The sequence below is a fragment of the Nyctereutes procyonoides genome, unplaced genomic scaffold (genome assembly GCF_905146905.1).
Source record: "Nyctereutes procyonoides isolate TBG_1078 unplaced genomic scaffold, NYPRO_anot_genome, whole genome shotgun sequence".
NCBI lineage: Eukaryota > Metazoa > Chordata > Mammalia > Carnivora > Canidae > Nyctereutes > Nyctereutes procyonoides.
This window is the reverse complement of record NW_026575135.1, coordinates 15,181,214-15,325,392: the sequence shown is the minus strand read 5'-3', so window position 1 is coordinate 15,325,392 and position 144,179 is coordinate 15,181,214. Positions and strand designations below refer to the sequence as shown.

Sequence of the window (144,179 nt, the reverse complement as noted above, 5' to 3'; positions counted from 1 at the left end):
TCTCACACACACACACACACACACACACACACACACACACATACTCACTTATTATATATCCATTTAGTTATTTTACAGGTCAGTTATTTTTCTATATGTGGTAGAGCTCTCAAATTTATCCAACATTTGTTCGTTGAGCATATGTATTCTAGATGTTTACTTTTTGACAGGCATTATAGTAGATCCTGGGGAATAAAACGTAATGTATGTATTTCCCTTGGAGTTTCTAATCTGGTGAGGGTGAGAGAAAAACTGAAAAATAATATGTGAGGTGGCTATGTGATCATGAATACAGAGTGAAGTAACAGGATAGAGAATTGTGGCACAGAGTTTGTGTAGACTTCTCAGGGAAAACCTCTCAGTTATAAAGTCAGGTATGAAATTATGGAAAGTTGGGCTGGGGTTGGTTTTTACTAATTTTCACAGAGACATCTATTGATTGATTGATTGATTGACTGATTGTGAAAGAGAGGAAGATGGAGAGGGAGAATGATAAGCAGGCTCCATACCCAGTGTAGAGCCTGTTGTGGGGCTCAATCTCATGACCCTATGATCATGACCTGAGCTGAAATCTACAGAACCCAACTGATAAATTATTGAACATTACATCTGAAACTAACACAAAAAAATAGTTGTATGCCCAAATGAATGAGCCACCCAGGTGCCATGCACCAAGGCACATTTAAAATAAAAGGTCTAACCATATGATTTTACTCATATGTGGAATTTAAGAAACAAAATAAACAATAAATGAATAAAGGAAAAAGAGACAAAAAACCAGACTCTTGCATATGGAGAACAAACCAGTGGTTGTCAGAGGGGAGTCGTGTGGGCAACGGGTGAGATAGGTGATGGGGCTTAAGAGTACTCTTATTGTGATGAGCATGGCTTGATATAGAGAAGTGCTGAATCACTATATTGTATACCTGAAACTAATATAGCACTGTATATTAATTTTACTTCAATAATAAATAGACTTCAAGAATGAGAAAAAGATAAAACACTCAGAATAATGCAAGAGATAAGGAACAAGTCATCACTGGCAATAATGTGATAATAAACTCAGTTCTTCACATGCAGATTCCTGCCTCAGTCCCTCATGGGGTCTAGCTGCACTCCCTGACTATGCATCATTCCATTATCCCTCTGTGATTAAGCTTGCTGTTGATTATTTGCAACCAAATGTTACATGAATATACAATCACATTCACATAGTGAAATTGAGTTTTCAATTTGACTTGCACTTCATGGAAAACTGTTTTCAGGCAAGGAGACATAGTGGGAAAGGATATGATTAAAAGATATTTATTATTCAGATATTATCTCTTTCAGTCCTTCAGCAAACTTGGGCTGTACTTAAATCTTGTGTTCCTCCTTCCCTTAGGATAGTCTTTTCTCCACCAAGACCTTACCTCCCAACCCCCCCACCCCAGCCAACACACACATATACACCGACACACAGAGAGGAGGGTGTTTCCTGGGAGTTCATGTAAATGGACCCCTCATGGGATTGAAGCGTGTCTTTCAGACATTTCCAGAAATTTCTGAATTACAAAATGATTATGAATTTTTATTAATCAAAGATGTCTTTAATAAAAGGTTAAACTTTAGAAAATATAAAGTTCCTTCTTTTACTAAATCCTGAAAGAATGTGGATGCAATTACTAAAGTTAGGAAAGAGCCTCAGTGCAATAAATTGAAGTAGGTTACCTGTAGCCTGAAGATCAAAAAGGAGGAACAGAAAGAACAAAAAGAATTGCTTTGTCATCGTTTTCTAGACGTGGTTACCTCAGTTTTGGTCTCTCAATTGAATCTCAGTAGGAAAATAAACTTGGAAAACTAAACACTATCATTTAATATATGACTATAATAGGATACAGACATTCAACTTGAAATCTTACTTTTACCAGCAAAACAGATAATTATTGTGAGACCAGGTGTGTCTGTCTTACTCTTCTTGAAATAAAAATTCTCTTGTGCCTGGCACACAGCAAGACTTCTATCATTGTTATCATTCTTCTTATCATCACTATCTTCCTCCTCTTCCTCTTCCTCTTTGGCATGTGTTAGCTGAGAATAAGATTTCAAGAAGTAGTAGTAATAAATAACTACAGAGAAAAACTTTTCAGGAAGCATAAGAATTAAATAGATGGAATTCCAATTGATTGCAATTTTCCCATAAAGCTCTGAAAGTGAAACATTAGAATTTATTGTGCTTATTAACATCATGGATTGCTGAATTTAATAAGACCTTGACCCCATAAAAATAATAAAACTACTTCACACCTTATAGAATGTAATAATTTTACTTAACACTTCCACATATCTATTTTTCATTAAATGTATGAACAATGCTAAGAGGATTATTGTTAATATTAGAAGTTCAACCTTACTGAGAATATTGTCTATAGATAGCAATATTAATATTACCATAATGACATCTTTCTCTTTTTGAGCTCACATGTGTCAAGCACAGTTTTAGTTTATCCATATTAAGTTATTTACCCCTTACAAAATTCTATGAAGCCAGTCGGGTTCTTTTTTTCTCCATTTTAGAGATGAGAAAGCTGAGGCAAAGATCTACTGAGTAACTTGCCCAATGTCACAACAAAGTGAAGAACCTTAGATTTTCACAGTCAGGCAATCTGGCCCATTGTAACTGCAGCATCGATGTAATGTGAATACCAAAGACCTGGAGTGGTATAGGCTGAAGAAGCTACAGTAATGTAATTAAACGTTATGTAACTCCAGTTTAACTAAAACACTAATTCTCTTTGGTACATACACTGTGTTCTAATCCTACATAGATAATGTGCTTTTGGGGAGGATGAGATAGTCAATGACAACCTTTTCTGAATAAGTAAATATTTTGCTTTAAGAGAGATAATAGTTTTGATAGATTCAAGTACCAGTTCAGAAACATATTAGCTTTTTCTCTTGTATTCTATTAAACCTCTTTGAGCCTCAACCATAATAGTGATATGATGATGATAATATCTACATTTGGGGCTGCTGGGAATCTTAGATAAGGTTTGTGGAGTCCAGGGTGCCTAGTACTTAGTGATTGTTCAACAGAAATAAGATTCTTGCCCTTAGTCAGATTTCATTTATGAAAACTAGGTTCCTAGAAAAATGTAAGAATAAACTTAAGGAGATAAAATTCTTATAAATGATAAGTAAAATTAAAGTCCTATAAACTATAAAGCAGTATTATTATTCTTAACATATTAAGACTTGTTAAGTTCAATATATCATGCTGCTAAAATATGCACAGTATGTTCTAGTGCTTTATTTTCAGAAATTATTCACTAGTAAGTCACAACCATTTAGAATGCCTTCCTTTTAATTAACCCATATGTTACCTGAAAACATTTGCGTCTTTTTTAGGGAATGTTGTTAATTCCTAATTCCTGAAACCGTTGTCTAAGGCAACAACCTTTTTTTTTTTTCCAAATTCTCTGAACAATACCTCTTCTCTCTTCCTCTTTTTCTAGGTATCCTTTTATGCCTTTGTCTATAGTTTAGACTATGACAGGGTTATTCCTGAAATATTGCTATTTATAAGCTCTTCTAAGTTTACACGAAGTTCAAAACTCTTTGGACAAATGTACTGAGAAATACATTAGTTATAAACACAGAATATTGGATCTAGAATAGATTTAGATATACATTAAGTCTACTTTCCTTGTTTATTGTTAATTAAAATGATGAGGAAACTTTGGAATAATGATGTATCTGCGTATCAAATCCCAGGCCTACCATCTTTGGTTGTATGATCCTCAGATAGTGACCTAACTACTCTTCAGCTTCATTTTCCTGCATCAAAAAAGAATAAATAGTATATTCATCATAAGGTTGTTCTAAGGATTAAATGAGCTCATATGTAAAGGTACCCAACACATATCAAGTAATTGGTAAAATTTATCTAATATTGCTACTTTTATTATATTATTTTCAATAATAAATTTATATATTATTTATCCGGAATTATAAAACACCTTCACATATATCTCACATATGAAAATCTAGTTATCTGATAGAGAAGATAGCATAAGTCTCATTTTAGAGGTAAATTGTGTGTTAGTAAGTAATGAAGCTGGGACTGGAACTAGAATTTCATGCCTTCTAATCCTTCTGAACAGTAAATATTCAGTCACTCATTTTTTGACTTAGTTCCCTCTCAAAGTAGTATAGTCTGCAGATATTTAAATAATTCATTTAGGACAAATTTCTCCCCTATCTTTTAAGCCAAATGCTCATGACTATTTCTTTCATTTGGACTCTCAATGTCCTTGCAGGAATTTCTTTTAAGTCAAAGGTTGGTACAAAGGCAGCAGTTAAGGTTGGACTAAATAAGCTCTTTCATATATTTCTATTAATTTATTCAAATTCTTGGAGAAGTTTGCAAAATATTTGCAAATATTTTCAGAAAATCATTTGAAACAAATGATTAATAAGAAAAAAATTATGATGGAATTACCAGGCAGTGAACACTTAATAAGGACCTATATGAATATTTTTGCTAAGCAATACATTCCCTTGGGACCCAAGTTTAATTTGTTGAAAGCATCATGAAGTCAACAAAGCAATTTCTCTACCCAAATCCTTATGACTGATGTAACTTTAGACTCTTTTACCATAAATGCTCTTCTAAAATATTTCCATCAGTATTTTCAATTACACATAAGAATAGGACTCAAAGAATCCATGGTTAGTACAATTCTGGCCAGGCTGTGTTTTCAGGTAATTCTGAAGCAGGAAAGCACAAGACATTTTTCAGTAGCGTTCATTTTCATGAGACTATATAACATCTTTGCTGACAAAACAGGTTGTAGTGATTTGTGCCTAAAAGGTTTTTTTAGAAGTCTTCCCATACTGAATTCCTATGTAGCTGAGAAAATGCTTTTCTGTATGAAAAGTGGTCTAATTCCTATTCTCAGTTATACATATAATCTATTAAAACACTGAATATCTAGTACCTAAGTACATCCTACATTTCATGTTTCAGTTCACAAGAAATAAAATATTGATAATTTCCATGGCAACTTAGAAAATTTTTATACAGCACACCAACTGTAGTTCCATTAGATAGCCACCCATTTGTGAACATCCAAGAGCTCACATTTCAAAACAGCATATATTTGTTGCTATATAAAGAAAGTTAAGATGTGACACACGGTGGATAAAGTAAAAGGCAATGGTAAAAATCACAGTGCTAAACAGAAACTTGATTAATTGTAAATAGAAAGACATTACTTTTTCTAATATTCCTTAATGTAATTGATATGCCAACATTATTTTAAAAAGTACTTATGAATATAATAAAATTTCTATCATCACTAGTAACATGCAAAAAATGGCCTCTTGTAGTGTGTCAAAAACAATATGTCACTGAGATTGACATTGGTAGAGCTGTAAGAGAGTTGAAGGTAATGAACTATATGTGTGTATGTATATGTGTATATAGCTTAACATAAGTTATTTAATATATAAGTATATATTTATTGCTTATTATAAATGGATGTATTATATTCACCATTGACATGTTTATTGGATTTTGTACAATTATATGTAATCTAAATAAAGTGAAGATGCAACATGAATAACAAGTGTTGCGTGAGTGATACATGAATAATATACTCATTAAAAGTACAAACCACCCATGTATCCTTCTAGTGGTGAGGGAAAAGGGTACTGATACATAGGGTTCTCTAAAATATATTCTAACCAAATGGAGAATAATTGTTTTTTTTTTTTAAACCACAAAGTTGTATAACAAAATAATGGATAGTAAATATTGAACGTGATTAAAACAGAATTGTCTAATCTAATTTGGAAGGGAAACTATATAACTGAAAAATAAGGGACGCCTGGGTGGCTCAGTGGTTGAGCATCTGCCTTTGGCAAGGGCTTAATCCCAGAGTACCGGGATCGAGTCCCACATCGTGCTCCCTGCGAGGAGCCTGCTTCTTCCTCTATGTCTCTGCCTCTCTATGTGTCTCTCATGAATAAATAAATAAAATCTTAAAAAAAAATACTGGAAAATAAATAAATGATAGATGAGAGATAGATAGACAGGACACCTACAAGAATACTAACCATACTCTCGTAAAGAGAAAGATATTTGGGAAAAACTAAAGTGGAATAAAGGCCGGATGTGAATTAAATAATACTAACAGAATTTTGCTAAGGAATAGTAACCTAAAGTGTTATATCCTGTAGTTTGAATTGACTAGTGAACACGTAAGAAAGAGAAAGTTCTCATTTAATATAAAAGCTTCAAGCTCATAAAGAACATGTAAAATTTTCTAAAATTATTTTATGGGGGATCCCTGAGTGGCTCAGTGGTTTAGCGCCTGCCTTTGGCCCAGGCGTGATCCTGGAGTCCCGGGATCGAGTCCCACGTTGGGCCCCTTGCATGGAGCCTGCTTCTCCCTCTGCCTGTGTCTCTGCCTCTCTCTCTCTCTCTCTCTGTGTGTCTCTCATGAATAAATAAATAAAATCTTTAAAAAAAAATTTATGAAGTCACAATTAACCTGGCTTAAACATTTTAAAGTTGGTATTGAAAAACAAATAATACCTTATAATCTTATTTTTTATTTTTTAAAATATTTTATTTATTAATTTCAGAGAGAGAGAGAGAGAGAGAGCATAGGCAGGGGGAACAGCAGGCAGAAGGAGAGGCAGAAGCAGGCTCCCTGCTGAGCAAAGAGCCCAAGTCTGGGATTGACCTGAACCAAGGGCAGAGGCTTCACTGACTGAGCTACCCAAATGCCCCTGAATTCATCTTTTTAAAGGCCAACATATAATTATTAGTAAAATATTCCCACTATATAGCACTATCAGTATGGCAAATTATGATTTGAACAGTGAAAAATAAACAGTAGGATACAGGTATCACAGAAATGATAGTCAATAGTCTAAGAGGACATAATCATTTTTAAAAATGACTATTGCAAAATAATTTCTGAAAACAAAAGAAAATTCTGATTTTGAATTTGAAATTTTTCAGAGTATTATGCACGACAGCATTTGTTGGCAATGTTTTGAGTAACTTAATTAAAAAAGAAATCTGTATTTTTTGCTTGAGTTCTTGTAGTATGAAGAGAAAGAGCAGCCACAGAAGGTAAGAATACTGCTTATGAGTTAGGGGGTAGGCGGAGAAGTATACGAAAGTATGGACAAATCTCGAGTGGAAATAAAACAAGAAATTTTTTAGCCAAGTATTTGTGATAAAGGTAAGCTTTCAAACAGTTTGGGAAGCTATATTGTCTATTATGAGGAGAGGGACCATAGAAGAAAGGATATCAAATGATGACTCAGCAGTATGAAAAATTCTATAAATATAACTTTCCATGTTGATAAGATAAATTTCAAAATGTACTATCTGAAAATTCTTAATTTGTCTAAAAATATTTAAAATCAAAACTTCTCAGTGAGATACAGCATTCCATTTAAATATGCTCACTATTATCACTGTAATTCATAACTACAAGATTTAGACAACATAATAAGCCATGAAGAGGTAATAACACCTATAATTTTTAAATTTTTATTTATTTATTTGAGAGAGAGAGGGAGAGAGAGTAAGACTGCAGAAGGGGAGCTGCAGGGGAAGAGAGAGAAGCAGGCTCCCCACTGAGCAGGGAGCTGGACCTGGGGGTCATGACCTGAGCCAAAGGCAGACACTTACCTACTGAGCCACCTAGGTGCCCCAAGACCTACAACTGAAATTAAAAAATGGCAAAATGCTTATAACTTACAGATGATACAATAATCTATTTGAAATCTGTGGGGGATCCACTTAAAACAATTATGCCACCTAACATGAAAATGAAATAGGACTACAAAAGAAAAGTATGAAAACTATAGTTCTATATGTTGAAATTATCCTATAGCAAAATGCAATAAAAAACAATAGTCAATTCATAATGACAATAATTCTAATGAATTAAAATTAATAAGTACTTGAATCACCAATATAAAGGATATTATACAAACTTTTTTTCAAGAAATACAAAATTGAAACTGATCAATTTCCTAATGAGAAACCCAATATTAGTAAGGAATCTATTTGTGCAAACTAATGTAATCTATAAATAACTATAATTCTAACACAATATTATGTATTTTATGAAACCTAAAAATAGTTTTACATTAATTTGAAGAATGACCTTTGGATACAATCATTTTTGGCAAAAAAAAAAAAAAAAAAAAAAGCCAAAGACCTTGCATTTCTTTTGATGCAAAAAGAAAAGAAACTCACTCTGCAAGGTACTAAAATAATTACCAAGATATAATATTCATAATTATATGGTTCTGGCACAGAGATCAGAGGGCTAAATAATGGAATAGAATTGTGAGTTCAGGGTGTTGTAGATATCTATATGATTTTTTTTAAAATATATTTGAACTTCAAGTCAGCAGGTAAAGGATTTTTAAATAAATCGTATTGTGATAACATAATCATTTGGAATAGTAAGATGAATATAGTACCTTTTCTGTTCTTTAATAGCTTCAAATTGTATTCATATCACTGAAGTATGAGCTTTCAAGCAACATTCGTAATCTATTTAGGCTGATTAGGATCATATGATCCTTAGAGAAGCCAAAATCCTGAAACCACTGAGGTTTCGCATGTCCACAAACTACTATTAGTTGTCACATGACCAGTACAGTAGTCTCTACTAGATTACTTAGGTTTTAATTTATAATGGAAAATATTAAGGGGGAAGAAATCTTTTTTTTTTCCTTAACTTCTAGGGAGAAATTAAGAAGTTCCACTGAATATATCTTTTTATTAGTTTAGAGAGGCTTGAATTCGTTCACTCATTCATTTAGTATTTGTTGAATTCCTAATATGTATTAGCCAGTGTTTCCAGTTCTGTGGTTTTATTTTGACTTACTTAATTCACTTGGAACTTAAATTTTACTTGAGAAGTTAGAAAATATATCAGCAAACAAGGATCTCTAGTATCTGAGGAAATATTAGTGCTAGGAAGCAAACCCCGGACTGTCAAACTTCAGAGACCACTCTGTAATATGCCCTCATCAACAAGCACCACAATCAAGACATACCAGCCACTGCAAAATTCTGATTTCTTAAAGAAACAATAGACATTTCTGATGGCAGTTGAAGAGATGTTTGTGAGGGCAGGGGAGACACTGCTTTTCCAGGTACCTATATCAATGAGAATTCCAAAAGTAGATGATAGAAGGCTAGTTTATAATAGAATCTGAAGCACAAAAGAGAGAATGGGGGGGCAGAGATATGGACATTTAAAAGTAGTGAGAGGTCAGTAGTGAACAGTGAGTAGAAGGTAATGGTAGTTACAAGAATAGCTACTTCCTTGCTTTTTTATTTCAACTCCTGCCATATATTAATTTTTATCAGTGGATGAGCAGTTTCAAAAATTTCCTTTCTTTATTTAATGTACTGACACTATTTCACAAAAATTTGAGATATTAATGTTAATTCCTAGGAATTATTATTGTTTTCTTCAATTCATAATACAAGTACCAAATACATCAAGTCCTTATATTTTGAACCTGATTTATTTCATTTCTGCACAAACATTTCAAAGTAATACAACCAAGGATGCTAACTTATTAATTTTCTTCTTTTTTCTAAACTTTATAACAATACATATTTAGTATTAGGAGAATCCTTGCAAGGAATATTTGCACAACTAAAACATTTGCAAAAAAGTGTTTATCAATGTACTTTATCTACCCATAATTAGACAGCAATTTTAAAGCACAACAAAACATTTTTTGTATGACTACCATTAGCTGAAGACCACATTGCCTAAGCCATCTTACATTCTTTAGACCATGTATCTGTGTATGCTATGGAAACCTTTCAAGACACTCAATCTTTCATTCCTTATCCTACTTATGCTCTCCTATTTCTATGTTTTCCCTTGTGGTTTAGATACTGCAATTATCTAACCCCATCTTATAAGAGTAATTTAACCCCATCTTATAAGCTTAACTATCTAGCTTTTAAGTTTGAGAGAAGTAACAGCCACTTTGGCTCAGCAACCCTGGGAATACTTCCAATATACCTTCAAAACAATTCCAGGGACCCAGTATGATGAACTCTCCTTTTTTATTGCATTTCAGGATACTTCACTACTTAAGCTCTAAACACTTGGGCCCTACTCACCATCTGTGCTTTATTTGATTGAAGGCTGTAGAGAGGACAGGGCATTCCCAAGAACTGCAAGCCCTTGGATCCTTTGGTACCACCCTCTAGATTTCCATTTTCCTGCACTTTTTCTGTACACTCAGCAATAAAGATGAATTTAGAATTCTTTTGTAGCAAACCTTCAGAAGTCCATCCAAACCTAAATGTTGTTTTTTGATATTTAAATGAAGCATTAACTGAGAAATTCAGATGAGCTCTACTAACAGCAGGTATTACATTACTTAGAACACTTTTTCACATAAATAAGAGCCCCTCTTCCTACACACACTCTTAATATCTCTGCACATACTGACTATGCAATAAAATCTAAGGATTCTTTAATCTTCCCCTCCCCTTTCAAAAAAAAAAAAAAAAAGATCAACAAAGCACTCTCCTGTGAGAAAAATTCATGAGATATACTGAAAATCTTCATGCCTTGAGGAATATTCCTGCCTCATATGCTTTAAATTTTACAATATTGTCACTTGTATTTTAGGTTCAGTGAGAGTCACCTCTACTGAATCCCTCTAGTTAACAGTACAGAAAAATTATATGGACAAGTGTTGGATTCTGAGAAGATATGTTTTTTAAAACCTTGTGATTATATAGCATTATCTTAGAGTCTCCTGCTATGCACCCTGGGAAATATATTGCTGTATAATTAGCAGGAGAATAGTCTTAGTGGGTTGACCAAGCTACAATTGCTTCTTTAACAGTTCCCTTTCCTCACATGGCTTAATTTAAAATCCCCAATAAAAATTACCTATGGCTACTTGGTAAAGACTCGGGGAGTTACTTCAGGCTCTATTATCCTCAAATCCTGAGCCCCTTTGCTCTGGTTGGTTTCTCTAAATTCAGTGTATTCTCTAAAGCTGTCCCATTTGAATGAACTCCAGGCAATTTATTTTGTGATTATCTTCAGCTCTCTACTTTGCACCTTGGAAATTATCTGTGTCCTAATTCCTGTCTTTAACCTAGGCCATTGGGATTTTTTCTATAGACTTTCATGTTTGTAAAAATAGATCTCTAATTTTTAGAGTTATATACTAATTTGAAGTCAAATAGAAGGTAATCTCCACAAGAACAGGAATATTTAAACTAATGTATCCAAACATCTGGAATAATGCATAGGTGCTTAGTATGGTTTTGTTGAATGAGTAAATCAGTGAGAAATCTGTGTTACAGAGAATCTTCTGGAAGTTGCAGCATTAATTAATGGCAGAACTAGAAGCAGAATCCAGGCTATCACCATGTACTTTCTAATACACTTCATTATTTATAGTCATCTTTCACCTTCTGATGAAAAAATCAAATATATCCACTAAAAATATTTAATAAACCAGCAAACAATAATTATAGGGCATTTAGTGTATTTAAAAGTTTAAAATGAGAAATAGTAGCCAGCTTTCAAAATAGGTCCATGATCTCACCTCCTGGTATGCATGATCCTGACTGTGGGCTGCACCTATTGACTCACTTCCAATGCAGTGAGTAGGTAAAAGCCACCTCTTCAGGGACTCTGAGGCAGACTCACCTGGCTTCACCCAGGTATGACATTATCAGATTTCTGACCCCTCAGAATTTGTGTGAGATAATATGTTTTGAAGCTTTAACTTGGGGGGTAATTTGTTAAGCAATAATAAATTACTAATGAAATACATTTCTATAATTTTACTACCATTACAACTAAATGATAAAAGTAAGATTGCTGTGTGTGTATGTGATATACTATATTCAGTTCAGATTCTCTATGTAAATTACGAGTGCTATATTATATATACATATATAGAGAGTGAGAGATAGAATTTCTGTACCTATTTCTACGTATAAAATACATTTTCTAGACTTTCAAGACATTTCAAGGCAGATAAGGCTAGATAACATCAGGTGTATTGCTACCCAATGTCTTGCTCTACCTTTGAACATATTGGTTTATCTACGTGTGCACTGCTACAATGACATGTGTAAAAGTAATCTTTGGCCCTTACATGTGTGTGGAAGCCACAATATGAATGTAAGTAGGATTTTACATTTCTTTTTGTTTTAGAAGTGGATTTGAGACACCTAAGAAGACATGTAGCATGAAATATTATATTCTGATAAAATGAACAAAGAAAAAAATTAATAAAATTGATTTTTAAATTTTGAATCTGTCTTTAATTAGTTATATGACCAAGAGCAATATAACCTATCATTTTTTATGGCCTAATAAAATGGATTTTAGTTAAAAAGTCATAACAAAGTTAATGCTTTTATGAATAAACTAATATTATTTATGAAGAATGGTTTTATTTTGTTTTATTTTAAAATATACTACAAGTCAAACAGGAATCTACTTTTTATTCTTTGAAAAACCTAGATTTAAAAAGATGAATGGCAAAACATATCAGTTGTCAATAATAAGGCAAGGAAGAAATTCATACTCTGTTCCACAGGGGGAGCTTGCAACGGACACAAACAAAAGCTTCTGATATGGTTTATACTGTGGAGTTCTCAGAAAAGCCCAGGCTTTTCTTGTCTCTGTGTTAGGTAATAGTACCCCTTGAAACCTTTGGTAAAGTCTTTTTCTGACTCTTCTCTTCCTTTTAATTTTGGTCACAATATTATGCAATTAAATTGGAAGTATTCAAATTTAAAGCCCCCATTAAAAAAAAGATTGTATTTATTTATACATGAGAGACACACACACACACACAGAGGCAGAGACACAGGCAGAGGGAGAAGCAGGCTCCATGCAGGGATCCCGACGTGGGACTCGATACGAAGTCTCCAGGATCAGGCCCTGGGCTGAAGGCAGCTCTAAACCGCTGAGCCACCCGGGTTGCCCTAAAGTCCCCATTTAATCTTTCATCCTAACATTCTATTCTGAGTCCTAAATCCCACCATGACCCACCAACACACTGCAAGGATATATGACTTCTCCTAACAACATCCCAGGATGGAGAAATTGGCTAGGCTAGAGCAAAGTAATAGGGTTTGATATTTCAAATTTGTTGTGGAAAAGGTACCCTCAAGATGATTCCAACTTGATTTGGGATTATAAGTATCATGCAAATCCAATCTTTTTTTGTAACTTATTGAAAAATCAACAATAAAAGACCAATGAGGTAGCCAACTCACAAATTTCAATGACAACTGGCTCTAAGATTCAATTGCTGCATAGGGCAGAAGACAGGACATTGTGGAATAGAAAGTGCTTAGAGTACAATGTGTACCCTCTCAGACTGGCTTCTTTCCCATACAATGTGCATTTAAGGATCCTCCATGTATTTTCAGTTTGATATTTTATTTCTTTTATTATTTAATAATATCACATTATATGGATGTACCAGAATTTGTTTAGATCATTCACCCATCAAAGACATCTTGGTTGCCTCCAGTTTTTGACAAACTGCTATAAACCTTCACGTGTAGGATTTGATGCAGACACAATTCTTTCAACTCATTTGGGTAAACAGCTCAATTGATGGATCTTCTGTTAAGGGTATGTTTAGTTTTCTAAGAAATTGCCCTCTAAAGTGACTGCACCACTTTTCATTCACACCAGCAGCGAATGTGAGTTCCTGTTCCCTCATTCCTCCGCATTTGTTGTGGTCTGTGTTTTGGATTTTAAACATTCTAATAGGTGTGTGGTTATCTTGTTGCCTTTTTAAATTTGCAGTTCCCTAATAACATATGATATTGAGCATATTTTAATATGCTTATTTGCTATCTGTATATATTCTTTGATGATGTGTCTGTTCAGATCTTTTGTCTACTCTTTAACGGGATTAAAAAAATCACGCCCCTGCTGGACATGCACGTAGCCCAGAGATGTGTGGTATTCTAAATTCTTCTGAATATATTGGGGCTTTACAAAACTTGCTATAGCCATTTTATTCCAGTTTTCCTCTGAAGTATTTTAGTCAATCTCTTGTTAGTCCCAACTGTTATTGCCTCCTAAGGGGGATTCAGTGTTAATCAATAGCCATTGATTGTTTTCTACAAACGCTCTGAAGATTGTTCTATAAACACTCTGCAGATAGGATTGTTTGCATAGAACTAACTCTGAGTCAGACAATCCCTGAGAATGGAGAAATTCCAGAAAGCTACCCCTGAGTCAGATAGTAACAATAATGTGGGAGGGGGGTAGTGGTTTCTGTAGTGTTCTGAACACATATTGCCCTTCTTGTGGCTAGGTGCTATTTTTCACAACTACCATGGCTGTGAAGTTGTTTTCAAAGCTACTGTATTAAGAAGGGGAGGTGAGAATAGGACTATTAAAACTCCACAGAACTTACTGTTTTTACCAGGATTCAGCCACTTTTTGAATAAGTGCTCCCTGGATTGTCACAAATCTTTGATTTTAAAAGTTCTAAGAAACTAAGATTTTTGTTTTGCTAGTGTCCTTATTGTTTTTATGGGGAGGAGATTTTAAAAGGTCCTTACCCTACCATTCTAGAAGGGCTCTTTGATCTCTTCTTATAGCATCCAGGTTTCTTATGAAATTTTCCATATTTTAAACTACATATTCCATTATTCTATATTCTGAACATACCCTTCATGGTTATTTAAAAATCTTGTCTAATAATTCCAATACATAGATCATCTGTAAGTCTGTATGTCTTTAATTTTTTTCTCTTGATTTTCATTCATATGGTGTTATTTCTTTGTAGTATTTTTATTTGAATGAAGACCATTGTATGTACACAATTATAGAGTATCCAAATAATATTATCTTCCCCTAGGGGATCCCTGGGTGGCGCAGCGGTTTGGCGCCTGCCTTTGGCCCAGGGCGCGATCCTGGAGACCCGGGATCGAATCCCACGTCGGGCTCCCGGTGCATGGAGCCTGCTTCTCCCTCTGCCTGTGTCTCTGCCTCTCTCTCTATCTCTCTGTGACTATCATAAATAAATAAAAAAAAATTAAAAAAAAATATTATCTTCCCCTAGAGATTATTCATTCTTGCCTCTTCTAGACAAAAAGGGGGACTGAATCACCTTAATCCAATGAGAGCCAGTTAGCTTAGGTCTCAGTTAATTGGAAAGGTTCTACTTCTGGGTCACCTCTGCTCCAGAGACATAGCACTCCACATCTCCTAAAGACTGTTCACTATCAACTTTTCTTCCCCACTGTCTTGAACTCTAAATATTTGTTAGGCAAAACTCAAGTTTTCATTTCAAACATCACCCTTTTTATCCCTATATGAAACTGAAAAATGTTCCCATGAGCAAAGTGGCTATACAGATTCAGCTCTTTTTTTCCTCATTACTCATTTTTTAAATTTTATTAGTAAATCATGTACTCACATGGCTCAAAAATAATAGCATAAAAAGTGACACAATGAAAAGTTTCCTTCCTAGCTCTGCTCCTATCTACTCCATTCTTCTGTTTCTCTTCTTCAAACCTTCTTGTACATGTATGGAAGGAACAGTTTTCCTTCCCCTCTAGATTCTTTGGCCGGTCTAATAGTAAATTGATATAAGATAGATTAAGAGAAGGAAAAACAAAGAAAAGTTTAATAACAAGTATACCTCCTGTTTGCAAGGGAAGGACCCATGAAAACTGAGTACCTCTCCAAAATGGCCCAAATCATCACCTTAAAATCTCCAATTTTTGGATCTTACTTCTCCAAAATTTTTGCCTCTATATTTCTCATTTCAGCATGTTTCTAACGTTTAAACATAGTTTTGTTTTGTCTCATATTTCATAAATTAAAAATTCTTATTGTTTTTAGCAGCTGTGTTTTCACCACATTATGTGTAATGTTAGTGTGGATGCCACAATTTTAATTTACTTCTTATTATTCATATTGATAAGAGTTTGATTTTCTCAAAACAATTCTGATTGTGAGGATCAGATACAGCAAAGTAGGGGTTGAGGACTCTCCTCAAATCTCAGAGAATAGCTTTTCACCTCCCCCAGTGATCTTGATGGCTAAGCTGCTCCCATCTCCGATATATATGCTTACAAACATTCTCATTCAACATGTGCCCCGTGAGGGTGTTCTCAAAGTTTCAGTTATATTTGGTATCCTCAAAGACTTACATCCTTTTCCTTTCCACCTAACCAAGATGTTTTTTTTGTGCAGATTCTGCTAGTTTGAGTTTAATTTTCTGAAATATTTTTTAAAAGTATAGATTTCATGTCATTTAACCCATACATACTTCAGAATATATTTGAATATATAAATACTATTTTGGACACAAACAAAAAGCCATTATTACACACAAAAAACTAATATTTACTCCTTACTATTGTCTAACTCCTAGTCCATATTACATTTTCAGATGTATGTGTGTGTGTTTCCCATAACTTATACTTATTTAGTTTTTATGAGATTTATGTCTTCAAATTATGTTGATGGTATATTTTAGATTTTTCATGTATTCTCTTATTTTACAATATTTTTAGATACAAATAAAAATTAAGTGAATGTTGTGCTCCTATATATAGCTATATACAATGCTTAATAAGATTCTGAAGCACACATTTTATTATTTACACATTTGTTTTATTTATTTTTGGAATTGCAACAAACTGACTTTTTAAAAGTTTTTATTTTAGCTCCAGGTAGTTAGCACACAGTGTAATATTTGTTTCTGGTGTACAATATAGTGATTCAACACTTTCATACATCACCCAGTGCTCCTCACAACAAGGCATCTCCTTAATCCCCATCACCTATTTAACCCATCCCTCCCACCATCTCCCCTTTGATAACGATCAGTTTGTTCTTTACAGTTAAGAGTCTGTTCCTTGTTTTTTTTTCTCACTCTTTCATCCCCTCTCTCTCTCTTTGTCCTTTGCTTATTTGTTTTTTTTTTCTTAAATTGCACAAATGAGTGAAATCACACAGTATTTGTCTTTCTCTGACTGAGTTATTTCACTTAGTACTATACCTCTATCCATGTTATTGCAAATGGCGAATCACTTCTTTTTTATCCATTTTTCAACTGATGGACACTTGGGCTGTTTCCATAACTTAAAGCCCAGGATTATGATGTCTCCGGCTTTGCTTTTCTTTTTCAAGATTGCTTTGGCTATTCAGGGTCTTTTGGGTCTATACAAATCTTAGGATTGTTTGTTCTAGCTCTGTGAAAAATGCTGTTGGCATTTTGTTAGGGATTACATTAAATCTATAGATTGCTTCGGGTAACATAAACATTTTAATAATATTTGTTCTTCTAATCCATGAGCATGGAATGTCTTTCCATTTCTTTGTGTCATCTTCAATTTCTTTCATAAGAGTATTATAATTTTCAGAGTACAGGTTTTCACCTCTTTGGTTAGGTTTATTCCTAGGTATCTTATTATTTTGAGTGCAATTGTAAATGAGCTTGATTTCTTAATTTCTCTTTCTGTTGCTTCATTATTGGTGTATAGAAATGCAACGATTTCTGTGCATTAATTTTGTATCCCGTGACTTTACTGAATTCATTTACTAGTTGTAGTAGTTTTTTGGTGGAGTTGTTCAGGTTTTCTATATATTGCATCATGTCATCTACAAATAGTGAAAGTTTTACTTCTTCCTCACTGATTCAGATGCTTTTATTTCTTTGAATTGTCTGATTGCCATAACTAGCACTTCTAGTACGATGTTGGATAAAAGTGGTGAGAGTGAACGGTCTTGTCTTGTTCTTGACCTTACGGGTAAAGCTCTCAGTTTTTCCCCATTGAGGATGACGTTTAATGTGGGTTTTTTCATAAATGGCCTTTATCCTGAAGTATGTTCCCTCTAAACCTACTTTTTTGAGGGTTTTAATCATTAACGAATTTTGTACTATGTCAAACAAAAGCTTTTTCTACATCTATTGAAATGATCATGTGGTTCTTATATTTTCTCTTATTGATGTGATGAATTACAATTGATTTGTGAATACTGGATCACCATTGCAACATAAGAATAAATCTCACTTGATTGTGGTGAATTTTTTAAAAAGTATTATTGGATTTGGTTTGCTAGTATTTTGTTGAGGAGTTTTGCATTTATGACCATGAGATATCACCTGTAGTTTCTCTCTCTCTCTCTCTCTTTTTTTTTTTTTTTTTTTTTGTGGTGCCTTTTTCTGGTTTTTGTATCAGGGAAATGCTGGCCTCATGGAATGAATTGAAAGCTTTCCTTCTTTTTCTATTTTTTGGGAATAGTTTGAGTTGAATGCATATTAACTTTTCTTTAATGATTTGGTAGAATTTACCTATGAAGCCATCTGTACTGTTCACTGGCAGTTTTTTGATTACTGATTCAATTTCTTTGCTGGTTATTGGTATATTCAAGTTTTCTATTTCCTCCAGTTTCAGTTTTGATAGTTTATTTTTTCTAGGAATTTATCCATTTCTTCCAGGTTTTCCAATTTACTGGGATATGTGCTTTTTACAATATTCTCTTGTAATTGTTTGTATTTTTGTGGTGTTGATTGTTATTTCTCCTCTCATGATTTTATTTGAGTCCTTTCTCTTTTTTTCTTAGTCAGTCTGGCTTGAAGCTTATCAATTTCATTGATTTTTTCAAAGAACTAGCTCCTATTTTCGTCGATCTGTTTTATTGTTCTTTTTTAGTTTCAGTATCATTTATTTCTACTTAATCTTTATTATTTCCTTCATTCTGCTGGCATTAGGCTTTGTTTGTTCTTCTTTTTCTAGCTCTTTTCAGTGTAAGGTTAGATTGCTTATTTGAGATTTTTCCTGCTTCTTGAAATAGGCCTGTATTGTTATACACTTCCTTCTTAGAACCGCTTTTGCTGCATCTCGAAGGTTTGGGGCTGTTCTGTGTTCATTTTCATTTGTTCCCATGTACTATTAAATTTCTTCTTTGATTTCCTGGTTGACCCATTTATTGTTTAGTAGTATGTCATTTAGCCTCCACATATTTGTGGTCTCTCCAAATTTTTTCTTGTGGTTGACTTCTAATTTCACAGCATTGTGGTCAGAAATAATACATAGCATGACTTTGATCTTTTTAAATTTGTTAAGGTTTGTTTTGTGTTCAATATGTGATCTATTCTGGAGAAAATTCCATGTGAATTTAAAAATAATGTGTATTCTGTTGCTTTAGGATGAAATGTCCTGATTGTATCTGTTGAATCTATTTGTTCCAGAGTGTCATTCAAAGCCTTTGTTTCCTTGTTGATTTTCTCTTTGGATGATCTGTCCATTGATGTAAATGGGATGTTAAAAGTCCTACCATTATTGTATTATTAATGATTAGTTTTTTAAACTGTGTTTGTTATTAACTGTTTTATGTATTTGGATGCTTGCATGTTCAAAGTCTACTTTGTCTAATATAAGTATTGCTACTCTAACTTTCTTTTGACATCCATTTATATGATAGATATTTCTCCATCCCCTCACTTTCAATCTGCAAGTGACTTTAGGTCTAAAATGAGTCTCTTGTAGGCAGCATTTAGATAGGTCTTGTTTTTTATCCATTCTGTCACCTTATATCTTTGGTTGGAGAAGTATGTATTTTTAAAATCTATTATAAAGATGGAAACATTGAGGATATTACAGGTTACATAACTGCTTAGTTCACATAGCTTGGAGACTGCAGATATAAGACATTACTTCAAATTTTAGAAGGCAAAGCCAGTACTCATTTCATTAAATAAAAGCTAACACATTATAAAGTGTTATTTTTTTTCTAAAAATAGAATAGTTTGTTGTTTGTATGCTGCCTGCAAGCATGTGTGCATGCACATACACTCATACACATACACATACACACACACGAAACTTCTACTTCCCACATTTTTCATAGAAAGTAGATATCCATTCATGCCTACATAGGCAACTTTATTCCTTTATTTCCTGAGTTAAAACCTATTTCATTTACATTCTAGATTGATTGTTAGGTATATACTGAATATTGTGCTTTTACAAATAACCCATTGAAAACTAAAGAATGTTCAGGTTTCAGGGATATCAAACTTGTAAATTACTACTTGATTGACACTAGACGTAATATAGATCTAATTTTCCTTGGTGTCTTTCTCTTTTGGCCCCAAACTCATATCTATGTTTATCAGTTTGCTCTGATTCAAAGAATGTTTATCAAAGGCTAATGGAATGCTACTGAACTACAAATTATACTGGTTAAGTTCATTCCATTCTCATCTTTTCTTTTTCTTTGTTACTTATTCTTATGTAAGCCATTGATTGGGGCAAAGTGTGAAATAGTGCTGGTAGTATCCTCAGTAAGTGATTACAAATGAGTTCCAGTGAATTAATATCATTGTTTAAAATATTTCAAAGTCTAAGTTATCATTTGTTATTTCTATTTGAAATCACATAAACAGAAATCAAGTAGAATATACAGAAACTTAGAAAGTGATTAAATTATGCTTTTTAGTGAATTACATGACTATTGTTTACAGATACTCCAATGTCAGAATAATTTTTTTTTAAATTACTGATTTTGCAATCAGAAGATATATATTGTGAGGTACAGCTATGTTAATTTCTAGCAGTATGATGTTCTTTTTGGTAAGTTACTTAAATATCTAATCCTTCCTTCGGTAATTGTAAAATAACTAAAAATATAGAACGCTTCCTCTTTCTATACATGAGCTTATAAAGATTATTTTATTTCATTCACACAGAACTCTAGGAAGAAGGCATTAATGTCTTCATCTTACAGATAAGCAATAAAGTATCAAGAGTAACTCATTATGTATGGGTACATGTGTATACCATATTTTTATATAATGCTAGACTTGAAGAAAAATTGTCAAAATAATACACACACTCATATGCCCTGTACTCAATTCATTAAAAAATTTCCCGTTTTATCATTATTATTCTTTCTTTCCTCTTCTTTTATCTCTATGTTTCTTCTCTTTTTCTCTTCCTCTTTCCCAATATACTATGCTTATGACTCTATAAAATATATATATATATTTTTTTTCTGCCTTGTACATAGTTTTGAGTATAAGTTGGAGACATAGTGCTGTTTATCCTTAGTATATTTCCTAAGAATGGGGACTTTCTATTATATAACCACAATATAATTATTAAAATAAAGATACTTAACTTTGATAAAATGCTAATATCAGGGGATCCCTGGGTGGCGCAGCGGTTTGGCGCCTGCCTTTGGCCCAGGGCGCGATCCTGGAGACCCGGGATCGAATCCCACGTCAGGCTCCAGGTGCATGGAGCCTGCTTCTCCCTCTGCCTATGTCTTTGCCTCTCTCTCTCTCTCTCTCTCTCTCTCTCTCTGTATGACTATCATAAATAAATTAAAAAAAATTAAAAAAAATAAAAAATAAAATGCTAATATCTGTTTACCTAGCAAAGTCTATATACATATTCCTTCATTTGTCCCAATATTGTTCTTTAAATCTATTTTGTTTTTCTAGCCTAGGAGCTAATACAAACTTCATGTACTAATTGCATGTACCTGTTGTTTTTCTTAGTCATCTATTACATGTGACACTTTCTCAGATTTTCTTTGTCTTTCATTTTGAAACAACATAATTAAAAAAATAACAAATGATGATCTCTGACCTTGGAAAGTTATAAAACTTTAACTGAGCTCAGTTTCCTATTGGGAAATAGTTTATTGATACTTAAATAAGGTACAACATATATTAAACATTCAGCAAAACAGTAGATCAAAATTACTATTTAAAATTATACTAAGAGCAATATATACTCAAAACAGCATTAACTAGAGGCATTGACTTTATTTAGAAAGATGCATATTTAAATGGTTGAAGTGGGGTTTTATTTTGAAGAATGATTTCTACCCTTTACATTATACTTCCTATTCAAATATATTTATTTAGATTGAAATTTACATACATCAATCATCTTACTAACAAATGGACACATTTTCAACCTATTTCTTTGCCTTTTGATTGTTTCCTTGAAATTATTAGATTATCTTGATATTAGTAATGTATCAGACTATTATAAATATGATTTTAAAAAATGTGTTCTTTTGTATTATTTCACAATTAATTCTGAAAAGAATTTTTCTTTGAATAGTATAACAGAGTGGTGAAAAGTACAGATTATGATATCTGACCACCTTATTTAAAATCTCAATTATACCATTTCTTAGCTGTGTCAGGTTGGTCACAATGCTATTTCTTTGTTTTAGTTTTCTGTACTTTAAATTGAGTTCCTTTCTCATGAGGTAATGGATAGTATGTATTCAATAAGTGTTCAAAATAATTTTCAAAAGCACTATTGCCTGGAAGCTAAGATCAGACACTTTGGACTCAAGAATACATGAATCAAAATCCTGAATAATGTAGATATTAGCTATATGCCTAATAGTAATTTTATTTAGTGTCTTGATATCAATTCCCTCAGTTTAAAGTAGAAACAATAATAGTATATTTATTATAAAGTTATAGAAATATTTAACTAAAGTAATGCATGTACAGTGCTTAGCACAGTGCCTAAATCCTAAAACATTCAGCCAAATATTCCCATAGGCTATATATTTATGTCTTCCTCCATAAAGATAAGTAGTTTGCAAGAATTTTTTTAACAATTCAAATTGTGTAATAGGGAAATACTTGCCTGTGAATGCCGACACTGAAAATACTTGATAAAAAACCTGTAATATACTATAAAGTCCATTTCTATAATCAGGCTTGGCTATCTATGAAGTTTTTCTTCAATCTTAGAATTTTATGATGCTCTGACTTTATGTCCAATATCTGAAAACTAGATAGATATAATAGAGATAATTTTATTATCCTAAATTGGCCTATCAAAATTTTAATACACATTAACATTACATTTTATAAGATCTTAAAATATTACTCAGAGATCCTCTTTGTGTTTTCAATTATTTTGCTTTACTCTTCTAGAATGTGTACAGCATACATTGTGACAGGACACAAAAACGGTGTCCTCGATTAATTTCTATTAGTATTCTGGTCAACTTAATATTAATTTTCTGTTATATGGAGAAATATCTAATTGTAGTAAATAGTAATAATGATGATAGCTAGCAAAATTTATTGAACACGTGCTACCTATCAAGCACTATTTTGAGCTTTTCACACATATTATTTCACTTATCTTTAAAGTAGTTTTATAATATGGGGAGTTTTATTATCATAAATTTATAAAACAGGGGCATCTGGGTGGCTCAGTTGTTTAAGCATTTGCCTTTGGCTCTGGTCCCTGATCCCAGGGTTCTGGGATCAAGCCCTGGATTGGACTGGCTCCCTGCTCATCGGGAGCCTACTTCTCCCTCTACTCCCTGCTCATCCCCTCTCTCTCAGATAAACAAAAAAATTATAAAACAGGAACATGGATTACATACAGATTATATTACTTGTCAATGAAAATTGATAATGAATTAGAAAGGATCTGAACCCAGAACAGCTTACTCTATAAACCATTCTTTTTCCTTTATACTAAATATTTTCCAAAATTTGTTCTATAAATGGATATTCTGAACAAAATTATCTTATTGCCAAAAATTCTTTGAAATCATTACCCTTTTACATCATAATGCTAGAATCTGGCCAGTCAACACAAATCAAATAGAAATAAATACAGGGAAATTTATTATTACACATAACTGGAGGTTGAAAAAGAAGGACAAACTTTAGAGTTGAATTGATTTTTTTTAAAGATTTTATTTACTTATTCATGATAGACACACACAGAGAGAGGCAGAGACATAGACAGAGGGAGAGGCAGGCTCTCCACAGAGAGCCCCACGTGGGACTCGAGCTGATCCGGGACTCTGGGATCTCGCCCTGAGCCTAAGGCAAATGCTCAACCACTGACCCACCCAGGCATCCGGTTGAATTGATCCTAAAGAATTTATTATGGTTCACTTCTCTCCTCTCAACCTCCTCTAATTCCCAGCTTCATCCTAGAGCTTCCTCAGAGAAATGTCTCACACCTCTGGAAAACAGTGTTTAAAAATAAATATACTAAGAATGTATAGTGTCTCTTCCTAGAGGCCTATCAGAATAAAAAGCAATCACAAGGACCTTAGAACAGTTACTGTTACATTTCATTGAACCACATGCCCATTGGTAAATACATTCCTATCTGAAGGAAATGCTATGCATTCCATAACTTAGGTGGATGATCCTGAAACAGGAAATAAGATCACCATCTTGGGCAGTCACAGCACAGAGCACCCTATAAGATAAAGGGAAAGAGATGGAAAGGATTTTGTGGAGACAAGACCTATATTCACTAAAACTTTGATATTTACAATGCACATTAATATAATAAATGTTCTGAGAACTCCTAAATTAGAGAAACCTATTTAATTTCAAATATCCCAATATTTTCCTAGATTATATAACTATGGTTCCTGGTTTCATAATGTAACTATTAGCGTATCAAAACAATAACGTTCACTGTAAAAATTTGCATATATTTTGCTCTATCTTAATAGTTTTCAAAATAAATGATAAAAAACAGTTAAGTATCCTACAAGAACTCCCCTCTCCTAGATAGGAACAGAACTCTGTAAAATCTGTGGTTAAATGATCTAGAAAAAGTTATTTACCATTTGATTATGGTTCCTCATCAAATTTGTATAGTGACTGAAATATATCCGAAAATTGGTCTGACTAAAATTAGATGAAATTGCAAAGATTTAATAATGTCAATTAGAAACTTGGGGACAAATGTGTAAAACTAACTTTAAAATTCTCTGTCACTAAATCTCTTCAACTGCACCACCTCAAATAATATTCTTTGATATATTTTCTTTCATATATGTGTTGCCATTGTATTGAAAGACTCTTACTCAGGAATTAAAGAACAAAATTCCAACTAGTATGCTTTCTATTCATCATCTAAAATGTGTCAAAAAATAAATCTAGGAATGAAAAAAAAATCTGAAATTGTGATGACTTGAATGCAAAAAAATGTCAGATTCACACAGTACTTCAGAGTACATTATCTGGTTTGGGCACTAACGCTAACTCTATAAAGTAGATATTATAGTCATCATTTTCAAAATGCCCCACACATTATTTTATAAAAATAAGCTAATAAAGATCTATAAAAATCAGGTGATGTATTACATAATGAGTTCTAGATCTGAGACTAATATGATTCTCTGAAGATAAAGCTGGTATTTTTTTTATAATTTTTATTTATTAATGATAGTCACACACAGAGAGAGAGAGAGAGAGAGAGAGAGGCAGAGACATAGGCAGAGGGAGAAGCAGGCTCCATGCACCGGGAGCCCGACGTGGGATTCGATCCCGGGTCTCCAGGATCGCGCCCTGGGCCAAAGGCAGGCGCTAAACCGCTGCGCTACCCAGGGATCCCCAAAGCTGGTATCTTTAATACCCGACCACAGTTGAGCAATAACATATCCAATTAAGATGAAGCCTCTTCTGAAACTTAGGTTATTAGCATACCTGATATGCTGGGATGCAGAACAAAACATTTATATGTAACAGTAATAATGATTAAAATAAAACATACTGTCACAGCTACTATCTATTGATCACATACTATATGCATATTATATATTCTTCTCGCAGTACCCCCGCAGGGCTGGTATCATTATACATCCAATATAACTGAGGTTCAGAAACTTTAGTAACTTCTCTAAATCCTTAGAGTTAAAGTGAAGATGTAGAAAAATTTACACTCATGGGATAAGTCCTTGCTACACCATAATAGTGTATCTATCTACAAGTTAACAAATAATCTGACTTTCAAACTAAATTTTGATGTATCTATCAATTAATGCTAATTTTAGAAGAGTTAAAGAAAAAATTTTCTATGTATCTTAAACATAGATATGTTTCTAGATATAGATAAGAAACTAGGGTTTCTTAATCTCAACACTATTGACACTTTAGGCCAGATAACTTTTTGGAAGGGGGATGCTATCCTGTGCATTTTAAGATGTTTAACAGCATTCCTGGCTTCCACTCGTTAGTTGCTGGTAGCAAATCTCCTCCCCAAGTGTGACAACCAATAATATTTCAAAATACTGCCAAATATCTCCTGGGAGCTGGAATAATCTTTTTCATTGCCACTGGGAAATACTTACTGCAGAGAGAAGAGCATTACTCAGTGTTTGGTAACAAAAAATATGAAAGGGAAGGAGGAAGGAGAGAAAAATGATAAAAGAAAAACATTCATTTGAGAGAAAATTTATACATATATAAGGAGAAATAAGATCCAAATGAAAACTAGTAAGATAATCTTTATGAATGTAAGTAAAGTCAACTGATCCTTTGTATCAAAAGAAGTAAAAAGTTTGGATGAGGGACTCAGGTTTTGGTGGGCATTCGTACCATTAGAGTACTTGCCATAAAGTCAAATTCCAAAAGGCTGATGCCCAAATTTCTAATTCAGTCTGCCTCTCTTACAACACCAGTAGAGCCTCAGGTGGTTCAATGGATGGAGATAGGAATGTTAGGAAAGAAATCCACTTGTGTGCTTGAGTTTTAGACATCAGCATTATTTCCAGTCAATGGTATCTTGTAAATAGAAACAATTGCTGAAAGATCCAGTTTCAAACATTTCCTCTCGTTATGGGAGGAAAAACAACTCAGAAATTACTTGGAAAATAATCTGATTTTACAGATGAAAGAAATAAAAAGAAGTTGAGGGTGGGTACTGTAAATTCTCCTCACTGATCAGAAACTACCTGAGGGAAGACTGAAAAATTCTTCATAACTATCCCATTGCACATAGCCTAGCTCACAGCCTACCTAAATTTAACAAAAATTGGAGCGTCAGTCATCCTTCTCTCGAAATGCTATTGCTTTTTATGAGTGAGCAATATATAAAAATAAAGACATAAAGTCTATTTGCAATTAATTTCAGGTTCAGAATCTCATTGTATGAGAAATTATGAGAGGCCATGTGATTGGAGAAAGGGACTAGGGAAAATCCGGGGACTTTTTTTATGGAGAGGATATTGCTATTATTCCCTCTGTTTATTTAATTAGAATGGTTTGAGAGAAGTGAAGGAGATTGTGATATGAATGAGATATGAAATTGATATCTTTATAAAACTTAAGTTTTTCAATCAATAAAACTAAACCAACCTAAGAAATCTATAACTAAATTGTGAAAATTCATGAGTATTTTATCAATGATATTAAATATAAACTCATAGATGAAATCAACTATAGTTTTGCATATTAGAAAAATTATGTATTTTATAGGAGTTATTATGATTTGAGGTGTTTTATTTTGATTTTTCATATTACCAAGCATCTCAAAGCTTTCTTAATTACTTAGTTTGCATTATAAGTATTTATTTTTATTGAACTATGTATTTCTAAAAGTTACATATAATGAAAATCAACTAAATTATGGAGAAACAAAGATAAATAAGAATAAAGAGCATTTCCCCATTTCTGCTGTAAAATCATAAGGCTGTGCATTTAAAAATTTTTAATGATTCCATATTTTCTAAATGTTTTTCTTTAGTAAATAATTAAATAAATAAATAAAACTTAAATAGGGAATATTATTCCATGGATTTCTCTCTCTCTCTCTCTCTCTCTCTCTCTCTCTCTCTCTCTCTCCACACATATATATATGACATAGTCAACTGTAGTTTATTCTTTGACAGCCAAGAAAAATATGATTTTTTTTTGCAAAATTGATATCTTTTTGCAAGTCATACATACATACATGCATTTACAATAGAATATAGAGGGACACATACACAACAGTATATTTATATACCTTAATAAATGAACATCATATTGATATACAGCAAAGAAATAAATATTATTACCTATGTATTTATACACAGATATATACTTCAAATACTGCCACATTCTGGGTACTAGGACTTCAGCATATGAACTTATGAGGAATACAATTTAGCCCTTAACAACAGATATGCTTTGTTTGTGAAATTAATTTATCCGTATACTCACCATTTGGGGAAATAAACACACACTCAAGTAAAAAAAAATTCAAATATGAGTTCTTTGATCTGCTTTCTACTGACCCTGTACCTTTTGCTTTATCTGAACTTTTTCTTTATCCTGTCCCAGTCATGCTCATTTTGAATGCTAATCCTAGCAGTTTCATCCTTTGGCATCATCTCTATATTTTGGAAGAAAGATCTTCTTTTAAAACTTACTGTGTTTCTATTCTGAAAGAAATTAAGGAAGACACAAAAACATGGAAAAATATTCCATGCTCATGGATTGGAAGAATTAATATTGTGAAAATTGTTAATGCTACCCAGGGCACTTTATACTTTCAATGCAATCCCTATCAAAATACCATGGACTTTCTTCAGAGAGTTGGAACAAATCATTTTAAGATTTGTGTGGAAACAGAAAAGACCCTGAATAGCCAGGGGAATATTGAAAAAGAAAACCAGAGCCAGGGGCATCACAATGCCAGATTTCAAGTTGTACTGCAAAGCTGTGATCATCAAAACAGGGAGGTACTGGCACAAAAACAGACACATAGATCAATGGAACAGAATAGAGAACCCAGAAATGGGCCCTCAATTCTATGATCAACTAATATTAGACAAAGCAAGAAAGACTATTCACTGGAAAAAAGACAGTCTCTTCAATAAATGGTGCTGGGAAAATTGGACAACCACGTGCAGAAGAATGAAACGAGACCATTCTCTTACACCATACGTAAAGATAAACTCAAAATGGATGAAAGATCTAAATGGGAGACAAGATTCCATCAAATTCCTAGAGGAGAACACAGGCAACACCCTCTTTGAACTTGGCCACAGCAACTTCTTGCGAGATACATTCATGAAGGCAAGGGAAACAAAAGCAAAAATGAATTATTGGGACTTCATCAAGATAAGAAGCTTCTGCACAGCAAAGGATACAGTCAACAAAACTAAAAGACAACCTACAGAACGGGAGAAGATTTTTGCAAATGACATATCAGATAAAAGGCTAGTTTTCAAGATCTATAAATAATTTATTAAACTCAACACCATAGAAACAAACAATCCAATCATGAAATGGGCAAAAGACATGAACAGAAATCTCACAGAGGAAGACATAGACATGGCCAACAAGCACATGAGAAAATGCTCCGCATCACTTGCCAACAGGGAAATGCAAATCAAAACCACAATGAGATACCACCTCACACCAGTGAAAATGGGGAACATTAACAAGGCAGGAAACCACAAATGTTGGAGAGGATGTGGAGAAAGGGGAACCCTCTTGTACTGTTGGTGAGAATGTGAACTGGGACAGCCACTCTGGAAAACTGTGTGGAGGTTCCTCAAAGAGTTAAAAATTGAGCTACCCTATGACCCAGCAACTACACTACTGAGGATTTACCCCAAAGATACAGATGCAGTGAAAGACTGAGGCACCTGCACCCCAATGTTTCTAGCAGCCATGTCCACAATAGCCAAACTGTGGAAGGAGCCTCGGTGTCCATCGAAAGATGAATGGATAAAGAAGATGTGGTTTATGTATACGATGGAATATTACTCAGCCATTAGAAAAGACAAATACCCACCATTTACTTCAACGTGGATAGAACTGGAGGGTATTATGCTGAGTGAAGTAAGTCAATCAGAGAAAGACAAACATTATATAGTTTCATTCATTTAGGGAATTTAAAAAAAATAGTGAAAGGGATTAAAGGGGAAAGGAGAGAAAATGAGTGGGAAATCTCAGAGACAGTGACAAAGCATGAGAGACTCCTAACTCTGGGAAACAAATAAGGGGTAGTGGAAGGAGAGGTAGGCGAGGGACTGGGGTGACTGGGTGATGGGCACTGAGGGGGCACTTGATACCATGCCTTCAAATGGTATGCAAATAAAAATGGGATAAGCACTGGGTGTTATACCAAATGTTGGCAAATCTAACTCCAATATAAAATATACAAAAAATAAAATAAAAATAAAAAAACAGACTACATAAAAACAACAAACAAAAACAAACAAACAAAAACTTACTGTGTTTCTGACATCCAGAAGGCTTAGGCTGTGCTGCCTAATTTAGTGGGTTCCACTGGTCATTTTTATCTTATGAATAAATTGGAGCCTTTGTAGCCCTCTATTAGTGTCACAGGCTGTGCTTGCTTCGGCAGCACATATACTAAAGTGTCACAGGCTTCCTTCAGGTTTCCTAGTGTTGGCTTCTACTCTCCTTCAGGCAAATAGGTATTTCTAGTTCTGTCTTCTTTGGCGCTTAGTATCAAGAGAACTCCCTGTTCACCTCCCTTCATGATTTCAGTCCAGCTGACAGTTGGTCACAGGCATTGCAGATTCTGTATTTCACAAAAATACATAGTGAATATTCTGAAGTACATCTTGGTAACCTTTCCCCTACCAGAAGCTACTGTTTGTGTTTATTCTGTTATTTTTACTGTACCAACTGCCATTCCTATTTTGAGAGAAGACTGGTAATAAATAGGAATATTCTATGCACTCTTTTGAATATTACCTTTCCTCTATAATGACATCTTCGGTACTCTTCTATATTAGCACATAGCTCATTTTTCTTTGATAAGCATAATATCCAATTGAATACATATCCCCATAATTTATTTATGCCAGCCCTATTGAGGGGTTTATACATTGTTCTATTAATTTGCTATTTCAAACAATGCTGCAATAAATATCAACTAGCACAATTTTTAGGGTTGAAGAAAAATTCTCATGCATTCAAATGTCTACAAAGTCTTATATTCACAAAAAATCATAAATTCAATGAAACAAGCATCAAAAGCTAAGAAAATAGGCTGGTATAAACTAGAAAGAAAAGATTATGAGAAAACAGAGAAAAAATCCATTTCAGAATTCAAGACTAGAAGTGTATGTGCTAAATCTTCCTGGCAGGACTAACCCTATAGAGCCATTGTATCAGATTGGCAATCAATTTCCACATTAACTGGTTAAGATATTTAAGTTGTATATTAAAAACTAAAGGACAAGCCTTAACTAAACAACTTACATGGTTTTTACTATAAAAAGCTTCAAAGATATAATTAAAATCAATGCAATATTTCAAATATATTAATGGATAAAAGTGTAATTGAAGAAAAATCAATACACATGGGAAATAAGCCATTTGGTATGGTATCTAAAACATACTGAACATCAATTGAACATAAATCTTCAAACAGTAAGAGTAGAAAATATATGAACTAAATGTTTAGCAAATACAAGGGGCAACCGACAAGAAAAAATGGTGTCATTCTTTAATAATTTGACCTCAATCATAACAAATGAAATAAATTAAAAAATACCTAGAACTGATGTGATAAATCTCCATGCATTCTGGGGCTAAACGGATAAAACTGGTGTGTGGAATAATCTTGTGTAAAGAAGTAGAAACTACAAAGACTGTGGTGAAAGGCAGAATGATGCCTTCAAATGGTATGCAAATAAAAATAAATAAATAAAACAGGTACGCCTGGGTGGTTCAGCGGTTGAGCTTCTGCCTTAGTCTCAGGGCGTGATCCCGGGGTCCCAAATCGGGCTGCCTGCGGGGAGCCCACTTCTCCCTCTGCCTATGTCTCTGCCTCTATCTCTGTGTCTCTCATGAAAAAAAAACAAATAAAATAAAATCTTTAAAAAATTGTACTTTTGAAACAGAATGCTTCTATAGGCTGGTTGTTATTTAAGTCGTATAAACTTATAAAAGTTCTATACTATCTGAAATAAAATCCACTAAGTCCATAAGTTAAAGATAACTGGTCACTTTCCATGACCATAATATGAAAAAGCTTGCAATTCCAATTGTAAGTGCACCTATGTTGGACATCAGTAAAAAGAGTTAAATAAAACCATTGGTTATAGTAAAAGATAATTTCAACATCTATTCCTTATTTTATTGTGTATTGATAATAACTGCATAAAAATTCTTACACATATTAAAGCTAAGTCTACATAGCCCTGGAGAAATTTACATTAGATTTAGGGAAATTTTACTACTCTACATGCTATATCTCAACATTGATCATCATTCAATAAGTACTTTTTGAACTAATAAATGTCAGATACAATTGTAGTCACTGATAGTTCTAGCATATATATTCCAGAAATTAGAAGTCTGAATTTATGGAGCACCTGATTGGCTTAGTGATTGAGTGTCTGCCTTTGACTCAGGTTGTGATCTTGGGGTCTTGGGATAGAGTCCTGCATAGGGCTCACTGCAGGAGCCTGTTTCTCCCTCTGCCTATGACTCTGCATCTCTCTTTGTGTCTCTCATGAATAAATAAATAAAATCTTAAAAAAAGAAGTCTGGATTTATGATTAAAAATGAGATATTACAATTTTTGCATATAACATTATTACCTAGGAAATATAAGAAAACTAGTGGGGAAAAAGTCATTTTAGGACATGAGACTTAAGACAGTCAGTTAAATAAATATAAAAAAGCTTAGAAACTTCTTACATGTTTGCAGCACCAACTAAAAAACTGGAATAGAAAAGAACTTATTTATTATGACAAGAAAAATATAAAATACATTTGTATACTTCGTAATATAGATATTGTTACTATACTATAAGGAAGAGAGCAAAAAAACTTGAATAAACAAAAAGCCCTATCATGTTCTTGGATAAGATGAGTAAATATAGCAAAATGCCAATAAAAATCATACATAAGTATATAAAAATATAACTCCAAAAGAAATTTTTTAAAAACTCTGGAACTCGATTTTAAGAATATATCAAGAATATATACAAAGAATATTAAAATATACACAAAGTATATATATATAAAGGATGTTATAATAATTTTTAAAAGGTAATGAGGGATAAAGTTCATACTGCTAAATACTTAAATAAAATATAAATCTCTAATAGCTTAAAATGTGAAACCTGAACTATGCTGGTCAGATAAAGAAATGAAACTGACAGTAACAGAAAAATAAGCATATGCATGTTTGAGTATGTGTTTTTCTGTTCGTTTTTATGTATATGTGTAGGTTCTCCAGAACATTGTTGTTATATATTAAATATGCAGTTCCAAAAACAGGAGAAAACAATTCATTTAAATAACTATGTTTGAGTGATTTGTCAACTCTTCGGAAAAATGCTGCTAGACTGTGTCTGCCTATGATAAAATTAGAAAGAAAATATAACAAAGAAACACAATGTTTAGTATAACATCATGAAAAGACAATGAATGTGTAAGCACATAAAGTCAGATTAGATTTATTAAGGAAAAACAAGAATTTTTTGTCCTAGGTATTCCTGTATGAGGTCTGGAATATGCACAACTCCATTATTTTCAAAATTGTAAAGAGATGCGCCTTTTTGTCTCCTGAGTGGGTGCCAAGCAAGGCACAGTGCTTTTTCATTCCACCCCCACGTTGCTAGATGGGATTACATAAACGCTATTCCAGGTTGCAGTTGTACCGCCCATTTTCGTTCAGCTTTGCAATTTCTGCACCCTGTCCATCATTTGTGTAGAGAGGAGTGAGTCATTTTCTCTGACATCCCGTGGAAATAGGCGGGCGGGCAGTCTGGATAGAACGGCAGTGACTGACATTATCCATAATTCAACTTGCTGACAAGGATTGGTTGATCAATAAAAACAGTCTTTTGACGCAGATGACAATTTATTCCTCATTGATTGTCAGGTGATGAGTGATTTCCCACATCTATCATTCTTACTTCTCATGTATTATCATGTGGCTCCATTTCTTGTCATGAATGTTTCTTGACTCTGATTATAGGTTCCTTGCCTCATTCAAAGCGAGGAGGACAGCATTTTTAATTTCACTTTGGCCACATATTAGCACTTGGAATTTGATTCATACCACCAGATTCACTTTGCTTTTCAAAGTTTTCCAGAATTTGCTGCTTGTAGTGATGTCTACTGATTACAAAATAGATTCATCTACCTGGCTCTTGGCCTCCAGCACTAGGGCAATAGCTCCAAGAACTAAAAAAAAAAAAAAAAAAAAATTAAAAAAAAAAAACAACAACAACAACAACAAAAAAAAAATAGCTCCAAGAACTGCAATTGGCCATGTAACTGTTCTTTGGAGTTCTCAAGAGCTATATAGAGTGTGTTCACTACACATGTTTTCTTTTCTGCTTTGCCTTCCCTTTGAATTATCTTCTAAATGTCCCAACGTGTCTCTGGGAGGTTCTTTGCCACTCTCTCTGTTGACCTATGCAGTTATCTCCAGATATGTATGGGGTAAATCTACATATGAAAATATGACTACCCTTGGGGACTGAACTATCTTTTCCAAAATCACATCTGAGTTATCTGCGTGATAGATTAACTGTCTTCTCTGGTGACTGCTACCTCTGGCAGTCAATGAAACACACAACACAGGAGTAGAAGCAATAGTGTGATACTATCTCCTTCATTCTCTGCTCACAGATCTCCCCCTCTCCCTCCAGGGTGTATGAGATCCTCAGGGGTCAAATCTTATTAAATACATGACTTTGTCAGAATCACCTTTCTCTACAGAGGACTGAAGCTTTGCTATGAAACCATGTTTATCTGTGTCAAGTCTACTTCTTTCAGTTCTTTCCAAGGATGATCTAATGAGCCCACATGGGAAGGAGGATTTCTATATTAGCTAGTTAGCTAAACTGAGGACCTGACAGTATTTACATTGAAACTGGGACCCTGGTCATACTTATCTTTTTAAAAATAGTGTTTTCTACTTATTAGACAATTAATAATTGTCCTCCTCCTCTGCTGGAGGCCAGGCAGACAGTTGCTGTAAAAAGGTGAAATACTTACAACATAAGAAAATAAGAGACATGCAAGTTTATGTCTCAGAAATAATTACTAACTTCTAACATTTTGTGAAAAAATAGAAAATATCGAGTTCTATGTAACAAGCTGGATATTGTTTATATAGTGTTGTAGGGCAATGGCTAAATGGAATCATATGTTCCATTTGTATAACTGAACATTGGGAAACCACTCATAATTGTTATGAATATATTTGTGTGGATGGACATAAAATAGTGATGTGTGCAAAAAATAGGGTCAAAAAACTGAGTGTGATATTATTTGTGCATTGAAAAGTGTGTATATATGCATTGCAAGAACTCTAGAAAACGTATTTACCAGAAATAAAACACCAATGTCTATTGCTGGGTGGTGGCACTCTCACATAGTTCTGCTTTTTCTTAAATATACACTTTTGTAACTCACTTTTTAAAAAAGAAAATAAAATGTTAGTAAAGACAGAGGAAAATGTATTTAATTTTATTAACTTTTATGTTTGACGATCTCTTCTAATGTTCCTGTGCTTTAAATCTTAGAATATATCTATTTTAAATGATTTGGAAATTTTACATGGAGTTTTGAAACGTATATTTAAGTTTACTCTCTAAAAATGGAAAAACAGGGACGCCTAGGTGGCTCAGCGGTTTAGTGCCTGCCTTTGGACCAGGGCGTGATCCCGGGGTCCTGGGTTTGAGTCCCATATTGGGCTCCCTGCATGGAACCTGTTCCTCCCTCTGCCTATGTCTCTGCCTCTCTCTCTCTCTCTGTCTCTCATGAATAAATAAAAAAAATCTTTAAAAAAAATTTAAAAAATGGATAGTTAATCCTGATACTTTTCTAGATATTTATTCTATCTTTTAGTGATGCCTCCCTGAATATATATTATATGTTTTATGTTCTTTCTGGATTGTATATTGTATTCCACTTAATTACCATCTATTATATTGTCTCAGCTCTACACCGTTTTGATTGAGTCTTTGAATGACAATTTCAAGAGGTTTCTAGCTGATAAAATGTCATGTTCCCATATTCATTATTAAGTTTTGATTTCTAATTCTGATAATCTTACCCCACACTTTAATTATAGGAAATAATTCCTTGCACCTGCCTGGTAACTTGACATTTACAAAGCAGATTCTTATACACTATTCCACAAACCCTTATAAAAATACCGTCAATGAGATGCTATTATTTTTTTTTTTTAGCAAATGAGCACACAAAAGGTCAGAGAGGTTATTACCACCTGAAGAAATCATTACATCGTAAACATAGATTCGTATGTAATGTCTGTATCTTATTGAATTTAAGATGCCATTAATTATAATATTTACCAACATTTTATGCATCAGAAATAAAAGCAAAACTGCTTAAAAGTATTAAATTGAACAAAAATCAAAATGGCTGCACTGATACTTCAGCAAAGCTCCATTTTACAGTAACTCTTTTACTCTCTTCCACAAACTTCCCCTCCTCCCTGTTTAGCCATTTGTTTCAGGAACCCAGTACCACACTCAAAAGGCTACTGAGGCCTGTAGCAGATACACAATTCCTGTCCAAACCGGCTAGTTCCTGTATTTCCCTATCAACCTACACAGTCCCCAACCCCCAGCAGCCAGCAGGCTTGCAGTGTTTGAAGGCAGCTCACTGCAGCCTCCTTTGCCTGACAAAGCAATAAAGCTATTGTTCTTCTTTGTCCTAAATTGTGTCTTCCTGTTATATTCTGGCTCCGAAGCACAGAGGTTAGTTTTCCACAAGAAAAGCACCATTAAACTATGGAAAAGGTATTCCTATCACTTCAACTTTATATGTGTATTCTTTTAAATATTTCTTTTTTTTTTAAAAAATTAATTTTTATGTAGTATTTATGAGTCACAGAGAGAGAGAGAGAGAGAGAGGCAGAGATACAGGCAGAGGGATAAGCAGGCTCCATGCACCAGGAGCCCGACGTGGGATTCGATCCGGGGTTTCCAGGATTGCGCCCTGGGCCAAAGGCAGGCGCCAAACCGCTGCACCACCCAGGGATCCCTATATGTGTATTCTTATTGTAAAAACACTCTGTGGATTCTTTTACACATTACTTTTTAATCATATATTGTGCTGCTCTAGTTTTAATTCTTTCTATATGCAAAATACTTTGTTTAAATGCTGAATATTTTATGATGTTTTTGTTTTGAAGATATTTTAAACAGTGAATCTCTCCACATACACCCACACATAAATAATATATGCGTATATATTATATATGCATAAATAATTTAAATTATGGCAACAACTTTGACCACATGCATAGTGAATGAAATGAACATCAAATGGTTGATTAACAAACTACGAGGGTACGTTAGTACTAATTATAAAGGAAATCCCCAGTTGGGATAATAAAATGTGAAAAAGTGCTTATCATTGAATAAATGAGATAAAAGGTTTTTATGCTTTCATCTCCAGGTCAAAGACATTTACCATCTATCTAGATTCATCAACTCTCACATAAAAGAATTTGAAAAAAAGGAATAAAGAGGCATAGCAACATTAGACCCTGTTAGCACCTTTAGCTCACATCCTCCCATAGCATTAACCAATATTTAAGTACCTAACATTTGCCAAGAGTCTACAATGGATTTCTAGTTCCCAGAACATATATGTCTTTACATATAAATATATGGAACTGAAAGTTTTAGTTTAATCTCAAGCTATTTTGTGTCCAATTTCTATATTGTGGATAACTGAGTTCATTCCCCTGAGCACGTTTTCTTGTTGTGAAGATGGGTGTGATTACCTCCAATCTCTCCACATGTGGGGGGTAAAAACCAAAAGTCTCAAATAGTTTTTTTTTTTTAAGATTTTATTTATTTATTCAGGAGAGACAGAGAGAGAGAGAGAGGCAGAGACACAGGTAGAGGGAGAAGCAGGCTTCATGCAGGGAGCCCGACGTGGGACTCGATCCTGAGACTCCAGGATCACGCCCTGGACCAAAGGCAGGGCTAAACTGTTGAGCCACCGGGGCTGCCCTCAAATAGTTTTTAATGGCATAGTAAAATATTTTTGAGCCATTTTTAATAAAAAATAAATCAAGATACAAAATTGCCCACCCACGATGGCTGCATTTATTCAAATAAAAGCCACACAAAGGGATCCCTGGGTGGCACAGTGGTTTGGCGCCTGTCTTTGGCCCGGGGCGCGATCCTGGAAACCCAGGATCGAATCCCACGTCGGGCTCCTGGTGCATGGAGCCTGCTTCTCCCTCTGCCTGTGTCTCTGCCTCTCTCTCTCTCTCTGTGACTGTCATAAATAAATAAGAAATTAAAAAAAATAAAAAAATAAAAGCCACACAAATAGGAAAAACAACTTGAAACCAAATATAGTGCTAATAATGGTAATATCTAGACTTAATTTTTCACTTTTCTTTCATGTGCATTAGGTTTTTAAAAATAAGTATGTATTCAATAAACTCAGAAAATGCATATTAAAATATTTTAGTAAAATGGTTTGGGGCAAAAGTAGAGAAAAAGAATAAAATATGCCATAGCAAAGTGGGATACAACTTTCATTATACTGCATATTGAAAATATATTTTCATTTTTACAGAATCTTGAAAGTGAGAACATAGCTGATAACAAGGTTTCAGAGTGTACCATCGAGAAACGTCTCGCGCTGACACTGATTTGTCATGCCATTCCAGTACTACTTATGTTTCCACTATCTGCTTACTTCATTGAATTTTTGTGATTTATTGGTGTCAGAGGATTTCACTGTCTGAGGACCTTAGACCACAGTGTTAAAAAAGGGGCAATAAAAAGGTGATTATGCTACTTATCTTGTCGTAAACTTCAGATGAATCCTCTTCCTACAGAATAATATTGAATTGAAGATTTGCTTCCTTATTTCAGACTTCTTATTTCTCAGTTACGTAATGCCTCCATCCTCCCCAAAATGAAATACTATGCAAGGGTACATATACACCAGGACTTTCATCTTTGTGTCCTCATAAACATTGAAATTTCTGACAAGAAACCCTTCTTATCTCATTAACATGGAAAATAATTTATATTTAATTACATTTTATACATCTAAAAATAGATCATGCATTCACACTTCAATACCCAAGTTAGAGGCATATTTCCCTGCTCTGTACAACTACCACAAAATATTGGATATAGTTCTAGATGGTCTCTTTTTATATCACACTGTTATGACTGATAATTTATTTGTGACTTGTTCCCTTACCTTCTTTCAGATCTTTACTCAAAGCAATTTTTCAGAGAAACTTTGCTTCAGCCCATTTTAAATTTGATCCTGTCACCCAACACTCTTTATCCTTATTCTCTGTTTTTCAAAAACTCGTATCATTTATCCTCTATTTCTGTTAAATATACTTTAATCACTTTATTGTTTATCTCATTTCCCTCATATAAACAGAATATACAGTGTATAGCCCTTGAGTCTGACCTCTTTCACTTATATAATGTTAAAAATGTATCTATGCTGTGTGATACAGCAGTGCATTTATTTTTATTGATCAGTAGTATTCCATTGTATGGCTATGTCCTACCTTTTTATCTATTCACCAGTGTGACCTTTTTTTTTTTTTTAATTTGGGAGATTATGTATAAAGCTACCACAAACATTTGTAAATACGCTCTTAAATGAAGATAAATTTTCATTTATTGGAAAAACAGAAGGGTGTGGTTGCTGGAACATACGGAGAGTATATGTTAAAATTTTAAAACTGAGAAGTGGCTGGCCAAACTGCCTGTGTCATTTTATGTTCTACAGGAATTTATGAGATTTCCAGTTGCTCTGCATCCTTTCCAAAACTGCTATCATCAATTTTATAATAATAATGAGGATATCTTGATTTTAGCCATTCTAATAGATGTGCATGTAATTTCATTGTGATTTTAGCATGCCTTTCCCTAATGACTAATGATATTGAACACCATTACAAGTACTCATTTTCCATTGTAAAGGTGAATTGTCTGTTCTAATAGTGTGCACTTTTTTTAAAGATTTTATTTATTTATTCATGAGAGACACACACACACACAGAGAGAGAGAGAGAGAGAGAGAGAGAGAGGCAGAGACACAGGCAGATGGAGAAGCAGGATTAATGCAGGAAGCCCCAATGTGAGACTTGATCCCGGGACTCCAGGATCAGGCCCTGCGTTGAAGGCAGGTGCTAAACTGCTGAGCCACCCAAGGATCCCCTAGTGTGTCCTTTTTTATTTAATTACGTAGCTGTGTTTTTATTATTGAGTTATTTATTACACATTTGAAGCACACAAACACTTTGTCTAAATGTGAGACTTGCATTTAATTTTGCATTTAATTCTCAATATTTTTGAAGAGCAGATCTTAATCATGACGAAGTCCAATTTATCATTTTTCATTTATAATTCATGCTACTAGTCATATATAGGAAATTTTGAACTAAAAGTCACAAAGATTAAATATTTTCTCTTAGGTTTCCTCTAGATGTTCTATAATTCCAAGTTTTACATTTTGACATTTCCATTTTGAGTTATCTTTTATATATTATATGAAGTTTTATTGGTCGATGCTTTGCTTTCTTCTTTTTATTTTTAGCATTTGGATTTTTTAAATTATACAACATAATTTGTTGAAAAAGATCCTTTCTTCATTGAAATATTTTTTATATATTTGCCAAAATCAATTAGCCATATACTTTTGTGTCTATTTATGGACTTTCAAATAACATTGTTATTTGTGTCTATATTTTCACTAATAAAATACTGTCTTGATCACTATAGGTTTATGGTAAGTCCTGATACCAGGTAGTGTAGATACTACAACTTTTACTTTTTTTACCAATTTTTTTATTATGCTAGTTTCTTTGATTTTCACAAAGATTTCAGAATCACATCATCGATTACTACAAAAAAATCTGTGATCTTAATTGCAGAATCAAAATTGTGATGCGAATCAGTATTACATTACAATATAATTACATTATAAGAGAGGCATTAGACATTCTAATTGAAAAACGCAGGTTTTTCAGAATAGACAAATGTAAAAGTCAACTTTATGTTATCTATATGAAACATTTTAAGTGTTAAAATTAAAGATAGTTTGAAAGTAAATAGACTTAAAAAGATTCACATTGCAAATAACAAACTTTAGCAGGGAGGAATAGCTATTAATATCTGATAAAAATTAGATTTTAATACAATGAGTATACCAGAAATGGTGACATTTTATTATAATAATCAATTCATTAGGAAGACAATATAATAATTGCTTATATGCCCAATATCAAAGCTCCAAATTTGGGTAACAAAAATTGATAGAACAAAAGTGAAAAATAGACCATTCCACAGTCACAATTGGACATTTTGTACCCCTTACTTAGTAACTAATAGAACAGGCAAAACAAAAATCATCGTACTTGAGTATCTGAACATCATTATCAACCAACTGTCTTAATAATATTCAGAGAAAAACAACATCAAATAACTTCAACATTAACATTCTTTTTGGACAATATGTTATGTCCATTAGGATATACCACATATTGTGCTGTAAGATAAGTCTCAATTGTTATAAGACAGTTCTCTATTAGCTCTTTTAAGCAGAAACATTAACAATCTTTTGTTCCTGACAATCTTTTCAAGTATGTTGATATAGTGAATAGAAGATAGAGATAGTGACTCTCTCAACAAAAAGACAGGGATCTTTGTTGCCCATAATGAAAGATTTGGGTTCCCTAGGTCAAGGCACCTCCCCTGTAGCTGCTTGGATAGGCATCTATCTGTATTCATCCACATCCCATGCATGAGATATGAAGCAGGGAGAACTGATGTGATATGCTGCTGTATTCACAGTCTGTTGTGCTGGAAGTAATAAAGTCTTATTCTCTTACCCAGAGGTTGCATGTCTTCTACCAGTAGGTGTGAAACTAACTTGTTAACATACAAGTAGGATAAAACCCATTCGCAGTTCTTGATAGTTCTGGCAATGAAGATGAAATGTTGACAAAGAAATGGCTCTGTGGAAGTGGAAGGTTGAGGGTCTGGTGGAATGGTTGACAAGAGCTGAGGTAAGCCCAAAGGAGTAAGAAACAGCTTTGTTGATCAAATTGTATAGTCAACAGGGTAATAAATGGCCCTCCACCTTATTGAATATCAATGAAGAGGTACAGATTGGTGGTTACAGGCCAAATACCAGAACACAGCTTTGTTAAATGGTGCTGTCTTCTTGCCAATTCACCACTGAGTAGGGACAAGGAGTCTTTCTCACCCGTATGCCACTCATCTTTAGATATGACCCTTAACGATTCATTCTGAATGTTCAGAAGGTTTGCCACTGTTTCAAAAGATAGTTACAGAGATGTGTGCTTTACTGAACATAAAATAAGGGGAAGTTTGTGACTACTATATACAGAAACAAGGTGAATAATTAGAACTGTGGATCAATTGAAAAATAAGGGATGGGGAGCCCAGTGCTTGTCAAAGTTGGAAGTCTAGAGCTGGGCTGTCTTATGGCTTAGTCTCATTCTGCATCTGTTATGTCCACTTTAGATCCATTCAGAGACAACAGAAAACATCTCAAGCGTGTGTGTGTGTATGCGTGGTTTTGTTTGCTTCTTTGCAATGGGCCCTGGTTTCTATAAGAGAGATCTGGCCTCAGATAGGTTGTTCCAAAATAGACAAACTCCCATGCTAAGCCATATATGAAGCATTGCTCAATATTCATATTGGGTATGTAATGCTGCTGATTGTTACCCAGTGGGGAGTGAGACACTGACTCATAACAAATACTCAATCTCTTCAGCAAAAGAATATTGCTGTATATTTGTCCCTACCACCAAAAGGGACACTCAGCATCTTATTGGGCTCTGTTATTGAGAGACAGGAGGTGCCTTATTGGAGCTTTCAGTTTGCTCATTTATACTGGTTAACCCACTAATCTGAATTCTCTGAGTGGGATCCAAACAAGCTATTTTGGAAGCTGGCAGGCAAGTTATGGCACACTTTCTATATTTAGAGCCTACAGATCTAACAACCCCTTTAAGTTACAATCTTTGTAACTGATGATTTTGTGGATTGGGTCCCTTGGCAAGGAGACAACCATCAACAAGAGGTGTCCTTTGTCTAAAGCTAATTTAAGTACTAATTCTTTATCGGTAGAAGAAATACCAGGACAGTGTGCATTAAAGGGAGAGAAGAGGGCAGCCCGGGTGGCTCAGCAGTTTAGTGCTGCCTTCAGCCCAGGGCGTGATCCTGGAGACCCGGAATTGAGTCCCACTCGGGCTCCCTGCATGGAGCCTGCTTTTCCCTCTGCCTGTGTCTCTGCCTCTCTCTCTCTCTCCTCTCATGAATAAATAAATAAAATCTTTAAAAAAATAAAGGGAGAGAAGATGGTTATTGCTTCATCACACATATGATCAGTCATTTATCCATGTGAAATATCACTGTCCATTATACTAGGCCATGAGAGAAGAAGGATAGAAGGCTGATTTATCTGTATTTCCCTCCCATCATTCTCTCTTTTACTAGTTAAACTCCACTCTTCTGCAGTTCTAGGTTACATGATCTGGTTCTCTCCCTGCGGAGGCCAGACACCATGACCAATCCCCTGTTTCATGTATCTCTGAAAGTGAGAGGAAGAGCCAGTCACCACTCTTGATGGTGATATGACCATGAACACTGATAAGAGGCAGTCTACAGAGGTGACAGGGGCAGGCAACCAAGTGAGGCTGAAGTAGCACAGTAGGGGTATCCAATGCACATTCCATTACTGCTTTTTTTTTAAAAAAAACTATTTATATGAATTGTGAAAAATAAAGGACAAAGAATGCTCTCAAGAGCTATTAAGTCAAGATTCATTTGAAATCTCCTTTATCACTTAAATTACAGATCTATATGAATTGTTACTTTTTCCATCTATTAAAGTCACCAAAAAGCCTCCTGAAATGAACCCAAACCCTATGATACTAGCATAAAAATAGACAGATAGATCAATGAAATAGAATAGAGAGCCTGGAATAAATCTCTGCTTATTTATATGCCCAATTAATCTATGACAAAGGAGGCAAGAATATACAACAGGGGAAAGACAATGTCTTCAATAAATGGTGTTGGAAAACTGGACATATACATGCAAAAGAATAAAACTGGTGCACTTACACAAAAATAAAGTCAAAATGGATCAAAGACCTAAATGTGAGACCTGAAACCCTAAAACTCCTAGAAGAAAAAGGCAGCAATCTGGACATTATCCTTAGCAGCGTATTTATGGATATATTTCTTCAGGCAAGAGAAACAAAAGCAAAAACAAACTATTGGAAACTATAGCAAAATAAAAAGGTTTCTGCACAGCAAAGAAGACTAGCAACCAAACAAAAAGCCAACCTACTGAATGGGAGAAGACATTTGCGAATGACATATCTGATAAGGGTTTAATATCCAAAATGTATAAAAACATATACTCAATATCCTCAAAACAATCTAATTAAAAAATGGGGAGAGAATCCAAATAGACATTTTTTTCCCAAGAAAACATGCAGATGATCAAGAGGCATATGAAAAGATGCTCCACATTTCTAATCATCAGGGAAATGGAAATCAAAACAACAATGAGGTATCACTTCACACCACACAGAATGACCAGCATAAAATAGGCAAGAAATAACAAGTTTTGGTGAGGATGTGGGGAAAAGGAAACTCTTGTGCACTTTTGTTAGGAATGTAAGTTGGTGTAACCAATGTGGAAAACAGTATGGAAGTTCTTCAAAAAAATTAAAAATAGTAATACCATATGATTCAGTAATTCTACTACTGGGTATTTATCCAAATAAAAATGAAAATACTAATTTGAAAAGATAAACGCATGCTTGTGTTTACTGCAACATTGTTTACAATTGGCAAGATATGGAAGCAACTCAAGTGCCCACCAATAGATGAATGGATAAAGAAGTGTTATAGATATACACAATGGAATAGTAGTCATAGAAAAGGATGAAATCTTGCCATTTGTAACAACATGGATACTCCTAGAGGGTATTAAGTGAAATAAGTCAGAGAGAGACAAATACCTTATGACTTCACTTACATGTAGAATCTAAAACAAAAACAAAAACAAAAACAAAAACAAAACAGATATAAACTCATAAATGCAGAGAACAAGCTGATGGTTGCCAGAGTGGGGAGATGGGAAAGATGGAAGATGTGGGAGATGGGAGAGATAGGTAAAGAAGATTAAAAGGTATAAACTTCCAGTTACAAAATAAATAAGTCACGGGGATGAAAAGCACAGCATAGGGAATATAGTCAATAATATTGTAATAACATTGCATGGTGATAGACAATAACTATCCTTATTATGATGAGCACTGTGTAATGTATAGAACTGTCAAATTACTATATTGTACACCTGAAACTAACATAACATTGTATGTCAGCTATACTTCAAAAATAAGAATTTAAAAATAAAAACTTTCTTAGTCACCACACAGGGCCAATAGATTTCTTCAGTAACAATATAGAGTCTCAAGGGGTGCCTGGCTGGATTAGTTGGTAGAGCGAGTGACTCTTGATCTCAAGATTATAAGTTTGAGTCCCATATTGGGTGTAGAGATTACTTAAAAAAACAAGATCTTAAAAAAAAAAGTCAAAATAGTAGTCAAATTCATAGAAGCAGAGAGTAGAATGGTAGTAACCAGGAGTAGAGGTGGGGGAAATAAGGAGATGTTGCTCAAAGAGTACAAAGTTTCAGTTATGCGAGATGAATAAATTCTAGAGATCTAATGTACAGCAATATGACTACAGTTAACAATAGTGTGTTATATACTTGAAATTTGCTAAGAGGGTAAATATTAACTGTTTCTCATCAACCCCCCCCCCCAAAAAACAACAACAACAACAACAACAACAACAACAAAACAAGCAACAGGGCAGCCCTGGTGGCTCAGTGGTTTAGCGCCGCCTTCAGCCCAGGGTGTGATCCTGGAAACGCAGGATCGAGTCCCACATTTGGCTCTCTGCAGGGAGCCTGCTTCTCCCTCTACCTGTGTCTCTGCCTCTCTCTCTCTCTCTCTCTGTGTCTCTCATGAATACATTAAAAATAAATCTTAAAAAAAAACACAACAAAACAAAAAGAAAAAAGAAAAGAAATATAGAAAAACAATGATAACTATGCAAAGTGAGTTTATTTCACCATGTGTTTATATATTAAAACATCAAGTTATCCATATATATTATATATATGTATATATAATTTTATTTGTCAGTTATACCTCAGTAAAGATGGGGAGAAGGAATCTAACAGCAAGAAAATGACAAAAATAAAAACAAAACCCAATAGCAGAAATTATTTTCACTTTATTTCTATTTGAGAACAATTGGCTTTTGAGGGCAACATCCTTCAATATTTCAACAATGCAATTTATCTAATGTAAAGCAACCATTCCTCCCTCCTTTCTGCCTCTCCTCTCTTCCACCAAAGCCCCCAGATAATTTCTCTTTTGTTCTCATGTCAACCAGGATCTGGTACAAGTAATTACTTAAATTCTACCATGATCTAACACTTGGTAGGGCACCCATAGGGTTTCATTTCTGATGAAATAGAGAGAAGATCCTGAATATCCTGCCCTCTTCATGGTAGATGTGCCAACTTGGACAACACTTGTTGAGAATGAGGAGCAACAAAACACTCTTAAGTCTCTCCTGTTCTTTTTCCAGTGATGTATACACTAACAACCTCCATAATTACTTCCAATTTTTTATACCTACTCTATCTATTCATAAAGTCAGAGGTTTCTTTTAATAAACACAGAAATTTGTGTCCATACTTTATGGACAGATATATATTTAAGTGAGAAGACATTTATAGTTTTCAATATTTCTATGATTCATTGATTCTTTTTAGGTTCAGTTATCCCTCTTATGTTGTTTTCAGTTCTCATACTCGTCTTGCCAGAAACAAATTTTTATTACTTTCTTTTTACCAAATGGAAATGACATCTGCATGGCTAACAAGCAGATAATTATCTGTGTATTCAGCCTGAGTGGCTGCTAGCCACATGTGGCTATTTTTTTTTTCACATGTGGCTATTGAAGACAAAATGTCTCAATGGAGAGCACTGAGGTGTTTGTTTTTTTTTTTAATTTTAACTAATGTAGATGTAAATGAAAACAGCTACATATTTTTACTATATGGGCAGCATAGTTTTAGTGAGTAAGCTGTATTTTCAAAAATACTGTTACACAAATATAACCCATACATCAAGTAAGGCACAGTTCAGTCTACAATTTAAATTAATTATTTATAATATTCGAACTCCATTTCTTGCAATGTAGACATTTTGAATGAGTTATTGTTTTCAAAGTGTCCATAAATTAGCATATTTTGCCATAAAAAGAGGGGACCACGTTTTATTTATCTCCTTACTCTTCTAAGTGAGAGTTCCTTTAAATAAAAGCCTTCATATCTAAGAGAAAAGAAAAGAACAGGGAAGCATCTGAAAATATGTATTCTCATTCTGTATAGTTTAACACTTCACAGCCTTCCTTTCTGTAGGAGGCAAAGTAAGGAGTACATAAGGTAATAGGACTACAGAGTGACACTGTAAATTAAAGACTCAGGCATATTGGCTTCTATTTAGTGCTCTTTCAGCTAAATGCATTTAAAGCCAAACAGTCAGTGTAAGGAGGGCTTTTTTTCAAAGAGAAAGAAATAGAACAAAATAGGTTTGATAGTTTAGAATGGATTTTGAAAATATTTCCAAAAGCAGATGGTTTTTCATGAATGTTTTCATCTAAGAACTTGGTATGTAGGGTACCCAAATGGTCTTTTTAGCATTGAGCTTTGGTCTTACTTGCACATGTATCACCATGTTGGAAAATTCTAGAAGTCATCATGAACTCAGAGTGGATTTATAGACTCAGCTTGTTTATAATTTCACAGGGAAGCATTTGGATTTTTTATATATGTAAGTTTATACTGTAGTAATACATCTTTTTTATCACCTTAAATGTTTTAGAATGCAGAAAAAAGAAAGAGAATAATAAAAAAACCTGTGTTCACATAACCAATAATTAACAAGCATAAGATTTTGGCATTTTTTAAAAATCTTAGTAAGAGAATATATTACAGAAAAACTTGAAGCTCCTTTTGTTCCCTACACTATATTTTAGTCCTTTTCACAGTTTTACAATTTACGGAATTCACCAACTCCTCAGTTGCAGACACACTTAGCAGCAATAATTTTGGTGATTAGTTGAGGTTCAACTGGAAAACATAGAATCTACCCTGGCTTAGATAAACCAAAGTGGTTTATCACAGAGTTTAAAATTACTTAAAGATCCACTAGATAGAATGAAGAATTAAATGCTTGGTTAAGTGTCCAGAACACAAGACTTTCTGAGTAGTCCATTCATTTCCCCCTGAAATCATTTCAAGGATTGCTCAAGCTTTCCTTGCAGTCCAAGATTTACTTTACAAGAAGAAATAAATCAATTTGAGAGATCCTGCCTGTTTCTCTTTTTAAAAAGATTTTATTTATTTATTTATTATTTATTTGTTTGTTTATTTATTTATTTATTTATTTATTTATTTTAGACACAGAGAAAGAGAGGCAGAGACATAGGCAGAGGGAGAAGCAGGTTCCCCGTGGGGAACGCAATGTGGGACTAGATCCCTTAACCCGGGCTCTCCGCACCCGCTCAAGGCAGATGCTCAACCGCTGAGCCACCCAGGAGTCTCCTGCCTGTTTCTTTTCTTACTTTCCAGGATATTATTCTGCTTTCTCAAGGACTATGTCAACTCTTAGTTTTCATTTGGCCTGATATTTCTGTACTATTTGGCTTAAGTGCTTAAATTGGCTTGATAGATGGATATTATATTAATCAGCCATAGGTTTGGTGAACCAAAGAGAATGGCATCTCTATTATTAGACATTACTTTACTATTGGCTGGTAAACTTAACTGGTGGTGAACATACTATCTTTACAACAGTTGTGGCTATCACATTTTTAAAAATCTCACCTTGGAACTGGACACATCCTCTCTGAAGTTCAGCCCTTACTTTCCAAAAATTTGGTCAAAATTAAATGAGACTAAAAAGGTTAGAGTATAACAAAATACTAGCAACATACCAAGCTATTAATAATTATTAGCTGGCATATATAATAAACAATTTTTGGTGACTCTGAACTGTGTATGTGCAATACTCACATATTTTAAATAGATACTTTAATGGTAGTAACTCTATGGAGGATTACAAAGATAAACAGATTTTAAAAAATGGATTCACATATTTTTAAATTATTGCAAATTTATAGGTCAATAATAGTAACCATAAAATATATTGAGAACGCCATACTCAAAGATTTTAGCAAATGTACAGAAAGAAAAAAATGACTAGTTGTTTTTTTTTTTTAAAGGCTATCATGAACTGGAAAGATGCTTTAATATCTTTCCTTTTTTTTTTTTACCTTTCCTCTAATTCTCATTGCTCTATATCTTTATATTTTCTTCAGTCCCTTTTTAAAAAATTACTTGTGCATATTTTTCTCGATTTCCCTTTCTTTTCCTATTTCCTTTTTTTTAAAGTCTTTTTTTTAAGATTTTATTTATTTATTCATGAGAATACACAGAGAGGAGAGAGAGAGAGGCAGAGACACAGGCAGAGGGAGAAGCAGGCTCCATGCAGGGAGCTGATGTGGGACTCGATCCCAGGTCTCCAGGATCAGGCCCTGGGCTGAAGGCCACGCTAAACCGCTGAGCCACCCGGGCTGCCCCTCTTTTCCTATTTCCTACATTTGTTTCCTCTCTTCACTATCCTGTAATATTGCACTTAACCATAAATCTACCTATGGTCCAATTTACTACCTAATAAAATACAGAATTCCAATCAAAAGCCTGTTTTGTTGCAGGAGTTCTCCCACATTCTTTCAGAGTCCATGGAAATTTACAGACAATTTAAACATGGAAGTTTTTCTCACAGTATAAAACATTCTTGGAAGTAACAGAAATTTCATTGAACATAGCTCAGTGAATAAGAAGCTATGATCAAAAGTTAAGGACTCCATCTAAAATCAAGTCTAGGAAAAGGACTTCTCTGAATGATCCAAGCAAATTTAGAAGCAGGATATGTTATTGGTCCCACATATTTTGCCACCTACTTTGAATTACAAACAATAATTTAGTTAACATATATTCAGTTTATCATTTTCTAGATTATAAGACATGTTATATATTATGTTATATAATGCCCATAAGATGCCTTATTTCAAATGTCTGTGATTTTTCTATTATAGCTTTTTTTTATTTAAATTTTACTTAGTTAAGTGCAATATTTTTTTTTTGGAGTAGAATTCAGTGATTCATCACTTACATACATACAACACCCTTGCTCCTCATAAAAAAAAGCCCTCCTTAATATCTTTCACCCTCTATCCCAACCCCCCACTCACTTCCCTCCACCAACCCTTGGTTTATTCTCTTTTGTTAAGAGTCTCTTATCATTTATTTCCCTTTGTCCCTCTCTTCCCCCTATATGTTCAACTATTTTCTTTCTTAAATTCCACATACAAGTGAAATCATATGATACTTGTCTTTCTCTGACTGATTTATTTCACTTAACATAATACACTCTGGCTCAATCCAGAGTCTATCTACATATCATATATTTATATATATATATCTTCTTTATCCATTCATCAGTTGATGGGCATGTGGGCTCTCTGCATAGTTTGGCTATTGTTGATAAAGCTGCTATAAACATTGGGGCACACGTGTACCCCTTCAAATCTGTATTTGTGTATCCTTTGGGTAAATGCCTAGCAGTCCAATTTGCTGGGTTGTAGGGTAGTTCTATTTTTAACTTTTTGAGGAACCTCCATACTGTTCTCCAGAGGGGCTGCACCAGTTTAAACAGATCCATAATCAGCAAAGAGACTGAATCAGTAATCAAAAATTTCCCAGCAAACAAGAGTCCAGGGTTAGATGGCTTCCCAGAGGAATTCTACTAAATGTTTCAAGAAGAATTAATACCTTTTCTTCTGAAATTGTTCCAAAAAATAGAAATGGAAGAAAATCTTCCAAACTCATTCTATGTTAGCAGCATTACCATGATCCTAAAACCAGACAAAAACCTCACTAAAAAGAATTATGGAGCAATATCCCTGATGAACATGGTTGCAAAAATTCTCAAAATACTGGTTAATTAGATCCAACAGTATATTAAGAAGATCATTTACCATGACCAAGTGGAATTTATTCCTGGGTTGCAGTGGTGGGTCAACATCCAGAAATCAATCAACATTAATAGAAGAAAGAAGAAACATATTATCCTCTCAATAGATGCAGAGAAAGCATTTGACAAAATACAGCACCTTTTTTTGATAAAAACCCTCAACAAAGTAGGGACAGATAGAATATACTTCTATTATAATTTTACAGAGGAACACAAAACTCATTCACCTTTTTTTTTGATTCAACAACTCAATTAGAAAAATAATTTGTTATCACTAATTTGTATGGAAATAGATCCAAATGGCTAAATTACTCTTGCATGTTTATCAAGCTATCAGGATTCGTCATGTAAATCATAACTTATGTTACTTAAATAGTCATCACTAATTTCCTCAAAAGTATGTTGCCTTATATGCTGAACTCTATAATTCTCACAAATAGTAAAAATGGCTAATTTTATTTAATGGTTACTAATTGCTAAGGTACTATTCTCTAAGTATATGTCTCTTTTAGCTGCTTTTCCTTGCATGCTTCCTCATTTAAAATTATTAAATATGTTAATTAGATAATTTTACTTAATTTTATATTAAGCAAGAAGTAGGCATGATTATTCAGTTGATAGGCAAAGACTTTGAGGCTTAAAGAGGTTACATAAGTTTCAAAGGCCAAAGAGCAGGGATCCCTGGGTGGCTCAGGGGTTTAGCGCCTGCCTTGGGCTCAGGGCCTGATCCTGGAGTCCTGGGATCAAGTCCCACATTAGGATCCCTACATGGAGCCTGCTTCTCCCTCTGCCTGTGTCTCTGCCTCCTTCTCTCCCTCTGTGTCTCTCATGAATAAGTAAATAAAATATTTTTTAAAAATTAAAAAGGAAGTTATTATATTACAAATATTTTATTTCATTCAAAAGAGACTGGAACTTTAAGTGTTGTTATTTACATTTTTACATACAGGTGTCTGGAAGAAAAAAATTAAAGAAAATATAATTTAATTAACTAGAAAAAATGTTAACAGCTTGGTAAAGTATAATTGACATGTAGCAAACTGCAAACATCTAAAGTCTAAAATTTGACAAATTTTGACCTACATATGTATCTCTGAAATATTCACATTCAAGATAATGAAAATATATATTTTCCCAAAAAGTTTTCTTGTACTCCTTTATAATTCCATTATTCTTCCCAATTAACGAATAAACTTCTTTCTGTCAGTAAATATTAGTTGAATTTTGCAGACTTGTACATAAATAGAATCAGATAGTATGTATATATTCTTTGTCTGGCTTCTTTTTCTTTTTATTGCTGAATTCCATTGTATGAATATACCAGTTCATATATCCATTCACCTGTTGCACATTTGGGTTTCTTCCAGTCTCATTCATTTTGAATGATCCATCTCACGCAAGACCTTGGCAAATAAGATATGCTGTTCCTTTAGCACAGAGCTTTGAGTCTCACTGCAAGCTTAACTGCCTAGTTGGAATTGTCAAGAGTTATTAATTAGCAGGAGCTCAAAATGGATTTATACACTATTTTTCTATTTTTAATTTCACAAAGAACTGTTTCCCATTATATAAGCTCATGCTTTAGTATGTAGATATTTTTAATCACTTTAAATTATGTACAGTGCACACAAAAGAAAATAGTAAAAAAGCACCTGTGTTTCTGCAGTCAATAATTAAAAAATCTAGCTGGCATCGTCTCAGCCCCACTGCCCAAGAAGCTCCTGATGATGGCCAGTATTGATGACTGCTACACCTTGGCCAGGGGCTGCACCTCTGCTTTGGGCAAATTCACCAAGGCCACTCTTGATGCCTTTTCCAAGATTTAAGCTGCCTCTTCCCTGATCCCTGGAAAGAGACTGTGTTCACCAAGTCCCTGTATCAAGAATTCACTGACCATCTTGTAAAGACCCACACCAGAGTCTCCATGCAGAGGACCCAGGCTCTGCTGTGGCCATCACAGTGTTATATAAGAAAAATAGAGTGAAATAAAAATAAAAATAAAAAAAGAAAGAAAAAGAAAAATAGAGTGAATTAAAGCCTGCTAAAAAATAAATAAAAAGCCTAACATTTTGTTGGATTTTGTTTATTTGTCTGCTTTAGATATTTTAGCAACAAAACAAAGGTAAAATAGGCTTAACTGATTCCATATAAAAGATTTTAACAAATACCAGAATCATATCAAAAAGCAAAACATAGGTTGGAAGATATATTTGTAGGATATGTGACAGAAAATGGTTGGTACATATAATTGAACGATTACTTAAAAAATAGAAAGTTAATGTTTCAAGTTCTTCAGGTTTTTTTTTTATTGTGTCACATTAAGTCTATATTATTTTTCTATATTAAATGATTTAAAATTTTCCTTTTCCTATTTTACTTCCACTTCCTCTTCTTACATCCCTTCTCCTTTCCTTTATTTTCCTTCCTTTTCTCTCCTTAAATTCTCTCCCTGAACAATTCAATTCTAAATCCATTAAATGGGAACAGAGCACTCCTGCCTCCTTCTGTTAGCAGCAGCTCAGACATGTGAGTCTAAGCTTAGGTGAGGAGGGAGTCAAGGAGCAAGCCATGCAAGAGGTTTTGGATCCCAAAAGGTGAGAAGGATGTCTGTGTAGGAATGTTGGCATCTGTCCCTGTGTCATGAGTCAGAGATGAGTAGGAGGAGGAGGAAATATACCCTGGATTATTTTGGAGACTGAGAGACTGAGTGTGTTGAGAAGGGCATTCCCACTAAAGGGCACCTGGAGTGTGATTACAGAGTCAAAGTAGGGCAAGGACAGCATCTACACAGAAGGAGTAGCAGCAGAAATGGGAGCTTAATTATAAATTAGAAAAACCATCAAATAGGTAATTGTATTAAATACAATGGAGAACAGTTTTCTCCATGTTCAACAATTAAATTATAAATTTAAAAGACTATGACGTTGAATAGGAGTTTAGAATCTTGTTTGAGTTCGTAGTTTTCAATTTAAACAAATATATGATGATTGATAGATAAAACTGAGAGTAAAATATACATATATAGAGGTGAATGTGTGTGTGTGTGTGTGTGTGTGTGTGTGTGTGTTTGTGCATGTTAGACTGGGCATAGCAAGATTCCAATATCAGTGAGTACCTAGCAACCAGATTTTGGCTTCTAAATTTGCTCCTAAAACAGATTAGAACTCCTTGGGAAAATGGTTAATTCTAGAGTTGTGGTTGGAAAAGTACAAGTCAGTGTGGAACTTCTTACTGTGCCCCAATGCAAGAAAATGCTAAAAGAATAATGGAAATATAACAAATGAACCCAAAGCCAGATTGAATGGGTTCCTACCTGGCTAAAGTGAGACTATTTTGAATATCCAAATAGATGATGATTATAACCCATTAAATATAAAGAAATTGAAAAAAATAAGCATGTATATGTGTATGATTTTATGAAGAGTAGGGTTTTTAATAGTTTCAAATTATATCTTCCCCAAAATCTTAATAATTATAAGCAAAAGAGAATCTTTCTGATAGAGAAACCTAAAACATACCAACTTTATCAAGTGACCAAAGTGAACATCAGTAATGAGGCAAACTGAAACTGTATACCACCTGATAAGATACAGTATCTTAAAAGACTGTATCACCATTTTTTTACATTTTTTTTGTATCACCATTTTGATAATATTCTTGAAGAAGATACATGACATGAATATAATCATGAGGAAAAAAAACCCAGATAAGCATAAATTAAGGAACAATCCACAAAACAACTGGTGTATGATTTTCAAAGTTGGGATGTCTGTGTAGCTAAGCAGTTGGCCATCTTTGGCTGGGCTCCCCCCAAGGAGCCTGCTTCTCCATTTGCCTATGTCTCTGCTTCTCTGTCTCTCTCATGAATAAATAAATAAAATCTAAAAATTTTTTTTTCAAAGCCAAAGAAGTTACAGTCTAGACTGGAAACTAAAAAGACATCGTATCTAAATGGAATGAATTATCATTCACAATAATCATTGTGAATCATTCCAAGATCTGGAAACAACATAAGTGTCCACAAGTGGATGAATAAAGATGTGACATGCACAAACACAGACACAGGTACAGTGTATTCAGCCATGAGAAAGAAGGAAATCCTTCCATTGAAGACCATATGAATGGATCCTGAAGGCATTATGCTAAGCTTAATACGCCAGAAAGAGAAAGGCATGGGATGTGAAAAAAAAAGGCGGGGTTGGGGTCAAAATCTTAGAAACAGTAGAGAAGTTGTAGTTAGTGGTTTGGATGTGGGGGAAATGAGAGGTTAATAAAAGAGTGAAAACTTTTTGCTATAAGGTAAATAGGTTTGATGATCTAATGCAAAATATCGTGGCTACAGTTTGTTACACTGTATTTTAGAACTGAAATTTTCTAACAGGGTAGAGCCTATTTTCACCAACAAACAAAGAAAAAAAAGAGACTATGTGATGTGATAAATGTGTTAATAAACTAGAAGATGGTGAGAATCTTTTCACAATGTAAAAGTATGTCAAATCACCATGATTAGCACTTTAAATGTCTTACAGTTGTATTTGTCAATTATACTTCAATAAAGCTGAAATGAATAAATGCAATGAATGATTCTGAACTGGATTGTCTTGTTATAAAGGATATTATTGAGAGATGGTAAAATTTGAATTGAGTGTAAGAGTTAGATGTTAGCAATGCATCAACGTTAATTTTTGGTTCTTGAATTCGGGGACTTTCTTCTTTCTCTCTTGTCTAGAGCTCATGTTTCTAGAAAACACACATTACAGTATTTAGCGTTGATGAGGTATCAGGTCAGCAATTTGCTCCTAAATGTTTCAAGAAAAAAATTTATGTTGTATTCCTAACTCTTCTATAGGTTTGAGACTATTGTACATTTGCAAAAAATTAACAAAGTAATATTTAAATAAAGGCGAATGGGAACAGTATTCAGCATTATGATAGAATAAGAAAACAAACAATGGGATTAAATATATGATTTTGAATAACTTTTTAAAGAAATGTAAACTTTTGACAACATCATTACCATTTATAGTTTTCTAAATGAGTTGGTATGGTAATTTAATGATTTATAATTATATGCCTAAATAGCTCACATAACAATCTGTTTATATATATCTAAATTAATTGCATAGTCAATGAGTCCCTCTCATATATGCTGAATAATCCTTATTAATCTCTTCTCAGTGAATACGTGATGCTTCATTTGGTTAAACAAATACCTTAACCATCATAAATTAATGCAGGCCATGCACTTAATATTCACAGTGAATTCCATCTTAGAGAAAACCACATTGATAGATTAAAGGTGCTCCAGGCAAGAAAAACAATTTCAAAATCTCTTATTATTACTATATTGAATTTAATTACTTCCTTCATTCCATAGCATTGTGTCTACTCTTTAGGGAACTTATAAAAATCCATTATAAAGAACCAACATGTCAGGAAAATGTTGAGGATGTAGCATTTTTCAGTGATCTGTACGCTAATTAAAAGGGAGAACAGATCTGGATTAAAGCTGTAGGTACCTGGACAACCCAGTTCTGTCTTTTTAATTCTTAACCTCTTTTCAAGAGCACAGATGAATCTTGTGCGCATCCCTCCTTCTCACAGCAGAGTGTCTTCTGATGTCTTTTTCTGTGGAGTTAAGGGAAGGTTTCCTTTGAAGATCTGGGACACAAATAATTTCAGTTGCCCTGAGATGAGTACACTATTTGTACAGGAATAGGAGGACCAAGGGGGGAAAAAAATCTCTGAAACAAAGTTGTAGGAAAATTCATCATCTGTGGGACTCATGGAGTGAAGACTGAATCCTTTGACAGGGACAGGCCTGTTTGGGGAGAATGGTTCCCTGGAACTCCTCTCTGACTAGGGAGGATCACACCTGCCAGTGCTCCCTGAGGATGAGTTAGGGCCTGTTAGCTGCAAGAGTAGGCTCAGATAGTAGGAGTGGACTTCCCTTCTGTTTCCTCTTGAAATTTTATTAACATACTACTTCAAGTGATAATCTGCTCTCAAGAATTACTCTAGAGAAATAAGGGTAAAAACTGAGGTTGAAATGAAATTGCTATGAGTAGCAGTAGCAGCCTCGGAAAGGCATTTGCCTAGAAACTGTGAGAAGTTACCATCATCATTGATGTTAAGATATTTAAAGCTAATACCAGGAATCTTCAACAAACATTTAGGCACTATGATACTGAATAGCTGGCATGGACTTGTGGAGCAAATAATAATTCGCTAGGGATTCTCAGATATACTTACATATGGAAGCCTGATGAAATATTAGACTTTTTGCTGAAAGCAAATGGATCCCTAGCTAAACTTCTTTTGTGGTATTCATGAATGAGATTTAATGAGCTGGTGAAGATTGGGAAACACCAGGAATAATTTTAATAGGAGGGGTGCCTGGGTGGCTCAGCAGTTCGGTGCCTGTCTTTGGCCCAGAGCATGATCCTGAAGTCCCAGGATTGAGTCCCGCATCAAGCTTCCTGCATGGAGCCTGCTTCTCCCTCTGCCTATATCTCTGCCTCTCTCTGTGTCTCTCATGAATAAAAAAATAAAATCTTTACAAAGCAATTTTAATAGGAGGAAACAATTCTAAAGGTACACTGAAATCACTCCAATGTACTGCAAATGAAGTTCTGAAAATAAAATATGTGTCATTCTCGAAATATGCCAAATGACTATACAACAGGTAGAACAAGGGGAACGTTAGTTTTTGCATTGAAATTCATCTGTATCCAAGACTTCAATGCATTGACTTCATATATATATATATATATATATATATATATATATATTTAATATTTATTCAAGTATAATTAACATAGTTTTGTATTAGTTTCAGGGACACAATACAGTGATTCATAATTATAGACATTTCCCACTGCTCATCAAGATAAGTGTGCTCTTAATCCCTTTTATCTATTTCACCTAACCCCCAACCACCTCCCCTCTGGCAACCACCAGTTTGTTCTCTGTAAGAGTCTGGTTTGGTTTTTTGTTTGTTATTAAATTTTGTGGAGTTTTTGTTTTGTTTTTTTGTGTCCTTTTTTCTTTGTTCATTTGTTTTGTTTCTTAAATTCCGCATATGAGAAAATCATATGGTATTTGTTCTTCTCTGACTTACTGCATTTAGACCTATACCCTCTAGATCCATCCATCTTGTTGCAAAAGGCAAGATTTCAATCTTTTTTTTAGCTGAGTAATAGTCCAATAATATATATATATATATATATATATATATATATATATTAATCTTCTTTATCCATTCATCTACTCAGGGACACTTGAGCTGCTTCCATACTTTGGCTGTTGTAAATAGTGCTGCATAGGGGTGCATATATCTTTTCAAATTACTATTTTCATTTTCTTCGGATGTATACCCAATATTAGAATTACTGGATCATTCGGTAATCCTATTTGTAATTTTTTGAGGAACTTCCATACTCTTTTCCACAGTGGCTGCCCCAATTTGAATCCTATCAACAGTTTAATGTACTCACTTTAAATATTCCTCTAGTTGATTAAAATGACACTTCTTTTCCAGGGTCATTCTGTATGATGAAAGATACTTGAAGAAGTTTCTTAGGACTCTGAAATTATCTTCAGTTGTAGTACGACTTTCCCAAATGTAGAATCATTGAATAAAGTTAAGCTATCTGTATTAGAAAAGCCAACCATTCTCTTTAAATTATGAAACTTAAAATATACACATGTTTAGTGTAATACTGAGGATGCTCTATATAAGTTAGGTGAGATATGTCTCTTGAAGACAATTCTTTTTGAAGGAAATGACTTTTACCTAGAATTACATACTAAAAGACTAGAAAAAAATCTTATTTGTTGCAAATAACCAGGCTCCTTAATATGTGTCATGGCAAAACAATTTTTGGAACTTTTTTTAAAACATTCTCTTTGCTTTGGCATAATACAGATTCAATTCCAAGTTTTCTAATCTGTCAGTGACTATAATAAAACAGATCCAAATCACAGTGTAGCTTAGTTATAGGTGAGTCAAAATTATTAGTCATTATATTGATCCTCAGAGTTCCTTTTAGAAAATAAGAATGCTCTACCAGTAAATGAAGATGACAATGAAAAATCAGCACTCAGAGTTCAGCTTACTGATTATATCCTATTTTGACAAGGTCAATAAATATAGCAAGAGCATATTGATTTTGTTCCCTAATTTTCTCTTGTACCTTCCAATGAGGAATATCATACCTAATCACTATGATATGGATAACATCTGATACTGCAACACCCATGAGTTCTGATTTGACAAGCTATTTGACAGCTAATTCCAAAGGAGTTTGATCAGGGGGCTATGGTCACAGTAGTTTTGCAGGATAATACAAACACCACTGTGATCAGTTTTTTAAACTCAGTTGTTGAAAGTGGTAAAAATATACCTCTCTATTATACTCATATTTACCATAGGTACAAAAAAATGTTTGGAATGATTACTCACATAGTTGCACAAAATGGTGAGTGCTGCTTTGGAGTAATAGTTCAAGTTCCTATCAATTTCAGTGGTTTTCATATCTAATCAGAAATGGGGCATTAATCTTACCAAATTACAAATATTCCCTACATTTACTCAACATACAATTTATGTCACATGTTGAAAAGATATCATCACTAGGGTTTTTTTCTAAAATTAAAAATAGAACAATTACTACAAGGAATAGCTTATCATTTGTAGAATTTTGGGAATTACTTTAAGTCACAGATGAAACTTGTATCTGAGATATTTGAAGCCGTCGGAAGACAAAACAACCACAATAACAATTAATTTCAAATGTTGAAAATTATTTGTATTGCCAGAGGTAAATATTTGAAATTTTCTTTGGGACTTAGGACAACATGATTGTGTGTGCACGTTGTGTGTGTGTGTGTGTGTGTGTGTGTGTGTGTGTGTAGGAAGAAAAGAGGGTATGGGATTGCTGAAATGCAAACTTTCTGAATATGCAAAACAAAGTAAAATTCCATTCTAGACTAGTAAGTTTATAGACATTGAGCAGCAAAGCTGCTCTCAATGATATAAAAGTTCCACCCCTGGATGCATAAGTCATTATGAAGGCAATGGATTAGGGCTTCCTTTAAGAGGCCAGTACAAGGCATTATGGCCCTTGGAATTTATGTGAAATTACAAACAAAACAGGGCTCCTGTTTGGGAAGGAATATTTGCCATAGGTATTAAAAGCAACTAAAAGCTTAATAAAGAAGTCAGCCATAGGAAATTCCTCAAGAATTAGCAATGTCAAATTAGTTTTAAATACAGTAATATTAGGTTCATAGTTTTTATATGTGGCTATCTCCAAATTTTAATAGAATTTATTTAATAAACTTGTATTCTTGACATGCTGGGTAAAAGGGATAGATGCTGTCCTCCATATTTAGGCAGTGAAGCATGCTGGAGAGAAATATAGCAAGAAGGAGAGTACATATAAAATGCACAGTAAAGAATGGAAGAGAAGCACTGAACAAAATTTTGAATGACATGCAAAGAAGGAACAACTAACAAAAAATGACTTCTTTTTCTTTCATGATTCTTTAGAAATATTAGAGAGGTGCTGGGCTGTCTGCTGTCACACAAAATGTGTATTCAGAATGTTTTTTAGATATTTATTAAAAATATGTCCTCATATGGCTTATACAGATTATACTGATCTTCAGTCCAAGCAGAGACTCTTAATGATATTCCATTCCTCTATGAATTCATCCATATATTGTTCAATCTATGGAAAATTCCTATAGATTCCCCCCTTAAAATATATGCCAGTTGTGGTTGCTTATCACCACCTTCACCAGTACCACTCCAGGGCAAGACACTATTTACACCTGAACCACTACAATATTTTCTAACAGTTCTTACCCTCTGCTTTATCTCCCTTGCATCCTTCAGTAGACACAGATCATATTTTAAAATGGTATATCAGATTATCTCATTTACCTATCCCAGTTTTATTCCCCTTACTCTTAGAAAATAATCGAAATATCATAACATTATTTCCAAGGCTCTGACTCCTGCCTAATGTCTAATCACTTTCCCTGGTACTCTCTCCATCTAGCAGCACAAAATTTTGTTATTTCTCAAGGGCATTACCTAGTGTTTTTATACTTGTCTTTCTCCCTGAATTTTTTTTTTTCACATCATCCAATGGCTTGTTCCTTCATATAGCTCAGGACTCTACTTAAATAGTATCTTACTGAAATGGAGTTCCCATTGTTCTCTATTTTTTTGGTATACATTACTGTTATTTTTTTAAATTTTGCAGTAACTTTTTATTTTAATTCCTTTTCATTTCAGGGATGCCTGGGTGGCTCAGTAGTTGGGCATCTGCCTTCAGCTCAGCGCATGGTCCTGGGGTCTGGGGATCGAGTCCTGCCCACATCGGGCTCCTTGCAGGAAGCCTGCTCTCCCTCTACCTATGTCTCTGCCTCTCTCTGTGTTTCTTTCATGGATAAATAAATAAAATCTTTTAAAAAATTCCTTTTAATTTCAAATAAATGAAAAAAAAGTTTTAAGAGAAGTTCAAGATATCCCTATATGTTAATGTCAGATATAGTAGTTCTTTGCATTTTGTTCATTGCTTTTAGTTTACCACTCTCCCTATATATCTAAATCTATCTCTAATAATCAGTGTTTTTATTATAATTCTTAGTAAAATTATAAAAATAACAAATAAGGAAGATTAGCATCGATATGTTATTATATAATCAATCATCTGTATTTAAACTTTGGAAGGTATCTTAATAACATCCATTATAGGGATGCCTGGGTGGCTCAGCGGTTGAGCTCTTTGGCTCAGGGCATGATCCTGGAGACCCGGGATCAAGCCCCGCATCAGGCTCCCTGCATGGAGCCTGCTTCTCCCTCTGCCAGTGTCTCTGCCTCTCTCTGTGTATCTCTTGTGAATTAATAAACAAAGTCTTTAAAAAAATGTCTATTATATTTTTAAAAACCTTTTCAGGGTCTAATTATGGATTTTCTTCTTAGTTTTTTGTCTCTTAAGTTTTTTGGAAGCTACTTAGTCTATATGAATAGATCCTTTGTGGTCATTACTGTTTACTGCTAATTTCAGGGCTTAGAATAGGAGAGACTATTATAGAGCACTGATATTAGGAGCATAGGCTCTAACACTCTGGCTTGGTTATCCCATTGACCATCTGTCAACTGATATTAATTCTCTGTGCCTCAATTTCTTCACATGTAAAATGAGATGATAGATAGCATTCATTTTCTAGGGCTGTTTTATGATTAAAGGAATGGAATGTGTGTTCTAGTCTCTGCCCTATAGTATTGTAGAATTCATTGTAAGATAAATTAAAAAGTGTCAGACAGATACTAGGCATGCAGGAAATATCTGTTGAATGAATGAATAGGTTAGGTAATACATGATATAGTAGTATAAATTACAGAAAAATCCCAGATGCTTACATTTAAAGTTGGTGATCCTGATCACTGGTGTGGAGGGAGGGAAGAGTCTGTGTTATTCAATGATCAAGGCTGATAGAAGCTCTGCCACTGTCAACACATAGCTTCTAAGGTCACCTTGGATATCAATATACAACCAGAAAAAGGGGGAAAAGGGAAAAGAAATGATGAAGAAGCTCTTGGAGGTTATTTACGGACCAGGGCTGTAATAGGAATGAACAAATTTCATATACTATAACTTAGCCATACACCATACCTAACCATAAAAAGGATGCCAATTGTGGTCTAGCTATAAGCACAGAAGTAGTAGAAAATCATTTTAGCAAACAGCTATGCAGACTCAACACCAAAAAATTTTGATAAAAAAATAGGTAAAGATTACAACTTGTATTTACTAATCATATCCAAGATGATAGAAACTTTGCACATGTATAGAATTTCAAAATTATAATTATAATTAATTATAAATTGTAAGGTTATAATTATATTATTAACGTAGCAGACTCCTGTAAGTAATGATAAATGATAAATTATTTCCCTGTAATGATAAATAGCAATGACTCAGGAGTGAATAATCAAGGGGAATGCAAAAACTGAGGAATTAAGAAATGAATGGTAATATCTTTGGGAAGTGGTAAGTATAATCCAATGTGACTTGAAGTCACAGGATGAATGGGAAGCATGCGTTTGAGAAAGGCAAATATATATATTTACAAATATATAGTCTATAATTATAATATTATGTTACATGTAATATAGTCTATAATTTATGTGTCTATATATTTCTTACAGTCTTTATAAAGCAGCATCTGAGGATTCTCTCCTTCACTCCTGTTGGGTATTTACCTCTCTTTTTATTTATCCATCAAAATGTTTTTTTCAAGGTTACTGTTAACATAGCTAAATTAAATTGACAATTTATAGACCTACTTATATAAACATACATCCAAATCATTATTACAGGTTTCACTACAATAATAAATAATAATGAAGTCATTAAATCACATCTTGTGGCTATTGTTAACTCTAAATTTGTATGCCCTGCAGATATCAGGAAAAAAAATTTCTTTCTGTCTGGTTTAGTGACACAAAAGAGACAGAATAACTACTACAGTGTATAAATATCATCCTTGATTTTCCAACACATATAGAAAATAACATGCCCTTTAAGGTAAAACCAGGTGGGAGTGATATAATAGGCTCCTAATATTTGGGTATCATTGAGATAAAGTTGAAAAATGGAAAAGGAAATACCCAGTAACTTATTACTTTTCACTTTTAAAAATTTCATAACTTTGAAATATTTCAAAATATGAAATTGATTGTTACATGCCATTGATATGGTTTGGTCATATTCTGTTAAAAATTATGAATGACTATTCAGTTAATATGTAATATTATTAAAAAGTAAAGTGAAAAGCCAATGCCTATATCAATTTATTATGTAGACCATAGGAAATATATAGGCAAAATAGTCATACTTGAAAATGTCTAATATGTAGACACCTGGGTGGCTCAGTTAAGGATCTGACTATTTCACCTCAGGTCATGATCTCACGGTTTGAGGCTGAACCCCACATCTGGCTCTGCACTCAGCACAGAGTTGGCTTGCCCTTCTTCTGTTCCTCTCTCCATTTTGGTTCTCGGTCTCTGTCTCAGTCTCTTTCAGAAATAAAGACATAGCCTTTCAAAAAAACTTCCTAATATAGCAAAACAAAACAAAACAAAACAAATTAATGGAAACAATTTAAATATCCACCAACAGGTGGACTACTAGTCAGCAAGACAGGAGTGAACTATTGATATGTGGTACAAGATGAACAAAATTCAAAATAATTATGTTAAGTAAAAGAAGACAGACAGAAAGTACATACTATATGATTCTATTAATATAAAATTCTAGACAATACAAACTGATCTTCAGTAACAACAAGTTGATCAGTGGCTCCTGTCAAAGAGAGATGAGCGAGAGAAATTACTAATGTTCATAACAAAACTTTGGGAGAATGTTGATGTTTATTATCTTGATTGTGGTGATAGTTTTATAGGTAAATATATATGCCAGGACTAATCAAAGTGTATACTTTACTACATGCAGTTTACTGTATACTGACTGTACCTCCATAAAACTTAAAAAAAAAAAGAAACACAAGAGACATTGAAAAAAATTCCTAACATGATTTTTCTAGTAAAGACGAGCCTTTTATTTTTCAGATTACAATACACTGAGGTGGTTACTGAAAAAGTTATTTGATACTCTTTTCTGAACAGAAGTCCATTTTTTTTATAATTAAAAATGATCCATCAGTGTCTGTCTCTGTGACTAAAACTTGACTCTCCTGTCTACACTGGCAAGCCACATATTCATTCTCTTAAATGATTTGAGCTCAGATTTATGTCCCGAATCACCCCCATTAGCCAGGTTGAAGTTTTCACCCCATGAGGATAATGGTATCTGTGACATCACAATTAAAGGACTTCTTAATAGAAGAAATTGCCAGAGAAACTGTTTATAGAAAGACAATGATTAGATAAAATGTGAGATAAAATTCTTTATGTGTTGAATGCCCCCTACAGCTTAATTAATGGGGTCATGCACCTATTTATCTATGCTAATTATGTTTCCCATTTCATTTTCTGTTCTCTTATACAGGGTAATTGGTAAAGATGAGTCTCTTTTGTGTCCTTTATTCTTAATGTTTACAAAGAAATGGACTTTCCTTCTAACTGAAGTTGAAGAGATGTAATATAAGTAATGTCATAATAAAAGTATACATAATCAATTTGTACTTATTTATAGTAGATAGTAGATAGGTCGGATCTACTTTAAATTTTTTTTGTAAAGTCAAATCTTAACTAACCTCCCTTTTAATGAAAATATTTTTTTAGTATCTTTTCTTTTTTTAATACATTTATTTTTTATTGGTGTTCAATTTGTCAACATAGAGAATAACACCCAGTGCTCATCCCGTCAAGTGCCCACCTCAGTGCCCGCCACCCAGTCACCCCCACCCCCTGCCCTCTTCCCCTTCCACCACCCCTAGTTCATTTCCCAGAGTTAGGAGTCTTTCATGTTCTGTCTCCCTTTCTGATATTTCCCACTCATTTTCTCTCCTTTCCCCTTTATTTCCTTTCGCTATTTTTCATATTCCCCAAATGAATGAGACCATATAATGTTGGTCCTTCTCCGATTGACTTACTTCACTCAGCATAATACCCTCCAGTTCCATCCACGTTGAAGCAAATGGTGGGTATTTGTCGTTTCTAATGGCTGAGTAATATTCCATTGTATACATAAACCACATCTTCTTTATCCATTCATCTTTCGATGGACACCGAGGCTCCTTCCACAGTTTGGCTATTGTGGACATTGCTGCTAGAAACATCGGGGTGCAGGTGTCCCGGCGTTTCATTGCATCTGTATCTTTGGGGTAAATCCCCAACAGTGCAATTGCCGGGTCGTAGGGCAGGTCTATTTTAACTCTTTGAGGAACCTCCACACAGTTTTCCAGAGTGGCTGCACCAGTTCACAATCCCACCAACAGTGTAAGAGGGTTCCCTTTTCTCCGCATCCTCTCCAACATTTGTGGGTTCCTGCCTTATTAATTTTCCCCATTCTCACTCCTGTGATTTTAGAAGAAATACTATATAATTTGACATCAAAATAAGTCATAAAGGGGGATGCCTAGGTGGCTCAGTGGTTGAGTGTCTTCCTTCGGCCCAGGGCATGATCCTGGAGTCCCAGAATCAAGTCCCACATCAGGCTCCCTGTATGGAGCCTGCTTCTCCCTCTGCCTCTCTCTCTTTGTGTCTCTCACGAATAAATAAATAAAATATTTTTAAAATCATAAAAATGTTAAATAATTCATTCTACTTGAATTTTGGATTTTAAAATTTATTTCTTTATGCAAAGACTCGTTTTTCTACAGCCTCCCTTCCTTAACCAGTATTTAATGGTTGATAAATTTCTATTGAGAAAAATAAACATCTACTATGTCTGTGTTTTCGAATCACTTGAAGTATAAGCTGATTCTATACATGGGAAAATGTGCAGGTGTTTAGCACATAGTAACTTATTAATGAATATTTTTCTCACAAGTGTAGAAACCAATGATAAACTAATGACTAAATATTTAAATAAACACTTACAGAAGAGTCCCTTTTCAGAAGTGCGCATTTCCATTTGTAACTTCATTCTGAATCCATAAGCTTTCAAAATATTTTTTTTTAAAAAAATGAAGAACATTTTGCCACAGTGAACAGTTTGGCTTTGTAATTTTACTTCACAGCTTCTTTACTGGAAAAAATTTTGTTAATTACTTGTATGTCAACTCTTATTGTACCTTCCAGTTTATTTATTTTTTAATTTTTTTATTTATCTACGATAGTCACACACAGAGAAAGAGAGGCAGAGACACAGGCAGAGGGAGAAGCAGGCTCCATGCACCGGGAGCCCGACGTGGGATTCGATCCCGGGTCTCCAGGATCGCACCCTGGGCCAAAGGCAGGCGCCAAACCGCTGCGCCACCCAGGAATCCTTATACCTTCCAGTTTAGAGAACAAACAGTTTCAGCTTCAGACTTCCCATATTCTAACACAGATTGGATTTATAAGGTCATTTCAGTCCTATTTCCCTTATCAGTTAAATAGGAATATAATCTCTCTTGTAAGAATTAAATAAAATAGTTTCTTTTAAACAACTGTGTACACAATAACTACATAAGCTGAATATTTATTAAAAATATTAACTGATATCTATCAAAGTTGAAGTCAGTCCCCCAAAAAATTTTGGAACGATCATAAATACATGGAGGTTAAACAGCATGCTACTATGCAATGAATGGATCAACCAGAAACTAAAATGGAAATTAAAACATACATGGAAACACATGAAAGTGAAAACAGAATGGTCCAAAACCTTGAGATAGAGCAAAGTGGCCCTAAGAAGGAAGTATACAATAATAGCAATACAGGCTACCTTAAGAAGCAAGAAATATCTCAACTAAACAACCTAATATAAAGCAGCTAGAAAAAGAACAAACAAGCCCAGAGCCAGCAGATAGAAGGATATAATAAATATTAGAGCAGAAATAAATGATTTAGAAACAAAAAAACAAAACAAAACAAAACAAAACAAAAAAGCCTAGTAGAATAGATCAATGAAACTAAGAACAAGTTCTTTGAAAAAGTAAATCAAACTGATAAACTTTTAGTCAGACTTATCAAAAAGAAAAGAAAAAGGACCCAAGTAAATACAATCATAAATGAGAGGGGAAAAATAACTAACACCGTAGAAATGCAAATAATTATAAGAGGATATTATGAAAAAGTATATGCCAACAAAATTGGGTAATCTAGAAGAAATGGATAAATTCTGAGAAAAAGATAAGCTACCAAAACTGAAACAGGAAGAAATAGAAAATTTGAACAGGCTAATAACCAGCAAAGAGATTGAACCAGTAATCAAAAAACTCCTAACAAACAAAAGTCCAGGGTCAGATGGCTTCAGAAGTGAATATCTATTTCTCTCAAACTATTACAAAAAATTTAAAAAGAAGAAAGAAAAACTTCCATGTTCATTCTGTGAAGCCAGCATTACCCTGATGTCAAAGCCAGATAAAGACTCCACTATAAAAGAGAATCACAGGCCAATATCCCTGATACATGAATGCAAAAATTCTCAATAAAATACTAAAAAATCAAATCAACAGTAAATAAGAAGAATCATTCACTATGATCAAGTGGGATTTATTCCTGAGCTGCAAGGTTGGTTCAATATTTGCAAGTCAATCAACAGGACACAGCAACATTAATAAAAGAAAGGTTAAGAACTGTATGCTCATTTTAATAGATGCAGAAACAGCATTTGACACAATACCACATCCATTCATGATAAAAACCCTCAACAGAGTAGGGCTAGAGGGCATACCTCAACATTACAAGGTCCATATATGAAAAATTCACAGCTAATATTATCTTCAGTGAGGAAAAACTGAGAGCTTTTCCTCTATGGTCAGGAACAAGACCGGAATGTCCACTCTCACCACTGTTATTTAACATAGGACTGGAAGTCCCAGCCACAGCAATCAGACAACAAAAGGAAATAAAAAGCATCTAAAGCAGTAAGAAGTAAAATTTTCACTCTTTGCAGATGATATGATACTCTGTAGAGAAAGCCTGAAAGACTACCAAAAAATTGCTAGAACTGATACATGAATTCAGTAAAGTGGCAGGATACAAAATCAATGTACAGAAATCTGGTGCATTTCTATGCACCAATAATGAAGCAGCAAGCAGCAGAAAGACAAATTAAAGAATCAATCCTATTTACAAATATACCCCCCAAAAAGGTACCTAGGAATAAACCTAACCAAAGAGGTGAAGGACTTTTACTCTGAAAACTATAAAACACCGAAAAAGGAACTAGAAGATGAAACAAAGAAATCAAAAGACATTCCATGCTCATGGGTTGGAAGAACAAATATTGTTAAAATATCTGTAGTACCCAAAACAATCTACACATATAATGCAATCCCTATCAAATATCAACAGCATTTTTCACAGAACTAGAACAAACAATCCTAAAATTTTCATGGGACCACAGAAAAACCCAAATAGCAAAACAATCTTGAAATAGTAAAGCAAAGCTGAAGGCATCATAATTCTGGACTTAAAGTTATATCACAAAGCTGTAGTCATCAAATCAGTGTACTACTAGCATAAAAACAGACACATAGATAGATCAATAGAGCAGAACAGGAAACCCAAAAATACACCACCAACAACTATGTGGTCAATCTTTTAGAAAGCAGGAAAAAATATGCAATGGAAAAAAAGACAGTTTCTTCAACAAATGGTGTTGAGAAAACTGGACAGTAATATGCTGAAATGCAGAATGAAATTGGACTACGTTCTTACACCATACACAAAAATAAATTCAAAATGGATGAAAGACCTAAATGTGAGACAAGAAACCATAAAAACCCTAGAGGAGAACACAGATAGTAACCTCTTTGATATTAGTTATAGCAACTTCTTTCTAGTTATGTCTTCTGAGGCAAGGGAAAGAAAAACATAACAAACTATTGGGACTTCATCAAAATAAAATGTTTTTGCACAGTGAAGGAAACAATCACCCATACTAAAGGTTACTATGAAATGGGAGAAGATATTTATAAATGAAATATCCCATAAAGGGTTAGGATCCAAAATATATAAAGAACTTATACAACTCAACATACAAAAAAAAACAAAGATCAGAGAGGGAAACTTGACGGGATGAGCACTGGGTGTTACTCTGTATGTTGGTAAATTGAACACCAATAAAAATTAATTTATTAAAAAAAAAGAAAAAAAAACAAAAAAACAAAGATCCAATTAAAAAATGAACAGAAGACACGAATGGACGTTTTTCCAAAGAAGACATTCAGATGGCTAACAGACAAATGAAAATATGCTCAACATCACTCATAATCAGGGAAATACAAATCAAAACTACAGTAAGATATAATCTCATACCTGTCAGAATGGTTAAAATCAACACGTGTTGGTGAGGGTGTGGAGAAAGAATCCTCTTGCACTGTTGAATGGAATGCAAACTGGTACAGCCATTCTGGAAAAGAGTATGAAATTTCCTCAAAAAATTAAAAATAGAACTACCCTATGATTCAGCAATTGTACTACTAGGCTTTTATTTAACGATACAAAAATAATAATTCAAAGGAATACATGCACCCTGATTTTTATACCAGCATTATCTACAATAGCCAAATTATGGAAAGACGTCACATGTCCATCGACTGATGAAAAAGAAATGGTAATTATACACACACAGGCACACACACACACAGTGGAATATTTTTCTGCTGTCAAAAAGAATGAAATCATGCCATTTGCAAGGACATGGAGAGAGGTCCATGCTTAGTGTTATGCTAAGTGGAATAAGTCAGTATCAGAAAGCGAAGTACCACATGATTTCACTTGTATGTGGAATTTAAGAAACTAAATAATCAAGCAAAGAGGGGAAAAAGAGGGAGGGGTGCAAACCAAGGAATAGAGTCTTAACTATAGAGAACAAACTGATGGTTACCAGAGGGGAGGTGGGTGGGGGATAGGAGAAATAGGTGAGGGGAGTATTAAGGAGCACACCTCGCCTCCTACACAACACAGGTTTTGTTAGTGATGAAGCACCAGAAGTACACAACTAAACCAACTCAACACAACCACTCCAAACAATGGAAGGGCCCGCCCCACACTCCCACCCATCCACAAAACCCCACACACTCCCACCTCTACACTCTCCCAACAGCACCTGATACTTATTATATTATTATGTTAACTAAACGGGAATTTGTGTTTTACTCTCTCAATAAACGCAGAAACACACACACACATACACATTTGTGTTTGAATAAAATGTTACGTTTTAGTTTAGATATATAATCTAGTACCCCACTACTAAAGCTGTCGCAGTGCGACGAGTGTGTGAGAGAGAGGAATTGACAAAATATTATCTAGTGGTTGAAGTCGTGGTTGCTGTAGGATATATTACACCTGGTTTGTTGTATGTTGGGGGGTTTATGTTTTATGGAGGATAGGATTTTGTGGGGTTGTTTTAGATGTATGTTGTAGTGGGAGGGGGGGTTTGTGTAGAAGAAGAGTATATAGTATAATAATATAGTTTTTTTTATTATATATTTTGATTGTATGTGTTTTTTAGAGGAAAATTTTTTAAGTTGTGAGATGAATTTAAAAGTGTATTAGGGTTAAATTTATTGGAGATTAAAAATAATAAATAAAAGTTATTTTATGGATTATGTTTTTTGTATGATTGTATGTGGGATGTTTGTAGATGTATTGTTGTGTTTGTTGAGATTGGGGTTGGTGGGTTATTGTTTGGTTTGTGTTTTTTTTTGGTATGTTTGTGTTGAGGGTTTTGTTTTTTTGTTTTTATTTTATTTTTTTTTAAATTTTCTTGTGGTTATTCTCATTGTACATGCCAGGAGATTGAGGCATAGGGAGATGAGAGCTCTAAGCTCTAACAACTAGTCAGTGATTTAATCCAGGTAGTCAATAAATTGATAAAGTCCAATTAGCAAATACAGATGGCCTAATCACATTCACCAGACACAGTGTGTGTATGCATGTGTGTGTGCTGTATTTATGATTGCAGTTCATCGAGCTTCTTTGTATCTGTGGGGTATTTTATTTTTTTTATCAAATGTTATTCCTAGGCATAGGTAGTTGCCTCTTATACATAAACTGATCGCTACTAAACTAACACAATCTCTTCAATTCTACAAGATTACAAACTTTGCAAATCAATCAACAAACTATCCATAAGTTGACAAACTATCCATAAGCAGCAAGCTGTGAAATTGTAGGGCTCCATTCATTTGTACTCTATTTACCACGGATCAGAATCCTGTACTACTTGTCCAGTGTCTCAAAACCATTGCTTCAGATAGTTTGTCCAGTGTCTAGTTGTTTAATGGTAAATCTGGCCCTTCTTCTTCAATCATGGCTAGATAAATTCTGCATATATTTAAGTCTGTCATTTATGACTTCTTTTATTGGGAAATGTTTGCATTAGGTACATATATATTTAAGGATTATCAGACCTTGTTGATGAACAGACACCTTTATTATTACAAAATGGTCCTTTACAGATGGAATATTCCTTCCTCTTCAGCCTAATTTTTCTGATACTAATATACACACTACAAATTTCTTATGATTAGTGTTTGCAAAGAACATATCTTTCTGAGCTTTTACTTCTAATCTAGTTACATTTTTAAAAATGTGTCCACTATGATTTTCTTATAGGCACATATAATTGTGTTTGGCTTTTCCATCAAGCTTGGTTATCTCTAACTTTTAATTAGAATGATTAAACCATTAGAATATTTTGTGATTATCAATATATTTAGTTATGAATCTATATATCCCACCTTTTTTAAAATTTTTATTTATTTATGATAGTCACACACAGAGAGAGAGAGAGAGAGAGAGGCAGAGACACAGGCAGAGGGAGAAGCAGGCTCCATGCACGGGGAGCCCGATGTGGGATTCGATCCCGGGTCTCCAGGATCGCGCCCTGGGCCAAAGGCAGGCGCCAAACCGCTGCGCCACCCAGGGATCCCTATATCCCACCTTTCAATAAATTTTGCTATTTGATTCCAATCTGTTTTATTTGGTCTCTGCCTCCTTTTCCCCTTTTCTTTCCCACTTGCTTTTCGATTGAACATATTTGTATTCTACATTTTGTTAATTGCTGTCTCTTTAGCTAATTTCCTTTTTTTTAGTAATATTGAGTTTTCAAAAGTTACAATATGCATTCTTAATTTATCACTTCGCCTTCAAATAATATTGTGTTAATTCTCATATAAATTGCCATTTCTTCCTTCCACACTTTTACAGTTGTTGCCATATGTTTTACTTCTATGTGTTTAAAACCATATGTGTTACTTTTTGTTTTTTGTTTTTTGCTTTACTCACCCAGTTGTATTTTTTAATAGACTTTATATTTTTAGAGAAGTTTTATGTTCACAGCAAAATTGAGAGGAAAGTACAGAGACTTCATATACAATCTGCCAGCATCTACAGAAAGCTCCCCCACTATTAATGTCCTACATCAGAGCAATATGTTTGTTATAATCTATGAACCAACAATGACACATCATTGTGACCTAAATGGCATAGATTGCATTAGGGTTCACTCTTGGTGTTGTATATTCCATGTTTTGATAAATGTATAATGACATATTCACCCTTGTAATATAGAATAATTTCACTGACCTAAAAATCCTCTGTGCTCCCCTTATTCATTCCTTTTTCCTCCTTAAGCCTTGGTATCCACTAATATTTTTACTGTCCCTTATAGCTATGCCTTTTCCAGAATGTCATATAACTGGAATCATATAGTATGTTGCCTTTCTGGATTGCCTTCTTTCATGGATTGTCCCTTCAGAGGACAGTCATTTATATACACAAAAAAAATTACTGCCAAATACAAAGCCATTTAGGGTTCTCCTATGTTATCTTTCAAGAGTTTTACAGTTTTGCACTTTACACGATCTCCATCATCCACTTTCTCCATTTTCCATTAAATTTCATGAAGTATGTTAGACCTGTGTCTAGATTCCTTTTTTTTTTTGCATGTGGCTATTCATTTGTTCCAGCATCATTTCTTGAAAGAACTATCTTTTCTCCATTTTATTGCTTTCCATTATTTAGAAATTGCCTCCAGACAAAAAGCTTTGCTAATCCCAGTGAGGAAGTGGAGTGGTAGCCCAAGCATGGGGTTTTGGATGCTAAAGATTGTAACGGGCTTCTACAAAGAAGGATAAGTGGCAAATCAGAGCCTGAGAAGCATCAGGTGGGTGTCTTTGTGAAAGAAATCAAAGAAAGGGTGATAAGCCTTCAAAAACCAAATTTCTGCACTTATTCTTGCCTGATGTTTCTGAACAGTTTTTTTTTTCCCACCACTTTTTGTCTGATTTACTAGTCGTGTATGATACAACACATATCATTTAGAATATATTCTTTCATGGGCAGAAGCAGAAATCCTATTTGTATTTTCCGATTTGTTTCTAGATATTTAAATCCATGTGTTCATACTCATACCACTAGTACCAATCTAATAATCTTCCTTTTGAGGATTCTCTTCCCAGTGAGAAACTTGCTTCTATTATCTTTAATATGCTCTTTTATTTGATTCATTCTTCTAAATCTAACAACCCCTTTTCCTTTGCCAGTGCCTGTGGTGACCCACTGAGACTCCAAGACCCACCCAGACAGATGTTCCCTCCCCCATGTGAACATCCTCATTACCCCCATTAGGGCTCTAGCATTCTAAGCCAGACCAACCTTTGCATGGCCACTTTCTACATGATGAGACCTTCCTCATCTGTGCTCCTCTCTGTCCTGTGTGCACTCTGCTGCCTTACACAGGTCTGCCCCCACTTTGCTGTTTTCCTTACTCATTCAGACTCTAAACAACTTTGCCAGGCTGCTTTCTCTCATGGATACCTTCCTTACCATTTTTTAGGTTCTGTTGCCCTTTCATTGTGCTTTGTTTCCACACAGACACTTTCCTGATTCTTCTCGAGCCCTCAAAGACCTCTCTCCTTGTGGAAGCACCTCACACCACTCGCACTCCAACACCTGGTGCCTCATTCCACTCTATGTGTAGACCTTCATCATCATGCTGGGGCTCTCACAATGTTTGTCAGGCCACCCTTTTGTAAGAATGCTCCTCTTCCTGACTTAGGCTCTGACTCTTCAGACAAAGTCACCTTAAAATCTGTCACCCCATCTCAGGCTACCTCCATGAATTGTCTGCATCCTCTGTTCTGTCTCTCTCTTGCTGGAACTTTCACATCCTTTTCTGCTCTGTCCACTTGCATAGGGATCTTTCTCAACTAATACAACATCTAACACACCATGCCAGGTCTTCTACCAGTGTGAATGGACTCTAATTTGCTCAGGCTCTAATAACTCACACTTGGCAACTGATATGCTTATTCCATTTGGATTTGCCTCTCCACAATAGATGACCTTCTACATGGACATATTCCTTACTCCACTTTGACTCTGCTATCCCATGTTGGGAACTCTCTAGTCATGAATCACCTTATTTCCCTCATGCGGGCACTGCCAACTTGCACCAGGCTGTCCACACACTTAGACAACCCTGTTGGTCTACTTGGTTTCAAACAGCTCTCATTGAGGGATGGCTTTTCTGACATTATTGGACTCTTACTTCTCCTGGCAGGCTGTATCCTGTGTGGGCACATTCTTCACTTCACTAGCATTTCAATAGTCCATGCCAGGCTGTTTCTCCATGTGGTACATTCTGCATTCTCACTTGGCTTTGACATCTTATGTTAAATAGCTTCTCAGTGTATATGTCTTTTCACTCTGCTTGGGCTCTGACACCCTAATATCCTCCCCCAAATGATGTCCACTTTGCTCTGCTCCCAACTAAAGGTGTTAAGGTAGAATAATTCAAGAAGGAAAGGTAAAGTAGAGGAAGAGAAAGAGGAGAGAAGAGGGAATAGGATAAAAAATTCACAAGAGTATTTGAAGGCAAAAAATTATATAATATAATCTAGGTAGAGTATGTAGAGAATGATGAATCATTGAGGGGTTGTATTATAGGTCACTGTGTTACTCCTCTTCTACTTCCAAATAGCTTTTAAAAATTCAAATATTGAAGTGCATTTTTATAATAGTAAGGTATAATGTTTTTTAGGGAAGAAAGGGTGAATGATTTTAAAGATATTATTTTTATTGCTTATCTTAACTAAGACTTACTTATACATACTGACAAACGCAGTGCTTAATAATTCCAGTAGGTTAAGAAAATCCATAGTTATTTAAATTAGGTAATCACTACATGTCTATCTATACCTGTACTATGGAAAATTTATAATAAAAATTCCATTTAATAAATTAAAATCTAAGAGACTATCCATACTTCGGTGAACCTATTGATTGAAACTTGCTGCATTAGAAATAGATGAAAAGTCAATTGCAGTTTCTTTTGCTCTAATAACAAAAATTAATAAAAAGAAACATTTAGAATTTGTGAAGCCACACTTATGGGAATGAAAGCTATTTTGTGGCACAAATCAAAATGTCATACTTATTATTAAGGTAAATGTTTATAATTTTGCAATGGAGATAACTTACATATGCCACATATATAGAAGAAAAATATTTACTAATGGCAAGAGAGACTATTGTTAATGTTGTTCTAGGGACAAGCAAATATTGTAAATTGGTTATTTAAAGTTCTCTATGCTTCCTTCTCCCAGAACCAGTTATGAGATTTCAGCACTGTACTGGAGACTTCCTTTGTATTTCTGTCAATTCATCCTGACTTCTAGAAATTAGAGAGATTTTTGATAGGAGGATGGCAAATTTTCTGTCAGCTTCAAGAAGTGGGGGTTTTACCAGTAACTGTAGAGACAGTTGATATTTCAGGTGGAGTTCAGTATTGGATGATCCTGCAGTTAGAGTTTACATTGTCTCCAATTAGGCATACATGGGACTTATCCTGAAACAATGTAGTCATATTCATTAGTTATAACTCAGTGGGTAGGGATAAAATAATTATAAAAAGCTTTTGCTTCCACAAGCTTAGACTGGCTTCCAAAGGATGCAGGATTGGGGGGTGAATAAATAGAAGTTTAGTGGCGTAAGCAATAATGAAAGTAAGTTCATTATTTTATGAATCATACTTATATTGTATTCTTACATATTGAGGATTATTAATAAAAACTTGTTATTTTTCACCAATGGACCTTAAAATACTTCCATTTTAAAGAAAATGAAACTCATGTTTAAGGGTCTATGTGTCAGATATTGAATAGGACCTTTAGAAAAATCATTTAACTTTATTTTAACACTTAAACCCTATTTACAATCCATCTAAGGGATACAGGAAAACAGCAGGCAAATGCCAGAATGGGAAACTGCAAGCTATATATGGTTGACTTTAAAAAAGTCACTATTTTTCTAATAAATTGGTTTAACAACCTTGATTTTAACTTACAGTTGGGTACTAATAACATGAAATATTTTTGTCAGAAATATCTGGAATTTGGGGGCACCTTGGTGACTCATTCAGTGAGTATCCAATCTTGGTTTTGGCTCAGGTTGTGATCTCATGGTACATGATCACATCTAGCTCTATGCTCAACAGGGAATCTACTTCTCTGTCTCTCTCTCTTTCTCTCTCCCTCTGCTCCTCCCCATTCATGCTCTCTCTTCCTCTGAAATAAATAAATAAATAAATAAATAAATAAATAAATAAATAAATAAATAAATAAATATCTTTAAAAACAAAAGAAATATCTGGATTTTTAACAGGGTTCAAACTCTTTTTTAGCCTATTTCTTTTAGAAATTTCAACAACAATACAGCTTAAAGTCTGGAATTGTGATGGTCCAGTTTTTTTCTTTTTCAAGCTTGCTTTAGCTATTTTGGTCTTTTGTGTTTCCAATACAAGATTTAGGATTGTTTGTTCTAGCTCTGTGAAAAATGCTGATAGTATTTTGATAGGTTTGCATTAAATACATGTATTCTTTGGGTAGTATAAACAATTTAACAATATTTGTTCTTCATATCCATCGGTATGGAACACTTTTGCATTTTTTTTGTGTCATCTCCAATTACTTTCATTAGTGGTCTATAGTTTTCAGAGTACAGATCTTTTACCTTTTGGTTAGGTTTATTTCTAGGTATCTTATGATTTGAGGTATAGTTGTAAATGGGATAAATTCCTTGATTTCTTTTTTTTTTCCTTTTTTGGTAGATATTTTGTTGGAGTTCGATTAGCTAACATATAGTATAATACCCAGTGCTCATCTCATCAAGTGCCACCCTCAGTGCCCATCACCCAGTCACCCCACACCCCTACCCAACTCCCCTTCCACTACTTTTTCCTTTCCATCCACGTCAAAGCAAATGATGAGTATTCGTTGTTTCTAATGACTGAGTAATATTCCATTGTATACATAGACCACATCTTCTTGATCCATTCATCTTTTGATGGGCACTGAGGCTCCTTCCACAGTTTGACTATTGAGGACATAGCTGCTATAAACATTGGGATGCAGGTGTTCTGGCGTTTCATTCCATCTGTATCTTTGGGGTAAATCCCCAGCAGATTTTGAACTGTTATATTTTCATTTTCGTTAGTTTCCATGAATCTTTTTAATTCTTCTTTATTTTCCTGGTTGACCCTTTCATCTTTTAGCAGGATGCTCTTTAACCTCCACGTGTTTGGGTTTCTTCCAAATTTCTTCTTGTGATTGAGTTCTAGTTTCAAATCATTATGGTCTGAAAATATGCAGGGGATAATTTTGATCTTTTGGTATTGTTTGAGACCTGATTTGTGACCCAGTATGTGGTCTATTCTGAAGAAAGTTCCATGTGCACTTGAGAAGAATGTGTATTCAGTTGCATTCAGATGCAAAGTTCTGTATATATCTGTGTAATCCATCTAGTCCAGTGTATCATTTAAAGCTCTTGTTTCTTTGGAGATGTTGTGCTTAGAAGATCTGTCATTTGCAGAAAGTGCCATATTGAAGTCTCCTACCTAATATTAGTGTATTATTATCTAAGTATGTCTTTACTTTGGTTATTAATTGATATATACTTAGCAGCTCCCACATTAGGGACATAAATATTCATGATTGTTAGGTTCTCTTGTTGGATAGATCCTTTAAGTATGATATAGTGTCCCTCTTCATCTCTTACTATAGTCTTTGGGATAAACTTTAATTTATCTCATATAAGGACTGCTACTCCAGCTTTCTTTTGAGGACCAGTTGAATGGTAAATGGTTCTCCAACCTTTCATTTTGGGGCTGGAGGTGTCCTTCGGTCTAAAATGAGTCTCTTGTAGACAGCAAATTGATGGGTCTTTCTTTTTTATCCAGTCTGAAACCCTGCATCTTTTGATGGGGTCATTTAGCCCATTAACATTCAAAGTAACTATTGAAAGATATGAATTTAGTGTCATCATAATACCTATTCAGTCCCTGTTTTTGTGGATTATTTCTTTGAGCTTCCTCTTTCTTTTACAGGGTCCCCTTAATATTTCTTGCAGAGCTGGTTTGGTGGTCACATATTATTTCAGTTTCTGCCTATCTTGGAAGCTCTTTATCTCTCCTTCTATTCTGAATGACAGCCTTGCTGGATAGAGTATTCTTGGCTGCATGTTCTCATTTAGGACCCTGAATATATCCTTCTAGACTTTTCTGGCCTGCCAGGTCTCTGTGGAGAAGTCTGCTGTTAGTCTAATATTTCTCCCCATATAAGTTAGGGATCTCTTGTCTCTTGCTGCTCTAAGGATTTTCTCTTTACCTTTGGAATTTGAAAGTTTCACTATTAGATGTGAGGTGTTGAGAGGTTTTTATTGCCTTTGGAGGGTGACCGCTCTATCCCCTGGATCTGAATGCCTGTTTCCCTCCCCAAATTAGGGAACTTCTCAGCTACAATTTGTTCAAATATGCTTTCTGGCCCTCTGTCTCTCTCAGCGCCCTCTGGAACCCCAATTAAACATTGATTTTTCCTTCTGAGGCTGTCATTTATTTCCCTTCAACTTTCCCCATGGTCTTTTAATTGTTTTCTTTTTTTTCCGCAGCTTCCTTCCTATCAACTTGTCTTCTTTGTCACTCACTCTTTCTTCCATCTCATTAACCCTTGCCTACCCTCATCATTAGGACCTCCAGTTTGGATTGCATCTCATTTAATTGATTTTTAATTTTGGCCTAATTAGATCTAAATTCTGCAGGCATGAAGTCTCTTGAATCCCTTATGCTTTTTTTTGAGAGCCACCAGTAGCTTTATAATTGTTCTTCTGAATTGGCTTTCTGACATTGAATTGTAATCCAAATTCCGTAACTCTGTGGCAGAGAGTACTGTTTCTGATTCTTTATTTTGTGGTGAATTTTTCCTTCTAGTCATTTTGCACAGTGCAGAGTGCCTGTATGAGTGGGCTGAGTAAAGAATATCAACCACAACGTAAGTAAATTTCACCTATGTGATTTTGATGAGGTCAGAGAACAGAAATTGAAAAGAAAGATCAGAACAAAATAAAACAAAAGGACCACTAAAGTGAAAAACAAATTTTAAAACAGTGTTAAAAAATAAAAGGCCAAGAATCCCAAAGAAGAAAAAAAAGAAAAGAAAAAAAAAGAAGAGGAAAACTAAAAGTAAAGTGGGGAAAAAAAGAAAAAAGGAAAAAAGGAGCAGAAAAAAAGGGGGGATTGGGAGATGGTGGTGGTGATGAAGTTGTAACGGAGGGAGAATGTAGTCTACTTGAGGGGGTCCTAGAGGGTGATCCTCTTGGTTCTGAGTTTATCCTGTTCTGTACGCTAGAAGATGCTCAGCCCCAAATTTATATAAACCAGAAATACTTGTAGAAGGCTTCAACATTGACCACCAAAACATAAATGAGATAAAAGAGGGGAGCAGAATGGGAATGAAGAGAGAATATAACCTTAAAGATTGAACCACCATGGTATTCTACTTGGTTGTGGGTGCATGCTGGTCACGTTTTAGAAGGTAACAAATTCCACCATTGTAGAACAAAATGAGGCAGAGAAAACAAAACAAAACAAAAAACACACAAAACAAAGCAAACAAACAAACAAAAAACATATCTTATATATTTCCCCAAAATTAAGTTGAGTATGTTGAAGGGAATCTAGAAGTGCAAAATATATCTAGGACCTATAATTGTAAAAGTATGAAAATCAAAAAGGAAGAAACTTAAAAAAGAAGAGGTGGTAAGATATTTTAGTTAAGGTGGGAAAAGAGAAAAAATATTGGGGATTTATAGTCTGATATAAAAATTAGTTGTACTGGAAAAAGGAAATAAAACAAGGAGGGGTACCCTCTAGTTCTATATACTGTAAATCCCTCGACTTCCCTGGAACTTTCCAATGCTGCTCCATCAAGAACTTTCTCTTCCCCTGTCCTCCCAGCTGGACTTCTGGGGGAGGGGCTGCTATGCTGCCTCTCGGGTGTGAGCACCTGGGGGAGCTGCCCCGCCCCCTGCCAGGGGCGCGGCTCAGTGGAAGCTGTTGACCCCGTGAGGCCTCTGTTCCCTGGCGGCCCTGCTCCTCCCAGGTACAAGATGACACAGGAGGAACAACAACAGTGGCGTTGGCCAGCTTCCCCGCCCTGGAGTCAGCTTCCGCAGTAACTCCCGCAGCTCCCAGACCACTCGGGCCTGGATGCTCCGGGGCAGGGGGCGCCAATCTGCACAGCCCGGGATGCCAGGTGGCAGGAGTGTCCTCAGTGTTCTGGGCCCTCATGGTCTCCACCTGTCCCAGGGGAGCGCCAGATCCTGTGTCCCCCGCGCCCTGGGCTCTGCCACCTGAGCCTCTGGGATCGCTCTCCCAGGGCCACGCAGCCCCCTCTGCGGGGAGCTGCAGCTGCCCCCGAGCTGCTCCCCCACCCCCATGGGCTCCAGCCTTCTCTGGAGGCATTTACCTTCTCTGCCCGCGGGGTGCGCCCTTCCTCTTAGTGACCCTGGAACCTGGGGGCACCACTGCCCCTCCTGGGATCCTATCCGAGTTCCCTGCGAATGCCTTTCCATCCTGGGAAAGAATCTGGTGTATCTTTTTAAAGTTCCTGCTTCTCTGGGGCTGGGCTTTCCTGTCCAGAGGCTCTCGCCACTCCGGCCTTAGCCCGGCTCCTCGCAGGGGCCCCTTCCCCACTGGATTCTTTTTTATTTTTGTTTTTCCCACCTTCCTACCTTGTTAGAAATGCAAACCCCTCTCACAATTTTGAGCTATATGAGGGTGCCACATTATTTTAAAAGTCATATGAAATCATATGCTCACAGAAATACTCAACTGAGTTGGAAGGAACTTAGTCCTTTCATTCAGCTTACTCCAAGCTAAGCGTGATTGATAATCTTGAGCAAGAACTTCTGTCCATGGCCCACCGTATTGCTCCAGCTGTTCTCTCTTTAAATCTCAGGACAAATTTGTAGTTTTTCAGGATGATTTGAAAGTTATCCAGGTAAGTTGGTGAGGACAGGTGACTTGGGGACCCTACTCCTCTACTGTCTTCTGATTTCTCTATCCGATGCTTTATTATTGGTGTATTGGTGCAACAGACTTCTGTGTATTGATTTTGTATCTTGCAACTTTACTGAATTCATGTGTCAGTTCTAGTAAATTTTTTTGGTGGAGCTTTCAAGTTTTCTACATAGAATGTCATGTCGTCTGAAAATTGTGAAAATTTGACTTCTTCCTTGCAGATTTCGATGCTTCTGATTTTTGTTTGTTTGTTTGTTTGTTTGTTTTCTGATTGCTGAGGCTGGCACCTCCAGTGCTATGCTAAATAACAATGATGATAGTGGACATCCCTGTCTTGTTCCTAACTGTAGAGGAAAAACTCTCAGTTTTTCCCCACTGAGGATGATATTTGTTGTTAGTTTTTTGTATATGGTCTTTATGATTTTGGGGGTATGTTACTTCTATCTCTACTTTGTTGAAGTTTTTCATTGAGAATGGAAGCTGTATTTTGTCAAATGCATTTTCTGCATCTATTGAGAGGATCATATGGCTCTCACACTTTCTTTTATTAATGTGGTATATCATGTTGATTGATTTGTGAATACTGAACCACCCCCACAGCCCGGGAATAAATTTCACCTGATTCTGGCGAATGATTCCTTTAATGTAATGTTTGACTTGTTTGTCTAGTATGAATTCTAGGAATTTATCAATTTTCTCCAGATTGCCCAATCTTTTGGCTTATAATTGCTTGTAATATTCTCTTATAATTATTTGTATATCTGTGGTGTTGATTGTGATCTATCCTCTTCCATTCGTGATTCTGTTTTTTTTTTTTTGGGGGGGGTGTCCTTTCTCCTTTCTTTTTTATAAGTCTGGCTAGGAATTTATCAATTTTATTAATTCTTCCAAAGAATCAGCTCCTAGTTTCAGTTATCTGCTCCACTGTTTGTTTGTTTTGGTGTTGCAGTTTCTACATGATTTATCTCTGCTCTCATATTATTATTTCTGCTTTAATCTTTATCATTTCCCTTCTTTTGCTGGCTTTAGGCTTTATTTGCTATTTTCCTTTTCAGTTCCTTTAGGTGTAGGGTTAGGTAGCATATTTGAGACTTCTTGCTTCTTGAGATAGGTCTGTATTGCTATCTACTCCCCTCCCCTGACCACTTTTGCTGCATTCCCAAGATTTTGGACCATTGTATTTTTATTTTCATTTGCTTCTGTGTATTTTTAAATTTCTTTTTTAATTTACTGGTTAACCCATCCATTCTTTAGGAGGACGTTCTTTAACCTCCATGTATTTTTGGTCTTTCCAAATTTTTTCTTGCGGTTGACTTCAAGTTTCATAGCATTGTGGTCTGAAAAAAATGCATCGTATGAGCTCACTCTTTTTATACTTGAGATCTGATTTGTGAACCAGTAAGTGATCTGTTCTGGAGAATGTTCCATGTGCACTCGAAAAGACTACGTATTCTGCTGCTTTAGGATGAAATGTTCTGAATATATCCATTAAGTCCATTTGGCCCCGTGTGCCATTCAAAGCCATCATTTCCTTATTTTCTGCTTAGATAATCTGTCTATTGCTGTAAGTGGGGTGTTAAAGTCCCTTCCTATTACCGTATTGTTATCAAAGAGTTTATTTATATTTGTTCTTAATTGTTTAATTGACTTGGGTGTTCCCAAGTTGGGGAAATAGATATCTACAATTTTTAGATCTTCTTGTTGGACAGGTCCCATAATTACAATATAGTGCCCTTCTTCATCTCTTGATACAGTCTTCGGTTTAACATCTAGTTTATCTGATATAAATATGGCTACTTCAGCTTTCTTTTGACATCCATTAACATGATAAATGGTTCTCTATCCCCTAATTTTCAATCTGGAGGTGTCTTTAGGCCTAAATTGAGTCCCTTGTAGGTAGCATATAGATGGGTCTTGCTTTTTATCCACTCTGATATTCTGTGTCTTTTGATTGGAGCATTTATTCCATTTACATTCAGAGTGATTATTGATAGATATGAATTTAGTGCCATTGTATTATCTATAGATTCAGTATTTCTGGGGATTTTCTTTGTTCCTTTCTAATTTTTGTTGGTTTTGGTCATTCTTTCCCACTTAGAGTCCACTTTAATATTTTTTTTCAGGGCTGGTTTAGTATTCATGAGCTCCTTTAGTTTTTGTTTGTCTGGGAAATTCTTTATCTCTCCTTCTATTCTGAAAGACAGCCTTGCTGAGTAAGTATTCTTGGCTGCATAGTATGGTATTGGTACAAAAACAGACATGTAGATTAATGGAACAGAATAGAAAACCCAGAAATAGATGCACTACTATACAGTAAACTAATTTTCAACAAAGCAGGAAAGAATACCCAACGGAAAAAAGCCAGTCTCTTCAATAAATGATGTTGGGAAAAATGGACAGCAACATGCAAGAAAATGAAACTAGACCATATTTTTAGACAAAAATAAATTCAAAATGGATAAAGGACCTAAATGTGACCCAGGAAACCATCAAAATATTAGAGGAAAATACAGAGAGTATCCTCTTTGATTTTAGCCGCAACAACTTCTTATTAGACATATCACCAGAGGCAAGGGAAACAAAAGCAAAAATGTACTACTGTGACATCATCAAGATAAAAATCTTCTGCACAGCAAAGGAAATAATCAACAAAACTGATAGGCAACCTACATAATGGGAGAAGGTATTTGCAAATGACATATCTGAAAAAGAGTATCCAAAATCTATAAGTCTATAAAGAATTTAACAAAAAATTTTTGGCAGCATACAAAATCTATAAAAAATTTATTAAATTCAACACCTTAAAAACAAATAACCCAGTTAAGAAATGGGCAGAAGACATGAAAAAACATTTTGTTAAAGAAGATATCTTGATGGCTAATAGACACATGAAAAGATGTTCAGCATTACTCATCATCAGAAAAATACAAATCAAAACCACAATAAGATACCACCTCACACCTGTCGGAATGGCTCGAATTAACAACACAGGAACCAAAGATGTCAGCAAGGATACCAAGAAAAGAGAACCCTCTTAGACTGTTAGTGGGAATGCGAACTGGTACAGACACTCTGGAAAATAGTAAGGAGGTTATTCAAAAACAAGTTAAAAATAGAATCACCCTATGACCCATAACTACCCTACTAGGTGTTGACACAAAGGATACAAAATACTGATTCAAACAGGCACATGCACCCTAATGTTTAAAGCAGCATTATCAACAATTGCCAAATTATAAAAAGAGCCCAAATGTCCATTGACTGACGAATGGATAAAGAAGATGTGATATATTTATAAATGGAATATTACTCCACCATCAAAAAGAATTAAATCGTGCCATTAGCCACAACACAGATGGAGTTAGAGTGTATTATGCTAAGTGAGTAAATCAGTCAGGAAAGACGAATACCATATGATTTCACTCATATGTAGAATTTAAGAAACAAAACAGATGAACATAAGAGAAGGGGGAAAAAGAGAGTGAAGCAAAAATTCTTTGTAGCATACAAAAGAGTATATAAGAGTACTATTAACTATAGAGAACAAACTGATGGTTGCAGAAGGGTAAGTGGGAGGGGAATGCGCTAAGTGGGTGATATGTATTAAGGAGGGCACTTGTGATGAGCACTGGGTATTATTTGTAAGTGATGAAACCAATATTACACTGATAACTAACTAGAATTTAAGTAAAAACTTTAAAAAAATTTCAACATATATGTCAAATCTGAATCTTCACACTCCCCTTGTGAACATATTGCCATTGATCTAATCGATATAGTCAATGCAAGAGCTGATATATAAATACATACCCACCCACACCCATGCCAGTGTTATATGCTTGAGCCATCCAGTTGCTCAAATTCAGAAAAAAAAGTCAAATTAATTCCTACAACACCAGATAGCTATTCCCTACTTAACTGTTAAATTTTTTTCAAAGCATTCATCTTGAATGTACATTGAACCAATGCTTTAACCCCTATAGGGACTGGGTACTCATTATCTCAGGTAGCAGACATACTTAGATCCTTCTGGCACAAAACCCTGCCTTCACTTAAACACAAATCTATATTTGAAATACTTATCTAAAAAAGACATTAATCCCTTTGCTCATGACAGGCTTTCAAATACTGAAGTGATATACCTAATTCCCCTGTGAGCCCGTTCTTTGCTATTTTAAAATGCCATGCTGCTTTCCATCATGTGTCTTGTGAAATAATTTAGAGTCCCTTAAATTCCTCTTTTCTTCTTCATTTTTTATCTGAATTAATTCCAGTTTTATATACCTGGCATTGAACAAAACATCTGAGGAAATGTCATACCCTTAATTCCCTTAGCCAACAAATCATGTCATTTGTCATAGACAATTATAAATCCTTTGAAAGTCTTGTTATTTTGTAGTATCTACAGAATCTAGTAAAGCGTGTATAGTCATTTTTTTTATTTTCTAAGTGGAAGATTATACATTTTAAACATTATTAATTATGTCTCATTTACCATTAAGTGTAAGAAACTGAAAGTACAGGAGACATAGATAAATAGTTAATAAATATTTGCTCTCTGGCAGTTCTATCAGCATAAATGAATGTATTAGATTATGTAAACATTTTGAAACTGACTTAGGTGAACAAGTAATTTGTATGATTTTCCTACAATATGTTCAATCTTAGAGATTCAACATACTATTTTCCAATAATAATAAAATAGTTACATAGTTCAATAGGGAACTAAGATCAAACCTCATGTAATAAAGATACTCAAACTGTTCTTTTAAGGTTCTTTTCCTTTTGGGGCACCTCAGTAGATCAGTTGGTTAGGATCTGCCTTCAGCTTAGATCAGGATCTCACGATCCTGGGATAAAGTCCTGCATCAGGATCCCTGCTCAGCGGGGAGTCTGTATATCCCTCTCCTTCAACTCTTCCCCTGCTTGTGGTCTCTCTCTCTTTCAAATAAATATAATCTTTAAAAAACAAAAACAAAAACAAAGGTTCTTCTCCCTTTAAATTTTTATTTGTGTTAAGAGTTTGAAATAAAAAGAACAATTAGAATAAAGTAAAATCCAATTTTAAGGGCCATGAAGAAACCATACAGTGTCATTTATCATTACAGAACCTCTTCTACTTAGATCTCTTTTGAACATTTTATTCCTAGGGAATACCTCTTTTCCAACTGCATCAGTGACTAAAGATGTAACGCTGTTCAATTTTTCTTGCATTGCTTTGTTTTCATCCAACATCACCTGAAGTCCGTTGTCAGTCTCCAAGATGTAATGAGAACTACGTTTTGCCATACAGAATGTCTTGACACAGCTATTATAGTACCAATGAAAGCTTTCTCTGAAAGATACATTTTCTGGACACATTGCAAATGTAATCCTTTAAAAAAATTTTCAACTGAATGTCTATATGAATTCTTTCTTTTTCTTTAAATATTTTATTTATTTATTTGAGAGAGAAAGAGAGAGAATATGAGTGGGGTTAAGGACAGAAAGAGAGGAAGAGGGAAAAGCAATCTCCCCGCTGAGCAGTGAGCTGGACATGGGGCTTGATCCCAGGACCCTGAAATCAAGACTTGAGCTGAAGGAAGATACTTAATGGACTGAGGTACTCAGGTGTCCCTTCTACATAAATTCTTATGATTGTACTTATTTTAAGGAAAAATGTATGCTTTTAAATATACGGCTAATTTAAGATTCACATGAGTATGCAGTCTTGCAGATATTTAACCAAAATAATAAGTAGTACATTAAAATCAGCTTAGTATTCTCTTGTGTGGCAAAAAAAATAAAATATAAATTAGCATATTAACCCTTTCACACTTGATATTAGATATAATCTCGGGACCAAATATAAAAATAAATAATATAGCAGATTATATTATAAAATTGATGAACTCTGCTATGATGTTTAAATAAACATAATTCATACATATAATTACATATTTATTCATATGCATTTTTCAAATATGAAAATAAAATAGGAAGATGAAAATATAGACTTGGAAAATGTAATTTTTAGTTCCATTAGACATATTTTAATTTGCTATGCTCCTCTAATAAAGAGCATTATCTTTTTAATCTTATTTTATTTTCAGAAATCTCTAAATTTTAAAATGAACAGAAACTTTGAAGTGAAGGAATCACAGAAAATGTACCTATCTTAATTGCTGAAGTACAGCTTTGTGATTATATCTAATACAGAATATTCAGTGACAAAAATTGGCAGTTGAGAAGATAGGAAAGAATGGAGTATGGGACAATCAATCTGATGAAATAAATTAAATCTCTGCAAAGCTATATGCAATATAAGGAAAAAGAGGTCAGGATAGGGATTAAATATTTTGACACCACGTTACTTTACTACATATTATTGCAGTTGAGTATTGAGTAGTTTATAGTTGAAGAAAAATGACCCTCATGTTCTTATTTTTGTCCTTTTCATTGTTTTTCATTTTTAAAAATATTGTACTTATTTACTTATTTTAGAGAGAGAGAGAGTGAGTAAGCATGAGTGGGGGATGGGGCAGGAGAATCAAAGGAGGTGGGAGAGACAATCTGAAGCCGACTCCATGCTGAGTGAGGAGCCCCATGCAGGGCTTGATCTCACAACCACAATATCATGACCTGTGCTGAAACCAGGAGTTGGATGCTTAACTAACTGAACCACCCAGGCACCTCTCATTTTTGTTCTTCTAATAAAAGCATTTTCCCGAGAGAGAGAGAGAAACCAAAAAATAGACTCTTAATCATAGAGAACAAACTGATGGTTACCAGAGGACAAGTGAGTGGGGGGATGGGTAAAATAGGTGATGGGAATTAAGGAGGGCACTTGCTCTAATGAGCACAGGGTGATGCATATAAGTGTTTAATAACTATATTGTAAATCAGAAGCTAATATAACACTGTATGTTAAAAAACTGGAACTGAAATAGACTTTTTAAAACATAAAAAAGTAAATAAAAAATAAAAATAAAAATCATTTTCCCTGTTCCTTCATCTCTGACGAAGTACTATTCATTATCTTTGATCCTATATTTTTATTCTCATAGTTCTGTTTTTTTCCTCATTCTCTCTCATCTTTTATCTTCAATTTTCCTACTCTTCTCTCTCTTGCTTCTCTTTCTTGAAATGATCAAAATGAATTGGTAGAGGAAAATTCTTTCCCTCACCTTTATTCTGCTAAATCGAGAAACAAATCTCAAACAATAGATTTTCTTACTTTTGAGAATGTATTATAGTAGCTTTGAAGATACAGTTAACAATAGTAACTCAGATTTTTAAAACCATAATAATCTTTATGTTACAATATATTTCCCTATTTTACATTAAGTAAATTCAATTTTCAGGTATTCAATACTGATAGATAGACTGTCAAATGATAACCATTAACCACTCAGGAAAAAAAGATCATCACATGACCTTAAGAGTGTTTACTAAGGGTAAAGGCCAAGGTTTTAGATATGACTGGAATTTGACCTACACAACCTAATTGAACTCTTGCCTCATTTGTCTTTACTATTAAATGAGAATATTCATATATGTGTAATCTGCATAATCATCTTATTATAATACTAAGTAAACAAGGCCTTATAAAACATTTTTTTTCCAAAAAGCCAGGCAAAGAGTATTTTGGTAATGAAATAAAATAAATTCTATTTTTCTTCCAGAAATGTTTCTTTGTATGACAATATATATATATCCAAGAGTCATATCTTCACCTTCAAATATGGGAAGGACATTTTTAAACCTGAACTTGCAAGCTTTCTTAAGTAATCCCTCTAGTTAAATCACATTTAGGTTTCTTTTACAGATTTACACCGTAGTCGTTTACTTGATTATCTTCTGTCTTGCCCATTAGACTATAGGCTCCATGACATAGGGGAACATGTGTTTTTAGTTCATTATTATATACTCAGAACATAACAGAAGGGAAAAATGGAATAGTTAAAGGAAAAGTAACTAAAAATAATCTAATTAAAAATATAACATCAGACATTATAAAAATCATTCACAATAAAAGTAAAATACAAAGTAAAATATTAGTGAGATACCATTTATCATCAAGTAGATTGACAAAGCATAAAAACATTGATAGAGCCTAAAACTGGCAAGATTGTGGATAAACTGATACATTTATAATTAATTATAAATAACTGCATTGTTTTTAGAGTAACAGCTAAATTCAGTTGAAGTTATTCTTTAGGTGGTAGGGAATACATTTTCTTTCATATCTCAACCAAGATATTCTTGAATATAAATTTAGTACTGCCCACCCCCCCAAAAAAAGGAAAAGACACAAAACTTGTAACTTAGCTCTCAGTTAAAATCATCCTATTCCTTATTATCTAGATAAGATTACATTGAACACTCATTTCAGGTACTTTAAAAAGAAAAATGTCTTCTCCAAGAATTTTACAAATATTCAGATGGCCACTTGTGTTTTATTACTTTGATTTATTTAATTCTCTGCTTATGCTCTTTTCACTTTTGTAACAATTTTAAGCACCTCTTTGCCTTAAAATTTCCCCATCCCCCCCAAAAAAAGTCCCCATCCCTCAACTAGATCAAGCAAATACTAATACAAAACAGCAACAACATTAAAGATTCCACCAAAAAAAAAACCTACTATAACTGATAAATTTAGTAATTTCACAGAATACAAAATTAATATACAGAACTATATGTTGCATTTCTACCCATTGATAATAAAGTAGCAGAAACAGAAATAAGAAGGCAACCACATCTACAATTATACCAAAAATAATAAAATATCTAGGAATAACCTAACTAAGGAGGTGAAAGATCTGTACTTCACAAACTATAAATCTTTGATGAAAGAAATTGAAAATGACATAAACAAACTGATAGATACTCTATGCTCATGGACTAGAAAGATGAATGTTGTTAAGATGTCCATGTTACCCAAAGCAATGTACAGATTTAATACAATACCTGTCCAAATACCAAAAATATTTTTCACAGAAATAGAACAAATAATCCTAAAGTTTGTATGGAACCACAAAAGACTGAATAGCCAAACCAATCTTGAACATGAAGGACAAAAGTGAAAGTAACACGATCCCAAACTTCAAGATATAATACAAAACTGTAGTAATCAAAATAGTGTGATACTGGCACAAAAACAGACACATAGATCAATAGAACAGAATAGAAAACCCAGAAATAAACCCATGCTTTTATGGTCAATTAACTTGAGCAAAGGAGGCAAGAATATACATGAGAAAGATAGGCTCTTCAATAAATGGTGTTGGGAAAACTGGACACCTACATGTAAAACAATAAAACTGGACCACTTTCTTATACCATACACAAAGAAAAACTTAAAATGGATAAAAAATTTAAATGTGAGGCCTGGAACCACAAAATTCCTGGAAGAAAACCTAAGCAGTAAGTTCTTTGTCATCAGCCATAGAAACTTTTTTCTATATATGCCTCCTAGGGCAAGGGAAACAAAAGCAAAAGGACACTATCAGGATTACACCAAAATAAAAATCTTTTGCGTAGTGAAGGGAATGATCAACAGAACAAACTGGCAATCTACTGAAATGAGAACATATTTGCAAATGATATTTCCAATGATATATTCCCAATGATATAACCCCGATTAGGGTGTAGTATCCAAAATATATACAGAACTTATACAACTTAAAACTAAATAATGATAACAAGTATTCAATAAACATGGGCAGAGGGCTCACACACATTTTTCTAAAGGACACATACAGACACATGAAAAATGCTCAACATTACTGATCTTAAGCAAAATGCAAATTAAAAGCACAATGGGTTATCATCTTATTCCTGTCAGAATCACTAAAATCAAAACCTCAACAAATATCAAATGTTGGTGAAGCTGTAGAGAAAAATAAGCCTTGCGCACTGTTGGTGGAAAAGTAAATTGGTGCAGCCACTGTAGAAAACAGTATGGAGGTTCCTAGAAAAATTAAAAATAGAATTATCATATGATCCAGTAATTCAACTATTGGGTTCTTACCCAAAGAAAACATAAACACTAATTTGAAAAGATATATGCACCCCTATGTTTACAGCAGCATAAATTATTACAGCCAAATTATGGAAGCAGCCCAAGTGTCCATTGATAAATGAATGGATAAAGAAGACTTGGAACATTTATTCAGTCATAAAAAAAGAATGAAATCTTGTCACTTACATGATACATGATAGATCTAAAGGATATAGTGCTAAGTGAAATAAGTCAGAAGGAGAAAGACAAATACCACATGATTTTATTTATTCATATGTGGCACTTAAGGAACAAAACAAATGAAAAAAAAAAAAGAGACAAACCAAAAGACAGATTTGTAAGTACAGAGAAAAAATGGTGGTTGCCAGAGGGGAGGTGGTGGGGTGAAGTAGATACAGGTGATTAAGGATACACTTAATGAGCAAGAGCAATGTATAGAATTGTTGAATTATTATACTGAATATCTGTACTAATATGTTACTGTACATTAATTGTGCTTGAATAAATAAAAAAATAAAATAACAAAAAAACACTCCAGCTTTTCTATAAGATTTTAATGAAAATCTGTTAGGCATGAAAGAGAAATTATGTTTCTGAGCTTTAAATATTATTTGTCAAGTATTTTTCTTTAAAAATCTCAGATCCAAAAATAAATAAATAAATAAATAAATAAATAAATAAATAAATAAATAAATATCTCAGATCCATGTTAACCACTGGCCATAGTATCCCTCATCATGTTTCTAGCTTCAATTTCCTGGACACTACTTGGTTGCACATTTCCTTCCAAATGGTTCTCTCTCTCTCTCTCTTTTTTTTTTAAAGATTTTATTTATTTTATTCATAGAGACACACACACACACAGAGAGAGAGAGAGAGAGGCAGAGACACAGGCAGAGGGAGAAGCAGGCTCCATGCAGGGAACCCGAGGTGGGACTTGATCCTGGGTCTCCAGGATCACACCTCAGGCTGCAGGCAGCACTAAACCGCTGCACCATGGGGGATGCCCTTCCAAATGGTTCTCATTTTTTCAGTCCCTCCCTAGAAATCTTAGTTGTAGGCCCATAATGTTACGAACTGTTCAGTTAAAATAAATGTCAGGACTTTGTGACCCTTTGACAATAGAAGAACAATATTTTTTTTCTCCTTTAAAATATTCCATGTAGTTTAGAAGATAGTAATATTTTTAGAAACATTGTCTCCTCTTTAGATAAATCAAATAATTTATAGTGTGGTAGAAAAAATATGGCTGAGCATTATAGTATTTCTAATCTCTGACCAGTGAGTTTTAGGAAATCCAATCTCAGCTCTGACTATAGAGCTTTAGGAAAATTATAGTAGGCTGAATAATAAGCCCCTCAAAATGTCTATGTTTAATCCCTGGAAACTGTGAATATATTACCTTACATGGGAAAGGGGACTTTGCAAGTATAATTAAGGTTGAGAAACTTGAGATAGGCAGATAATTCTGGATTGTGTGGGTGGGCTCAACCAATCACCTGAGTCTTTGAAGAAACTTTTCTTGACTGTGGCCAAAGTAAGGATACCGCAGAGGAATGATCAGAGATATGCAATGGTATTGGCTTTGAAGTTGCAAAAAGCAGATAATCTTGGTGGCCTCCAAAAGCTGGAAAAGGAAAGGAAACATACTCATCTCTAGAGGCACTGGAAAGGAACAGGTGTGAGGTGATTTCTCAAGGTAGCTTTGATTTGCATTTACCGGATGATGAGTGCTATTGAGCATCTTTTCCTGTATCTACTGGCCATCTGTATCTTTTCTTTGGAAGAATGTCTGTTCATGTCTTCTGCCCATTTTTAAATTGGATTATTTGCTTACTATGTGTTGAGTTGAATAAGTTCTTTATATATTTTGGATACTAATCCTTTATCAGATATGCCATTTGCAAATATCTTCTCTTACTGGGAATAAATTTTATCAGCCATAATTGATTTGCCCAGATTAGTGTAAATATTCGAGCAGGCCCAGAGTTTATGTACTCATAGGAAATCTTTTTTATTGATATATTTTTCCTTGGTATTGCTAATACGAACCAAAGAAATCCTCTTCCAAATATTGCTAAGTATCTACTTGCCTATGCTGAGTTAATGTTTAGGTATATAAAAGACCCGACACTCTTATTTTTGCAGTCTTCTAGAAACGATGTTGGTTCTCAAAAATCCTTTACCCACTATAAAAGTATACATTGATAGCTTTTAAAACTACAGGTGTGGCCCTTTTGCTTCCCTAGTCTCTTACCAATACGCACATTTTCAATATTGGTGGGATAGTCTGAATATGTTTTGTGCTTCAGAAAGAAGTTTTCATGGCAATAGCATATGAAATGAACATGCTAATAACTTCAGTAGGTTAAAAATTATTGTTAAGGTGTAAAGTAAGGTGAATAACAGATAAACATTGTATTTTACCTTTTAAAAACAGCTGGGCTTAGCCTCTTGGGCTTAATTCAAATAAATCAGAAAAAGCAAACAAATAACTACACTATCAAATATCATACAAGGAGCATTTAAACTCACAGTTAAAGCCCAGATTGTATTAAAACTGACAGAAAAATCTCCATTTAACTTTTTTAGCTATTGATGCTTATTAAAACATCTAGAATTATATTCATTCTATCAACATTCTTTGGGCTAGGCACCAGAGATGGAGTGTAAACGAGACATAAAAGGCTCATATTGTGGAATATAATGTCTAGATTTTTCTTTATATATTCAATTCTCAGTATATTTGACTGGGTACTCATACCAGTGGAAATAAATGGGACCTGACCCTATGTCTACTCTATGTCTGCTCTCATTCTAAAGTGTTGCTTTCCCAGAGAAAAAGGGTTTAATGATTTCTATAATATCCTTTATAATTGACTTTGTAATTCTAGAGAAAAATGAATTATACAATAGTTTCGGTAAAAATCTGTGGTATTTTAGATACAAAGTTAAAAGATATACTTTTCTGTGTAATTAACAGGAAAAACATAGACTCTAATGTTAATCCAAACTACAAGTCTCTCAATTTTTTTCTTTAAACTTTCAGTGGTTACATTTTTATCAAAGGACATTTTCTGGCATTTTAATTCAAAAGAAATTAACAATGCATTTCTGACCTTACATGCATGATGTACAGATATGTGCTGAACTACCTTAAAATAAAATTGTGTGTTGATAACATACACACATACACAAAACACCTTAAATGGAATTACTCTCATTAAATAAATTAGGAGTTAACAGACCCCTGTAACACATTATAACTATAAAAAGGCTGTATTCCAAAGAAATTAAAAACATTTGATGTGCACTTAAATTGATTTGGATTTTTGATGGATAGAACAACATACCTGAAAAATGTTCAAGTAATACTAATCCCTCAAGCCTGTGAATATGCCACGATATCTGGTAAGAGAGTGTTTGCAGTTGTGATTAAGTTAAGGATCTTGAAATTGGGAGATTATTCTATTTGTTGAGGTAGGTTAAATGTAATCATGAGGACTCTTGTAAGAAGTAGACAAGAGAAGGATAAAAATCAAAATCAGAGAAGGATATGTGAGGGCAGAGGCATAGGTCAGAGTAAAGCACTGCTGATGCGGAAAATGGAAGTGACTCGCAAACAACAAAGGCAGGGCAACCTCCAAGAGCTGGAAAATAGGATTTATATAGTTTTTCAGAACCTGCAGAAAGAAAACAGCTTTTCAGACACCTTGATTTTTAGCCCAGTGAAATCTGTGATCTCCAGAACTATGAGGTGATAAATTTGAGCTGTGTGTACTACATTTGTGGTTTCGTATTATAGCAGCAATAGGACACAGATGTAGGTTCTAATCTCTTTTCCAGCACTTGCCAAAAAATGGAAACCAGATTTTATGAGTTTAAGGAAAGTTGGTCTTAAGGCAATGAGGACCTTAAGTTTTAAAAACTTTATAATGAAGATTATTTTTTTTAAAAAAAATATTGGTGGTGGGAAGGACACCTGGGTGGGTCAGTCAATTAAGCATCTGCCTTTGGCTCAGGTCATGATCTCAGGGCCCTGGGATCGAGTCCACCTTGGTCTTCCTGCTCAGTGAAGTCTGCTTCTCCCTCTCCCTCTGCCTACCCCCCTACCACCTGCTCATGCTCTGTCTCTGTCTCTTTCAAATAAATAAATAAAATATTTTTAAAAATATGTGGTCCTTGGAGAAAAAAAACTGATTTTAAGATTATGAAGGGTAAGAAATATTGTGATGGCAAACTGTAGTACCAAAGTATAATTCATAAGTGGCTAGTAAAGCAGTTTTATGGCATGTGAACAGGTACATATCATGCCCTTGCCCATGATATACATTCATAATTGATTCTAGCACTGACTCATAGTCACTGTGTAGCCTTAAAATACATTTCAACATGACATAAAAGGAAGATACTATTTTTTTTTAGTTGGAGTATATGTCATCCAGAATCCATCCAGAATGGAGTATTTAGTAAGTAGTCAAAGTAGTTAAAATAAGGGTAGTTTGATAGAGAACAAGTTACATAGGTGATGGAAAAGCTAAGACAGAAAAAGAAGAAAGTGAAGATACTCAGAGATTAGCAATAGCAGAACATAACACCTAAATTGCTAAGAAAAAGGGAAGATTGGGGCCCCAGGGCAGGGATTACTCTACAGGAATTGTGACCATGGCTTGCCACTTGGGCTAGAGCCAAAGCTGGAAAATTTTATGAGGGAGAAGGAGGATGTTATATATCCATTGTTTTTATGTGGAATATATGGATCATATGGTAGTTCTATTTTTAATATTATAAGGAACACCACTTTGTTATCTCCCACTAGTGCCTCTCATTAACTCAAAACCGGTTGAAAGCCAACTAAAACTGCAGCCAAAGAAACCTAATATCAGGCCCTCTGCTGTGCCAAATAGAACATGGAAGGCCAAGGAAGGGATCTGAGAACAACTGGCTCTGGATAAGCATAGAATGCAAGGTTAAAAAAAACATTTAAAAAAGATTCCGCCTTTTAACTCCTGGATATGTTGAGGGACCTAAAGAGGATACCTTTTGAAAAACAGGGATTCTATAAAAAAGAAGTTATGATGATAATTAAAATTGAAGTATATAAAAATAAGACTTCCTCTCAAGTAAATCTCCTTTCTATTTTGCTTGTCTGAAGAACAAATACATGATATTGTATACATTGCGTAGATTGGCAAAAACATACATTAAAAAACTGCATTTCTTCTTATCTGGCTTGTTCATGTATGTTTTAACCATTTTAACTCAAAAAGCTAATTTACAAACTAGAAATATAATAGGTAAGATTTCCAAATGATTTTTTAGATGAGAATTCTATGGACATGGGTTTAAGGTGTGCTATTAGGTTAACATAAAATATTAAGAGAATGTCGACTAGCTAAAGTCATAATCTAGTCATATTTTTCACATATCCACATTTAAGAAACATCTAATTATTGATTTCATATGATAGAGATAAATCTTGAAATATCAGTAGTTTTTAAAAGTGAAAACGATAAAGCTGATCGTTTTGTTCGGTGTGCTTCTCCGTTGCTAAATGTAAATCATTTCAGGCATAAAATTATCATTGACATTTTAAGTCAAAAAATGAAGTACAATGTATGCCAATTAGTGGGCTATAATAATTTTCCTAGATTATAATAAGTACCCAGTACACAGATGATTGACTGTGCAAAAATAATCAAGACATAATCTGTCTCTCAGTATTTATCAAGCTTTACCCTCCTCGATCCATCAGAACTGTGACAGACTTCATGCCCATCTGTCATAATCAATTGAATCTTTTTCAGCTGACAGACCAAAGCACATGGGGGAATTCCTAGGTGATGTGATGGCCAGTACTCCCTTCTGTCAGAAAATTGCAAGGTAGATGGAGTAAGAATTCATTTCATCCTTGACAAGTGATTAAGTATTTTGTTTCCTTAAAGTTACAAAAGGGAATTTCTGCCCTTATCCATTGCTCTACCATGTTAGTGAATTTTCATATTTTATTTACAAATCTCATGGCATAGTTTATTTTTGCTATAAGAACATGTCTGTTATTTGAAATGTCTCAGTATAACATGGATTAACCAGATCCCTTTGATTCAATACTGGAAAGATAAATTCCCCAATTTAGTTTGATCAGGTCATAGTTTCCTTTATAATACATTGAACTTGTGCAGTGCATTAGGTTTTATCTTAATGAACTCACAGTCTGATAAGAAAGATGAGGGATCCCTGGGTGGCTCAGCGGTTTGGCACCTGCCTTTGGCCCATGGCATGATCTCGGAGTCCCGGGATCGAGTCCCACGTTGGGCTCCCTGCCTGGAGCCTGCTTCTCCCTCTGCCTGTGTCTCTGCTTCTGTCTCTCATGAATAAATAAATAAAATCTTTTAAAAAAGAAAAGAAAGATGAATATATAAACAAAGTATTCCATACAGAGCAATGAATGTAAAAAGGGACGTAAGAATAAACTTAGTATTTTAATAATTAGTTGTGGGTGATTAACTCTCTGAAGATGAAAGAAGTCCTCATGAGCAACAAAGCTTACCTTTTAACGGAGATGAGCTTCAATTTGAAAATCAGAACAAGTGTATATCACACGAGTGAGGATGTGTTTTCCACCTCATTCATAGAGCCACAATAAAATTAGACGTGAACATAAGCCTAGATTTTCAGTATAGGAATGCCCAAACATTGGTTTTGATATCAGAATTCAGTCAAAATCTGCTTTTGCTTTGGCTGCAATACTTGAAACCTCAAATAAGGTCATATCTAAATCAGCATTTCGCCTCTGATATCCCTGAATATCAGTCATTCTTTGATCCATGCCAAGGAAGAAATTTTGTTTGCACAATAAAGTTAAGACGCAGATAAAAATCCAGAGATAATTTTGCCACTAAAAAGCAAATTGCTCTATTGTTGCATCTCCACCTCCAAGTCTAATGGGTAATCTTTTCCCACTGATTATATAAAAATTATGGAAAATATATATACACACGCACATATACACCTGGAAAGGAATAAATAATAATATGTTCATGGAATATGTGGGATATATCCTTGAAAATTCCATTATCACTATGATCAAATCTCTTAAATTCTAGAGGTGAAGCTGAGAAATGTTTTTATACTAGTCAATTTATCCTGGAGAAGAAGAAATTCTTTCTAATCTAGTGACATTCCCATCAGTCTAACTCTATGCTAGTAATCATAGTAAAAAAATATATCTTCATTCTACCCACACCTCAGTGAAAAGTGAGCATCTATCTACTATCTAACATGGCAAAATGCATTAGTTAGCACCAGTGCCTGCATTAGCATTCTAGCAGCTGTCAGTGTGGAGAAATCACTGTGAAGCATTCAACTGTCAAACTGTGTTTTGACTTTTAGTGAGTGATCTTGGCTGAATATTACCACCTGTTTTCTTTAGCATCTTTGATGAGAGCATAGGTATTTACTGGAAACAGGTATTGGTGAGGATGTGGAAAAAGGGGAATCCTCTTACACCATTTGTGGGAATGTAAACTGGTATAGCCATTCCGGAAAGCAATATGGAGGTTCTTCAAAACATTAAAAATTAAACTACCCTACAATCCAGCAATTGCACTACTAGTTATTCACCCAAAGAACACAAAAATGCTAATTCAAAGGGATATATGGACCCCAATGTTTATAGCAGTATTAACAACAACAGCTAAATTATGGAAAGAACCTAAATGTCCATTGACTGACGACTGGATAAAGAAGATGGGGTAGATATATATAATGGAATATTACTCAGCCATCAGAAAGAACGAATACCTACCATTTACATTTACATGGATGGAACTAGAGGATATTATGCTAAGTGAAATAAGTTACTCAGAGAAAGACAAATACCATATAATTTCACTCACATGTGTAATTTAAGAAATAAAACAAATGACAATGGGGGGTGGGAGAGGAAAACCAAGTCTTAACTACCGAGAACAAACTGATGGTTACAGGAGTATAGGTGGGCAGGGGGATAGGTTAAATAGGTGATGAGTATTAAGGAGGACACTTGTGATGACCACTGGGTGTTGTATGGAAATGATCAATCACTAAATTCTGCACCTGAAACTAATATTGCACTGTATGTAATTGGAATTTAAATAAAAACTTGCAAAGAAAAAAAATATAATGCTTTTTTTCTTTCTATAACCCATTAATACAATGTATTGTTAAATTTCCTATTGTTGATTTATCCTTGATGCTTTTGAATAAATCCTGACAGTCTATTGGTAAATTAAATGATTCCATTTGCTTTTATTTTGCACCTATAATCATAAGTAGTCAGCAAGAAATGCAATTTCTTTCACTATATTACGTTTATTATATTATTTTGAACATATTCTAGTTAAGAGTCAACTGGGAACTATGTTTTTTATAGTTTTGAATGTTTTCTTTTTTTAAGCTTTTGTTTATTCATGAGAAACAGAAAGGCAGAGGCATAGGCAGAGGGAACAGCAGGCTTCCTGCAGGGAGCCTGATGTGGGACTCAATCCCAGGACCCCGGGATCACACCCTGAGCAGAAGGCAGAAGCTCAACCACTGAGCCCCCAGGCATCCCTGAATGTTTTCTCTTATACTGTATTTAACTACAATTAAAAATCAGGTAGAATCTATCATTAAAATAATCCATTCAGGGTGCTTTTTTAAGAATAACCTTTCAATTATCTTTATAATTTCTTCTATACTAATAAATTTATCAAGTTCTTTGTCCTTCTTTTATCAATACTGGTAATTTATCATGAAGAAATCTTCTATTTCCTTCAGATTTAAAAATTTTTTTATTGTAAAGTTTACTGATAATATTATCTGAATATCTATTGATTTTACTATATCTATGGATACACATATTTTCATTCCTAACCTCAATGCTTTACTCTATTTTTAAAGTCAAGCACATAAACCAGCTCTTCGTTGATTTCTCCTTTCCAATATTTTCATTTTCTATTTTATTATATATCTATGTTTGCCTTCCCCATAATTTTTACTTTGTTTTATTTGAAAAGATTGTTGTGCATTTTCTTAAAGTAAGTATTAAGATTATTTCTTATTGAGGAGGGCATGTAATGGTATACACATTAGTCTCAACTTCAAAAGATAGTTTAACTCTTATTTATCATTAACAGAAAACTACTTTTAGAGTAAGTGTGTAATACAGAAGAAAACTCGCTATTAAGGGTTGAATTCTCTTCCAGAAAGTTATGTTTATGTCCTAACCCTGTATCTGTGAATGTGATCTTATGGACATAATCTTTAGAGATGTAATAAGTTAAGATGCAGTCATGAGGGTGGGGTCTAATTGAATATGACTGGCCTTTGAGGAAAACACTATGTGAAACAGACACAAACAGGGAAAATGCCATGAGACAATGGAGGCAAATGCTGAGATATTTTGGCTGAAAGCTAAGGAATGTCAAAGATTGCTAGAAAACCATTGGAAACTAAGAAGAGTCAAGGAAAGATGTCCCCTACAGGTTTCAGAGGGAACATGGCCCTAACAACGCCTTGATTATAGAAGTCTACTTTCTGAATTGTGAAACAAAAATGTTCTATTATTTTAAGCTAATCTATTTGTGGTAGTTTGTTATGACAATTCTTGGCAAACTAATACAACCACCAAACAAAAACCGTGCCCTACACAGATTTTTTCAGTTATTGTTTTACGATTGAGACAGTCATGCTATTACTCTTTCAGCTGATTTATAAATCATACATTTCATAAATTTACTGATCTATATTGTTTTAAATAAAGTGCCAGAGTGAAGATCCTAATAATAAATGAGGTATATTTTCTGGCCTATGTAAGTTTTAGGATATGAAGAAGATGTTCTTTTTTATTTCTTTTTTATTTTCTTTTTTATTTCTTTTAAAGATTTTATTTATGTATGTATTTTAGAGAAAGAGAGCAAGCATGAGCAGGGAGAGGTGTGAGAGGAAGAAGGAGAGAGAACCAGAAGTGGACTCCATGCTGAACTTGGAGCTTCTTGTGAGGCTCAATCCCATAACTATGAGATTATGACCTAATTAGAAACCAAGAGCCAATCAACTGAGCCACCCAGGCACCCTCCCACTGCCACTTTCTTACGAATCAGAATTATGAGTCATCCTTCCATGATTTATTTCAAGCTTTTCCTATCTTCTGGTTTACTATAAGAATTACCTTAATGTGTAAGTTGATTTGAGGCCATTCCCTAGTTTTAGTAATGATAAAGATTCACACAATTTTTGTTTGATCTGGTCATATCTCTAGACTGTTATGTGGAAATTTCACGTTTCCATAATCAGGAAAATTTCTCTTTTCCAGATGTAAGCTTTTTGATAGAAAGAGTTATGCTTATTTAACTTTGCAACTTTCACACCTAAAGGAATACTCGGAACATTGTAAGCATAAAATAAAAATAGATTAGAGGGATGAATTTTATCCATTTTTTCATTCATCAAATGACAAAGAATTAAAAAAACTCCCAAAGGTATACAATATTTGATGGCAGAATATAGTATTTCATATGACTTTCATTATATAAAAAGATATGGTAACTGAATATAACATCCAGCATTAAAAGGAAATGAATTTTCTAGTTTGGGTTGGCTACATTTAAAGGATGCTTTTTTTATTTGTTTCTGAGGGTAGTATCTATTTTTAATTAATATTTTCACACTTTCCAAATTTTTGCCTAGAGATTTTTACCAAAGCAATAGTAACTGCATTACCATTGAGAATTAGATCTAGAATCCAAGTTCCATTTCTATTAATCTTGGTGCATTAGTGTTTTCCAGTCAAACAGGCCAGCACCATATTTACCCATGACTGATAGAAGACAGCACTTAGTTTTAGAATTCTTGATGGATGAATGATAGCAATCCATAAACTCCACTGAACAAATATACAGCATCAAAGTCAATGAATCAAATTCCCTTTTATCTATTACCTATTTAATAGATAGAAAGTTCATTTTAATAGCTAAGTCATTAGGGCCTTGCCTTTAAACAGAAGAATACTTATTTAAGAAAATGGCATCTACCTTTGATAATTATGTTCTTTTCCTGGTTTTATTTACCATAAAGATTTATAAAACATCTAAATATAATTAGCATTCTCCAAAAAGTCCTTGGTTATATTCTGTAAAAATCACTGAACGTAAATTTTTGGATTCCTTGTCAAACTCTCTCAAATGACATACATGAAGAAAAAAATAAAAAGAGAATATATGTCCTAGATCTTCCAAGATAGTGAATGGAAAGCCAGAACAAAAATGTCTCTGAAGAACTATCCATTATGTTATTATAAGATGAAACACTACTATTTTTATGTGGTTGTGATTTTTCCTGTGTGTTAAACACTCTGGTTTCCCATATTTTTTACTGCCTAGCTGTTAGGGAATTGACTCTTACCCATTTTGACTCCCATTTTAAAATTACACATCAAGATAAAATGTAGCTTATTAGTGAAAAGATAGAAGTGTCATCTAAGTTTGGCCAAACAGATATTTTCACCCTAAAAAATTAGAATTGTGAGGTTAGTGATACAAGTATGGAATGGATTCATCTTGTCAAAATCCACTTTTGAGATTGATCTTGATCTAAAACTTGCCATGTACCTCTCTTCTTTTACTCTGATTCATTTTTTCAATCTGCAATATATTCCTATGTTATTCCAATTCAAATACATTTTTCTTTCTAAGAAAACTCAAAGATAACTCAAGAAAAAACTTGGTAACCTTGGATTTTGTTATGACTTCTTAAATAAAATGCCAAAAATAAGTTATGTGGAAAAAATGATAAGTTGGACTTCATTAAATTTAAAAATTCTGATCTGACAAAAAAATTTTTAAGAGAATGAACAGATAAGCCACAGACTGGAGTAATATATTTTCAAAACCTCTGTGAAATAAAGAACAATCAATTATCCAAAATATACAAAGAACTCTTAAAGTCATCAACACAAAATAATAATAATAATAATTAATAATAAAATTAACAAAAGGGCAACAGCTCTGAAAAAACAATTTGCCAAAGTGCATATACAGATGTCCAGTAGCATGTGAAGAGATGCTCAATACCAAAACCCATTAGGGATTTGTAAACTAAAACAATGAGATTCCAATAACACCAATTAGAATGGCGAGGATCCAAGACACTGACAACAGTAAATGCCAGAGAGGATGTGGAAAAACAAGAATTCTCATTCATTGAATTGGGAATGGTAGAGCCACTTTGGACAGAAGTTTGGTAGTTACAAAACCAGTCATTCTCATACCACAGGAGCCAATAACCATGCTCATGGGTATTTACCTAAATGAGTTGAAAGCTTATGTTTGCACAAAAACCTGCACACAAATGTTTATAGCAGCTTTATATATAATTGCTCAGACTTGGAAGCAACCACAATGTTTTCAATAAGTAAATGGAGTATATACAGACTGGAATATTAGCCATAAAAAGAATGAAATCTTGTCATTTACAATGACCTGAATGTCTCTAGAGAGTATTATGCTAAGTGAAATAAGTCAGAGAAAGGCAAATACCATATGACCTCACTCATATGTGGACTTTAAGAAACAAGATAAATGAGCAAAGGGGAAAAAAGAGAGAAGTGAACCCAGAAACAGACTGTTAACAGTAGAGAACAAAGTGATGGTTACCAGGGTGGGTGGAGGTGTTAAATAGGTGATGGTGATAAAGGAGTGCTCTTGTGTGATGAGTACTGGGCACTGTATGGAAGTGTCGAATCACTTTCAAGTGTTGTACACTTGAGATTAATGTTACACTGTATGTTAACAAAATGAAATTTATATAAAAATTAAAAAAAAATGAGCAGCCTTGCAAATTGTTGTATATCCATACAATGGAATATTATCCAACAATCAAAAGAAATGCTAAAAGACATTGAAGAACCTTAAATGTATATTACTGAGTGAAAAAAAAAACTTCTGAAAAGGCTCTCTACTTTAGGATTTTAACTAAATAATATTTTGGAAAATGGAAACCCTGGAGACAAAAAAAAAAGATAATTGGTTGTCAGGAGTTCATGGGGGAGGAAAAGAGAAATGAATTGGTGAAAACATAGGGCATTTTCTGTGCAGTAAAAATTTTCTGTATATTATGGTAATAGTAAATACATGCCATTGTACATTTGTCAAAACTCATAAAATGTACAACACAAAGAATATATCCTCATGTAACTACAAACTAGTAAAGTAAAAGATTACCTCATCAATTGTAACAAGTGTATCACACTAACTGAATAATATTAACACTATGGAAAACTAGGGTGAAATTTTAAATGGTATATGGGAACACTGTACTTTCTGGTCAATATCTTGTAAACTTAAAACTGCTCAAAATAATAAGGTCTATTTATTTAAAAAACGTTACTCAACATTAAAAATAAACAAGCATAAAAGAAACTTAATAACTTTAAAAAATATATTTGTACATTTGTGGCATTTGTATTTTTGAAACTATTAAAGCAAAGAAACTACAGTGATACTTTTTAAAGATATCCTGCATATAATCTATGAAATATGGTTATACAATTTGTTGAAAAATGAAACCAGTCTGTTTTGAGAAACTTGATTATAATGAAGTAATAATCTATCATAACTGATGATGATAACAAATTATAGGTGAAATTTATTCTTTTTGTGCACTTGCCTTTTACCAATATAAACACAATCATAAAAACAGAATCTTGGATTTCTAGAGAGAAACATTTAGCAACAGGGCAACCAGACAAATATCAATCAAAATTTACAAAATAGTTAATTTTTTTTACAAAAGTGTTCAGAACTTCTACACAAAGTAACTAAGAACTGACTTAATATTTTAATCAAAATTTAAAAATAAAATGGACAAATCTATATTACACAGAGAAAGTATAGCACTATTAAATCCCAACTCTGTATTAGGCACATTCTAGTATACTGAGTAAAACCTTAGCCCCTGAAAAGGAGAAAATCTTGTAGCAGTGCATCTGTTCCTTTTGCTGCTCCTGTCTGGAAGGCCTTGTTTTTGATGTGCTTTTTCTCTTCTTTCATTGTTGCCTAATGCAAAACAGGAAGATATTTACTCAGACTTTCTAGTAAAATTCACAACTCTCTTCTTGTGCCATCTCTAGATCCTCTTTAGGCTTTTACTATAACTATTATAACACAGAGGTAAACACACATATGTCCGTTTGGTACCTTTTCACTGATATATAATAATGCCATTTAATCTTATACTAATAAACAATATATATTTAGAAGTGAATTTCACTATCTTCCTTTAGTCTTTTCCCTGAGCTCTTTAATTTGATTCAATGTCACAAAGTGTTAATGACAGATTACTGAAATAGATATGACCAAAAAATAAGTAAACTAGAATGGCATAGTCACTATAGGGCAGCCATACTTTCTATAATTTCAGGTGATGTTCTTAATTTTAATTAATGATTTATAATTCATCTAGATGCAAAGATGAGAAAAATTAAAGTAGTATTATGTTATATTCAACATATTTACAGCATAAAATTTCATATGAAAAACCAGAAAGAAAATCATTGTGGAAAAGTAAGACAGAGCTGGTGCATCAAATCCATATAATAAAATCCTATATGCTTGAAAAATTATCCATATGCCAAACTAAATTTCTGCATCTGGATCAGACAGACTGGATACAGCTAATTTACTGCAGATCACTGTGGTAGTCTCTATTACACAAAGGTAAAATTGATCAGGGAAAGTATGAAAGTTTATGAAGCATTATGTTAATAATGATCTGTATCAAAAGTCCTATACTGGGTAGAAATACAAGAAAATATTAACTCCTTAAATAACATCACATATTTGAAATTTACCCCACGAGATTTAAATGGAAAACAAATGTAAGGATTAATTTTTCATTCATATTAATGTATATGTTTCTGAAGTATATTTTTCTAGGGTAAGACAATACCATATATTTTTATATATTTGATCTCCAGCACAAATAACATGATCAGGAAGGAATACTGACAAATTACTTGGAAGTAGTTCTAATAGTTCTCATCAGTGAATGAAATTCAAAATATTTGTATTTGCTTTCTATTTGATGATAAAGTTGCTACTTTATTCATGTATGAAAAAATTTGGAAAGACCTCAAAAAGCCAAAACAAACTTGAGAAAGAAGTATAGTGTTGGAAATACCATATTTCTTGATTTCAGATTAAATTACCAAGTTATAGTAATCAAAACAAGATGGTACTGGTTGACAAAAATCAGACACGGAGGCCAAAAAAAAAGTGTCCAGAAACAAACTCAAGCAGATACAGTCAACTAATTTTTGACAAGGATGCTAAGAATACACAATGGGAAAAGAGTAGTCTCTTTAATAAATAATGATGGGAAGGTTGGATATCCACATGCCAAAGAATGAAAGTGGACCCTTATCTTTCACCATACAAAAAAATAAACTCAAAATGGATTAAAGACTTAGTTGTAAGACCTGAAACCATAAAATTATATAAGAAGATATTGGGGGAAATCTCCTTTACACTGGCAGTAGCAGATTTTTTGGATTTGATATCAAAAGTGTAGTCTTCAAAAGAAAAAGTAAACAAGACTATATATCAAACTAAAAAGCTTCTTCACAGAAAAACAAAACAAAACAAAAACAAAGAAACAAACAAGAAACACAATCAAGACAACTTACAGAATGGGAGAGAAAATATTTCAAACTATATATCTAAGAGACTAATATCTGAAATAGATAAGGAACTCACATAATTCAACAACAAAAATAATACCTGATTTCAAAAAACAAGAAAAGGACCTAAATAGACAGCTTCCAAAGAAGATTCAGAAATGGCCAATAGGTATATGAAAGGGTGCTCCAACATCATTAATCACCAGGGAAATATAAAGTCAAAGACAATGAGATATCATCTTCCACCTATTAGGATGGATATTATTTTAAAAAATAATAAAAGATAAGTGTTGGCAAAGATTTGGAGAAAAGGGACTCATGTACTCTGTTAGTGGAAATATAAATTGGTACAGTGATTACAGAAAACAGGAAAAATCTTCAATAATCTAAAAAGAGAACTACCATATTACCCAGCAATCCTGTTTGGGTACATAACCAAAGGAAGTAAAATCCATCAAAGAGATATCTGCATTCGATGTTCATTGCAGCATTATTCAGAATATCCAAGATATGGAAAGAAACTAAATGTTCAATGAATGAATGGATAAAGAAATAATAAGATAGATAGGCAGACAGGCAGAGGTATACAGATATAAAATCAGCTTAAAAAAAAAAAAGAAACCTGCCATTTGAAACAGTATAAATTGACCTGGAGGGCATTATGCTAAGTGAAATAAGATAGAAAGAGGAAAAGAAACACACACACACACACACACACAAAATGATTTCACTTACTTGTGAAATAATAAAAAATTGAATACATAAAAACAGTGAGTAGAATCATGAGGAGCAGGGAGGTAGTAGAAATGGGAAAATGTTGGTCAAACAGTAAAAGTTGCAGTTATGTAGAGTGAATAAGTCTAGAGATTAATGTATAGCATTATGTATTATAGTTAATAATATTGTGTTAAATACTGGAAATTTATAAAGAGATTTCAGGTGCTCTCAACACATAAGAAATGGTAAATATGTGAGATTACTATGTTAATTAGAATGACAGAAATAATCATTTTAACATATGTGTGCATATAAAATCTAGGTTGTATATGCAAATCAAAACAAATTAAAGTTGTATACCTTAAATGCATGCAATTTTTGTTAAAAATAAAAATTTAAAAATAGGAGTATTATGTTTTTATGAATTTTGGTAGATGATCTGACTCACTTTAGACTTGAAAATTAAGACAACTCTCTTAGAGTGCTTGAGAACTTTCATCATTGTGTTGTTGTTGTTCCTTTGTTTATTTTTCTCTTCCTTAGATTCTAGTATAATTTTATAGAACATAATGAATGTTGTACTATGATGTTGCAATGAACACTTTCCACTATATCTCTCCAGGATTCAGGTAGGGACATTTTCATCTTGTCTCCAATTCTAACAATCATGTTCCTCAGGTGTAATGCATCAAATATATGGAATATGTAAATATTAAAATATATATATAAAATATATATATATAATATATATAATATATATATATACTGAAAAAAATTTAATGTGCAGTCTCTGTTGCAGAAAAGAGGGAATGATTGCATATACATCAGATACTTGACAATAAAAGCCTATGTTATTTTGCCCAGAAGTAAACAGAAACAAGAAGTATCAATAAGTGATAATCTTAATTTCTCATTTATCTCATAATGTTTTTATAATCCAGTTGAAATGAGAACAAAAATATAAAATACAAAGTGAAAACTGGTTTCTGTTTTATTTGTGACAAAAAATGAATGATCTGCCATTATTTGTGGAGTAACAGGGTTGAGGCTAATATTTGGTAAAACTTCCAACTCCAAAGATTCATCTGGCTAATAAAAAAAATGAAAATAGATGAGGGATTTCAGAAATAAATGATGAATGGGAGAATGATAGATAATAAATTGTTTATATGTGGACCTTCTGTTTAAAAAGAATCATTCTAAGAAGTCGTTTAATTAACTAGAAAGCAATGACGAAGAAATGGTTTGATGCAAACTTGATACACCCTTCAATCGAGATTAATGACAATGCTCTAAATGATGATTTAATATTTTCTAATATTATTAATATTAATGTACTACCCATATCCAGTATGCATTATAATCCACAGGAAAAAAATAGATATCCATGAGTCCATACTATGTAAATAAATGATTAAATGCTTAAGTAGAGGAGAAGAGACCCATTTTTCCTTAAAAAGAATCCAAGTGGTTTGTATAAATACTTCCCTTCAGCAAGTGAAGCTTACCGCCCCACCTCCGCTGAGTGTAGACAACACTTAATGAATTGCTTCCAAAGAAAAGAGTATGGTAAAGATGCAACTTTACAGTGGAGAAAACTGGCAAGATGAATCAGATTAACATCATTAGTATAAATCACATTGATAGTATGTACTTCTGACCTGATTTGATAAAAAGGGTACTTCATCTTTGTTCCTTCAAAAACCCATAATCTCAATCTAATAAAGATGAATATAAATAAGATAAAAACCCAAGTGAAGCAAAGTCTATGGAATATCTGAAAAGTATTCCTCAGAACTGCGAAGGTGATGGAAAATAAGAAAAAAATGGGAAAATTGTTACAGACTGGCAATACTAAGGAGATACAGCATCTAAATTCAGATCTTCGAGGTGATCCTGGAATAGAAAGTGTGCAACAGTGGAAAATCTAGTGAAATCTGAAATAAGTGTGGAGTCTAGTTCACAATTATGTACCATTGTTGGTTTCTTAGTTATGAAAAGTATACCTCGTTAAGGTAAGTTACTAACTACAGAGAAAGGATGAAGAATAGTAATTTGTTAAAGAATGTGTATCTGCTACCATCGGATGGAGTGTTCTTACAACTGTTAATTAGGGTGAGTTAGTTGATAGTATTTTTCAGACCTCTCTCTGTATCCTGACTCATTTTCTATTTTTTGTATCACTTACTGAAAGACAAAGGTTGATGTCTTAAACTCTGATTGTCCACTTGTTGAGTTGTTGTTGCGGGTTTTTTTGTTTGTTTGTTTGTTTGTTCCATCAGACTTTACTATATGCAATTTGAAGTTCTATTTTTAGGTACATTAAACATTTAAACATCTTGTGTTTCCCTGTTAAGTACAGTCTTTTTATCATTATGCAATATCCCTCCTCGTTTTTTATAATAGTCCTTGATCTGAATCTTGCTATGGTCTGATATTACCATAGCTTCTTCAGGTCCCTTTTGATTAATTTTTCATGGATTTTTTCCTCTTACTTTTAGCTTACCTACCTTTATACTAAAACAATTTTTTTAAAGTATGTAGCAGGATCTTGGTGTTATTACCAACCTGATGATCACTGTCTTTTTATTAGGGTGCTGACACCATTTACAATTACAGTTATTGATATGTTTGGATATAAATATATCATCTTGTTAGTTGGTTTCCATTTTTTGTATCTATTCTCTTTTGTCTTTTTTTCTGCCTGATTTTGAATTAAATGTGTACTTTTTATCATTATGTTTTTGAGTATAATTGACACATTATGTTACATTAGTTTCAGGTATACAACATAGAGATTCAACAACTCTATTATTGATTGCTCTTATATTTCACATTGTTAATTCCATAATTTTATAATTCACTTTGTTTCATACTTCACATTGTTATGATTTTATAATAATTCACATTGTTTTATAATTCACATTGTTAATTTTTCACAGGGAATCCTCAAATATCATCTATTTTTGTTTATGTTGTATGAACATTAGAGCAGTTTGATTCCAATTTATTTTCACATCCTTTGTGTTCTTTGCTATATATTTTAAATTTATATTATATAAAATCCATAATTAATTGTTACTACTCTTTTTAAGGCAATCAATTATCTTTATGAGTAGTTAAAAATAAATGCCTTTATATTTACTTTTCTTTTTAACATTTCCAGAACTATTCATGTCTGTCTGTAAATAGAAACTGCCATCTGGTAACAATGTCTATATAGGCATTCTTTACCATTCCTTATAATGCATATTTGGCAGGCAATTAATTCTTTCAATTTTTGTTTGTCTGAAAGTCTTTATATTGTTTGCTGTTGTGAAAGATATTTAAATTCAATATGAGACTACAATTTTGCAGAACTTGCTCCAGTATTTGAAAATCACTCTATTGTCTTCAGGTCTGTAGGTCTTCTTTATTTTTAATTTAAATTCAATTAGCTAACATGTAGAACATCATTAGTTTCAGATGATAGTTTAGTAATTCATCAGTTGCATATAACACTCGGTGCTCATCACATCACCTGCCCTCCTTAATGCCCATTACCGAATTACCCTGTCACCCCCACCCACCTCCCTCCTGCAAACCTCAGTTTGTTTCCTATAGTTAAGAGTCTCTTGGGGTTTGTGCCAAACATAACCAGTGCCCTCCATAATACCCATTACCCATTTAGTCCACCCCCCTCCCACCTCCTCCAGTAACCCTCATTTTCTTTCCCCTAGTTAAGAGTCTCTAATGGTTTTTTCTCCCTCTCTAATTTCTTCCCCTTTTGTTTTTCCTTCCCTTCCTCTGTGATTCTTTATGCAGTTTCTCATATTCTTTTTATGAGTGAAATCATATGATAATTGTCTTTCTCTGATTGACTTATTTTGCTCAGCATGGTACCCTCCAGTTCCAACCATGTTGATGTAAATGGTAAGATTTCATAGGTCTGTAGGCCTTCTGATGAAAAATCTGTCATTGTTATTTTTAATTTTCTGTATTTTATGTGTCTTTTGCAACTAGCTGACTGCAAGGTTTTCCTTTCATCTTGATTTTCAGTTATCTGAATGTTATTTGTCTTGGTGTGTTTGTGTTTATTGGTATGTGAATGTATTTGTGTATATGTGAGTGTGTGTTGCGTCTGCTTTTGACATTTATCTTACTTTGACTTTTCTTCATTTTTTTGGATTCATTGCTTGATTTCTTTCATTATATTTTGAAATTTCTTGACAATTATCAATGTAAACATTTCTATGTTCTCTCTTCTCCTCTGGATTTCCAATTTCATGCATGTTAAATCATTTAATCACTTGATCATCTGTATCTGCCTCTCACTCCTTTCTCCTCTTTATGTTTCAGATTGGTAATCTTTATTGAACTATATCTAATTTCTTCTTCAGTTCTGTATACAGAATGAGAGTATCAAAGAAGAGCAAAATTATTATGGCCTTCCTTTCATAATAGGGGTAGCATTTCATTTAAACACTTTCTTCTAGTTTCCATCTCCTTTCTGAAATTCTCTATATGTTCATGCATTTATTAGCCATTTCCCCTAGATTCTTTAACATTTTAATCATAGCTATTTAAAGTCCCTATACAATGCCTGTGTCATCTAGGCCTGGTTCTCTAAATTACTATATATATATATATATATATATATATATATATATATATAATCTTTTAGAGTGCCTCCAGAATTTTAAGGAAATGCCAGACATCTTGCACATAACAATAAATACCGAGGTGAGTATTATTACACCTGGAGAAAAGGCGATCTCTTTTCAGGCAGTTAGCACAGGGGTTCTGGTTTCCTTGGTTACTTTCAATATATCAAAAGTGGATTTCCCTTGTAATTAGCACTCTTTCCTCAGGTTTCAGCTACTTCTTTCAGCCTGTACCTCATGTTATTATTATTCCCCTAATGATAGACTATCCCTTCTTGTTACTTGTTGCTTGCTAGGCTAACGATTGGGGTGTGTTCTTATAGATAAGTGAGCTCTGTGTAATTGCATCTCAGAGGGGGGGCTTTCTCTACACTCCTACCCCTCCTCATGGCAGTGAAGCTCTGCCTTACATCTGTGGTGAGACATGTGATAGAGAAAGTCTACCACCTTCCCCCAGAGATTGGAGATCTCTAATAATATTAGCATAGAAGCCTCAACTCAAGTCTGTTTCTTACCCTTTCTCCAGAAGTATCATCGCTTTTTCTTTATCATCTTTTAGCAACAATATGCTTTTCTGTTTCCCGGAGAGATAAATTCTTTTGTTCCTCCCCCAGAGGGTTGAGGCTTTGAGAAGAGTCTCTGAGAAAGACTGTAGGATTTGTGCCCTTTTTTTGCAGGATATATCCTGTCCTCCCAATACCTGTATCAGGAAGAGAGGGCTCTCTGATCTCTTGCACCTCCCAAGAGCTTTTATAAAAGCATCTGGTAGAAAGCCATGGTATTCTATGCATAGCTGAATCCCCTACTGTCTGTGTCTGTAGGGGCTGTATATATTATCACTCTAGCCCAAACTCTGTCTTTAGCAATTTGTTAAAATTTTAGCCGATTTCTTCTTACCTGCTTGTATTATGGTTTTAATTCCTTCCCACGTTCTGTAAGACAGTCTAAGTAACTCATCAGGAGAGGTGCTGTCCTTTCTTAGATTTCAGGCTATCTGTTGCCTTCCAACTTCAGTTTTCTGAAAGGATTAAGAAAAACTATGTTTCTTTAGTTAATTATCTGCCTTTACCCCCCCCCCCTTATCTTTGGAGAACAAATCTGTTGTCATCTTTCTACATTCTAGTAGGAAATGGATACATTTTAAAAAGTTAATTGTATATTTCATATATATATATATACACATACATGTACAACATGCATTAAAATGCTTCGAGAAAATTTGCATTTCTTTTTTTAAAAAATTTTTATTTGTTTATGATAGTCACAGAGAGAGAGAGAGGCAGAGACACAGGCAGAGGGAGAAGCAGGCTCCATGCACCAGAAGCCCGATGTGGGATTCGATCCCGGGTCTCCAGGATCGCGCCCTGGGCCAAAGGCAGGCGCCAAACCGCTGCGCAACCCAGGGATCCCTAAGTTTGCATTTCTAAGTAAGCATAAAAGTGAGCATTTTGCGAAAATTATTTCAATCCTATTTCCTATCTTCACTAAAACCCAGTTTTATATATTATTTAATATATAAATATATACTATTAATATATATTAAACAAAATATTTTAATATATATCAAATATATGTTATTTAATATATAATATATTAACATAATTAAAATTAATATTATATATTAAATAAATGTTAATGTAATATTAAATAAAATATATATTAAATAAAATATATATTTTATTGATTCTACGTTTCCAAACTTAGCCCTCATTCTTTGCAAATGTAATGCCCTGGTAAATGGCATTCTCTCTGCAGATTTTTGTGGAACTCCTAATTCTAGAATCCTTTCATTTCAATCCTCAAATATTTTATTTTTTTAAAAAATGAGTCATACGTTTATGTAGCTTGTATTTTGTAGTATTTCCTTTATCACAGAGTAATTCATCCTAGGGAATAAATTTTACTTACTAATAAAATTAATAAAATATATTTACATCAAATATTCTCAAATAAATAAAATTAAATTACAATGTCTAATTGAGATTATTCTTAAGTAAGAGGTCCAGTATTTATAATGTGATCTATATTAGGCTGGATTGGTAATATTTTTAAAACTAAGATCTCAGTTCTGTTAGTGAAACATAGGCCTTTACTTCTTCTTACTTCCTGTCAAGTCCTCAGAAGATTTGACAGGATCCAGAGGTCAGTTATTCTTCAACACCATTTTTTAAACCTACATTTCTATTACTATCCTTTGGCCTCAAATATTCTCTTCAATTCAGGTCAGCTTCCAATTTGACTTTCCACAATTCACTGTGATATTGTGAACCACATGTTCTTCACTATACTTCTGTCAACAGCTGAGATTGCAGGCCCTCACATACTGATCAACTGTGTTCTAAAATTTCATAATTTCAAAAGAATCTGCATCTCTACACTACAGAGTTTACACATAAATGATTACATCTTAAAGCAAAATGAAATTGCACCATTTACACATTATTATGACAACAATTGATTTTTATCCCAATGATATATTAGTAAGAAATAGCTTCTTAACAAAAAGAGATAATTCTCCTAGAACCTCTAGCATCTGTTTAAATTTAGGAAAAAAGACAAGTTAGAAAGTGTGGATGGTGAGATGGGTACACTCAGGAGAGACATAAATGTAGTCTTTCCGTCCTGGGAGCTTGTTTCATGTCTTAAATATTCATTATAACCATTCTCTCTTAACTCATAATCATTAGGAAATTCATTGTTTCTAAATGGTAAGTAACTGATAAATTCCCAAAATTTCTTGACTTCTGAAATAAAGTTTTAACATTATATGCCACCACTTCAGAAAAAAGAATGTCCAATATCAAAGTTCTATTAACTTATGGTACAATTCTAGATGGACTGTTTCTATTTTGATTGACAATCCCTTTTCTTTTTTTTAATAAATTAATTTTTATTGGTGTTCAATTTACCAACATACAGAATAACACCCAGTGCTCATCCCATCAAGTGTCCCCCTCAGTGCCCGTCACCCATTCACCCCCACCCCCCACCCTCCTCCCCTTCCACCATCCCTAGTTCGTTTCCCAGAGTTAGGAGTCTTCATGTTCTGTGTCCCTTTCTGATATTTCCCACACATTTCTTCTCCCTTCCCTTATATTCCCTTTCACTATTATTCATATTGCCCAAATGAATGAGAACAGACATACTTTTCCCAAATAGATCGTTGAAGCATCAAAGTCTGCCAGGTATGACAAAGAAGACTGACTGGGAAAATTGTTATGGGCAGTCCTTTACTTTGTTATTTCGTTTATTCTTCATTGCACTGTGTTTAATAATATTAGTGGTTGTATGTCAGTGCTGTAAAAATCATTTTGAAAAACGAAAATGACCCTCTTTCATAAATATGCTTTATTTACAGCTAAGTTTCTATACTTTTACTTGCATTCCTAAGCATTAATATATAAACTTCTATAGCAAAATAAACAACCATTTCTAAGTCTTTTGAAAAGCTATGGATACTTTAAAAAAACAATGGCATTAATCTACACTTGGGCTTTATTCTGTACCTTTTCTTTTATTTTTTTGCAATTACCTGTAACATTGACTTTTTTTCTTCCCTATCTCTACTTACCTTCTTTCATTCCTTCCTTCCACTCTTTCTTTTTTATCCTTCCTTTTGTATTTAGTCCTTAATTGAAAAAAATATGTATGTCAGGTTGCTGTTAACTATAGTTACTCATTTAAGGAATAAAACTCTGTCTCTGTCCCACAAGATTTAATAAGCTAGATATAAATTACCTAATATCATCTCCTACTTGATTACTTTTCTGGGTATTCATATGTCCCAATCCAATTCATGATGATGGCCCAGAGACAAGGACAAGTCCTGAAAAGATCTACCTAATGAAAAGAAAACAATTTGGAAAACAAGAAACAAATAAAGAAGTAGGTCATTGTACATATTGAAAATGAAGTACTATTCAACTACTTAGATTCAAATCCTTGACCTACCTTGATTAGCTATGTGACACTGGAGAATTCATTTGAATGCTCAGTTTTTTTTATAAACCAGGAATAATTTAATTTAAATTGTTTTATTTTATTTTATTATTTTGTTTTATTTTATTTTATTTTATTATTTTATTTAATAATTTTTGGTAGTTTCAAATTTTTATTTAAATTCCAGTTAGTTAACATACAATGTAATATTAATTTCAGGAGTAGAATTTAGTGGTTTATCACTTCCATACAATACTCAGTGCTCATCACAACAAATGCCCTCCTTAATACCCATCACCTATTTAACCCATTCCCTGGCCCACTTCCTCTCCAACAAGTAATAATTCTTAATCCACAGAGTTATTTTTAGTTTGAGTGTGTTGATAAATTGAATATTCTTATAATGTATATTAAGCATTAAGCCATGTAAACTGTTATCCTCATAATCATCATATACACAATGAAAAGGACACATGAATATGGAAAGTTTGCTAGAACCTTACAAGTGGTACTTACGGGTATAGTTAGTAAACTTCTAATCTGAATTTACATTGTTTGGTCATTCATATGGAATAAAGTCAAATAACCTATCAAGGACTCTTAAGGGCTTTAGATTTTATCCTACCCACAAGCTAATAAGTTGTTGGACCACAGTTTCTTTGAAGATGGCCTAAGTCATGAGACTCTTAAGTCAGAGACATAATTACTTAGTGCACAGTAAGCAGTTCTCATGTGTATGGATATATAACTTAAAATTTAACTTATTTTCATGGATGTAGAATATGCATTTCTATGTTAACTATATTTCAACTATATTACATTTTATGAACTATTTTTAATATAACATTTACCTCTGTAACAACAATGTTCTTATGTAAAAAAATGAAGGCACTTTTTAAAATTTTTACTTCCATATTGTCATTAATTTTATGATTGTCCATGTCCTCAGCTACATAAACATTAAATAGAAATACTAATTTTTCTCTATAATATAAAAAAATTATGCACACAGTTTACACTTGATGTGGGACTATTGAAAGAATTCTTAAGGTCTAAATTCATGTCATGGATTGACAAAATAATGAAGTAAAACATCATTTTGTTGGTAAAGACTATTTTAAAGAGAAATCTGAGTTCTAGGGACATAATTTTATTGAATATATGCATAAAAATAGGAAATACCAAATGTATTAGTTTCTCTATCAGTGAGAAAGGTAGAACATCCTATGTGGAGACTTATTTTCTTAATATCAGAAATTTCCAAAATGATTATTTGCATGGCATATATGGACAGGTTGCTGTACTAGTTAACAGCTATATTAGTTGCATAGTAAATACTTAGGGAATACGTACTAAATGAAACTTATTTGGGATATAGTATGGCTTTCACTACCCATCCTCACTATCCCCATTATCTTGGACTACTGTCTGGAGAAGATCAAGAACATTTAATTGAGAAGGTACATAAATTAGTTCAAATATGGGGAATTACCTAAATTCTATAACAGAGTAAGAAATACTATTCTTCACAGAACAGGCTTGAGAGATGAAAATATGATCTTAACTTCCCCTAATTCATTCATTCCCTCTGACATACTGTAGAACATACTGTAAATGTCTAACAAAATGGGGCACTTGTTAGAAAAATAAGAAATGACCACAGCTTTGTAGTACAACCTGAAATCTGGCATTGTGATTCCCCCAGATATGGTTTTCTTTTTTAAAATTCCCCTGGCTATTCAGGGTCTTTTCTGATTCCACACAAATCTTAAAATAATTTGTTCTCTCTGAAGAAAGCCCATGGTATTTTGATAGGGATTGCATTGAATGTGTAAATTGCCCTGGGTAACATTGACATTTTCACAATATTAATTCTGCCAATCCATGAGCATGGAATATTTTTCCATCTCTTTGTGTCTTCCTCAATTTCTTTCAGAAGTGTTCTATAGTTTTTAGGGTATAGATCCTTTACCTCTTTGGTTAGGTTTATTCCTAGGTATCTTATGCTTTTGGATGCAATTGTAAATGGGATTGACTCCTTAATTTCTCTTTCTTCTGTCTCATTGTTAGTGTATAGAAATGCCACTGATTTCTGGGCATTGATTTTGCATCCTGCCACGCTACCAAATTGCTGTATGAGTTCTAGCAATCGTGGGGTGGAGGCTTTTGGGTTTTCTATGTAGAGTATCATGTCGTCATCGGCGAAGAGGGAGAGTTTGACTTCCTCTTTGCCAATTTGAATGCCTTTAATGTCTTTTTGTTGTCTGATTGCTGAGGCTAGGACTTCCAATACTATGTTGAATAGCAGTGGTGAGAGTGGACATCCCTGTCTTGTTCCTGATCTTAGGGGAAAGGCTCCCAGTGCTTCCCCATTGAGAATGATATTTGCTGTGGGCTTTTCGTAGATGGCTTTTAAGATGTTGAGGAATGTTCCCTCTATCCCTACACTCTGAAGAGTTTTGATCAGGAATGGATGCTGTACCCTGTCAAATGCTTTCTCTGCATCTAATGAGAGGATCATATGGTTCTTGGTTTTTCTCTTGCTGATATGATGAATCACATTGATTGTTTTACGAGTGTGGAACCAGCCTTGTGTCCCGGGGACACTTGGTCATGATGAATAATTTTCTTAATGTACTATTGGATCCTATTGGCTAGTATCTTGTGGAGAATTTTTGCATCCATGTTCATCAGGGATATTGGTCTGTAATTCTCCTTTTTGGTGGGGTCTTTGTCTGGTTTTGGAATTAAGGTGATGCTGGCCTCATAGAACAAATTTGGAAGTACTCCATCTCTTTCTATCTTTCCAAACAGCTTTAGTAGACTAGGTATGGTTTCTTCTTTAAACGTTTGATAGAATTCCCCTGGGAAGCCATCTGGCCCTGGACTTTTGTGTCTTGGGAGGTTTTGATGACTGCTTCCATTTCCTCCCTGGTTATTGGCCTGTTCAGGTTTTCTATTTCTTCCTGTTCCAGTTTTGGTAGTTTGTGGCTTTCCAGGAATGCGTCCATTTCTTCTAGATTGCCTAACAGCAATTGCACTGTTGGGGATTTACCCCAAAGATTCAGATGCAATGAAACGCCTGGGCACCTGCACCCCGATGTTTCTAGCAGCCATGTCCACAATAGCCAAACTGTGGAAGGAGCCTCGGTGCCCATCGAAAGATGAATGGATAAAGAAGATGTGGTTTATGTATACAATGGAATATTACTCAGCCATTAGAAACGACAAATACCCACCATTTGCTTCGACGTGGATGGAACTGGAAGGTATTATGCTGAGTGAAGTAAGTCAATCGGAGAAGGACAAACATTGTACGTTCTCATTCATTTGGGGAATATAAATAATAGTGAAAGGGAATATAAGGGAAGGGAGAAGAAATGTGTGGGAAATATCAGAAAGGGAGACAGAACATAAAGACTCCTAACTCTGGGAAACGAACTAGGGGTGGTGGAAGGGGAAGTGGGGGGGGGGAGGTGAATGGGTGACGGACACTGAGGGAGGCACTTGACGGGATGAGCACTGGGTGTTATTCTGTAAGTTGGTAAATTGAACACCAATAAAAAATAAATTTATTATTTAAAACAAAACGAAACAAAACAAAAAGAAAAATAAGAAATGTTGAACAAATGTTTATGAACCAAAGCAAGTTTGGGAATGTCCACGAAGCTTTAGGTTGTGAATCCTTTGATAGTTAATAGTCAGTCTCAAGGTGACATATAAGGGATCAAGAAAGCCATGAAGATTTTGAGGAACATTATATATATAAATTCATATTTATATACAATTTAAAATGTAAAAATATAAACCATAAACTAGGATTTTTTTTTACTAAATCATAGGCATAAATGCTAATGAAAGAAAGTTTGTTCAAATATGACTGTTTTATTCAAGCTTAATGGGGCAGGTGTTAGAATTCCTATAAGAAAAGTCATTATAAAGATAAGTGGCTTTAAATCCAGTGTCATTATTTTCATCATTCATCAGTCCTGTTTGCACTTGCTTTAGTACACATTTGCTTTGTTGATTTACTTTGCTATTTTCTCCCATGTGAGGGAATAAAACTGCTGCAAATGATTCCCTTCAGCCATTTCAACATTATTATGTAACAGAATTTCAAACATAAAACAAGGGTACTGTTCCACTAGAGTGCAAGGCACCAGGGAAAATTAATAGCCGTCTGTTTAAGTGGGTAGCTTAACTGGCAGAAACTGTTTCCTCATTTTTAGGGGCATCTTGGTTTCTGAAGTTATAATGAATAATTATCAAAAGCCAAAAATATCTAAAAATGCAGATAAAAGGAGACAGAATCCATGAAAATTTCTAACATAAATTTCTAATATTTCTAGCTGCCAATGACACATGGCATGTGTAGAGTGATGGGTTTTGGAGAGCAGCATTGTTCTTGTCTAGTACCATCAGCATCATTGGAGGAGTTTCAGCTGGTGTTAGTATACAAATATCATATAATACAAATTTTAAGGGAAAAAAACCCGAGACTTTAGGATTAAGTGTAGGGTTAAAGAAGATTATATTTGCTGGTAAAAAAAAATTAACTTATGAGGAAGATAAAATAACTTGGGTTAAATTTCCTACTAATAATACGACTTCATATTATATAGGAAAAAATGAACATTACAAAGAAAAAATTAAAAATTCCAAATTATTATGGTTTTCCTTTATCTTTTCCCCACTTCCATGCTGCCTTTTGAACAACATTTACCATATTTATTGATTTAACCTTTATATCTGTGGGTCAGTTTTCAGCTAATAATTGTTCTTTTTAGTCTTCCTAGCTCTTCTAGTTCCTATAGTAATTATTTTCAGACTTTCTGCATAGTAGAATGATCTGAGGGCTTTCTCTCTCCAGCATCTAGGAGTCTGTGGAGGTCTGCTGGGACCGGATTCCAAGGACAAAAGTGGTCTAAGGCTATGTTTGCTGGCTATCTGGGGGGGGGTCCCTGGAACCAGAGGGAGCACACGGCTCTTATTGGAATTGAAGGTGTTGATGCTCAAGATAAAACTGAACTTGTCTAGGCAAGAGATATGCTTCTGTATACAAAGCAAAGAACAACACAGTGACTGCTGATCGCAAATTGAATAAAACCAGAATAATCTGAGGAAAAGTAACTCATGCTCATGGAAACAGTGGCATGGTTCATGCCAAATTTTGAAGCAATCTTTCTTTTACTGCCATCGGCCACAGAGTCCATGTGACGCTGTACCCCTCAAGGATTTAAACTTACTGAAAAGTAAATAAATAAAATTGTAGATTTGTTTTCTTGTAAAAAAGAAAAGAAGAATTACCTAAGAAATATGAGAGAAGTTCCTGAATCCAAATCACTAACTGTAGACATTTATTTGCTTTGTGTTATATAAGCTTGGATGGTTTCTTTGCACATTCATTATCTATAGATCCCACCCAATATATATACAAAAGAGAAGGAAATAAAAATAGCCAATGTAACATGAGTACAAAGACCAATAAGTTAAGGGGAAATATTACTTTTTGAATAGTTATTATTATACAGTCACTGTTGGGCTTTTTTGTATATTAACTTAAATTGTGAATGAAATATAAATACATTACTATTTTCATCACTTGACAGATAATGAAAGTTTCCATGATCATATAAAATGTTCAGTGACAGAGCCGATATTCCAAGTATAATATGGCTTACCTCTAGCGGCTTTATGAATAAACAAGTATGTTCACAATAAAACTTTGCAGAAAATCCAGAGAGAGAGCCACAAATGACAGTTTAGTTTATGATACAGTAGAATTACAAACCAGTGCAGAAAGATATAATGGTACGCACATAAAAGTAGAGGTACTCAAACAATGACATATTCATTGGGAGAGGGATTATTTGCTAACTCACACCAGATAAAACTTCAGGTGCCATGAATTCCTTAAATTTCATGATACAATTCTAGTGAAAATATTCTTAACAACACAAAAGTAAAAGCAGAGACAGCATAAAAAATATGAAAAAAACAAGCAAGAGACTGCATATTTACTACATATATAACTGACAAATATTACAATCCAGAATATATAAATAACTGTTAAATATACAAATATTACATGGCAACAAAGAAATATGTAATATATATGAACAGGCACTCCATCTCTCTAATAATAAAAGGACCATGATTTAAAATTAAAGTGGGATACCATGTCACATGCATTAAAATGACGTTTAAAAAAGGTTATTTCAATTTATTTTAATTTTCTAATTTTAATTATTTGCTCTCATTTAAAGAAATAAGGGCACTCACACACTGCCATTGAGAGTGTACATTAAAATACAGTCGAGTAATACCTACTTAGGTTGTAGATGTGTATTATCTATTACCCAGTAATGCCATTTGTAGCTATACATGTTAGAGAAAATCTCCCACATATCGATAAGTTACATACTGTTCCTAGTACCCCCATTAGCTACAGCCAATATATTTAAAGCAATCCAAGGATCCATCAAAAGAAGAATGAAAAAATAAATTAAAATGTGATCATTATAATCACATTCCTTTAAATAAATGAAATAGAAGAGCATATATCCATGTGGAGTGAAAACAATTCTTGTTTGCCAAAACTATTTGTCAAAAAATGAGAATCAGAACATGTGCTGAATGATGTCATTTATTTAATGCTCTCAAGTATTCAAGTCTGTATTCTATATTGGTTCTGTGTGTGTGTGTGTGTGTGTGTGTGCACGCTCACATATAGATGGTTTAAAAACCATTTATTTTTGGAAATTTTTAGATTTACATACAAATTGTGAAGATAGCACAGAAAATTTACATAATCCCGCACTTGGTTTCATTTGTTATTTAAATCTTACATTAGTATGGCACATTTTCCACAATAAATGAGATAATATGATTTACAACTACCTAACTAAAATCCATACTTTATTCAGCTTCCCCTAATTTTTGCCTAAAGTTATTTTGCTTTGCCACAATCACATCCACATTACATTGAGTCATCGAGCCTCCTCAGGCTTCTCATGGCTGTTAAAGCTTCTCAGATTTTTCAGTTTTTGATGACCTTGAAAGTTTTGAGAAGTGTGGGATAGATATTCTGTCCACCCAATTTATATTTATTTTATGTTTTTCTCTTGATTAGCGTGATTGTTGATTTTGTGGAGGCGAAGTGACAGTCTCATGTCAGATCAAGGATACTTATTATCAATGTGACTTATTACTGTTGATCTTGACCTTGATCATCCAACTGAGCTAGTGAGGTAAGTTGCTCCAGTACAAAGCAATTCTATATCTCAATAATTCATGCTGTACTCTTTGGAAGGAAGTTACAACGCACAGCCCATACTAAAAAGTGAAGAGTTCTGCTCTACCTTCTTTGAGGGCAAGACATCTACATAAATTATTTGGAATTTTCTTGCACTGGAGATTTGCCTCTTCTTTATTTATTTATTCAATAAAATATTTATTAGTACTGAGTCATGGATATTTATACTCTTTCTTTGCCTGTCTCCCTCCTTCACTCCCTCTTCCTCTCTATACTCTCTGTTCCTTTTTTCTTCCCTTCCTCCATCCTTCCCTCCCTCCCTGCTTCCCCCCTTTTCTTACTTTCTTTTCAAATTATTCCAGCTTTGACCATTGGGAACTCTTTCTATTTTTTTTAAGATTTTATTTATTTGAGAGAGGGTAGGAGGGAAGGAGGAAGAAAGAGAGAGAGAGGCAGAGACACAGGCAGAGGGAGAAGCAGGCTCCAGGCGGGGAGCCTGATGGGGACTCCATCCCAGGACTCTGGGATCACGCCCTGAGGCAAAGGCAGACACAGGCTCAACCACAACAGAGTTGGTTCCTGTGTCCTTTTGACAGACTCTATTGTTTCTTTTTCCTTTTTTTTTTTGATCAATTATTTGGCACCATAAGATGCTCCAGGCTTATTCTATTATTTCTATAATGTTTCTAAAATCAACCATTTCTTCAAGGAAGTGATATTACGAACTGTGGGAACTAGGGATGCTTGTTGCTCCTGAGATTTTGTTGCTTCTAGCTTCTTTCAGCTGACAGTACAGGGTAATATCTGTGTGTTTATGAATTTTGTCTATATTCATCTGGAAATATTTCTATATTTAAACATTTATTTCTGTATTTAAATGCTTATGAATTCATACTAATGTATCCAACTCTAGTCTATTAACACATGGATAATTTTAGCCTTCTCTTGTTTCTATCTAATCTACCACTCCAATAGCAAGAAGCATGGATCCCACCAACTGCCATCATTTTACTTAATTGGTTGTTTCATTATTGACATAAAATGGTTTCAAAATTGTTAATGAGTTCCCCATGAGAAACACTTTACCAACAAGAGTAATGTGCTATGTATGATTCCTTTTTCTTTTATTATTAGTGTCCACTCATTTCCAAAGGCTCATTTCCGGTAGCTCATTTTCCCCTACCACATTCACCGAAGTTATTTTATACATTTGTAATACTGTGAGATTCTTCTGTCACAGTTGCCATTCCATCTTGGGATTCAAGTCTATTAAATAATTTTATTATTTTCATACAGTAAGGTTTGCATATACTATTCCTTATACCATAAGGGTCTATTGGTCTTGACAAAAGCATAGTGTTATTTATCTATCATTATAGTGTCATGCTAAACAGCTTCACTGGCCTAAAAAAAGCCAATTAATAATAATAGTTTTTTTAAAAAAGCATGATTCACTTATTTAACTACTTCCTCAAAGCCATGGCAACCACTGAGCTTTTTACTATCTTTATATTTTTGTCACTTCCAGAATGTCATATTAATGTAATCATACAGTATGTAGCCCTTTCAGATAAGCTGCTTTAATTTAGCAATATGGATTTATGATTCATTCGTGTCTTTTCATGGTTCATTTCTATTTATCACTGAAGAGTACAGGTATACATTGGAGATATTGCAGGTTCGGTCCACACCACCACAATAAAGCAAATATTACAATAAAGTGAGTCAAATGAATTTTTTGATTTCCCAATGCATGTAAAAGTGAGATTTATATTATAGTGTAGACTAGTAAGTGTGAAATAACATTACATCTAAAAAGCAATGTATGTACCTTGATTTAAAAAAAAAAATTAAGGGGCACCTGGGTGGCTCAATGGTTGAGCAACCGCCTTTGGCTGGGGTTGTAATCCCAGGGTCCTAGGATCGAGTCCTGCATCAGGCTCCCTAGAGGGAGCCTGCTTTTCCTTCTGCCTGTCTCTGCCTCTGTCTCTGTGTGTCTCATGAATAAATAAATAAATCTTTAAAAATAAGTAAATAAATAAATAAATAAATACTTTATTGCTTAAAAATGCGACCATCATCTGAGCTTTCAGTGAGTCATAATCATTGATCACAGATCACCATAACAAATATAATGAAAAAGTTTGAAATATTTTGAGAATTACCAAAATGTGACATTGAGACATGAAGTGAGCAAATGCTGTTGGAAAATACTGCCAGCAGATTTGCTTGACATAGGGCTGCCAAAGACCGTCAGTTTGGGAGAAAAAAACAGTATCTGTGACACACAGTAAAGTGAAGAATAATAAAATGAGTTATGACTGTATTTCTTTTCACAGATGTACCATAGATATTTTCTTTCATTTACAGATTGAAAAATACATTGATATCTTCGATCTCTTGGAGATTATGAGTGAAATTGTTACAAACATTCATATATAGGTTTTTGGGTGGACATGTTTTCAGATCAGCTGAGTATATACCTAGGAGCTTGATTTCTAGATCAGATGGTAAGACTATGGTTAGCTTTGTAAAAACAAAAACAAAAACAAAAACTGTTAAAGGTCTTCCAAAATGACTGCACCATTCATTTTCCCACTAGACATTAAGGTGTGTTCCTGCTGCTCCATAATCTTGTCATCATTTGGTATTGTAAGAGTTTCGAACTTTAGTCATTCTAATAGGTAACCATTGCTTTACTTTGTGTTTATCTAAAAAATGATGTTGGGTGTTTTTCCATATACTCATTTTCCACTTACATATTATCTTCAGTGAGATGTTTGTTCAGCTCTTTTGAGTTATAAGATTTCTTTAGATATTTTGGATACAAAACCTGACCTGGTATAATGTGGGTACATTAACTTGCAACTTGTAAACCTCGGTTTCCATATGAAAAGAGAGTATGGATAATAAGTGTCCTTATTTACAGGATTACTTGAAACCTAAATCAGCTACACTATATAGAAATATACCCATCACAATGCCTAGAACAGAGGACACATTAAATATTAGCAAATGTTGATTGTTTATTATGTGCACTGTTTTATGCTTTTGTTATGCATTAACTTGATTAATTTTTATAATATAATGAAATAAATGTTATCATTAGCATTAATATTTTTATCATTATTTCTTATTCTCATGGTACAAATGCACAAACTGAAAAAAAGGGAGATAAAGTGGCTAGCTAAAGTTCAAACAGTAGGAAATAGGGATCCCTGGGTGGCTCAGCGGTTTAGCTCCTGCCTTCAGCCCAGGGTGTGATCCTGGAGACCTTGGATGGAGTCCCCCATCAGGCTTCCTGCGTGGAGCCTGCTTCTCCCTCTGCCTGTGTCTCTGCCTCTGTCTCTCATGAATAAATAAATAAAATCTTAAAAAAAAAACAGTAGAAAGTAGTAGGTGCTTTCTGACTTCAATACTTTTAACCATCATGCATTTAATTTCTTCCCGTGAACTATAAAAATTTCAGGCTATTGTTACTTAAAAAAAATTTCAAGATTGTAAAATATATTATTAACTCTTTTACTCTTTCTTTATTCCTATATTTGCAGTTTATCAGAGAATTGTAGTCCATTGAGTATGACTTGAAGAATCTTAAGATGCTTTTTTTTTTAATTTCCTTTTTCTGTTTGATTATTTTTCACTTTAAAGATTTTATTTTATTTTATTTATTTATTTATTTTTGAAAGAGAGTGCAGAGAGCGCAAGAGGGAACACGAATTGGGAGGAGGGGCAGAGGGAACTGGAGGAGCAGGCTCCCTGCTTGAGCAGGGTACAGGACACAGGGCTTGATCCCAGGAACCCGGGAACATGACCTGAGCTGAAAGCAGAGGCTTAACCTCCTGAGCCACCTGGTGCCCCTTAAGATGCTTTTTTGCTCTTATAACAAACAATGATCAGGATCAGACAAAGTGAAACCCCCAAACCCTTGTGCCAGAGTATAGTTTTACAGAAGTCTCATAACGCAAGCTTGTGATCAATGCAGCCTCTGCTATAGATTGTTCTTGTTTAAAAATAATAAATCTTTATATTATCATAAGAATCTATTCTATTCAAAAGCACTCGAAATGCTTTCAGGAAGATATGAAGAAAGAATTTGTCCTTAGTGGTCTCATTCTACGATTTATGTCTTCTTCCTTAGGGTTCTGGTATTGGGACCAGCAAGATTCATGTGTCACCCTTGATCTGAAGCAAATCACTCCGTGGAGTGAGATTTAAGATGCCTTCTATCACAATGAGCTCTCATTTGCCCATACTCTAAAGAAAAAGGATTTTCTCCTAAGCTGTCACTTAATGTTTTCCTACCAATTACATATGATTTTTTAAAAGAAATAGAGGACACTTGAGTGGATCAGTCAGTTAAGCATTGGACTCTTGGTATCAGCTCAGGTCTTTATCTCAGGGTCATGAGTTCAAGCCCCTAGTTGTGCCAGGCATGGACCCTACATTAAAAAAAAAAAAAAAGAAAAGAAAAAAAAAGAAAAGAAAAGAATTCGAGCACACTATACAGAATCTTCTAATTTAGCATATCCTGAAAATATACAGGGAAAAGCAAGCCATCAAAACTTCTCTTCCAGGGCAGCCCCGGTGGCCCAGAGGTTTAGCGCAGCCTTCATCCCAGGGTGTGATCCTGGAGACTCGGGATCGAGTCCCACGTCGGGCTCCCTGCATGGAGCCTGCTTCTCCCTCTGCCTGTGTCTCTGCCTCTCTCTCTCTCTCTGTCATGAATAAATAAATAAAATCTTAAAAAAAAAAAAAACTTCTCTTCCAGACCCCAGAACTCTGAAAATTGCCAAGATTATTTTCTTTATTAATATAAATACTACCCTTTGGGAACTGGCCTTAGGACCTCAATTTGCTCTTGGTATTAAACTGCAGTGAAGATGCGGAGACTAGTAATTAAATAAAAATAATTTCACCAGAAAATTGTCATTACCTAAAGTAGGTATAGCCATGGTCACCTTCATCCCCATCTAAGCTATATGCCTTATAACCCAAACTCATGAGCTTCTGGAAATAGTATAAAGATTTAATATGTCTGGATATTAATACTACAATACTAAATTCCCAGGAAATAAAATTTCAGCCTCAACTATACAACTATGTTATTAGCAGGGTAATGACTACTATTAGAGACTGATAAAGTAAAATCTCAGGAGATGAATATGAGTTTATACCCAAGTCCCCTCTTCTAGCAAACCCATCTTAAAAAGGAATTATAAATGATCCTTCCTGCTATGGGGATATAAAGAATTTGGGATGTGTTACTGAGGTCTAGGTTACAGATCAGCTATTTGTTTTTAGTAATTATTCTTCTTTTTAATTGTTATTTACTTATTTATGATAGTCACACACAGAAAGAGAGAGAGGCAGAGACACAGGCAGAGGGAGAAGCAGGCCCCATGCACCGGGAGCCCGACGTGGGATTCGATCCCAGGTCTCCAGGATCACACCCTGGGCCAAAGGCAGGCGCTAAACCGCTGCGCCACCCAAGGATCCCAGTAATTATTCTTTTTTCTTTTTTATCTATAGCTTCATTGAGATAATTTACATACAACAAACTAAGTTTGAAATGCACATGATGATTTTATACAAACATATATTGTGAACTGACTACCACGATAAATTAACACATCTATTAATTACCTCATGTAACTACTTTATTTATTTATTTATTTGCAGCAAGAACATTTAAGATCTAATCTTAGCAACTTTTGAGTATGTAATGCAGCATTGTTAACTACAGTCACCATTATGTATATTAGATCCCCAGAACCTCTTTGTCTTGTAAGTTAAAGTTTATGTGGTTTGACCGATATTTCCCAATTTTTCCCACCTTCCAGCTCCTGACAACCACCATTCTACTCTAACTCTATGAGTTTGGATTTTTGGGATTCTACATACGAAAGAAATCATACAGTATATGCCTTTCTCTGTCTGACATTATACTTAGCATAATACCCTTAAGGTCCATAGATGTTGTCACAAATGCCAGGATTCCCTTCTTTTTTATGGCTGAATAATATCCTGTGTGTGTGTGTGTGTAAAACATTGTCTTTATCTATTCATCCATTACTGGATACGATCATTCTTGATGATTTTATATGAGTGGCATAATTCATTTCTTAGACAAATCAAGAAGATTTGCATACAGATAAGCTCTTACAGAACTTAAAAGCTCGCAATAACTATGGACATTATGAAATAAATGTTATTGTAGAACTCAAATTGCAGTTCAAACTTGGATTCATTTAAAAAATTCTTCTTGTTTTTAAATGTAGCGACTTCAAAAATTATGGCAGGTTACCCTACACTGAATGCTACAGAGTAGAAATTATAATTCACGGCAGGCTGCATATATGGCAACGCTCAACATAAATCAAGGGATCACTTTATCCTGAATCATTATTTAGAATTAATAGTTCAAGGAAATCAGCTTCAGATCTAAGACTTATAACAAACAGATTCCTGGGACTGCTTCATTCCCAAACTCCAACTGCATTCTTCTCTCCAAAGTTGGTTCTAAAGTTGTCTCCTCTGACAGATTTAGGTGTGGGGCAATGCACAGGCTAGCTTCTCACATGTAGTTGTCATTAAATCATGACTGGTAGATTTTTCAGAAATATACACAAAAGAAGACACAGTTAAATTTTAATCAGATAAACAATAAATTTTTAGTAAAACTATGTCCCAAGTTTGCAATTATTCAATATTTATCAGATTCTCAAATTTACTTCATGCCTTATATGTTATCTTACAACTCAAGGTTAAATACTTTTTATTCCACGCTCTAAGGATCAGCATTAAACAGCTCTTCCTGGGATATCTCGGTGGCTCAGCAGTTTAGCACCTGCCTTTGGCCCAGGGCATGATCCTGGAGTCCTGGGATTGAGTCCTGCATCGGGCTCCCTGAATGGAGCCTGCTTCTCTCTCTCTCTCTCTCTCTGCCTATGTCTCTGCCTCTCTCTCTCTATGTCTTTCACCAATAAATAAAATCTTTAAAAAAAATAAACAGCTCTTCTTGCTGATCCCAACTGGCTCTTCATCCCTGAAGTTTATTTTTAAATTTTTAAGTTAATTAATTAAGTCCTTAATTAACTTGTTATTGATCTTTACCCATACCTAGAGAAGCTCCCAGGCATTCTGATTGTTTCTGAACTACAGTCTTGCCAATTTTCTTTCTACCCTTTCAGGTAATCAAAATTCTTTCTTTAAACCCACTGAGTTGACTGGAAGCCTGATATTTACTGATATAATTCCTTGAAGGGACTGAATTTCTGCCAATTTCCACTGCACAGTACCATCTGTTCCTGGGTTCTATGTCACCACATTCTAATGCCTTTTAAGATACATTATTATTTCACTGAATACGCTGATGTCTACTGTCTACCTGAGCTTCAGTTGTTACCTAATGCTACCTCCTGCGGTATGTTCTGGTTAATGGTTTACCATAGAAGCAGGTAGATGTTGCTATGTACTCAGCAACTGCCTTACAAAATGGATATGCTTTCTTCCTTCTCTCATACTCAGCATTTCAGAGTTTGCTCAATTTTGTGTTCAGGTTTTCTTTCATGCCTAAATTCTTCCTCTGTTTTGTTACTTTTAACGTCTCTCCAAATGTGAACATAATGAACAGGATGATTTCTAGGCTCTGGGCTCTTTCTACTATGTTCTGATCCCTCCATGGCCAATACTAAAAGTAGAAAGAACTATCTGACTGAAGAGTAGAATGTCCATATAATATTTTAGTAGTGTATAAGAGAAAGAAAGAGATGTATTATATGGAGAAGAGAGAGTCAAAGGAGCACGAAGAAATAAAAGTGGAAAGCTGAAAGTGAAAATTTATTAGTGTATTTCATAGTGCTCTTTGGAGTCAATTCTGTCCTAACCTCACATGTATCTTCAAGCCCTTCCAAATTCTATTATTAGGCACACTTTAACTTGACTAAATGTTTTTCATGGGTCCCATAAGCTTTTCATTGCTACACACCAAATATGTATCTTTAAAGGGCAAAGAGATAACCTGGACAAAACATTTTTCAATTTCTCAAAGATGCTTATCAGAAATATTTCTGATCACAATGAAAAGTAACTTTTAGAAATACAAGAAATTCTTTTCATCTCTATAAATATCATTTCCCATTTTCTCACTGAGAAGAAGTGGTAAGGTTTCATTGACATTGTTAAATATTTAGGACTTGGATAATAAATCTTGTACAAAAACTATTCCATATGATGGAAGCTATAATTGCAAACATGATGAGCAAACAATTGTATGGTAATATATATATAATTTATTTATCTATTAATTAATTTATTTATTTACTTAATTATTGTATGGTAATATTTAATCCACAGATAAAACTTAGCTAAAATTTTCCTAAATAAGAATATGAGGAAAAATTATTTTTGAATTGAGAAATATAATGGTGGTTTCTTTTAAAAAAATATATATGGAGGCTTCTGGATGGCTCAGTCAGTAGAGTATACAACTCTTGATTACAGGGTCTTGAGTTTGAGCCCCATGCTGGGTATGCAGATTATAAAAGTAATAAGTAAACTTAAGAAAAGAAAGGAAGAAATATGTGTCCTTTTTTTTTCTGCCTTGAAAATCAAAGCACTGATTAATCACAGTTTCTTTTCCATATTATATTTTCATTTATCTCTTCTTTTCTTGGCCTGAAACTTCTGTTTTTGCCCTCATATGAGTTGTTCTGTTTTATTTGTACTTTATTAAACGTATCTAAAATTATTTTGGAATTGCAAAGAACATATTCAGTAGAAGACAGAAATGTTTGGATTTTTATCTTCATATGGACCTTTAATTCCATCTAGGTAACAGTCCAATAACTAAACTTTGACAGTTTATCTTCTGCATCAGAAACCTGACTTTCTTTTCCTTTTGATTTCATTAGCATTCTCTGACTAACCACTTTAAGGGCGTAGAGTCTTACGGTACTTAACTTTTTTCTTTTATGCAAATAAGAAAAATCTCTAATGCTAACATTTATATTTTGATAGAAATCAATTCATATTTAGACATCAAATATGTCCTATTGTTTTTAAGGTCATTTAGCTCAAACTGTGAATTACAGACAAAGCTTTACATTATTATAACAAATTGTTAGATCTCAATAAACCAGAGGAAATGGAATGGGCATGGATATTGGTATGAGTAAGGATAAACAGAGATATGTGTATAGTGGATAGATATAGCTTAGCTATAAGTGTGCACTAACTATAGATTAGAAACACACTGTTTCTACTCTAGAAATAAATAATTAAATAAACATACATATATACATATAAGCATAGACAAATAAAGAAAAACAATAGAGTATCTCTTCAGACTATGTAGGTAGATTGATATAAAGTTGAGAGAGAATAAATAAACTACAAAACTGAAAGTAGTTCACTTAAATAAGATAAAGGATCTTTCAAGGGAAGTGGCAGGTATTGAGTCTATTGACAAAATATAAAGTGAATATATTGAAGGAAATATTACATTAGAATGAATTATTTACTTAACTGATGTTCAATTCTGAAATCTACAGTTGTAATAAAATAGTGCAATTTTTGAACCCACTATATGTCGCTTGATTTAGTGAATATTTATTTAACCTCTATTATACACAATTTATGTTGTGTGTTCCAAACATTATTTAGATATAAGCAGTGATGCACCAGAGCTAGCTCATACCAGCTCACTGAAACCAATTAGGTACAACTCTTTCCAACTCCATTTACAGGAAATCTGCCATAGTTGGAACATTTGTAGTCAAGGCTACTTTTTTTTTTTTTAATTTTTGAAAACCAGTTAAGCATTTACTACTATGTCACTGAGTGTAATAGTCATTAATTAATGTCTACAGTATCCTAGGTGACACTCTTCAGAATTCTTTCATTTAAAAGGCTGCTTTTATTTTATATAAAAAATATTTTTCTTTAGTTTACCTCTTAATAAAAATGCTAATGGTAGCTTTCCTCTGCTACCACTAAGGTGCTTGGTGTTTCCCAGGAATCTGAGGCCATGTGGGGGTGAGGCCCTCACTTCATCCTGCGGTCAACTAGCACCAGGCCTGGCAATGCTCTTTCAACACTTGTCTGAACCCTGGCCTCTGGCTTTGGGCTCACTGGCATCTACTCTGCCCTCATCCTGAATGATAATGAGGTGACAGTCAGGGAGGATAAGATCAATGACCTAATTAAAGCAGCAGGTACAAATATTGAACCCTTCTGGTGGCTTGTTTGCTAAGTTCCTGGCCAATGAACTATAGGAGCCTCATCTGCAATGCAAGGGCTGGTAGACCTTCCCCAGTAGCTGGCACTGCTGTTGAGAAAAGTTGTTAATCTCTCAGTAAGATTTTAATAAAGTATTGTTTTTAATTTCTCCTTTGACATTTATTAGAGTTTTTGCAAAATAGGTGTCGTTATGAGCTTATGCTCCTAACAAGCTATACAAAAGTATTGTTGACTATTAATTATTAGATGTTGGTATGCACAAAACAAAGCAAAACTACCATCCTACCTTCCGGTATCCGGGCCTGGGGGGGCGGGCTCGCAAGGCCGAGTGAGCGGAATGGAGGTCCGCGGCGAGCCCCAGGCCGGCGCCAGCTGCTCGTCGTGCCCCCGGGGACGCTCGGCGGGCCCGGTGTCCAAGGAGCTGCTGACGGCCGGGAGCGACGGCCGCGGAGGTATATGGGACAGGTTACTCATCCAGCCCAAGCCTAACTGCAGAAAAAATGCCACTCTTCAAACAGTTCGGGTAGAGAGGAGTCCCTTGTTGGACCAAGTGCAGACCTTTCTCCCACAGATGGCTCAGGCAAATGAAAAGCTTAGAAAAGAAATGGCAGCTGCATCACCTGGTCGTTTCAATATTGAGGATATTGATGGGGCTCTTGGAAAAGTCATACAAATGGATGTGGCCTTGTTTGAGATGAATCAATCCAATTCCAAAGAAGAGGACAGTTCAGAAGAGAGTTTGCAAGACAGCTCGGAGGACAGACAGCTCAGAATCTGAGGAGGAAGATGATAGCACCGCTTCTGAAGTCACCATAGATAACATTAAGCTTCCTCATTCAGAAGATGGAAAAGGCAAGATTGAGGTTTTGGACAGCCCATCCAGTAAAAAAATAGAAATAGTAAAATAAATGGTCTCAGACACAGGTGATGTATGCCTACTTGTTCTGCAGAAAAAGAATAATGGCTTGCTGGTTGTTCTGCATTTCAGATATCTGTGGTGCTTTTATGTATCATTAGATGTATCTTGTTTCTCAGAGAAACAAAAGCTACCTTTTAAAGAGCTGGAATAGGTAGCATTTGAGGATTTTCTATGAGCAGACTGTCTTTGATCTTACACTAAAGAGATTTCATTTAGAAAGCTTAACTGTATGTGTGGTGATGAGTGAATTTGTTTGGCATCTTCGTTCTTTGGCATAGACTTCAGAAATCACAAATTCATTTTAAAGTAAAAATACAAATCATTTATTTGTTTTTCAAAATTTATTGTCTTAAATGAAACAATCTGGGCTATTTCTTTAGGTCATTATAAAGTCAAATTTATTTATCAATCATCACTGTGGGTTCAATGGGGAAGAAATTTTTAAGAGAAAGAAATTTTTTACAGAGAAAAGAATTACTTATATTCAGCTGCCATCAGGTGTATCTACTTTCATTAAAAAACAGAAAAGTATGGGATCCCTGGGTGGCGCAGCGGTTTGGCGCCTGCCTTTGGCCCAGGGTGCGATCCTGGAGACCCGGGATCGAGTCCCACGTCGGGCTCCCGGTGCATGGATCCTGCTTCTCCTTCTGCCTGTGTCTCTGCCTCTCTCTCTCTCTCTCTGTGACTATCATAAATAAATAAAAATTATTAAAAAAAAAAAAAAAAGAAAAGTCCTTGCTAGGTTGAGCCGGAAATTTGGCGCTCTGTGGCTTCACCACTGTTGGTGACTCTGCAGCCACTCAGTGTATAGAGAATTTACTGGTTAGAAAAATTCATGCTTTCTTTGTTTTTTGTTTTTCCTTCTCTTTCATAAGGCAGATTTTTGTTTCAGCTATTAAAACTCTTCTAGATGGTTGCCCACAGTTTAAAACCTCTCAAATATAGAAAATAAGGGACATGGCAGAAACAACAGGGTGTGGTACAAAAAAATGTAACAGTTGCTTTTTCCCTTTCAAAGGTCAAAATTATCCTATGCTGCAGGTGCCTTTTTGCCTCATTCTTGACCTTATTAAATTTGTTTCAGATCTCATCTGCCAAGGGACTGACTTTGCTCAGGATATAGGCCTGAGAATTTAAAGGACCATTTCTAAGTAGGTTGAGCTGATGACATTTGTCCCCTAATGTTTTAGGGCTCTCTTTTACCATTTTTCTACTCCTCACATTAGATCGAGACATCTTGTTAGTACTCTGAAATGAACAGATCTGGAAATGAGACTCTTCAGCTGGAAACGTTATTGTCCTCTATTTAGTAGCACCAAACATAACTGTGATGTGTTATTGGTGTAAATAGTTAAAGATCAGCTCCTACCAGCTAATATCTTATGCTACGCGTGGGAAGAGTTAGTTGCATTTGTTTGGTTCACTACTTAGCGTGGTGGATAGTACCAACTAGGCTCTGGATAATGTTGTTAAGTGACTTCATGGGTATATGAGGGTATATAGGGAACTTTAAGCCATGGTAGGCTGCTCCACGCAGTAGGGTATGAAGGTGTAACTTCACAGGAAATACATATCCAAGTGGAAATATGCTGAGTGATTGGTGAGAGACCAGTCAGTCTAGAAATATGTACTAGTGTATAGAATTTTAATAGTTCCCTCCTGCCATGGCTGTCTTGTGTACCACATCAAGCCTGTCTGTACTGTGAAGGAAGTCAACTAAATTCAAGTCCATTTGTGTTACCACCACTCAGTCATATATAAAAATGTGTTGAGTAACAAATTTCACATTCGTTCCTGCACTTTGCTGTGTGCATGTTACACCTTAATTAAAAAGCTGTTTTGTCTGTCAACAGTTTGCCCTTCAGTGCATTGGAAAGTAAATCACTGTTGTGCTTTGGTTAGTCTGACCTGTGCTTTTTCTGCCCGGTGCTTGGGTGTGAGACGTGGCAGCCATTTGGACAGGCAGTTCTGTTCCTGCTAAGGAACTGTCTGTGACAGTTATAAATCAGAAAATCAGGTGCAATGGTCTTTGAAGCAAAAATTTCATTCTGAGTGAATCTCCTGTCCATTCCCACAATATTTTAATTGTGCATTAAATATGGTACTTATAAAAAAAAAAAAGCCTGCCTTACAAAGTAGCTTGTACCTGTATCCACTACTCTGGAAAGATGGGGGTGGAGTGCTGAATCTTATCTTCACTTGTATTTCCCTCAGCCTAGGATGGGGCCTTTCACTTGATTAAATGTACAATAAATGTTCATTAAACTACTCTTTCTCTCTTTAAAAAAAAAAAAAAAACTACCATCCTAAATAAAAGACTAGTTTACATTATAACAGAAAATTAGCCATTCCGTATACTAATGTCTTTATTAATTCTTTTACTTTATCTATACAATGAGGTTATTAAAATTATATTTTAGAGACATTTGTAAGGATTCATTAAACTAGGGACATGCAAGATTTTGAATACTTATTGGACACAGAAAATACTTGTAAATCATCATGGCTGTTTTCCATCTTCTTCAGACTTCTGTTTCTTCTCCCCTTTTCTTCCTTTTTTTTTTTTTTGCATATTTCTCCTACTCTTTTTCTTCTTTTCTCTCTTTTCCCTACTGTTTTCTCATCTGGTCTTCTCTCTTTATCATGCCTCTTCTTCCCAATAAAATATTGATCTTTTCTTTGATCACCTTCTTCCTTCTATTTTTCCTTGTCCAATTTTTTTTTACTTCCATCTCATATATTCTTCTACATAGTTTCCTGTATGTTTCCTCCTCTTTAGCCTTTCCTTTTATTCTCCTATCTGTGTCCCCCTGCCCTCCTACTTCTATACACCTTGATCCACTACTAGTCCTTTTTGTTTTCCACTTCTTTGGAATAATCATGGAAAGAAAATGTAAAGACAGAAATAAATTACTACTGCTTCCAGAGCATCTTGACATACCATACTCCAATTTCAGGTGTCATAAGTCTAATTGGGGCCTTTATGTATTATGCACAGGTTCATAGTAAATTATATGACATTTTCTATACATCCTTGGCATTCAGAATTAACACTACATTAGGTCCATAAAGCAAAGTATATGATAATTTTGAACGCAAATTCTCCATATTTGTTTTTAGTTGGCATGTCTTCTTGTTTTTGCAGAGTAATATTCATTTTTGTAAATTTACAATATTTAAAATATTGAAATATTCAAAAATTATAACTAAATTATAACTTAGAAAAGTCTATTAATAAATATATGTGTATATTTACATAAAATGTCATGCCTATTAGTGTCATATAAATAAACCACACACAAAAAAAACAAACAAAAATCAAATTTTCTCATATACCTAATGAAAAAATGAATTACCAAACTCTAAGAGAGAATTGAAAGAATAATCAGAGAATTGGTTATGTTGCCCCAGAGTTCCTCAGGAAGGATTTACTTTATTACTAAGTCATTTATTTTAGTTCTAAATTCATGAAGCACACACTGTCTCTCAACATACATCTTTTGGCAAGTTCAACATATTTTTTTGAATTCAATTTCTATTCTTCCAGCTTACAGATAATAAAGACAAATAGGTTTTGCATGTCAAACTCTGTCACTGCTTGCAGAGGACTGTGAAAAATCCTTGACTCATTGCCAAGAATCTTTATTTTAAATATATAGAAACTGCTTTAGCCTTTAATTGTGTAAATAAGAGAAAAATATGAGATGTTTGGGTTTTTATATAAGCAAATTTGTCGCCTTTAACATCTATGTATACTTTTGGAATCAATTAATGTTGAAACTTTTCTCTCCAAAATTATAGCTTAGATTGGTTTCTAGGTATACACACTTTGAAAATAAAACCTTATTATTTTATTATGTTACTATTATAAAGATAATGAGTTTGCATAGTCAATTTATTTTCTTTACTAAATTGTCCTATAGTTTGGTTATTCATTTTTTAATTTAAAGTTTCTAAGGGTGCTGAAAAGTATATCCATTTCCAGAAGTCTTAGTGCAGTTTTAAGGCTTTATATAGCTTATTAATTTCTCTACTTATAACTCATAAATATTCCCAGGCATCCAAGGAGAATTTTTGTCTACTTCAAGTTGAACTAAGCAGCTCTCTGCAACAAGTCTGCCCCATCTCATTTGTCTTATGTCCATCATTTGCCACTTTTCTAACAAGTGTCCCTCGGCCCATATGAACAACTTAAGTTACAGTCTGAATTGTGCCCCTGCCCCACAATTCGTATATTGAAGCTCTAACACTTTGTACCTCAGAATGTGGCTATATTTGTGGATGATTCTTAAAGAGCTAATTAAGTTAAAATAATGGGGATGGGGCTCTAATCTACTATGACTATTATCAGAAGACAACAAGATACTAGAACTGTGTGTTTATAGAAAAAAGACCACATGAGGACAGAAGGAGAAAGAGGCCATCTGTCAGCCAAGGAAAGAGGTATCTCAGAACCAACTCTGTCTATGCCTTGATCTTAGGTTTCCAACCTCCATCACTGTGAGAACATCAATTTCTACTGTCTAAGTCTCCCAGTTCATGGTATTTTGTTATGGCAGCCCTAGCAAACTTATACACTGACCAAAACAGACTTTGAAGTAGAATTTATATTTATTTATATTTATATTTATATTTATACTTATATTTATATTTCCATGTTCTCTCCTTTCTTTAGCAATCACTCTTTGCTCATGAAGTGGATTTCCTTAAGAATATTATGTCCAAAAATTATCAATTATGATCCAAAATGTTTTATGAGCTGCAGTTATTAAGTTGCCTTAAGCATTAGTTCAAATAATGGACAGTGAGATCTCTTTATTGACTCCATTTCTGAGTCATTTTCACATGTATATTTCCCTTGTAATTCATGCTGGTTGAGTTTCACAATAGTCTATGTACCAAGTTTCATGCTAGATACCAAGCTCTTAAGCAAAAATTACAAAGGCTTAAAAATGAGAATATATGTTTGACAAATAATGTAATATAGACTACTATATATTTTTAGTTCTAATCAACCTCATACATTTTATTTTTTTCTGAATGCATTGCAGGTAAACTAAGCAATTTTTACAAAATCAGATTCATTATGTTTCCCTCTCCAACCTCTTGACTCTCATTTCTTCTTTGTGGCATTATGCTTTCTTTGTTCCATTGAGGAAATTAAGAATCTTTACTTGATGGGCTCCTGGGTGGCTCAATCGATTGAGTATCCAGCTCTTGATTTCAGTTCAGGTCATGATCTCAGGGTCCTGAGACCAAGCCTTGTATCAGGCTCTGTGTCAGTGAGGCGTCTGCTTGTGATTCTCTCTCCCTCTCCCTCTGCTCCCTGCTTCTCACAAATAATAAATAAAATATTTTTAAAAAAGAATCTTAACTCGAAAAGATATATGCACCCTTATGTTTATTGCAGTGATATTTATAATAGCCAACACATGGAAGCAATCTAAGTGTCTAACCACAGATAAATGAATAAGGAAAATGTAGTATAAATACATAATGGAATATTACATAGTCATAAAAAGAATGAGATTGTGTCACTTGAGACAACATGGATAGACCTAGAGAGTATTACACTAAGTAAAATAAGTCAGATTGAGAAAGACAAATATCATATGATTCCACTCACGAATGTAACCTAATAAAATGAATAAACAAAAAGCATAATAAGAACTATAAATACAGAGAACATACTAATGGTTGCCAGAGGGGGAGGATGGGTAGTCGAGCAAAGGTTCAGGCCTCCAATTACATACTGAGTAAGTCACTGGAATAAAAAGCCCAGAATAATAAGCACAGCCAATGATATTGTAAAGTGCTATAATGGGACAGATGGTAGCTATACTTGTGGTGAGCTTAGCATAATGTATAAACTTGTCAAACCACTAAGGTGCACACCTGAAATCAATGATTACATTAACATTGAGGTGTGTCAAGTATACCTCCCCCACAATAAAGAATCTTGGAATCATCTCTGACTTGTCCAAGTTCTTTATATTCTCTCCCTCTTCAATGTAACAGGGGGTACAAATGAATCAATTCTAAGCTTTCACAAACATACAGTGAAATAGTAGGTAATACCTTCATGTTAAGAGTTGTTGCTTTTGAGGGGCGCCTGGGTGGTACAATCAGCTGGACATCCAACTCTTGATTTTGCCTCAGGTCATAATCTCTGGTCATAGATGGAACCCTGAGTCAGGCTCCATGCTTAGTGTGGAGTCTGCTTGAGTTTCCCTCTCCCTTTCCCTCTGTTCCTTCCTCATGTCTTTCTCTTTCTCTCTCTCATATAAGTAAAATCTTTTAAAAAAAATGGAGTTCTTGTTTTTTTAAAAAACACATGAATTGTTAATCTTAAAAAACTGTAACATTTGTAAATCCATGTTTCTCTTTTTCCGTTTTAGTTTGTATAAGCCTAATTCCCTTGCTTTTATCCCTACACTCTTTTTTTAAAGGATTTTATTTATTTATTCATGAGAAACACACAGAGAGAGGCAGGCAGAGACACAGGCAGAGGGAGAAGCAGGCTCCATGCAGGGATCCCAATGTGGGACTCAACCCTGGACTGCAGGATCACACTCTGAGTCAAAGGCAGATGCTCAAAAGCTGAGCCACCCAGGCGTCCCTATCCCCACACTCTTACAGCTGATCTTCCTACATCTTTTCCCTCTTGTCATTGGCAATTCATCATATATACCGATGTCTAAAGACTATGTGTGAATCACAGATCTAATCATGTCAACCCGAAACTGAGCTTGGTGAATATTGAGCTAAAGTAGAGTAGAGGGTGCACTGCACTGGATTTGTAAAAGTTATGCGTGAACAAAGATGTGAATGGCCTTAGAACGTACACTAAGAAATGCAACATGATTAACATTCATTTGTGTTTTGAAAAGATAACAGTGTCATACTTTAAAAAAAAAAAAAGGAAAGTTGCTTGCTTTTGAACCAATGGCATATCCTATTCTAGTAATTTTCCCTGAAATTGTCACTTACTGGAATACTGGTCCTTAGCCTTGGCTGCCTGCATAGTAAAATAACTCAGAGAGAAATATTAATGTTTGTGTCCCTTTCTGAGAGATACTTTCTTAATTGATCTGAATTGCAGCCTGGGCATTGAGATTTTTAAAAGCTTCCAGTGTGATTCCACTGTGCATCCAAGGATGAAAACCACTATCTTAAAGAAATGTTATTCTCTATTCTATCAAGCGACATTCTTGCATAAGTATTACTTAGATGACTTTCTTTTAGGCAGCCATTCAAGATTTTAAGTACTATCTTCTTTGACTATTTATACCTATTTTATCTTGGCTGCTTGCTTGACTCATCAATGCAATGTAGACTTCCTTTTTTCCTGGAAAGAAATAGGCATAGTTCTTATCTTTCCAGCCAGATTTACTGTAGTAACCATCTGAGTAAAATCTAGAGCTGTGTATTGGACAAGGGCTATCCAATATCGACTAACTCAGCTGATATTGGCAGCTTGAAATATAGCTAGCCTAATGGTAAGATTTAATATTTTATGTATGTAGTATATATTGACTAGATATTAAATAAAGATTATTGCATATTTATTATATACTTCATAGCACACACGTATTTTTATGAGTTTTGCCATTTATATATAAGATAGTATATACAAAATTATACAAAAATCTATTTTATAAAATATATATTTATATTATACAAAAGATATATATAAAACTTATATATATGAATACATATAATTATCTTCTTCATGATTTTTATAATATGTCCCTTCACATTAAAAAGTAACTTCATGGAGCACATGGGTGGCTCAGCCAGTTAAGTGACTGACTCTTGTTTTCAGCTCAGGTCATGATCTCAGAGTCATGAGATTGAGCCGCCTTAGGGTTCAGGGCTAGCAACTGAGCCTGCTTAAGGATTCTCTCTCTCCGTCTCCCTCTGCCTCTCCTCCACCATGTGAACACACCCTTTCTCTCTCTCTCCCTCTCTCTCCCTGTCTCAAAAATAAATAAATAAATAAATAAATAAATAAATAAATAAATAAATAAATAATGACTTCATGAGATTATTGATTCTTAGATGCTTAGTACAGATTTGCTGAATAACAGCTAATAGTTGTCTAAAGTTATCCAATTTCAATTACTGATTATGTCAGTTTTCAGTCAGTATTCAATATTTTAAAACTGCTACTCTCTTCAGTTATTACAGAATAGTTAAATTCTGTTTCAAATTAGTTTTGAGGGTTATCATTACAACACAATTCAAGCTTAACATGTGGGGTGATTTTACTTTCCTTCAAGAGACCTCTCATATATTACATATTTCTTTTTTTTAAAAAAAAAGATTTTATTTTTGAGAGAGAGAGTGAGCAAGTGTCTTGAGAGAGAGAAGACAAGTGGGGAAAAGGGGCAGAGGAAGAGAGAGAGGCAGGCTCCCTGCTTAGCAGGGAGCCCAGTCTGGGGCTCAATCCCAGGACCCCAGGATCATGGCCTGACCTGAAGGCAGATGTTTAACTCACGGAGTCACCAGGCACCCCATTTATTACATATTTCAAACATTTAGTCTATTGGAGGAAAATAAAACAATATATATGCTAATACAAATCTGCACAGATCAAAGCACTCATTGGATTTAGGATGTTTCTGAGGTTCTAAAAAAGAGAGAGATTTTCAATAGACTAGATGAGGAGACTAATGATGCATGAATCGTTTAAATAAATTCCAGGTTTCTGGAATGAAAAACTGGGTAAAAAAATGGTATGATAGGGG

At 34.2% G+C, this 144,179-nt stretch overlaps 1 protein-coding gene across 1 annotated transcript; it reads left to right on the top strand.

The window, feature by feature from the left end:
- The first annotated feature begins 134,827 nt into the window (after window positions 1-134,827).
- LOC129495057 (NOP protein chaperone 1-like) lies at window positions 134,828-135,433 on the top strand. The gene is given in 2 exon segments (XM_055302375.1): window positions 134,828-135,270; window positions 135,272-135,433. Coding segments are annotated over 2 exon segments (570 nt in total). The 5' UTR covers window positions 134,828-134,847; the 3' UTR covers window positions 135,419-135,433.
- Window positions 135,434-144,179: the final 8,746 nt, after the last annotated feature.